The 120,066-nt window shown below is 44.9% G+C and overlaps 6 protein-coding genes across 7 annotated transcripts in view; 2 read left to right on the forward strand and 4 right to left on the reverse strand.

Moving 5' to 3' along the window:
- mtss1lb (MTSS I-BAR domain containing 2b) overlaps nt 1–5,401 on the reverse strand; it is a gene marked incomplete at its 3' end in the record, with an annotated part of 47,254 nt that extends 41,853 nt beyond the window's left edge. For both annotated transcript variants that reach the window (XM_084436686.1, XM_084436685.1), the window contains exon 1: nt 5,324–5,401. In XM_084436686.1, the coding sequence (XP_084292812.1) occupies nt 5,324–5,392 (69 nt within the window). In that variant the 5' untranslated portion in view covers nt 5,393–5,401. The remainder of the gene's footprint in view (nt 1–5,323) is intronic.
- A 16,406-nt stretch (nt 5,402–21,807) lies between these two features.
- Nucleotides 21,808–25,254, reverse strand: bco1 (beta-carotene oxygenase 1; the record flags this gene model as incomplete). The annotated part of the gene is made up of 11 exons (XM_084436688.1): nt 21,808–21,956; nt 22,186–22,297; nt 22,391–22,485; nt 22,655–22,760; nt 23,119–23,379; nt 23,501–23,724; nt 24,159–24,309; nt 24,390–24,537; nt 24,699–24,828; nt 24,959–25,087; nt 25,191–25,254. 11 exons carry the CDS (start codon nt 25,252–25,254, stop codon nt 21,808–21,810), a joined length of 1,569 nt encoding a protein of 522 aa, XP_084292814.1.
- Nucleotides 25,255–27,836: 2,582 nt separating this feature from the next.
- bco1l (beta-carotene oxygenase 1, like) lies at nt 27,837–33,837 on the reverse strand. The gene is made up of 11 exons (XM_084436684.1): nt 33,652–33,837; nt 31,214–31,342; nt 31,003–31,132; nt 30,726–30,873; nt 30,226–30,373; nt 29,710–29,930; nt 29,273–29,542; nt 29,006–29,111; nt 28,764–28,858; nt 28,526–28,637; nt 27,837–28,406 (listed from the first exon to the last, which is right to left on the reverse strand). Exons 1-11 carry the CDS (start codon nt 33,713–33,715, stop codon nt 28,246–28,248), a joined length of 1,584 nt encoding a protein of 527 aa, XP_084292810.1. The 5' UTR covers nt 33,716–33,837; the 3' UTR covers nt 27,837–28,245.
- Nucleotides 33,838–39,464: 5,627 nt separating this feature from the next.
- On the forward strand, nt 39,465–59,810 carry LOC311308404 (polycystin-1-like protein 2; the record flags this gene model as incomplete). The annotated part of the gene is made up of 37 exons (XM_084437363.1): nt 39,465–39,786; nt 40,458–40,616; nt 40,708–40,896; nt 41,712–41,822; nt 42,108–42,255; nt 42,946–43,175; nt 43,266–43,670; nt 44,428–44,531; nt 46,126–46,258; nt 46,382–46,524; nt 46,687–46,869; nt 47,076–47,213; nt 47,340–47,483; nt 47,606–47,730; nt 47,823–47,940; nt 48,026–48,157; nt 48,257–48,482; nt 48,671–48,861; nt 48,976–49,206; nt 49,357–49,458; nt 52,596–52,774; nt 52,893–53,039; nt 53,155–53,354; nt 53,493–53,728; nt 53,841–54,063; nt 55,129–55,601; nt 55,685–55,781; nt 56,035–56,175; nt 56,305–56,490; nt 56,607–56,937; nt 57,801–57,934; nt 58,021–58,148; nt 58,255–58,415; nt 58,618–58,828; nt 59,228–59,329; nt 59,424–59,555; nt 59,670–59,810. 37 exons carry the CDS (start codon nt 39,465–39,467, stop codon nt 59,808–59,810), a joined length of 6,756 nt encoding a protein of 2,251 aa, XP_084293489.1.
- A 742-nt stretch (nt 59,811–60,552) lies between these two features.
- Nucleotides 60,553–82,350, forward strand: LOC311308405 (polycystin-1-like protein 2; the record flags this gene model as incomplete). Its single annotated transcript, XM_084437364.1, has 35 exons — nt 60,553–60,868; nt 62,813–62,971; nt 63,089–63,271; nt 63,956–64,066; nt 64,205–64,352; nt 64,488–64,717; nt 64,821–65,225; nt 65,315–65,442; nt 70,501–70,680; nt 70,949–71,086; nt 71,276–71,419; nt 72,099–72,223; nt 72,309–72,432; nt 72,598–72,729; nt 73,773–73,998; nt 74,191–74,381; nt 74,501–74,731; nt 74,841–74,942; nt 75,043–75,221; nt 75,412–75,558; nt 75,653–75,852; nt 75,996–76,231; nt 76,344–76,560; nt 76,666–77,138; nt 77,460–77,556; nt 78,164–78,304; nt 79,173–79,358; nt 79,503–79,833; nt 79,945–80,078; nt 80,156–80,283; nt 80,366–80,526; nt 80,729–80,939; nt 81,017–81,118; nt 81,938–82,069; nt 82,192–82,350. The coding sequence occupies 35 exons, from the start codon at nt 60,553–60,555 to the stop codon at nt 82,348–82,350; spliced, it is 6,507 nt and encodes a 2,168-aa protein (XP_084293490.1).
- Nucleotides 82,351–82,564: 214 nt separating this feature from the next.
- On the reverse strand, nt 82,565–86,289 carry psmd7 (proteasome 26S subunit, non-ATPase 7). The gene is made up of 7 exons (XM_084436689.1): nt 86,153–86,289; nt 85,764–85,855; nt 85,576–85,668; nt 83,774–83,871; nt 83,568–83,648; nt 83,340–83,431; nt 82,565–83,157 (listed from the first exon to the last, which is right to left on the reverse strand). Exons 1-7 carry the CDS (start codon nt 86,224–86,226, stop codon nt 82,713–82,715), a joined length of 975 nt encoding a protein of 324 aa, XP_084292815.1. The 5' UTR covers nt 86,227–86,289; the 3' UTR covers nt 82,565–82,712.
- Nucleotides 86,290–120,066: the final 33,777 nt, after the last annotated feature.

A 120,066-nucleotide genomic window follows, 5' to 3' on the forward strand; every position in this document is an offset into this window, starting at 1 on the left:
CAGTAAAAGAGACAAGGGGCGTCCAAACAAAGCCGCTAGCCCGATAGCCAACGCTAACCCTAATTCCTCATCTCCTCTCATACATAATGAGCTGGTTCTTCTTTAAGGAGATCAACCCTCATTTTAAATGGGTCTGGTATGGAGAGGACGTAGTGTCTACTACAGGGCAGGGTTACGGTATGAACTCAATAGTTGGTCCTATCAACATATCAGAATAGCAGTTCAATTCCACCATGCTGCTCTTCTTCTGTCTCTGATGCTGAGCAGAGCACTGGGCAGTATCATATTTTTCAGAGGTATATAGACCTCTGAATCAAATTTATCTGACCTAAGTTTGTTATCTTCTCAACCCAACCCTGCTCCTCACACTCAGATAGCACAGGACCCAGACCCACTGCTCTGGTCTCTCCCTCCACCACTCTCTTTCCCTCCACCACTCTCTCTCTTTCCCTCCACCACTCTCTCTTTCCCTCCACCACTCTCTCTTTCCCTCCACCTGTCTTTCCCTCCACCTCTCTCTCTCCCTCCATATCTTTCTCCCTCCACCTCTCTCACTCCTTCTTTCTCTCCCTCCCTCCACCACTCTTCACACCTCTCAAGCAGTCGGCCTGTGTTTGTCTGTCTCTCTCTCCCTCCACCTCTCTCTCCCTCCACCTCTCTCCCTCCACCTCTCTCTCCCTCCACCACTCCTCACACCTCTGAAGCAGTGGGCCTGTGTGTGAGAGCGCTCAGTCTAATTGGCCGGCCGCAGGAGGCCTCCTCTGAGACAGCCGCCACGCTGAGATGGAGAAACAGAGGCGGGGACGACTAGACGCACCACACACATCTACAGACGCTGCTCGTTTCAAAGAGAGTGACGCACTGCTGTAGCAGCGTGTGTCTATCTGGTGACCTATCCGACATTACCCGATGAATGCAGGTGAGAGAGAGACACAGCCTGAATATGTGCTTAAAATTCCTCAAATGTAGATAAATTATTTTCCAAATGTAGCCCAGTTGAGTTGGATAAACTCCCTCCACTAGTGTAAATAACGTCCAGCTGTGGGAGACCCAGGTTCAAGTCCACCCATGGGGAATAAAAATACACAACGCAGATGACTTGAAATTGGTCACACTGGTGCCGTGACCCAGATACACAGTCGGGCTCAGTGCAACCGGCTAGGGTCGCTAGTATATGGAGTGAATTCAGGGTGGTGAGAGGAAACCCAGTTGAGTTGGATGTACTCACTCCACTGGTAGCATCCCACTGCGTCACAGAACGTGGCCTAGCTGGTTAGAACGGCGTTCGCACCGCGGGAGACCCGAGACCCTCATTTTGCATCAGCTGAGTGTGAGAATATTGATTTCCCACCACTTTTCTATCTCTCTCTCTCTCTCTCTCCTTCTCTCCATTATTATCACTGCTCAGCGTTGAGTCGTTTGACAGTCATCAGCTGACTGTGAGAAGGTTTGAGCTCAGCTCAGACCAAGACGCCACTAAGGGAGGCCTTCCCTCCCTCCCACCTCCACACTCTGTCGATACCCCTCATCAAGCATACGAACCTGACTAAAGATGTTGTTTGGGGAGGTTTGCTGGCTTGGAAGCCTAAAATCTGGCATGTTGGCAGTTGCTCACTGAAAGAGTGACACTGACACACCGGTTGGCTCATATGTTGCGTGAGCTTCTCCAGATTGCCCATCAGCACAGACAAATACTGCAAGGTTCAAATATCTTAGACAGGGCTATCTCATCCCTCATCTCCAGAACCCGGTTTCAACCAGCTCTGCTACGCTGACATTCCAGAGAGACATCGAGCACCGAATATAAACACACACACACGTATACAGTCCTGTTGTGTGTGTGTGTGTGTGTGGGGGGGGGGTGTCTAAGACACAATTACACACCTTGGAGAAAAGTGTAGTCAGGGCCTAAGAATGTAAACACCAATGATCTATGACTGCCCCATCTGGCAAACAGACCTGGACAGGCAGACAGACAGACAGACAGACAGACAGACAGACAGACAGACAGACAGACAGACAGACAGACAGACAGGCAGAAAGACAGACAGACAGACAGGCAGAAAGACAGACAGGTAGGCAGGCAGACATGGACGGACAGACAGACAGACAGACAGACAGACAGACAGACAGACAGACTTAAAGATAAATGACAGATTACAGATCTCACACCGCAGTCAGGGTAATGCTGGGTCTGGCCTCGATGGCCCATGTGGAAAACAGCAGTTCCTGCGGCTGGGTTATTGTGATTGTTTTTGTTTTGTCCTCGGTTGTATCAGGTTATTGTTGAAGGTTATTGTTGAAGGATGTCTAGTTGTATGATTTTTAGCCATTTGTTCTTCCGCCATCTTCACTGTCAACACATCAAGGTCCACAATGGAAAGTCTGAGCCTTTATTGTGCTCTCATTGACAATGTTTTTAAGCTGTGATGTAATCATCTAATGTCATGATTCGTTATTGTTAAATAGACCAAACAGACAGGCAGACATGGAGAGACAGACAGACAGACAGACCGACAGACAGACAGACAGACAGACAGACAGACAGACAGACAGACAGACAGACAGACAGACAGGCAGACAGAGAGAGAGACATGGACAGATAGGCCAACAGACAGAGATACAGACAGACAGACATACAGACAGACAGACAGACAGACAGACAGACAGACAGACAGACAGACAGGTAAACAGGTAGACAGGTAGACAGACAGACACCTTCCTCCATGATCTGACTCTGAACACACAACCATGCTACACCACAGAGGGTTCAGGACATGACCGTGGGGGATACTTACAACTCACACACACACACACACACACACACACACACACACCTTCTCTCTTTATTGCATATGGACAGCAGACAAAGAACTACCCCCCCCCCCCCCCCCCCAACACACACAAAAAATGAAGTATTGTGAGGGGAGAAGGTGGGGGAGGATCAGTGGAGGGAAGAGGGGGTAGAGGGTAAGCTTCTCTGTCACGGTTGTAAAACAGTCATCTACTACCATGTGATGTATCATGCATGTGTGTCTGTGTCTGTGTATGTACGTGCGTGCGTGCGTGCGCGCGGGTGGGCGTACGTGCGCGCATGTGTGTTTCTGCAGGGCATATATTGGGATAGCTACTGTATTGTATTGCGTACGTAGCATGTATGGAACAAAGACACCCCAACACACTTACTCATCCTACTGCAGAGAGAGAGGTGCGTAAGGAAAGGCTAGTGACTGTTGACTGATCCTGGGTCAGGGTTGGTGGGGAGTCAGTCTGGAGATAATGAGACTGTTCCTGCCTCAAGGAACAGGAAGAAAGGAAGTGGCAGGTGAAAGTTTGAAGTGTTTACCTATCAACCGCTGTTAGACTTGACCTACAACCCTACAACCAGGCTTTATCTACATGTAGGTCAATTCAGAACAGTTGTTATTAGCATAGCAATAACTATGAGGCTGTCCAATGATCTCCACCTGAATGCAGTGGTGACTTTGTAACTGTGTTCTCTAGTCTGCCTGTGAGCCAGCAGTGAGTGGTTGACCTGGGTCCTGACCAGTCGTGACGTGACCCTGGTCCAGAGGACCAGTAGATCACCAGTAGACCACCAGTCATAAGGCGGCTGTGGCTCAGAGGTAGAGCGGGTCGTCCAATGACCATAGGGTGGGCGGTTCGAATCCCAACTCCTCCTGTCCACATGTCGAAGTGTCCTTGGGCAAGACACCGAACCCCAGATTGCTCCCAATGAGCAGGTTAGCGCCTTGCATGGCAGCTGCCGCCAATGGTGTGTGAACCCGTGAATGAGAGGCCGTTGTAAAGCCTATAGCTTTGGATAGAAGTGCTATATGAGTGCAGTCCATTTACCATTTAGACTGCCTGTTGTGGCAGCAGCAGCCTGGCCAGTGTTACAGATCATGAATAGTGCTGCAGACACTGGTATGACCCATATTTCACTCTCCTGCTTCATAGACTAGGAGATGAAATACTGGAGGAATTTACTATCAATTATGTATGAGATGTTTGTGTCTGGAGAAAGTGTGTGTGTAAGGGAGAAAGAATGAGTTATTGAGTGGCACCGGTGTTGATGTGTGTGTGTGTGTGTGTGTGTGTGTGTGTGTGTGTGTGTGTGTGTGTGTGTGTGTGTGTGTGTGTGTGTGTGTGTGTGTGTGTGTGTGTGTGTGTGTGTGTGTGCGCGTGCGTGCGTGCGTGCATGCGTGTGTGTTTCTATTTGCATGTCACGGCTATGTGACCATGACAACATTGGCAAAACAGTCCCCATGGTTAAAACCTTTCTTTCTTCAAAGACCAATACAGTAATAGCTCTATACCACCAGACTGTCACACCCACAGGAGACAAGACAGCATAGCCCCAGACAGACAGACAGACAGACAGACAGACAGACAGACAGACAGACAGACAGACAGACAGACAGACAGACAGACAGACAGACAGACAGACTGAAAGCTGTCCAAATTCTCATGCTCCCAAGCTATCTAACATCAGCATGACAGAAAATCAATGATTCTGCTTCTTTCTTTCTTCCTTCCTTTATTTATTTATTTATTCTAGAGGGCTAGAAATCTGTTGGCTTCCTTATAGAGGACTGGTTAGCAGGACGATCGCCTTCATGCACAGGCACACAAAACAGTAGACTGTGTCACTCTGAAATCGTGACAGCTTGACACCGACATACCCAACAGGATTTCTCGCTCTATTTTAGTCTTTGCTGACGGCCTGTGAGCGTGTCCATCCAGAGACCTGACGGCTCCTGTTGCCTGCGAGACAGACACCCGCTGGCCGTGGATTTAAGCATGGCTACATAACATGACGCTATATGGCTGTCCAGAACCAGAACCGCTTACTCTCTCTCTCTCTCTCTCTCTCTCTCTCTCCCTCTCTCTCTCACACACTCTCTCTTTCTCACACACTCTCTCTCTCTCTCTCTCTCTCTCTCTCTCTCTCTCACACACACACACACACGCACACACACACACACACACACACACGCACGCACACACACACACACACACACACACATATATTGACATCGCATAGCCTACGTTGGAGACTGGAGTTGCCTACTCAACCACAACAACCGTTCGGAGCCTACAGTGAAATATGAGCAATGACGTTTCATAATGCGCAAACACTAGGAAATGGAAATCACGATTCAACTAGGCTATAGTCCGCGGCGATGTAGCCTAGGCTACCGCCGCATAAGGGCAACCGAATCCTGAGAGAGATGATACCGAACCATCCATCCATGAAAATAATGACAAGATAGTCTGCACATTTTGTAAGTAATTATTATGTAGGCTATCTACCACCTACCTTCATGTCATTGACAATCGCTTGGAAAAGGCCACCTAACGCCCCGCACTCCTTTTCTACCGTCTCCATGTTCGCAGAATCCACCGTTCCGAATATTCAGTGACTTGAACAGAGGTAGGCTACAAAAAACACAAAACACGCAAAACGTATTTCCACAGAAAGAAATGCGACCCTCCCTCTCTCTTATTCCCACTGTGAAATGCAGGATGCGGAGGACACAAATACGGTTCAGTTACTTCGTGTCGAAGTGTCGGATAGCTCCCGGTGTCCGTCGTGCACCGAGCGAGAGATGGTGAGAGAGGAGAGATGTGTGCGTGTGTGTGTGTGTGTGTGTGTGTGTGTGTGTGTGTGTGTGTGTGTGCGTGCGTGCGTCTGTGTGTGTGTGTGTGTGTGTGTGTGTCCGTGCGTGTGTGTGTGCGTGCGTTTGTCTCTCTCTCTCTCTCAGTCTCAGCTCCGCGTTTAGAGCCAGACAGGGGGGATTCACGTAGACGATACTGCAACAGAAATGCTCATCCTCGGACAGCACAACCACAGCGGGTCTGGGCTGATAAGAGGCACGACGACGGTCACAATGTTAGACGGAGGGTTGGGGACCGGGGAATCGCGAGACAGCCAGTGGTTGAAGCATTGGTAGCTGCAGCTGCGGAGCCAACAGCTAGTAATTCGATCCATGGGAATTGAAAGAGGTATGGACAGCTTTCTGTCACACGGAGGTAGCCTACTGTAGCACACACACACATGCCCACCCGACATTTCAATGAGAGGGGGAAACGTCAAAGATTTAGCGACCAGAGAACAATGGGGACGCATAATGCACCTGTGCTGCATCGGCAGAATGTCTAGTTACTGTGATAGGTTACTGTGATAGATAATACAATAAACTAATATATAAATAATATAGATTTTTGTTGATCACCTTTAGGCGACAAAAATCACTATTAGGTTACATCTCCGCTACCCTTGTTTTTATTCTACACGTGGACATGCGTGCGAATTAATAGGCTAGATATTTTGACTCAAACAAATTGCAGTTTTTTTTACATGCAGAACAGGGAACATAGCCTATTTCCTATTGGCTATAGGGATCCTATGTCCATTGGGAGAATAAGGATGAGGGGGGAGAGACCATAGTGTGTGTGTGTGTGTGCATGTGTGCGTGTGTGTGTGTGTGTGTGTGTGTGTGTGTGTGTGTGTGTGTACATTCCCTGTTACCTGACGGGCCGCTCTGACCAGGTGACATAGAGAGGGTCGACATCGGAAGCACGTAGTCTGACTACAAGGGTCTGTCCTGGGTCCTCTCATTTTTGTCTACATCTCTGGGTTCTGTCATTCGCTCACATGGCTTCTCCTCTCCTAGTCCTGTCATTTTCCCCTTCTGACACACAAGTGGAGACACACATAGCTGGGTGCTTGGCTGACATCTCGGAGGGGATAGCAATACATCACCTCAAGCCAAATCTGGAAAAGACTGAGCTGCTGTTCCTCCAGGGTAAGGGCTGCCTGCACCGGGACCTGGCCATCACCATTGAAGATACAGTGGTGATGTCAACTCAGACTGCAAGGAATCTGGGTGTGACCCTGGACGACCAACTGTTGTTCTCCGCACATATCACATCTGTCACATGCTCTTGCATATTCCTGCTCTACAACATCAGGAGGATTCGCCCTTTCCTCACTGACGAAACGGCGCAGGTGCTCTTCCAGGCCCTTGTCATTTCTTGCCTGGACTACTGCAAATCCCTCCTTGCTGGAGCCCCCGGCATCAGCCATTAAACCCCTGGAACTTGTACAGAAAGCTGCTGTTGGCCTGATGTTCAACCACCCCAAGTTCTCCCACACAAATTCCCTTCTTCATTCCCTACACTGGCTCCCTTTAGCTTCCTGTAGAAGCTCGCATCCAGTTTAAAACAGAGGTACTACTCTGGAAGCACAGCTGGAATCCACAAACAGGATCCTGGCATAGGTGCCTGCGTGATCCAGATGCTGTAGAATGTAGTGAAGGGCCATGTTTACTGCATCATGCCCAGACCTGTTTGCTCTGTATCGGAACTGGAGAGGGTCCAGGAGTGGATCTGTGATGGATTTGAGGTGCAGCAGAATAAGGCGCTCAAAGACCTTCATTACTACAGAGGTCAGGGCGATGGGCCTGTAATTTAGGCCAGTAATATTTTTTTTCTTGGGGACAGGGATGATGGTGGAGGTCTTGAAGCAGGCTGGTACAGAACATGGCATGTCTCTAGTGAGGTGTTGGGTGTTGAAGATGTCAGTGAACAACGGGGATAGCTGATCAGCACAGAACTTCAGCATGGAGGGGGAGACAGATTCTGGTCTGGTTGCTTTCCGAGGGTTTCTCGGAAACCTTCCTTACTTCTCGGAACTCTTCCTTACTTCCGCTTTCTCCAGCCTTAACTTCCTGAGTTTGGCTGTGAACCAGGGCTTGTCGTTGTAGATGATTTTGGATCTTGGATCTTGAAATGTTACTTTCTGCCTGTATTTAGTGATCAAGTGGACGGTTTTGTGGTCCGAGTGATCCAGCACAGCGCCAGAAACTGTGATACACGTCGCTAATTGTGGTGTAACAATGGTCGAGTATGTTGTCCTCTCTCGTCAAGCATTTGCTCAGCTGATAGGGAGTTCATGACTAAGATTAGCTCTGTTGAAGTCCCCGACCACTATGACAAATGCATCGGGATGGTTTTGTTCAACACTCATAATCTGTTCCGTGAGCCAGCTTTGTGCTTCATGAACTGGCGTTGTAGGATACACACAGAATGAATGAGCTGAACTCGCAGGGGGAGTAAAATAGTCTGCAGTTTATGAATCGGGATTCCAGCCCTGGAGAGCAGTGCTGCTGGATCACAGTAATGTCCTTCTCGTGGTGCCACAACGTCAGTAGCTGCAATTAACCACCGTGAGCGAACCAAAGTCTGCCAACTGAGGGCCACCACCTGCACTGATGTCCGGCTGCCACAGGCAGGGAGAGTAGCAAGCTCTGCCGGCTCCCAACCCAGACTTCTGCAGCTAAACAAGGGCTCACCCCCAGTAAAATCAACGTCATCGAGCACCTGGCTGCACCACCAAGGCCCTCGTCATCCTCCTCCAGGAGACCCACTGCGTAACAGCAGATAAGCTAGTTATCCCAACTCAAGATCCCCAAAATCTGGAGAAGAGCCCTAGTTGTCACGATCCCTAAGCCGAACAAGCTTGAAGGGGACCCCAAGAGTTACTGCCCCATCTCTCTGTTATGTATCCCCTTCAAGATCCTCAAGCGTCTCATCTACGCCCGCGTCGAACCAATCATCGACCCGCTGCTCCCACAGGAGCAGGCTAGGTTCCGACGTGGGAGATCGAAGGTAGATCAAGTCACTTTGATGACTCAAGACATCGAGGACAGCTTTTCGGCTAAAAAGAAGGCCGGAGCCGTCTTTATAGACCTGAAGGCTGCCTACGACACCGTATGGCACAGCGGCCTCACCAGCAAACTGCTCCGCCTGCTGCTGGACAGGCACATGGTTTGGAATCCAGCTGACCGGCAGCATCAGGGATATGATCACCTAGCCATGTCTCCTTAAATGCCAGGATCGACGATGATGATTTGAAAATCCTCTAGTCTGCGCCCGGCATTAGGATGTGATTAGACCTATTGGTATGTTTACAGAAGAGGACTTGGTCTTAAACACAAATGAGGGGGATGAACTGTGACTCAGGTAAAGCTAGAGTTAGGGAAGGGGATTCTGTTATATCTAGAATTTAGAGTTAGACCTTCTTTTTTCCCGTTCCTCTCCTGGTCTGTTGAATATATTTTTCAACCCCTGTGCCAATAAACTGGACAGACTTGACCATATGTGAAGGGGGGAAGAGGGAGGGATTGAGGTAACGTGGGGACAGGCAGGAACCCTTAACCCCCTCCCTCCCCCCTTTGTATCATTCCATGGTGCTGCAGAAGTAGGTCTCTGCTAGCCTACAGCCATCAGCAACAATCAGTTCTGCCCCAGTTACTGACACATCAGAGGGACTGCACACAGACACGCACACACACACGCACACACACACACACACACACACACACACACACACACACACACACACACTCTTCACAATCTGCCAATTCAAACATGCATATGAATGTAGTCAGTCCTTGAGCCCATGCAGGAAGGCTTGGTGTGTAGTGTGCACACTCATTCATACTGTACTGTAAACTGTTTAACATGCTGTACATATCATAAACTGTAAATTATTTAATATACTGTACATATTTACATTCATACTGTACATATACACATTTATACTGTACATATACACATTCATATTTTACATTTTATATACACTCATTAATACATATCAATAAACTCTTACTGTACATACACACTAAACTGGACACAGGCACACATTCATACTGTACATATCATATACTGTAAACTGGACACAGGCACTCTTATTCATACTGAACATATCGTACACTGTAAACTAGGACACGGGCACACTCATTCATACTGTACATATCTTACATTGTAACTGGACACAGGCAGACTCTTCTCTAGTCAAAAAGATGGTGGTCCTGCCTCCCACCATGACCTTTGAACTGTTGGTAAACTTAAAACCTACTTAACTTGCAGTAGATATAAGGGTTATACCTCAGGCTGCCTTTCTGAAGCTTCTAGAGTTTCTGTCTATTCTCTGGAGGCCATTACACTGCTCCATCTTGATCCAGGTACATACCAGAGAAAATACTAGAGGGCTCTTCACCATCCTGATAACATGAGATCACATTCTGTTTCTCTCCGCAGATCAGTCTGGCCACGATCCCATTTGACCGAGTTCCCCCGCGGCAAATAATTGCCGTGCCAAACACAACCATTTATCTAATATGGGGTGGGTTTGATACGACTGTACCGATTTGATGCGATGATACAATGACTAACCCACGTTTCATTTCTTTGATTGGTTATAGGTCGATCCAGAGGCATTTTGGTCTGCAACCGTTAAAACAAAAATATGTGTCTACATGTATTTATCTACCTATATGAATATATCTATCTGTCTGTCTATACAGTATATGCTGTATCTAAGAGAAAGTGTGTGTGTGTGTGTGTGTGTGAGAGAGAGAGAGAGAGAGAGAGAGAGAAAGTAAGATTAAGAGAAGTAGAAGCTCACTAGAAGAGCTGAATTCATTAATCTTTAACTACATTATTTTTTAATTATTAAAGAGTCTCTAGTTTTCTGTGTTGCTGTGCATCCTGTCTTTGATTCTGCAGCACACGCAATCTTCAGCTACCTCCCACCTGGCCCCAAGTCCCAGTCCCAGCCCCCCCCCCCCCCCCCCCCCCCCCCTCCCCAATCCCCTTTGGACCCTCAGTCCCCTAGGACTTCAGCAACCCACCGCCAGTCCCCCAACCCAGTTTCCCCCACAGGGATCCACAAACGTACTATGACTACTACTAACCTCAGCAGCCCTGACCTCAGACCTCCAGCCCCCCAACTCAATCTACCCCCAGCCTTTCATGTCCTGGTAGATCTCCCCAGGGGCTCAACCTCTACTGCTAACCCTGACACACACACACACACACACACACACAAAACCACCTCCCAGGAGAGCTGATTAGGGGCTAAAGGGTGTCAGTTCTACCCTCCATCCCAACCCCCTTCCCCTCACTATCATGACACATTTATCACTTCATCTCCAGACATAATTCTCTCTGTTGAATAATCGATGGTTCTCAAACAGTGAACACTACAGTGCCTATAACAATTCACCATCCTCTGACTTTTTCAGATTTTATTGTGTTACAACATGGAATACAAATGGATTTAATGTAGGTTTTTGTCACTGGCAAACACAAAGTACTATATACTGTCAAAGTGAAAAAATAAATGGACATTCCTGTATTTTCCTAAAATAATTACAAATAAAGACAGAAAATAATTGGTTCCATGAGGATTCACCAGCCAGTACTCTCAGCAGCAGTCACAACTGAGTCTGTTTGGGTACGTCTGATCAGCTTTGCGCATGGTCACAGCAATTGTCACCCATTCTTCTTTGAAAAACTGTTCAAGCTCCATCAAGTTGGACGGGTGCCATTGGTGAAAATATATTTTTGAAGATTCTCTATTTGAAGTTTGTGTCTTTGACTGGGCCATTCCAGGATACTGAGTTTTTGTTTTTTAAGCCACTCCAGTGTAGCTTTCATTGTATGTTTTCATTCATTGTCCTGCTGGAACATTAATATTCTCCCAAGTTCCAGGTCTCTTGCAAACTGCAGCAGGCTTTCCTCCAGATTTTTTTTGTGTTATGGTCCTTTTATTGTCCCTCACCTGATGAAATCAAAGAGAGGATATTAGATTGACCTGTGAACATTAGTGCGAGTGCATTCGGTCATCCCTTCGTTCATCCGTCATATATGTATCAGTCAGTGGCGGCTGGTGACTCAAAAAACTGAGGAGGACAGGAGGAAGAGAGGCGAACCGCCCATGGGCGCCGGGGGGCACTTTCCCTCAGTCAGTTATTATTTGAAATATCAGCTTTAAAGTGGATTTACAGTCAATTTTAGCATATGAAAAACTGAATAACACTTTCTTTAACTACATGCAGCATTTATTTATCATATTCATAATAAAATATTACAAAACAACAATAAAACATTGTAAGCAATAGTTGTTGTAATGGATTTTACTTTTCTCTAAAGAGAGAAATTAATTGATATTGGTGAGGTGCTGGAGAGGTTAGGTGATGTATGAAAAAAAAATGATTAGGGGACACAGGTGTGCTGGCTCTCAAACAGTTTGTTGGCAAATAGATGACAACTGGACAATGGAATATGTTTCACAGCAAATGCAGTATCCAACAGTTCGCTCATGGCTAGCTAGCAATGGTACAGCTATGGGATTAGCTCATTTGGGTTGCTGTCAAAGCTGCCACTCTTATGTTGCTATAGACTACAATTATCAGAACAATATGAACATTCAGTTGAAAGTTTTCCATCTACCCATCCATCACTGGATGAGGAATAAGCACCACAAAGTGATCAATTCTCACGCAAGCAGGAGCCAGGCTGTGGATTTCTCAGATCCGTTGTTGCGACCCAGTCTCTTCTAGAAATGTTTTGGACGAGTTGGCGACAGTTTGCGCCTCCAACCAATCTGCGCGCCTGCCTATGCCGTAGCCTGACGTGCACCTCGTAGCTTACGTTACTGGTGTTCAGACGGCTCTAGCTCAAAAAATATTTATGTTAGCTTGGATATTTAGATGGCTAGAATCAAGACAAATAGACAAACAGTTTGATGTATAATATATCCCATAATACTTTCGGATGTATTATATTATGGAGTACGAACACACAAAAAGTCTCCAATGGCACAGGGAAGAGAAACACAGACATCAACGCCGACTCAATCGGCTTTCACTGTGGTGAATCTGGAATGTGATTGGACTAACAAAATGTCAATATCTGAATCCTGTTCAGACAGGGCCGGAGTACTGTCCTCCCTTGCGGTAATTTTTCAGCGTTTTGGCCAATCACAAATTAGCAAGAAAAAAGGCATTACATTGATTTAAGAGAAAAGAACCTGCCCTAAGGGAGGCTAGCCTCCCTTCCATAGATATCTATGGGTCCTCCAGCTGCATGTTGTATATGTCACTGTTGGAGCTTTAGAATTTCAATAATGGGTTTTTATCCATAGGGAAAACCTGCTTTATGAACAAAACTGAGATAATATTAATTATGAATAAATACATTCATATATTTATATTTTAATCCCTCTCTTCTCTCCAAAAACTGAGGAGGACTGTCCTCCCCTGCCTCAATGGACGAGCCTCCACTGGTATCAGTCCACCACCTGGGAGAATTCATTTTTCCCATTGCAAAGTACATTTTGCTTTTGACATTGAAAATCACCCCCAGGTGGTGAAATAAGCATGCAGGTTCATGAGCAATCTGTACTTCCTTCTGCTGGTGTGCAACGGTATTGGCTACACATGATTGGTCTAAATGTCATGCTACAAACAGACACACGTCACATATAGAAGGTCTGCACCGCATAAAAAGGGTGTCTGCACCTTTAAGAGAGTCTACTCTTGTCAGGTGTTTACTGATTGCAACTGCCATTTTGTCCCTAGGTACCACCATACATTCTCTATCAGAGGTTTGGACTCCAATAACATGACTTGGATTCAATGTTACATCTGACCCTGTTGCAACAGCGCAGTGTTCTAGTGTTTTACGTTCATCATGCTGCTGACGTGTCATGTTTCACGTGTTGACTTGAGTTGATTAAATGGAGTAAGCTCCAATGATACCCTATGTTACAGCCTCTGTCATTGAACCCAACATAACACTCTCATCTCTTCAAGAAGTACTACAACAATCCTCCCTCCTAAGCACTTATTGTATTTCATTGTATTGTATTGCACCACGGCCGGTTCTAGGCAGGGGCAATGCCCCCTCAAATCAAATCCGCCGAAAAATGCACAAGCTTTCTCATCTCTCTCTCCCATCCGCTCTGTGATGTGTGCCGGCTGTATGCGATCTACTCATGGATGTATTAATAGAGACGCTCCCCCAGTAAACACTCAATCACTGTTTAGTATGCCAATGAGCCAAGAAGTATCCTGACTATCTGGTGTCGGATTTCTCACCCTCACTGAAGCAGGATAAACTGAAGCGGTAAGACTTTCAGGCAGTGTTGATTGCTCCTATAAGCCAGGGTAAGCCTGGCTTACCCATACAAATACAAATAAAACATAATTTTTGCATCCACTTTCATTGAAAGAAGGGACAAAAATGGACTGTCAGACTGTTTTTGACTTAACTGCGTCTTGTATTTTGCCATATCCCTTCATTTTCATCCGTGTTTAGCGTTTTGGTAGTGCTCTGTCGCCCCCTAGTGTCCTCATGAAAATACAGTCCACGTTATGGTCCATTGACAGCTGTCTTACTTGCTCGTCATTCACGTGACATTGTAGGCCAGGTAAAATGATTCTGGCTTACGGAAATCAAGACCAAATGAAAAATCAAGCAATCAAAAAATTAGCCCACACATACAAAACCGCGAACAATGTCGTCATCAGTCGAAATGTAACCTAATCTGTAATTCGTCGAAATGCTTAAAAGTGGGCGTAGGGTAAGCCAGTTCTCGAAGTGCTTACATTGGAATTCCCTTTGACATTTTAACATTGGGAAAGTTTACCAAATCAAAACTTGTCATGACTGTTATTCACATCACATGTCAATCACGTTACCCACTTTAGCTATCTAGCTACTGGCGGCATCAATGAACATGGAAAACGGAGATCTTGAGTATTTGTTGAAAGTTGATTCCAAAATGAAGTGGATTAAACGAGTTTGGGTTAGGCCTACGATATAAGGTTGTGGCTGTGCGTTTTGCTTTGCCTAGATTTAATCAGCACTCGAGAGCGTGAACTGCTTCCTGGATCGGTGGGCTAATAGGCCTAGTAGGCTAGTAGCCTAAACACTGATTAGTGAAGTAGGGGAGTAGGCTATTGAGTGCTGTGCCCTAAGGGGTTGTATTTTATCGTCCTGTCATTCCTCTTCGTGGTGCTTGGCCATTGTTGTCATATAATGGCTCTGTAGTTTATTTAGTGTGTCCCTAAAAGCTAGTTGTTTCGGCCTAAATGTTGCCCTCTTATTCACTCGCTCTCAAATTATTGGCCTTTGTTGATGTGTAAAAAAAACAAACATCAGTAGCCTAGGCTGCTGTAGTTTTCCTGTGTTTTTACATAAAAATGCCACTGCTCAGCGCCCTTCTGGTGCTGTGAAACTTCCCATCTTGGGCATGCTTTGAAAGCACACCACCCCCCAAAAATTGTGCGTGCTGCGCGTGCGTGCTTCGTTGGTCCTATCGTGTCGTGAGATACTTAATAAATAATTAACAACAACTTGGCCCATGAGAAGACCATTACAAATAACCTGGACATGGACACATTTGTGAGAGTTTTTGCACAGGGAGATAGGAGACTGTTGTAGAGTGGAGGGTGGAGATTGGAGTAAGAAATGAGAAGATTTTGAGCAGTTACATTTTTAATAAAACAAAAGGAAAAAAAGAAAGAAAAAAAAGTTATAAAATGTAATAAAAAGAACATTCTTGGTGATTTTTTGAGATGCATAGATGCCTAATCGCCATGATCCAATAACATAAATGTTGTTGTTGGTTGTTAAAAGTTGAATGAAGGATATTTTTATTTTTTCTCATTTTTATTTTATTTATTATTATTATTTTCAGATTCCCCCCTGAGGGATTGCCACCTTATTGTGGTCAGGGGGTTTGCGTGCCTCAGTGACCCTAAGAGCTATACCAGCAGGAGCTTTGTCTTCAGGTGGGACACCCAAGCTGGACAGGTCTTAGGGTAGAGGCCTGACAAAGTGCAATCCATTTCCTGGGGGTTGGACACAGCTAACAACCCAATTCCATGAAGAAAACACTTATCAACAAGAACAACAACAAAAAATGTGCTGGAGCATGATGTGTACATATGATTGCCCCCTTCACATTTCTGCCTGCCCCCTCATATATGCCTGCCTAGAACCGGCCCTGTATTGCCCTGTATTTTAGATTGCTATTCTTGCACTTTGCATTCAGCACTAGATTATGCTCTTAGTCACTTGTTTTAGAAAGAAGATGCACTTATGAGTTCTGGCAAGTAGTAGTACACTTTTCCTACATTAAATGCAATTATTGTTAGTCGCTTTGGATAAAAGCGTCTGCTAAATGACTGTAATGTAATGTTAAAAAAAAATTAACACTCAAGCCAGACTCGAGTCACTGGACTTGACGATATCAAAAAGGTCTTGCAACTCGACTTGGACTTTAACACCAATGACTTGTGACTTCACTGGCATATTGACTACCCTTCCTTTCCTTCCCTTCATTTCCTGAATCAACTAATGTTGACGCTGTTCATCCTGTATGGGGCCTGACTGGGAACATCACAGCGTGGTCTGGGAACTGCTCTGTCCTTGACCGCAAAGCGCCGCAGAGGGTAGCGCGGTCTGCCCAACACTTCAGTGGGTGCGTGCTCCTCTCCATCCACGAGTTAAACAACGGTCCAAGTGCCAGCAAAGCCCACAGGATCATTAAAGACCCCCAGCCACCCCAACCATGGCCTGTTTTAGCTGCTGCCTTCTGGCGAACAGAATAGCCACCTCAAGACCCGGACCTGTAGGCTCAGAGACTGCTTTCTCCATCAGGCAACCAGACTCCTGAACACTGGACACTAACGGACACGTGGTGCTGAGAACTTCATACTGTAATAGCTTCTTTTTCAGTACAATTATGAATCCAAAATACCTATAGCCTCTCTGTGCCAATGTCACACTATCTCTCTCTCTCTCTCTCTCTCTCTCTCTCTCTCACACACACACACACACACACACACACACACACACACACACACAAACACACAACATCCAGGCCAGTCCAAACAATCTATAGAGGCCTGACCAAACGATCTCCTCTCCTCCCCTCCCTTGCTACCACCTCCCTTTCACCCAGTTCCCTCCCTCACACCCCCTCAGCCTCAGCCAATCCAATCAGAGGAGGAGGGAGAGGAGGATGGACAGGAGGAGGGAGGGGAGGATGGAGAGGAGGAGGGAGCGGAGGAGGGAGAGACGAACAGTGAGGCGGATGGAGAGGGAGATGGAATCTTTAATTAGGGCATAACACTCCCCTCCACTGTAAGAGGTCAAACAAACATCTTCACACTGCTCTTTTAACATTCCTATCTCTCATACAGTACACAAACACACACACACACACACACACAAACATGCACACACACATACAGTACACACACAGATCCAAGACCATAGAGCCAAGCCAAGGAGGCAGTGCAGTGTCACCATGACAACCTGCAAGAATGTGCAGGCCACCATCAGCATGCGTGTCCACATCTCTGTAGGGGATTGAGTCCAACAGAACCAGCCCTGACCCGCCCCCGCTCTGTCTCTGAATCTCTCCTCCTTTCTGTCTCCCTCTCCATTTCTCTCCCTGTCCTTTTCTTCATCTTTCTCCTCCACTCCCTCACTTTCTCTCCCTCAGTCCTTCCATTCTCTTCCTTTCTATCTTGGTTTCTATCTTTTCATCTCCCTGTCTATTTCTCTTCCGTTTGTGTGTGTGTGTGTGTGTGTGTGCACGCGCGCATGCTAACACCCTCTCTCCCTCTCCCTCTCTCTCTCTCCACTCTGGACTGCAGGGTGATCTGTCCTGACAAGCACGTCAAAGCCGGCCTACAGTAGCTTCGCCCCTCGTCCTCGTCCTTCCTCCGTCCCCTCAGCCCGCTCCCCCTCGCCGGCCCCTTCATTCCCACGGTCATTTAACAGACGTTTCTCTCAGCTGAGGCGCAGCGTCAATGAGGGTCTAATGAACTCTGACCCCCCCGCCCCCCCGCTACCTCGCAGCCGTTTATAAACAGAGAGGAGGGCCTGCCCTGTGCTTGGGGGCACTTCCACCACACACTGTCCTTCCCCTCCCTCCGAGAATCACAATCTGTTTGTTTTAAAGTACATGTTCACATACGAGGAATGCACAGAGGACTTGCATATAGAAAATAACCTTTAAAGTTAAACATAATAAGAATAGTATAAGTAGATAAGCGAAGTACAGTAGTAAGGCTATGATGAGGCTGTAGATGGTTATGCATGAATTATAGACTACAATATGTGAGGCTGTAGGTTCATTAATTAAAAGACTTGGCACATAAGAATGAAAAATGTACAGATTGCACCTGGAGTAAAGTGGTCATTCAGTGCAGGCAGCATTAATAATAATGTAGGACCCGAGAGGAGGGGGGGGGGGGGGGGGGGTCGTTATTTGGCCACACAGAGACACACATAGTGAGAGGCAACATGACACACAGCACACACACAATTTTCTGTGGTCGCCAGTGGAAATTGTTCCCTGCATTTCTCTCAGCCGTCCTCCAGGGGCAGCGGGCACCAGGGTACCAAGTCCAAGTGCTGAAGAGCATCTGTTGTCCTGCATGTTTTTCCACATTGGGTTCTTAGGAAGGAAACCCTTGCGAACACGGGAGAACAAGCAACAAGCAAACTCAGGCACAGAAAGGCCCGGAGACGGTCTTGCTGTGAGGCGACAGTAGGTACTACACCACCATACCGCACGGGTTCAGTGTCTTGCTCGAGGACACTAAGGCACAATGGGATCGAACCGGGGACCTTGCGATCCCCAGCCGGCCGCTCTACCTCCCGAGCTACATTCTGCCCCATTAGTGTGTGTCCGGTAGTTCACTTGTTTGTGAGCCCCACTGCCTTGGGGAAGAACTGTTCAGGTGGTGTGGGGATTTGGCCTTGATAGAGCGAAGTCTTCTGCCAGATGGGAGTTTTTGGAAGATGTGACCAGGGTGAGAGGGTCACTGATGATCTTCCCTGCTCACTTCCTGCTCCTGGAGTCGTAAAGGTCCTGGATAGTGGGCAGGTTGCATCCGATGACCCTGTCTGCTGTGGGCATCAGAGGCTCCAAACCAGAGGGTAATGGATGAGGTTGAATCGATGATGGCTATAGTGTCACAAAGATAGTGATACATGTACAAACACACATCAAAAACACACGTAAATGCTTGAAAGGGTTTGACAAACAGTGGATTATGATGCTACTACATAGTCTAATAATCCATTAATTCACCCACCCCAGAAATAAAAGTCCATATGACAAAAGCATTGTACCTAGATGACTCATTCAGAGTTTCCTCCTTAATTGAAATTAATAGACCCTTTTCCCAGCAGCCATTTTGACATGTCATAGTAGGGTAAAACAGTTATAATTAATAACATTAATTATGGCCCTGTTGCATTTAGGATTTATGTGGGCCATGGCCCTGGTTTTGTGCATGCTGACTCACTGGAATGACTGTGACACACCAAATAGAACGGGACCTTAATTAATTTATCAATTACACCTGTGTTTATCCTACTATGACATGTCAAAATGGCTGCTGGGACAAGGGCCTATAGAAAGCCCAGGCCACCACCCACCCCTGCACTATAATAACACAGCAATAGCAACATCAGCAACAGCAAGCTCTGTCTCTAACCCTGGTTTCCTAGTACTTCCAGAAACATCCATATCTAAACCCTGAATACCTCAGCCAGAGAGCAGCCTGCAGACATGTCCTGCCTCACTAATGACTTCCCTGAGTTACGTAACGATGCACTCAGAGGTGGGCTCTGAATAGGCTCCATGTGACCACTATCTCTTCAATACCACCACATAACATTACCACAGCCTGTTACAGTCTTCAATATCACATAACATAACCAGTCTGTTACAGTCTTCAATATCACATAACATTACCACAGCCTGTTACAGTCTTCAATATCACATAACATAACCACAGTCTGTTACAGTCTTCAATATCACATAACATTACCACAGTCTGTTACAGTCTTCAATATCACATAACACAGTCTGTTACAGTCTTCAGAAGATAGATGAGTAAAAAGAGGTTTGAGATACTGTCCGACAACCACATCTGTGATGATTATGTCTACCTCATAATACGAATCACCACCCACCTCCCTACCTCTCTCTCTCTCTCTCTCTCTCTCTCTCTCTCTCTCTCTCTCTCTAGATATCTTTAGCCACTTCCTCAAAGACACCATGGACAGACAGGCCAGCAGCATGACGCATCACGCAGTACAGGAGATGAGGTGTCTGTGGGTTGAAAGGTGTGAAACAGGTGGGTAGAGCTTAGAAAGATGATTGTTACGGATAAATTCAGATCACATGGACCTGTTAGCTGAACCAAAAACAGTACCCAGATGACTCAATCTGACTATATTCAGACAAATACAACAGTGCAGCAGTATACTGGGTGAGGTACAGTATGGAACGATACATCTCATTGGTTAATGTAAAAAGATGGAAGTTGGGGGTACTCAAATTTGAGTAAACACCACACTCTGGTGGTGCATTGAGGCAAGTGCACCAGGAATCAGAACCACTCAAATGGCTACAGTTAACTTTTTCTTTCCATGTGATTCAGATCTCAAACATCTTATTTGTTGTTGAAAAACTGACAAATGTCAAACCACAAACATTACACATGGCATTTCTTAATAAAATGATTGAAATCTAGGCAGGTTTCCATGGCAACAATGGCTGATCAATCATCCTCTAGATTAACCAATGAGACATTATCGCTCCATACCTCCCTCAATAAACTGCTGCACAGTTGTATTTGTCTGAAGATAGAGTTGTCCAGTTTTAACGTTTGGCTCCCTAATAGCAACTAACAATTACAATAGGGTAGATATGTGTGTGATATGTAAATAAAGTATGGGATATGTACTGTAGGCTATAGGGAAAAGTAAATAAGATACGCAACCATTTTACCTTTGTATTAGCTTTGAATCTGCATCATATGACCTCTTACCATCTACTGTGCTGTCTCTTTTTGTGGATTATTGACTGGCCCTCCCAGCAACAGGTGACCAATCACCTTGACGTCCCTATAGATCACTTGACTCAAAGTCCATTCATGCTCTGAAGGTCAATGAGCTGAACCGTTGGCACTGTTTGGATGGCCAAATAAAAGAGACACTGTCCCTGTCCTATTTTTTAAGTTGGCGAGTGCTACCTGCACTTCTTTGGATGTCGTTTTTCTACAATATGTTTTTTGGTTTACCACCACAGTAAGAGTCTCTGTTTCTGGGAAAGGCGCTTCCAACTCCTCCTCTACAATAGGGTGCCTTCGCACCTTTGGTGCTTGATAAATAAATGGTAGAAACTCAATGTTGGTCCCCAACCAAAGAGTCGGAGTTGAGTTTGTTTTCAAATGTCATAAACAATGAATAATACTTATTCTTTATAAGAGTTTTTATTACATCGACTTCTCAATGGCAATATCTACAGTAATAATACCGTAGATCATAGTCAAAATGAAAGGACAGATAAAAAGCATAAAGATGTTATCACAACAATAAAATAATGGTCACATAATTCAATAGGTAACAAAATATTCAAACATTTTCTTAATGCAGAAGATATATTGTGAGCAAAAATCCCTTGTTGGGAATATCCACCATCATAACCTCACTTAAAATGGGGGATAATATCAGACAAATTAATCCACAGACTGCTGCTAATACATTTTTTTAGTCAATAGAGTACCACAACAATAAAATAATTTCCACATTATTAAATAGACAATAAAAATGTATTTTAAGATCAAGATATGTAAACTAACTAGGAAGCAGAGAAATCAGTGCAAAAATCCCCAAATGAGAGAATTATGAGTGATTGTGATTCTGAGTTGAGTTGGTAAATTAAGGTCTGGTCGAAGTCTCAATCTTTAGTCAAATGTATCCTAGACCACTGCTTATTTACAGTACATACATATTGAAAATGTAAAAAAAATACACAATATTGTCTCTGTTTAGACATAATTTACAGTATACATGTGTGGCCCTTAGGTCTATCTCTAGCTCTATTGACTCAGTGACAGAGAATTGAAAACACTAATTAACTTGTGGGATGAAGAATCCATGCATGCCCATGAAGAGCTCTGCGTTCACATATGCTCGAGCCACCTCCTTGAATGATCTAGCATCAAGCAACAGGAGGAATCCAGATTGCCCTGGGCTGGAGACTGCTGTTAGGATCACACCTGCAGAAGGAGAAAAGTAGATTTCAAAAAGAAAGTATAAACTGCTAAATGAATAGTACAGCTTGCAATGAAGCTATGGTGCACATGTTTACAAGTCTCAGCAAGTCAGCTCGTTGCATAAGCCTGGTCACTGACCACCTCATTTACACAAACACAGTTTTAATGTCTAACAACTCCAATACAAACCCCTAAGTGCATCAGTCAGTCAAAATGTTTATGGCCGTTATACCGTCATCCTCTGCCTCTCCGTTGGGCCTGGGCACGAACACAGGCTCTGACGGCCAGCAGTTGTCCTCACTCCACTCAATTATCTCCCTGGTCTCAGTGTCAAACTTTGCGATCTACAATAAAAGTTGGGTTTTACTGATAAACTTGCTTGATAAACAGTACATTTACTTCTAACAACAAATTAAATCACATGGATCTCTGTATACCTTTGTTGACATGACTGACATCTCCACACAAGTTAAGTAGACAAATCTATATTTCTTGCCATTGAAGTCATAGTTGATACTGGGTACTTCCACTCCTGGAGATTTGGAGATTCAGAACACAAGGAAAGAAGAATGTCCACGACACTGTATATTGTTGGTGATATGACACAAAATATAATAGCCTAATAATAATGATGATAATAATAACAATAAAAATAATAATAATAATAAAAATCACCAGCATGCATTGTTTTTTGGCCTTACCTTCACACAGCACCTCTGGCTGGCAGAGTAGCTTGCCTTCTTCCTTTTTCACAGCACTGGCTGTTGTGTGTTTGAGTTTCACCAGATCCTCTCCAACACTGACACCCTCCAGAGTTGAAATGGCATAGTAATGGGGTGAAACAGGTGCTTACAGTTGGATATGCTGGTGCACACTCCTTTAATTACACTGCTTACTACTGTTCACCAATGGCTTAACTTTATGGAATTTCTTTTCTTTTTTTGAAAGCTTGGATCTTGCCTACTGTGGTTACTGATCTACAGACATAATATAAGCTTCATTACTTTTCCTGGTCTGCAGGCATTCAAATAAAATACAGATGTGTCAAATATTGCTTTTACCATGTCTTGTAGATAAGAATAATGGCATGCAAATCATTGCTGCTGTAAGCAAACACTTGATCAGCGGTCCAAGGACTGATAAACATACCTTATCAAAAACATACCTTATCAGACTGTACAGGAATGGCAAACCTCCTGATGTTTGGCTTCGAGTAAATATCGGTTGATGACCCGGATGATTGTTCTTTCAGCTTGCTCAGATATAACATGTCATATAAGCAATTATCTTTATAGGCAATAACATCAACGATAACGTGTCCGTCCTCCTCGTAGGCGTTTACATGATGGTAGGTAATCATGGCATCTGTGTAGTACTTTGTCCCAACTTCTTTGCCAGTCGTCCTGTCAATCAGGTGAATCAGTGTCTGGTCAAAGAAATGCAAAACAGATTATGTGCGATGTACAATTAAATAAAATGTTTATCTTTTCATAGGCTTCAGTCAAAAATCTCATTTCTAATTGTAAGCAATGACTAATAACCCTTACATTTTCATCTGGACAGTACTTCAGGCAGCTGGCCCAGTTGACGCCTCTCATGTATGCGGTGGCCATCTTGAAGATGTCCACTTTAAATGGTTGCTCAATGAAGATGAAGTAGTTGTCGGTCATGCCGAAGCTGTGGTAGTAGCTGGGGTTGAGGAGGGAACGGCAGGGAATTGAGCAGATCACCTCCAGGTTCTTCAGGGCCGGCTTCGTTGCTTTGGTCTCATCTGACAAGACGAATAAGATGAGAATTGATGACAAGATACATCAACTAAACTAGCAAAAGGATGTAGGCTACAGGACTGCACTGCCTTCAGAAATCCACAAAATGCCCTTCGTTAAGTTTCTTCTTTGGCAGGGCTTTCACGCAGTTCTTTATTTTGTGGACTGGCACAATCACACTAGCCGAACTAGCTACCAACACAGCTTGTCAGTTGCCCATCCCATAATAACCATCTCACCTAATCAGTAAGTAAGTAAGTAAGTAAGACTTTATTTATATAGCACAGAGTCACAAAGTGCTTCACGTCAAAATAGACAATCAGAAAAATGATCAGTGATCAATCAAGTTCAAGGAAGGCACCAGTCTTCGATCATACAGTATAGCCTTTAAGGGACATGGCTCTCTAGGGTCAGAATGTTGAATATTGTGAGGAAATACCTGTCTCAGAGCTGGCTGGAACCTTGAAGATTATGTATTTGGTCTTGCCCTTGTCCACTATGGAAGTCCCCATGTTATAAGTGTTGCCGTCTCTATCATAGTGTGGATGGGATGTCACCAGGTTCACAGCTAGGTACTTCAGATAATCCACCTGGGCAGGATGAACGACAGACATGCTCATACTGCACTAAATAATGTTCAGGAAAGCTACTACATATGACCTTGCATTACCTTGTCTTGAGTCTCCAGGGTCTCAGGGTCTATCTTGCGGATGTAGTTTGTTTCAGAGGTTGCATAGTAATCCTTCCCATATCTCAGAAAGTTGTTCCCACAGTTGTCTGTGAAATCTGGGACAGTGTGATTGAGAAAGGTGATTGCTCTGGAAAAGGAGAATATTCAGATCAAATATTGATTAATCGCATTAGTTAGCCAGATAATAACATTGCAGTCTCATTTCTAAGTAGTCTTTAAAGAATAATTAAATAATGTGCGATGTGCTAAAACAACAACAACAACAACAACAACAACAAAGGAACCCACTTGGAAACCCAGCTTTTGTCAGTATGTGGCCAGGCCATTGTGCCCATTTCAGACACAACGATTCTTTTTGCAGCCATGTTGTTCTTATATGTGTCTCCACGTAAATATCTGCTCCTGTAGATCACCTCTCCTGTAATAAGTTGCCACATCATTTAGAAGGCTATAGCCCCTTTTGCAGAGGCGATCTGAGAGCCAATACAATTTGGAAGCAATCAGACATATACGCTTAAATTAGGTGATTAGAAAACAGGTTATTTTACCATCTTTGAGGGTGAAGCTGGCCATCAGGGCCATCCCGTCAAACCAGTGGTTATACGAGGTCTCCCCCACAGAGAAAATGCCTGGTCCATTGCGCAACAGTGTGCCCTGTAGCCAGCTTGGAAGGTTACCTGCAGAAAGCGCCAGTTTCCCGTTAGCGTTTAAATAGGCTACATTTGCATTTAAATAAGCGTTCCTTCCTTCTGATTACTGCCATCAACATCTTATTAATACCTTTTACGTCCGCCTTCACTGGATCTGGACTCTCTGCTATGTTTTTGGTGTAGTCGTAAGACATCTTCACTGATTTGTGAAATCTGTGCTCAGAGGACAGGTACTTAAGGAGCACATAAAACCACTCCCCTATCTGTGAATGTCTCATAACAGTGACCAATTTGCCTATTCGTCATAACAGTCTATCTATTTTTCCTCTTTTTCCACTGTTAGCAAGAAAATCGTTGTGCGATCAACAATATTACCTGTGTTTGACTATGGTGATGTATGTGCTTGCTGATGTGTGCCCACTTCTTAAGCTTGGCGCAGTAGGCTATATCATAGTTTATCACTACTGGTTTCTCACCCATCACTGTGCTCTGTATAGCAAAGTTGGATGGCCGCCCCTTGCCACTCGAAGAGAACAACATTATGCACCCGATAGCTGGAACAGACTGCAAGAATCCCTAAAGCTTGACTAACTTGTCTCGCTAGAGAGGTTCAAGGTTAAGGTGTTCTCCACATGTTTCTTGTAGTCTTGTTTTTATTCTGGGATCTATAGATGACTTCGTATTTGTGATTGTATGTTGTTTTGTTGTATCGTGTTCTTATGTGTTTAATCAGGCACTGTAAAAGAGAGCTTAATTGCTCTCAATTGTCTTCCCTGAATAAATAAAGGTTTCAATTCAATTAAGTTCAGTTAAATTCAATGGTCTCTCTAGTCTAGTCCAATGAGTGCATAAAAGTCTCCCTAATATTAACTGTGCGTGATTACTCTCCTTCCCCTCGCTACGCCCTCCCAATAATTAACCTGCAGTCACACAGGTGTTTCCTGCTCTTTGGTGTTACAGGCTGTACAGTCAGTTTCACAAAAACGTTTTTGCCTACACTCACACATTTCCTGTATAATCCACACTTAATAAGCAAATGCAGTCAGTAAATTACTAGGCTACACGTGTTAGTGCTGGGGGTTCTCAATCGAAAATGATTTGAATTGAGGTAGTCTACTTTACCTTTCTACCTGCAAGTGTTGATACAGGGTCAGTGTGTGATTTTTAGAAAAGTTTGTCATTGATTGTACAATACTTTCCTAGAACGAAAAACAAAGTTTGTAGTTCCACTGAGAAAACAAATTCTCAGTCCTATATTTGTCCTTATTGTACCATTTGCTGGGTGATGCTATTATTTCATAATGGGAATGTGTAATTTGTGGACATATTGGTAATATTCTCTGAAGGAAAATAACCAGGAATTACAATATAAATCATTCAGAAGCAAAGCAAATGGTATAACATAGGTATATGAATATTTAGCAGTGATTGTACATGCATGCCTTGTATATATGACACATAAAGATAATTGAATCCTTTAATCCTTGAATCCAGTGACAGCTCAGCCTTTGAAATAGTCTGACAAGCTCCCAAGTCTCAGTAAAAAAAATGACACTTTGCCCTCATTCTGCACTATTCAAATTAAAGAAGTAGTAAAGGGGAAATGCATGTTAAGTTTTGTCAACGTTTTGATCTGAACCACTGTATATGATCATAAGTAACCTTAAAACAGGGCTAAACATGCATTTTCCCTTTACTACTCCTTTAAATCTTGCAACACAATGCTTTTGTGTTTTTTTGTTTTTTTTAAACAAAAACGTGTGCTATAGTTAAATGTGATATGATTTTCAATGCACTTTAGATAACGTTTGATTGGATGTGTGGCTTAGTTTGTGTAACTATGTACATTTACAGTATATGTAGCTATGTCAAAGGTGTACTATCTGGGCAGTAAAATGTACTTGTACACTGTCAATATTCATATCTGATTGTGTTGTGACCTTTAGTCCCAGTGATAGGTAAAGTCATATAATTTATTTTATCACATAATTGTGTTGATAACTGACAAAGAGACCTCTCCTTGAAATCTATTTTCTCTGAACCTTGTCACACAGTCTGCAAAAGTTTTATTAGGACAACTTGCATGATGCAAGTTATATATATATATATATATATATATATATATATATATATATATATATATATATATAATTCCTCCTGTGTGAACATGATGCAAGCTGTCCTAATAAAACTCAAACTCAAAATGTCAGCTCTGCTTGTTCTGTGTGACATTCTTTTCTCCACCATTCCTCACACGGACCCATACGTGAACTCATTATTGTCACAAAATAGATGGTGGTAAGACTTCTTCCTTAGGCTAATAGATGGTGGTAAGACTTCTTCCTTAGGCTAATAGATTGTGGTAAGACTTCTTATTTAGGCCAATAGATGGTGGTAAGACTTCTTCTTTAGGCTAATAGATGGTAGTAAGACTTCTTCTTTAGGCTAATAGATGGTAGTAAGACTTCTTCTTTAGGCTAATAGATGGTAGTAAGACTTCTTCTTTAGGCTACTGCATTGTTGTGTTGCCCACCTTGTGTTTATTGGGATGGCAGTCATCTCTTGCATATCTCGTCATAATTAAGGATGTCAGAGATAAGTTTATATGTGTCTGGTCAAATATCATACTCTGGTTACTGTATGGATTTTTGCATTTTTATATTTTATAATTAGGCTTACTATAACTAAGCTCCCTTGGCCTGAAGGAAACCTAGATAGTGTAACTAGACTATAGAGCAAGAATGACCAAGGCGATGTTAAATCAAAATTATATTTATGAAATTATATTTATTAATGTTGCTAAATAATTAAGTCAGAGTTGCTGGGAAGATGACCAATCAGACACCTTATGAATGACAACAATGCAAGAAGAGGTCACATACTGTACATACAGTACCAGAGCGAAAAGCATTAGGGTGATCATCTGATCTAATAACTAGAACAACTGGAGAGCTAAAGGGAAAAAAAACGAGCTCACAATTCATATTATAAGGAAGGCACCAACGAAGGGGTTAACATTTTAAATTGCCAATGTGCAATGTTTTCTGTATACACAAAAGACATACGTTTTGCAAGAAGGACTTATTGTCCAAGGAAAGTCTTGAAGTCAAGAAAACTTGCACATTATCAGAGGTTCCACATTAACTGTGGTCTACACAGTGCGATCCTTCCCCATGCTGCCCGGGTCAGTTAGCCTCCCGAGCAGGGATGAAGTGTCCATGCAGGTCAATGTGAACGCTGGCATCAATGGAGGCGCGAGCGATCTCTTCAAAGGTTTTGGCGTTGAGGATGAGCATGAAGGGGGATATCTTTGGATCTGATGAGATGACCGAGGACAAAATTACACCTGCAAATAGAACCCAAAACACAAATTTATATATTTAGACTCCCTGCCTCGTTGTGAATACTGTAAAATGGACACGGAGAGAAGGCTCTGTGGGCCTCAGGAGAACGGCCGCCTCTCACCATCATCCTCGTCCACCGCTCCAGGGGACGCCACGAAGACAGGCTCCGAGGGGAAGCAGTTCTCCTCTGTCCACTCCTTATGCTCCCTGGTCACAATGTCCACCTTTCCAATCTGTGTACCCAACAACACAAGTAGCAGATGAGTACGGAGAATAGAGAGGAGACTGCTACCTCTCTATCATACAGTTTACTGTAGGAGTACATACAGTATATTAGGAGGAAAGTCCAGGAGACTTACCTTATTTGGCTGTGGAGACCATTCCACCCTGGAGCCATAAAAGTAGCGGTACTTCTTGCAGTTGTATTTGTAGTTAATCCCTGGTAACTCCAAACCTGATTTCCAGTACAGTGTGCACATGCAGATAGATTAATATTCTTGTGTAGTGATACTTTTTGATTGGCATATGATATGGCAGTTCCCATACAGTATACATGTACAGCATATGTCAGGCACACAGTAGATATATGTATATATTGTACCTTCGAATAATGTGTCAGGCACACAGTAGAGGGAGCCATCTTTCTGGGTCACTGCTTTGGCGGTTGTGTCTGTCAGCGTCACCAGGTTAGTCCCAGTAGGAATGTCCTAGAACAGGTTTCAGACCAGTGGTCATATCAGACGGTGCACCAACATCATAAGGACATATTTTACAGTAATTTTTTAAAAATCTATCTGTAGAAACAGATTCACATTCATATTTTTACAGGACAGAGTAGTGATCTTAAACAAATTTAATAAACGCTTACCGTGTCTACATTCAAAGGCAAAACAAATCTCTGACAGATAGGTGGGGAGAAGGCGGCCGTGTTGCTTTCAGCAAGCTCGTTCATCTCCTTCTTCAGGTTTTCCATGTAGAACATTTCGTACACATTGCTGTCCTTGTAGGTGATCATGTCAAACACCACGTGCCCCTCATCCTCGTAGGCATTGATGTGGTGGAAAACCACCAGGGCGTCTGCGTGGAACTTCGTGGACACGGCCTTCCCTGTCCACTTGTTGATCAGGTGGATCCATGTCTAGAGACCAACACCAAAAAGGACCACCGGAGAGAGTGTTCAGTGTCAGGTGTGGTGCCAAACTTTAGGTTAAGAGGAAAACAAGAAACGCAAGAGACATTTATTGGTCCATGAGCCTGTAATCAATCAATCAATCAATCAATCAGACAGACAGGTAGGTGTCTTACAATGTCTTCCTTGTCGTATTTGAGGCAGCTGCCCCAGTTGACCCCTCTGAAGTAAGCTGTGGCCAGGCGGAGAACGTCCAGCTTGAACGGCTGCTCCACAAAGATGATGTAGTTCTCTGTCATGCCGAAGCTGTGGAAGTAGCTGGGGAAGAGGGTAGAGCGCAACGGTATAGAGCAGACCTGCTCCACCTTCCTCAGAGCAGGCTTCCCACGGGCTTTGTCTGGACGGAGGGGGAACAATGTCCTGTGAGTTATCAAAGATATATCCCAATACTAATACATTACAAAGATATATCTCCATACAACTACTTTAGAATAGGTCACACTAGAATAGTCGGCTGCCTTTGATAATCCTTTAATTTACAATCTTAATATTATCAGTCAGTGGACACTACAGTATATCAATTCAACTACCATAAACTAATTACAGTATGGTGCCTACTGGTGTACCACTTTATCTCAAAGAAATCAGAGTGATTAATTTGAAATTGTGTTAGTAGTATCTGTCTTCTGTACCTGAAGCATCAACTGGGACCTTGAAAATGACATACTGGGGCTTGCCAAATCTCATGAGGGCAGTTCCCATGTTGTAGGTGTTCCCCTCGTCATCGTAGTGAGGATGAGCCGTGGCCAGGTTAATGGCTATGTGGTTCCTGTAGTTGATCTGAGGGACAGATTTGTTAGAATTCAGGGGAGGTTAGAGGTTGTTGATGTCAAACGGCATGTCAAACATTCAATTTAATTAACTTTATTAAAATAGGGGTGTGCATTTAGAAGCATAACGGGGCTGTCGGAATAAAATCTTGAAACTTAATTTTGGTTGCTTTTGCTTGTTCTACATCATTTTGAAATGCACTGTTTTCAAAATAGCTTGAAAACATTACATTTTGGAGATAGGTTTTCACCCGATAGTGATGATAAATATCATGACTGAAAAACTGTTTGATAGCCATAGATTTCCCTTCACAGTCCCTGGGCAGATGTAAAAGCTCATCTATCAGCAGATTTGAACTCACTTTTCCAACTGTTTCCAGGGTCATGGGGTCAATTTCATTCATGTAGTTGACCTCAGAGGAAGCATAGTAATCTCCACCATACCTAATTATGTTTATCAGGTTGTTATCTGTGAAGTCAGGGATTGCATTGCAAAGGTAGGTGAATGCTCTAGAAAAAAGGACAAAATAATGGATTATTATTTTTTCATGTGGTGGTTTACTATTACTGCAGAAGATTGGACTGCGGAATGTGTGGAAATAAAATAAGAAAGGTGTTGTGTTTGCAGGCGGTGAATACCTTGAAAATATATTTTTGCATGGATCTGGGTAGATCATGGTTCCAAATTCACACACTACTATCCTGTTGGCTTGCATGTTCCTCTTGTAGGTGTCACTCTTCAGGAACTTACTCCTGTAATAGACATCACCTGCAAAACACATTTCTATTTGTATTGAGTCCAGTCCTAGGTGCATGCAGACCATGTCTTAATACATTGTTCCTCTCTCACCATCTTTGAAGGTGAAGCTATGAATTAAGGCCATGCCATCGAACCAGTGGTTGTAGGCCGTGTCGCCCACTGAAAACAGGCCTGGTCCATTGCGCAACAGAGTCCCTTGTAGCCATTCTGGAACGGCGCCTGTAAACATAGGTGACAGGACAAAATACAAAAATACAAATTGTGAAGTTTTGTAACATAATGTAGGTTATGATAAAACAGTGGAGAAGGCTATAAGAAAGTCTTGCATTATGTTGTTCTGATAATGTCTGGATGGTCTTACATAATTCATTGACTGGTTTCCTTCCATTATACAGTATTACATAATTAAGCTGGCTGAATCCTGTACTCACTAGGTTGGGAAACGTATATCAGTTACTGCTTTAAATGCCAAAAGCTATAGCACATGGTCATCAGGGAATCACTGACAGTATGATCATCTGGGCTGAGATGCATTCAAGCAGATTCATTTAAGGGTGTTTTCACATATGGTCCATTGTTCCTCTCCAATCTAAGGTTTGACTATCGGCCGGACCCTCCTTTCCAGCACCTTAGAGTACACTTTCCCTGAGAGGCTGAGTAGTATGATGCCTCTGTAATTGGCACACACCCTCTGGTCCCCTTTTTTGAATATTGAGACCACCACCCCAGTCTGCCACTCCTTTGGCACTGACCTGGACTTCCACGCAATGTTAAAGAGGCGTGTCCACCAAGACAGCCCCTCAACACCCAGCGCCTTCAGCATTTCTGGACGGATCTCATCAGTCCCTGGGGCTTTGCCACTGTGGAGTTGTTTGACTACCTCAGTGACCTCCTCCAGGGAAATTGACGATGACCCCCCTTCATCTTCCGGCTCTGCCTCGATCGTAGTGGGTGGGTTAGTCGGGTTCAGGAGTTCCTCAAAGTGCTCCTTCCAATGCTCAATGACCTCCTCAGTTGAGGTCAGCAGTGTCCCATCCTTGCTGTACACAGCTTGGATGGTCCCCCGCTTTACCTTCCTGATGTGTCGGATGGTCTTCCAGAAACACCTTGGTGCCGACCGAAAGTCCTTCTCCATGGTTTCTCCGAACTACTCCCACACCCGCTGCGTTGCCTTGGTCACGGCCGAGGCCCCAGCCCTCCGGGCCCGTCGATACCTGGCTGCAACTGCTTCTGGGGTCTCCCGGGCTAACATGTCCCGGAAGGCCTCCTTCTTCAGACGGACGGCTTCCCTGACCACCGGTGTCCATCACGGTGTCCGAGGGTTACTGCCCCTTGAGGTACCTATAGCCCTCAGGCCACAGCTCCCAGCCGCAGCTTCAGCAATGGAGGCTTTGAACACCGACCACTCGTGTTCGATGTCCCCAACCTCCACAGGGATGCCTGAGAAGCTCCACCAGAGGTGGCAGTTAAATTCTCTCCGGACAGGCTCTTCCTCCAGACGTTCCCAGTTCACCCTCATTACACGCTTGGGTTTTCCAGGTCTGTCCAGAAGCTTCCCCCGCCATCGAACCCAGCTCACCACCAGATGGTGATCAGTGGACAGCTCTGCCCCTCTCTTCACCCGAGTGTCCAAGACACACAGTCTCAGATCAGATGATACGATAACAAAATCGATCATCAACCTTTGGCCTAAGGTGTTCTGATGCCAAGTGTAATTGTGGGCATCCTTGTGTTCGAACATGGTGTTTGTTATGAACAACCGTGACTAGCACAGAAGTCCAACAACAAAACACCACTCGGGTTCAGATCGTGGTGGCCATGCCTCCCAATCACGCCCCTCCAAGTGTCTCCATCATTGCCCACGTGTGCATTGAAGTCCCCCAATAGGACAGTGGAGTCCCTTGCAGGAACCCCATATAGGACTCCACTTAGGGTCTGCAAGAAGGCCGAATACCAGCACAGAGGCGCTCAGCTGGTGGCTAGCTACAGTAGTATATCCACACCTGCTTTACCCCTCATACCCTGAGCAACTCCGGAAAAGAATACAGTGTGGTCCAACCCCTATACATTTTGTTTCGCGGGGCCAAGTGTTTGTTGTCTTCCTGATATTGTGACACGCAAAATGTGTCACTTCCGTTTCCACCACAAGATTTCCAGCCAGTGTACTAGCCAGTACACTGAAATTCTAAAATAATAAATTCACAGGGTCTCATGCAGTCTCATGTCACGAAAAATGATTTTTGCTAAGGCCAATTCATAAACTAATAGCAAGTAAAGGTGAATATTGACCCATAAAAAGTTATCTCATTGAGCTTTAACTATGAAACAGTAATGCTGGTTGTTTTGAATATTGGTCAGGCATATTACAGTGGCCTATGAAAACTAATAAAAACATGTTGAAAACAGATTCTGTAAACAAGACTAAACACCTAGAACGTTTTTGTTAAGTTGAACCCTACAATTATGCAATTAAAAAAAAAAAAAAATAATACAGACACTTGAGGTGGAGGCCCAGCAGTGATGCCTACCCTTTATTTCTGCTTTGACAGGTTCAGGTGTTTCCGATCCATTCTTCCCGAATATGGAGGGCATGGCCAATCCGTGGCCTTTCGGTCCTGCAGCTGTGTACAAGTAGCCTACAGTAAGTCTGTGAAATTGTGTAGTTCCTTTTCCACTAGTGCTAATTATAGCGTTACTTCTATACACCGTTGTTTTGCCAGCTGTCTGTGGACAGTTCATCCAGCAGCACAGGCTAATATTACATAAACGTGTCACATGGTAGGCTACAGGACGCACTGTATTGGTGTAATCTAAATCTTTATTGGCTAGGCCTATTTTGCGCATGAACTGTGGACTCCTGTGTTCACTCGATGAACCTGGGTGGATGGGAGGGGATCGTGAGGTGGGGGGTTGCGCAATCACGAACTGATAGTCCACAGCCGTCGGGCTGAGGAACTCTGTATGGGACTCTGGGGTTAAAAGGCAGAGCCAGGGGTTCCTTCGCGGTTGTTGAAGAACTGTGTTTGTGTCTGTGAACGTGCACGTACTCTGGGAGGGAGGGTATCATTCACAGCTCATAGTGCTGCCGACCACGAATATGGTCAGATAAGGGAGCTGTTCATGAGCCAGGAGGGGAGGAGTTACCTCCTCTAGGTCAGAATAGGCCGGCGACTTTAGGAGTGTGTGTGTTGATCCCGTTCTCCAGTCCTGGGTTTCAGCGTTCGGCCCGCTACTTTGCGCTACCTCAGCACCGTCTGACCAAAGCTATCCCCGACGGGTCGGACTATAGTGCCATAAGCTCACACCCCAGGGAGGGCGAGTTAAGTTTTAACCTATCCATTCATAAAGTTGTGTGTGTGTGTTTTTGCAGGTTGTCTTATGTTATGTAGCCAACAGCCTCACCTTGTGGGCGCTGCTATACCTGTCTCACGTGTTATGCCCCAGATCTGTTATGTGCACAACCGACTAATACATGGCATTGAGAGACAGCCCGACTCTGTCCTTTATTCATGCACCTGCACTCGTAACGTGTGTGTGTGTGTTCGGTGTATCCTTTGTCTACGCTCATCTGACCTAGTTTATTGTAATTAGAGGGGCAGACGGGGAGGGTCATTGTGGGTGGCCAAACCGCTATTGGGATTTATTGTACTGCCCTTATTGTAGCCTAGTGGGTATAACGGCGCTCTTTTTTGTTCAGTTGCTGTGTTCTCCCATGTTTGAGTGTGACCTTACACCTGTACCGTGTGATAGCCTACGTGTGTAGTGGCACCTTTGTTTGTAGTGGGTTGTTCAGGTGGTTGTGGGTACCCGTGTTTGACATAGTTAGGGACTCAATTGGCTCACCCATTGTATACTCCCCAGCAACAGCGCAGGCCGAGAGGTAATGTTTCGGTGGCGTGTGTGTCTCTCTCTCTCTCTCTGTGTGTGTGTGTGTGTGTGTGTGTGTGTGTTTGTCTGTACTGTATGTGTCTGTCTGTCTTAGCTGGCAAATTTGCATAGGCAAATTGCATTGAGAGTAACAGGGCGTTATCTGTATAGATATCGCCCTGGACCAGGTCTAGCTGGTTGCTAGCACTGTAGCTAGCTGTCTAGTTAATGGTAGCTAACGTTATCTAGCAGCTACAGTAGCTTACCAGAAGGGTAGTTGGCTGGTTGCTAGAACTGTAACTAGCTATCTAGTTAATGCTAGCTAACGTTAGCTAGCAGCTAGCTAACCAGATCGAGTTGTTACCAGAACGTAAGCTTACTAGCTAACGTTAGCTACCTAGCTTAGCACTGTCTTCACACACTAGGCTAACGGCTCTCGTTGTCATGGTTAATGTGAGACCGCGGGCAACTGACCGACCGTCTCACCTAGCAACATAGCTACTCTCACCTTTCTTGTGGGAAAAAAAATGCTTATATCCTGGGCTCCCGTTCTGCTGCCTTTTCTCCTGGCCTCTCTCTCCACTCTTTTCTGGTGCCCGGATTTATGTTTGGGCATGATGTTTATGATTTAACGTTAGGCTATTAGTGCTAGTATTTGACAGCCAGTCAGTATAGTAACGTTAATGTCAAAAGAGGTGAGACTTGCCAGCATGAACCATGGCATGGACCAAACCATTTAAGAAGGGAGATATTGCTCAGTTAATTAAAACTTTTTTTCATCTGTATTGCATTATTTGTGGCTTAATTTGAATTCTGATGCAGCATTAGTGCGACTGAATTACATGCAGAATAATTTCGTCATAGAAAGAGGGACCTCTTGTGTTTTTGTGGGCCCTGCTTGCTTGTGGGCCCTTATAATCATCATCACCTTTCACCGCTAAACAACGGCGCTGCGGCCAGCCATTCACCTCCATTCATTTTTTTTTAGCCAGGATTACGCAAAAACTACCTGACCAATGTTCATGAAATTGGTGGAGGGGTGTAGCATGGGCAAACTTACAACCTCTCAAATTTTGGAGTGGATGCGAATCACGGGTGGGGTCCATGGCCGCCCAAACACAACCGGACTGGCCATTCACTTCAATTCATTTTCTGGACTACGATTACACAAAAACTTCCAAATCAATTTTTATGAAACTTGGTGGACGGGTGTATCATGGGCCACCTTAGAACCCATTAAATGTTGGAGCAGATCCGAATCATGGGCCGGATCCACAAATTAAAACAAAACTTGGAATGAAGCCCGCTCCCTGTGTGAGGGTGCTAGAGACTGAGAGAGAGGGTTTGGACTGTGAGAGAGGGTTAGGACTAGGATGTGCGGGGGGAGAGCCCGGAGTGCACCACATAGCCCCCTGCCGGCTATGACCCAACGGGGGCGCCACAGAGCCGGCCAATAAAAGCCACCCATTCACCTCCATTCATTTTTTGGCAAAAACTATCTGACTGCTTTTTATGAAACTCGGTGGAGGGGTGTAGCATGGGCCAATTTAAAACTCATTGAATTTTGGCATGCACAGAGCCACGAAATGCATTCAGGGGCAGAGGTCAGTGCTCTCTGAGCACCATTTAGAGTTCCTCCATTAATTTTAGATCTGCCCAAGAGAATAAAGGCGTATCTGTTTCTTTTAATATATATAATGAATTGTGTGCTGTGTTTACTTGACCTCCGACAGAGCCCTTATTGGGTTGGTTTAGTAGGCTAGAATAAAATAAAAGAATGAAAGAATTATCTAGATGTTAATTGGGTAATAAACCCTTAAATTTCTGCAAACATTCATAACCCTCTGTATACATTGATACTTGTCCTGCTATGCAATGTATGTATATCATGTAGCGTACAGAAGCTGGTTATCCTGAAACAGGCTTGTTCTGACTGTTGTGTTGCTTCAATGGCTCAGTGTGCTACTAACCGTTTTTCTGTCTCCCCTAGTGTCTCTCTCTCTCCCTCCTATCCTCTAACCAGGTCCAGTGTCAGCTGCGGAGCTGTGGATATCGTAGTATTTAGTACACACACACACATGTACACACAAGACACACATCAGTCCACATCCGGCTTTGGCCTGGACCTGATGCTCTTAGCCTTTCTTGCTCTTAGCCTTTCTTGCTCCGAAAACTTAATTTAAACTTAATTTACTATTATTTATTGTTCTTTAAATGTTCTTAGCCATTAGACAAATATATTCCAGGAGCCTGCCCCAGGTCGCCTGTTTCAATATCTGTGTGGTCTGAATGACTCTATGTGCTACTAACCCTGCTCTGCCTTCCCTCTCCCTGGTGCCTCTCTCTCTCCCTCCTATCTTCTAACCAGGTTCAGTGGATGCCCCACTGTCACCAGCAGACCTCACGAAGTCCGATAGATACCCTCTGTGTCTATTGTGGATGATGTAGCATGTCCGTAGAATATTCTCTCCCCTATGATGTTTTTAGCCTCTCTCACTCTGAAATGTAATTCAATGCAATGTATTGCTTCATAAATGTTCTTAGCCGGTAGACAAACATACTCCTGGAGCTTGCTCGATCGCCTTGTTGAGAGGGGTCAGGGAAGAATTTTTACAGCTCACTTATCTGGCCCCCGGGTGATTACTGTTTTTTTGCTTCCCTCTGGAATATGTAGAGAGTGGGTCGTATGCCCACCTCCCTTGTTCTCTGTAAAGCGCATTGTGTTGCCTCTGGGTATGAAATGCGCTATATAAATAAAGCTTTGATTGATTGATTGATTGAACACTGATAAGACAATGTATCGTTTCAACTGGCGATAAGTGTCAGCACGTGCAACACGTCCCAAGTAATTTATAATAATCCTGAGCCTTGTTTAAAGTTATCCCCATCCTTCTCCTTTCATATAGGCTACTATCGTACATTTAGCTTAATTCCGATCGCGCTTTGTTGCATTCTGTGATAAACTAGGTTTCTATACTTAGTTTGGGTAGAAAACCTTCTGTGCCATGTAGTTGTATGTCCTTTATCTATGCATGGTAATTGGCTAAATTAGTGCATGGTTTTATAAGGGTAAATGACCTCCCACACAGTAACCAAAGGAACCTATTCAGGGCTGTAACAGGTGTGAAAGGAGCCCACAGTAATCTCTTGTTCTTTGGCCTTCATGTTACGGATTTAAAGTCGCACTGAAACGGACGTTTGAGATCATCTGACATCCGTAGTTTGACGTATTTCCGACGCAAACCAGCTATGAGGGTGGGACATGTGTTTAGAGGAATTTGATTGGAACATTGACAAGTGGACGGGTTTTAAGAACTTTAGACAGATTCGATAGAAGGATAGCGTTGATTGACGGGTGGATGTTGTGAGATTATTGGCCTAAAATCTAAGGTACCTGTTGTCGTCATTGCACGTGACCTACTGTTTTCCAGGAAGTAAGAAATTATATACTTTGATATAAGATTACAACAAAAGTAGAATTTTGTAATTTGTTTGGCATACATCGTTGAATAGGTGAACACTGACCAATTACGTGAACCAAAATGTGACAGAATGCTTTTTTCATTTCAGTGCGACTTTAATGGTAACAACAGCGTTAGTGAAATGGTGGCTCTGAAAATATGTATAATTTATAATTGTATTTACTTTTATAAGATTAAAAAACATGATCTGTGTAGGTAATGTTGGTGCTGAAAATATTTGAGATTTGAATATGAGCAAAAGTATTGCCCTGTCACTGAACTGAACATAAGTCATAAAGACCTTTAGTATGAATACAGCACCTGCTCCAGGGGTCCACGACTTCCTCATTAGCTACAGTAGGCTATATGAATCTAAGATTCTCTCTGAATCTCCAGTCATATCTCAGGAGCTGATAGGTTACAGCAAACAGACATGGGCTTAGAGATAACAATTTCTGGGGACAGTGACCTGGGGACAGTTAAATTTTAAATCTATGAAGCAGACTGTACAAAATCTGCCCCTGGCAGGAATAGTTAAAACCATTATGCTATACTGTAGATCTTTGATTGGCCTACATTTTGCAATATGACGTAGCGTCAAATCAAATGTTAGAATCAGAACAAAAGACCTTGGTCAGGAAAACCGATCCTCACTGATGTCTTCATACCAGGCCGGTCTTTATATCCATTTATCTAATGGTGCCAAAGCTTATCTCTCTTTGCAGGCTGTGGAGTGGCCGCTTCAATGGGAGAAGGGTACTTACAGTAGAAAGGCTTGGCCTGTTGACACAGGGGGGTGAGACCCATTCACCACAGGCCTGTGCTCTGGCTGTTTGCGTACCATGATAACGTATCCTTTTGGACCTCACAATGCAGAGCTGCCAGGCAGTCAGCCCATTGTTGAAGACTAGTCTGAGACCCCAGAGGGTGTCAGAGATGCTGTCGCCTGTCCCCTTTAAAGAGGCAATGCCTCCAAGCTGCCTGTATCAGTGCTCACAGGTGTCGAAGTGGAGATGGACAGCACCGCTCTCTCCCTGCTGCTCCTGACCTCTCACCTACTCCTCTGTGGGTCCGGAGCTGAGGAGAAGACCGGGGCTCTGTCCTGCCCAGAGTACCAGCAAGGCTTTGACACCTCCTGCTATGAGTTTGTGGGTCTCCAGCGTTCCTTCCTCAGTGCTCAGGCTTGGTGTGAGCGGGGCGGAGGACACCTGGTCTTCATCTTGAACGAGGAAACCCAGCAGTTCCTTCAGAAGCACCTGGAGCTAGAGAAGGACTGGTGGCTGGGGCTGGCACCTGCCTCAGCAAACCTGACGATGGATGCTGCTGCTACTGACGGTAAGAGGCCAGGAAAATAACTTGATTTGCATTCTTTGCATTTGACTGTTTTGGCTTGTTGGAATGTACAGTGGCAGTCTTATATTTCTGTATTAATGTCAAGTTAGATCAAATTGTAAAATTGGGACGATGGCTTTGAAAATCTTGTGTCACCACACGCCTTGGAATAGTTCTATCTGTGATCAGAAGTGGTGGGCTTGGCTAGTATCTCTCTGGTCAGCTGGCCTCCAGCTGAGAGATTTACACTCCATCCATGTCCAACATTTGCTAGGAGATGCTCTCATTTGGATATCTCCCTCTAGCAGCAACCGTCTGGTGAAAGGGGACACTTCTCAATCTCCGGGGCCTTCAATAGGGCCTGCTGTCCAGACCACTGATTTACACAGGCTGTTTTAATGGCACACACAATGGACCAGTCTTTATCAGCCATTCACTCCCAGCTCCTGTAACGGCTTTGTCCCCAAGGATGCTGTTTTGGGTGTTTCGTTAATGGTTCTGATGTGATCTGGTCTCATTAAAACAGAACCATTCTGTTTGTACGACCAGCTGCTTATCCCTTGCTCTAATGGATTATCACAACAGGACAGGTTGGATAGTAGGAAATTACAGATGTTGTGGTAACAGATCAGCAATATCTCACCATTAGCGTGCAATGTGTTGTCTCTCCCCAGGACCTCTGTCATGGCTGGATGGCTCGGATGTCAGCTATTCTAACTGGGTGAGCAGTCCAGCTCCGGGGGCCGGCTGTGGCCACATCCTCAGAAACTCAGGCTTCCAATGGGAAGCCACTGCCAACTGCAGCCAGGAGCTGACCTTCGTCTGCCAGTTTGGTTGGTATCTTGGATGGTTAGTTTGTGTGCATGTGTGTGTAGACAAAGGATGAAATGATTTCCTTAAACCCTGTTTATTTCTCCCTCTCAGAGTCTGGTCACGTCGTTGCGTGTGCAGACCACAATGCCACCTTGCAGTGTGGTTCTGGTCAAGTGATAGAGGTTGATGACAGCTTCTACGGTCGTAAAACGGTTCAGTATTGCCGTTCCAGCCCCACTCCCTCACTCACATCTACACAGGAGGAGTGCAGCTGGATTGATGTTGTGGACTCAGTAGCAGGTATTTTATAGAGTTAATATGAAAACGATAACATTTGATGCTAGATACTGTGAGGATTAATTCTGATCAAAACTATTAATTGTCTAAAACAAATGCGTATTCAAAAAAGCACCGCAAAAGAAGTCTGTATTACGCAGAAGACCATAATAGCCATATTGATGTTGATACACATACTGTAGGTCAAGACAGATACCTAAGCCACCAAAGAAATCCCTCCTTTGAAATTACATTAATAATGGGTTGTTGTATAAATGAAACACGCTGCAGTCAATATTGACGATTGCATTAAAGCTATTCAAAAAAGCACCACAAAAGAAGACTGTATTACACAAAAGACCATAATAGCCTTATCAATGTTGAACAAGGGACAGCAGATGAAAATTAACCTGGTGAATAAATCTGGCATGTTTACACTTTCTTTTAAATGCTCATTAATATGTACTGTCCCAATTTAAATAAATAAATCTTAAATTTTAAATGTGTTACACATAGGTTGAAACAGATACTTAACCCACCAAAGGAACCCCTCCTTTGAAATTGCATTCAATAATTGGGTTGTTGAATAAATGAAACACACTGCAGTCAATATTGACTATTGCATTAAATCCTATTTCGATTGTTCTCAGGTAATGTTTTATGTACAGTGTAAACAGCAACACAATGAAACATTGTGATCCCTGAACACTAGTATGCATTGATGATGATGATACTAGATTAGAATGTAGTTCCAATATCTGCTTGTGTTCTTGTGTTGTAACATGCAAGTGGTTGACAGGAGAGAATTGGAAAACTAATCTAGCTCTGTGCCATTACAGGAAATTGTCATGGTCTGCAGGTGTGCCAGGTTACTGCAGATGTGGCGTCTTTTGGTGAACCCTGCCCCGGACTGGGAAGCTACCTTTCTGTGGAGTACCACTGCAAAGATGGTCAGACTCCTCAACCCCTACCCTCTTCAGACAGCGCTACGTGAATATCTGCATGGGTTGATCTAATCTCTCAGTCTCTTATCAATTGGTTTATCCAGATCATAAAACACGTCTCCTGTCATAAAAAAAAAAAACTCACGATAAGCAAAAGTCTCAACTTCTACCTATAGTGAAGTTGATTCTATAATGGAAATTGCGGTTTCAATCACACAAAATCTGCATTTCACCAACATAACTCTTGGCTGGCAATTCAACCATTTAACCTGCAATATCGGTCTCTCACAGGTCTCCAGTTGTTAATGAGCAAGTTGGCAGCTGTGTTTGATGACGTCACCTTCACAGTGAAGTGGCTCCTCCATCCGTTCCAGGGTAATATCACCTGCACCCTGAGTGCTGGAGACGGACACACCATTGCCCCCTACAGTCCAGAGGAGTGAGTAGCTACTGACTGTCCATTGTTGTGGAAATTTCTGTCAGAGTATTGTTCAGGAGAGAGTGAATACCAACATTCTAAGTTTAACAAAGTGTATTATATGCAAGCAGGCAAGCAACACAGTAGCCACATATGATACGTACAAACTGCACAATAACATACAAACACCCCCAATAACCTGTCTCTTGAAGGGGACCGTCAAACCTCAGTTGCTTCATGCACACAGCAGTCTGCAATGTGAGAAATGACGGCCCCGATCTGTGGTTACAGTCAACATTTATACAGTCAAAAACAACCTTGGTATCTGAGTTACTTCCCAGCCCTCACTTCCCACCCCCCAGTCCAGCTGGATTCCTGTTTCATCGACAGAGAGACTGGCAAGGCTGGGGCGCGAGCAGAGACAGTTACTTCTCCAAAAACATAAGATTACAAAGTACATAGCATTCTTTCTCTAGCCAATGTATGAGAGGCCAGTTCTGTGGTCTAAACAGCAGACACTGTTAAAGAGATCTAACCAAGGTCTAGTTGTCAAATTAATTCAAATAATGTCTAATAATGCAGAATTTTCCATTACACCATCCCAGCCAAAATCGAAGGCAAATACTAGTGTTCACTCACAAATAAGTTACTGCATGTATCTAGCTTGGTATTTTCATGACCAGCACTGTCTGTGACTGTCTTCTCTCACAGGCTGGAGAGCAGTGTGGTGCACAAATACAGCCATCCAGGAGTCTTCATAGTTGGGGTGGAGTGTAGCACCAATGATTGGCATGTGACAGCTCAGAAGACCATCACTGTTCAGGAGCCCATAGGAGAGTTTGGTGTCATCAAGTGCTATAGCAAGACCCACTCAACAGATGGCACCAGCTGCAGTGGTCTTTACAGAAGCCCATTGCTAATCCAGGTTGAAGTAGAGGCAGGTAGGTACAACAGTAAACCAGAACTAGCAAAATTGTGAGAATTTCTGAGAAACCAAATCTGGAAGAATAAGTTAAGCATGCTGTCGACAGGTACAAATGTGACCTATACAATCCAGAGTGGAGAAATGTTTGTGGCTAACTCCTCGGTGGTCAGAGGAATCGTTCCCCACAACATCACGGTAGGTCCAGAGGTTCAGGAGCGGCTTGGTTCTGGCTGCCACCAGCTGAGCCTGCAGGCATCTAATGGGGTCACGACCCCTGGAGTGTCCACAGAGCTGCAGGTGTGCCTGCTGGAGCCTGTAGAAGGCCTGCAGGCCTCAGTGGTGGTAGAGGAGGGCCTCTGTCCAGACTCAGACCTCCACATCAGAGTCTCCCTGGAGCAAGGAGCCCCAGTGCAGCTCCTCTTCTCTCTGACCGGAGACAACAAGACCTTCACTGAGACCAGAGACATGCACAACAGCAGCCAAGTTTACAACATCTCAACAACAATACCAGGTACCCACCCACAACAGATCTGCTTCCATGTCCTCTAACAAACTATACTGTACTCTATAATGAAAACAATCAGCAAAAAAACAATATTAAGTATCTACACACTTGTGTTCCAGGTGATTTACAGGTGAAAGTCAGAGCTGGGAATGTCATCTCAGACATGGAGGTGGAAGTGGATTTGGGGAACATGACATCAGTCTGTAGCAACTATTCAGACTTTTCACATGACGACCAAGGAAACACAGTATGTTTTGGTTATCACGTTATCAAGAAGTATTGCATAGTCAATTACATTATTTATTATTTCAGTCATTTCATGTTATGATTTCATTACATTACATAGAAATATAGATGTGTGTTTAGGCTTTTACAGCAGAATTATGTTTACACCTTCAGTGAGATATCATGACTAAAACAACCCATATCTGGGAATGTATTTTGAATTTAAGACAGGGCATGTGAGAGTTCCCAGAGGTTATCACTTAAGGATAACTTCAAATCCAGAAACATTGATTGATCGAAGCCAGAGTCTCACACTGGGAGTTACTGGCTTGAATGGACTAACCAGCGGAAGATGGACCAAATTCAAGTGGACATGCAGTAAGTACTACTGGTGGAGCTATTGTGAAAATCTCTTCACCCACTACATTTCCTCTGAATTTGAAGACAGATTTTATATAGAAGATAAAGTAGCAATTTCAGTTCGCTAGAGCATGAGCTTAGTGTTGTGTTTTCATCTGGTTTCTCTCCTCCCCAACAGAAGGAAGTTGTAGATGCACAACAGATGAGAACGAGGAAGACACTCTTGTCATTGAGAAAGGCTGCCTTCCCGAGCCCTTCGTTTTTGACACATACACTTTTCAGGTGATGACTCGATCACTGTGGTCTACTAAATGGAGAGTCCGGAATTCAGCATCCAGATGTATAACTGTAACTCCCGAGGCGTACTCCCATGTCAGCATCAGGTAAAATGGCCTCCAAGGCCACTTTCTAGGCCCTCTCTTTTTTAACAATGGGAGTTCAAAGGAAAATGAGTGCCATAATCATTCAAATGTCAGCAAGGATCAGTAATCTCTCACTTGTGATTGCAGCCCTATGAAAACCCCTGGAACAGACATTGGCTGGGTTTCTCTAACTAGTTAAGAAGCACTTAACTCCAAAGTACTTCTTAACTCCCATACAAAGGGTTCCTTAAGAAGGTTCTTTATCGGGAAACGCGGCCATTAACTGAATTTGATCCCAAATGCTCAGCAATCTGTGCATCAAGTCGTTTGGGAGCCTTTGTAAGGCATTCAGGTCACTAACCCATCTCCCATAATGATATTGTGATCTACAGTATACTGTGTTTATAGTAAGTGTTACAGTAGGTGAGAGGATTAATGAATGTGTCAGAAGATCTCTGACAGTGATATGATGTGGCTGTATGATATTACCTTTACATTTATCATTTCAGATGCATTGATAATTGTGGCACAGTGGACATAAATAAGAATGTAAAGCTGGAATTGAACTGTATCTCTACGACTTGCCCAACAGTGGTTTGGCATATTGAAGACCCAATGGTGAGCCTGGGTTTGAAATTGTATGATACATGTGGCACACAGGGACACCCAAAATACTGCTTAGAACATGTGAATGAGCTATTATATCAATGCATGTACCCATCTCGAATAATTTTTGTCCATGTGCAGTGCTCAATGTGAGATTAATTACTTTGTGAGTAAACTGTTTTGTATGCTGCTTGTCATGATAAACGGTAGAGTAATGTATACAGATTACATAATTTTAAGCATTTTAAGGACAAACATGTTGAACTGTTGTCCTCCAGGGTGAGTGGGAGAAGTGCCACTCCAGAGCAGGGAGGCCACTGATCGAGAGAGAAGAAGACCAAAAATATGAAGTGAATACACGTTATCTGAAAAATGCAAAGGGGCGGTTTCAAAATATCAATGTGATTGTTTATGGTGAGTAAAAAAATAAAAGTGATTGGCTTTTATATATATATTGTTTTTATATAGTATGTGGATGTTTTGGGGAGTCACATTCCCAGAAACTTAAAGTAATGGGAGATACAGTAGGCTACACCTCAAATAACTAGAGATGGTGCTCAGAGAGCACAGACCTCCGCCCCTGAATGCATGTTGTGGCTCTGTGTGCACCAAAATTGAATGGGTTCTAACTTGGCCCATGCTACACCCCTCCACTGAGTTTCATGAAAAGCGGTCTGGTAGTTTTTGCATAATCCTAGTCCAAAAAACAGGACACACACCACCGAAAACATTACCTCTCACCCAGCTGTTACTGGGGTGGAGGTAATAATATATTATGCAGAACATACAGTGCCTCACCTCTCATACAATGCTTTTTTGTAGGTAAGACAACCCCTGGCTTTGCCAAATATACCATACAAATACCAGATGCAACGACTCCTGTTCCAACATGGCCTGCCCCAACCCAGCCGGCCCCCACCCTGGCGCCCCCCACATGCACCATCTCTCCTCAGAATGGCACCGTACTGGATCCCTTCAGCATCACCTGCCAAAAACCCCAATTCTGCCACATCTGCTGGTATTGCTTTAAGACTGAAAAAGGTTAGTGCTGTAGATTGTATGAGAGGTTTTATTTGGCAGAGATGGAACTTTTCTCAGCCTTTAGTTTCTTCCAAGACCCTTTGTTTTTTGTCTTTTACGATATCACGCTGTCTCATATTCCAGGTAAGCACCTGCGCTGCAGTTCTACAAATGAAGTCAAGTTCATCTTCCTCCCTCTGGGGGACATGGACAACAACTACAGCCTGGCAGTGGTGGCCACCATCTTTGACAAATCCCACAAGACTAGCGGCACTCTCACCGCGCAGGTTTGTCAATAGCCATCAAGCATGGAATGTATAATATTACTATTTTAAGACATGGAATCTTACTAGCCCATTTTTAGTCCATAGAGTTCGTACATATGGCTGGAGCCACAAGTTTTACCATATGAAGTTGTGTCTGGAGCTGTTTGGCTGTTGTCTGGGCAGGTGCGTCAGGCCGACCCCAGCTCCTCGGTGCTGGAGCTCCAGGCTGCAGTGGAGGACACTTTGTCCCAGCTGCAGCGGCAGGGGATGCTCTCCGGGGAGACCCTGGGACAGATGTTCCTGTCTGTGTCTGACATGCTGAACACGGAAGGAGCCGGCACAGAGCAGAAGGATGCAAGGAAGGAGGTATGTGTAGCAGCATTGTCTTATCCGTTGAGGATGGAGCTAATTGGTAGCCTGGCTAAAGGAGCGGACACTGCTTTTCAGCCAGGCAAGCTTATTGGAAGATCTGTGAGGCATTCCAGTGAATACTCCTCACTCATTTGATGTAGAGGATAATTGTGATGTGAATTACCAGTCACTGTCTTTCAATGATCTGTCTCACCTTTCAGCTGCGAGGGAAGATGCTGACCAATATGGCCGCAGTACTGCAGGTCTCCCCCAGTAACTCCACCCAGGAGGTGCAGCTGACCGCCAGAGCCGTGGCTGGACTCACCCAGCAGACTGATGAGCTTAGCTCCGTGGCTCAGGTAGGCTACATTTTAAAATACTTAGCTCTGGATGAGAACAGCACATACCATGGATCGACATATTGCTCTCAATATGATGAAATGAAAAGGTTTAAGCAGAGTTTTTGTGTTGTGTGGGTCATCCAGGAGGAGGCAAGCTCCCTGGTGGCAGACCTCAGCTCCTCCCTTCTCTCCATGAACATCAGTCAGGAAGGTGGACAAGATGAGGTGGTGAAGGCCGCTGCTCCAATAGTGGAGGCAGCCAGCAACATCTTAAAAGCCTCTTCTAATGTAAGAGTGACAGAGGGGGTATTGAAGTCAAGTCTGCCACATAACAGTCAAACAATTACAACATATAAGATATCTCCGGTGCTATACTTGCTCTTCAGTCCATGAAACGTTGTCTTTTGCAGAAAGAAGTCTCAAATATTCTTCTTGGTGGAATGGACAATGTGCAAAGCGCATTGTTGAATGGGAAAACGGTTGACCATGGGCCTGTCGCTATCTCCATGGAAAAGATCAGTGTGTTTGTAAACAGGTAATAGGAACGTACAGTAGAAATAGGGGTTGAACATATCAAAAGATGCCTCAGTATTGGGTGGCTGTCTTGTGCTTCCTATTTCCTTCCAGAGTGTCTCCAGATACCCTTCATTTGCAGTCTATCACCGTCCCAAACCCCTCGTCCTCCACCTTCAGCCTCCCTCCCCTGAATGACGTGCTTTCTCTGAAGGAACCAGTGGATGTGCGAGTAAGGGTGCCAGTCTACGTTTGTGCGTTTATAGTACATGTTTGAACTTGTATCTTATCTCACCAAACAACGTTTTACTCTTCAGATGATGAGTTTTGAGAAGAATCCATTTTCTTGGAGCGAGGAGGGTGACATCAGTGGTGCTGTTGGCTCTGTCACCCTATGCAGACAAAATGGCACCGTCATCCCAGTAAAGAACTTGACTGAAGAGATAGAGGTTAGAGATTCCATTGACTCTGCAGTATGTTTTTAAATAAAATCTACTATGACCACTCAGATAGGACTGAATTATATCATGACATATTTGCATTCACAGATATTCTTACCCAGGCTGGGTGGAGATCAGGTGAACAGCACAGTCCTGGACCTGGGTAACTACAGCACAGTGAAGATCCACGTTCCTTCACCAAACATAACGCTGGTGCTGAAGATGGAGCCCTCAGAGGACTTGGCCTTTAAGTTGTTCCTGGGTTATAAGGACTACCCCACCAATGAGCTGCATGTAGCCAAGACTCAGATGCCTCACAACAGTACTAAGCAAGGTATTGCACCTGCTGATTTATATGACTTACAACGGCCATGATTCACCATGAGATGGTTTACGTTTTCTGTTGAGAAATACAGTGTGTGTGTGTGTGTGTGTGTGTGTGTGTGCGTGTGTGTGCGTGTGTGTGTGTGTGTGCGTGTGTGCGTGTGTGCGTGTGTGCGTGTGTATGTGTTTTGGGTACAGAAGAGAGATACACCTGGGTGCTGGGTCCCAGTGATAGGCCAGGGCACGTTGGAGAACACTATCTTGTGGTGAAGCCTATTGTGGAGCCAGGGGTACAATCTGTCAACGCCAGCATGTCTGTCACCAGCATTGCTGCCCAGTGCAAGTATTGGGTTGAGGCCGAATCCACTTGGAGTGAGGAAGGCTGCAGGGTAAGTACAGTAACACCACTTATGGTAAAACAATAACAACATCACTAGTCAACAACATCACTGTTGACATGGTTTGTCTAAATCTCATGTCTGACCCATGTCTGGCCTCCCTAGGTTGGTCCGCTCACCACACCGTTGGTCACCCAGTGTTTATGTAACCACCTCACCTTCTTTGGGAGCTCTTTCTTCGTGATGCCCAACCTTGTGGACGTGACTCAAACGGCAAAGCTCTTCTCTACCTTTACCAAGAACCCTGTGGTCGTGTGTTTTGTGGGCGCCATCGTTGTGGCTTATCTCTTGGCGGTCGTGTGGGCCCGGAGGAAAGATATCAAGGACACCGCCAAGGTCAGTCTAAAATAGCCATGTGGGCCATTTTGTTCAGCATTTGGCCTATATACTGTATAGCTATATACTGTACAGCTACACATCTATTGATGTCGCAATTTGAGTTTTGCAGTGTTAGTTTGTGTTTAAGTTGCCTAATATTCTTTCCAGGTGAAGGTAACAGTGCTGGAGGACAATGACCCCTTGGCGGAGTATCGCTACATGCTGAACATCAACACTGGACATCGGCGTGGCGCCTCCACATCCTCTCAGGTCAGTGATGTCTGGTTTCCAGACAAGCCCCCTTCTTCTTCTTCGTTTGGGTTGGTTTTTTGTCCTTTCCCCCCAGGCTCGGGGCCGAGGGGCTATCCTTTTACCACCCCGAGCCTGGGTGAGGGGTCACCCGGGCTATATATCCGGGCACATCTCCGGGAGCCATGTCAACGTTTCGTCATCCACAACCGTCAGGCTATGCATTCCTTTGGGGGTCCAGTATGTCAGACAGTCCTGGATGACATGGTCTGCGGTTTGTTCCTCAGCGCCACACTCGCGCGCCGCACAGGATACCAAGCCCCAACTGTGCATCGATGAGCGGTCTGGAGGCGATTAAGCCTCACCCACGCCGGTCTGAGTAAGTCCATCCCAGGAGGGGAAGGACCGGTGGCCGGGATGAAATCACGGAGTCTGGAGGTGTCTGCCTCCCACTCCGCACGCCAGATGTGGTCCGCCCATCCTGCCTCGCTGATGTTAAGATCTCTGCATTGCTGCAGGAGATCCTGTGCAGCAGGCACAAAAGTGTGTCTCGACTTGAGACGCCAGGGAGGCGCCAGTAAGGCTCCGCTGTTGCAGTGAGCCTGTCATGGAGCAGGTGGTTAGGCTCCACGGCCCGGCACGCAAGACGGGCTGTGGTTCGTGTGCAGCTGAGGCCAGCGGACTGGATGCCTGCAAGGATGGGAAGATTGTCCACAGGACTGGGACGCAGGAATCCTGTCACGATGTGCAAGGCTTCATTGATAGGTGGGTCGATGAGGCAGGTATGAGCGCTGCGACACCAGACCGTTGCGCAATTTTCACTGGTCGAGTAGACCAGGGCTAGAATTGCCGTACGCAGTGTTTTTGCGCTGGCACCCAAGCCTGATCTGACCAGTCGCCTCAACAACGCCACAAGAGCTGTTAACTTCTTGCGCAGTCGGCAGAACGTGAGCGACCTGTCCAATGTCACGCCGAGATAGGTTGGTTCGGCGCTGTATGGCAGGAGTGTACCTTCGGTGTGCTCACGTTTGGCTTCCTTGTTGTTAAGGTGGAAGGCTGCCGACACTGTCTTTGCCTCACTGAGCTTCAATCTCCATTTCTAGAGGTATGCCGCTAGTATCTGCATGTCCTGGCTCAGTGTCTCCTCCACGGACCGCCAGTATACAGCTGAATACACCAGCACAAGGTCGTCTGCATAGGCATACTTCCTGGAGACTGTGGTCGGCAGGTCGTATGTGTAGATGTTATAAAGGAGGGGGGCCAGGAAAGATCCCTGGGGGACGCCGTGCTTAAGGCATCGCAACCTGCTTCGCTGTCTGCTACCGGTGGTGAGGGTGAAGCAGCCCTTTCGGACAAACTCCATGATCATGCTAACCATGTGCCTGTCCGGCAGCAGGTGGAGCAGCTTGCAGGTGAGGCTGCGGTGCCATACGGTGTCGTAGGCAGCTGTCAGGTCTATAAAGACGGCTCCGGCCCTCTTTTTAGCTGAAAAGCTGTCCTCGGTGTTCTGAGTCATCAAAGTGACTTGATCTGCGGTTGATCTTCCCTGTCGGAAGCCGGCCTGCTCCTGTGGGAGCAGCGGGTCGATGATTGGTTCAATGCGGGCGTAGATGAGACGCTCGAGGATCTTTAAGGGGATACATAACAGAGAGATGGGGCGGTAACTCTTGGGGTCCCCTTCAGGCTTGTTTGGCTTAGGGATCGCGACAACTAGGGCTCTTCTCCAGATTTTGGGGATCTTGAGTTGGTGAAAGCAGGAAGAGAGGAACGCTCTTAACCAGGACTTCAAGGCAGGCGTGGCATGGAGTATAAGCTCCGGGAAGATAGAATCAGGCGGCCTTTGCCCTCGTATGTCCAACTTTTCACAAACTGTGATGCGATTTTGTTTGCAGAGATGGGGCAGTGACGGGGGGAGTGTCTAGACCTACCAGTGAGGTTGTTAAGGTTGCTCCATGCCTTGCAGCTGGAGTGTGAGAATTCAATGGAGTTTATGGCCTCTTCCCAGCGCTCTTGTCTCCTTCGGCTGAGTCTAGACAGCAGGGCTGAAGCAAGTCTGTCTGACTCAACTCCTGGTGGGGCCCGGAGGAAGGCACAGTAGAGACTCTCACACTCCGCATCCCAGCACGGTTTGTAGCGATTGCGATGTCCGCGTGGGATGGATTTTTTGGCTGCTTTCACCAGAATGCCGCAGAGTTCCCGGTATGCCTCGTCCACGTTGTTGGTGTTAGGTGGTGGAAGGCACCTCGTGGATCTATGGGTTAGGAGGTGGTAACGTTTCCAGTTGGCCTTTCGGAAGTTCCATCGCTTCACCAGCTCACTCGGGATGAGGTCCACAAGTTTAGGCATGGTAATCATTGATGATCGATGTTGGGACCTCGGGAACTTTCCTAGCACGCGTCTATCTGGGAGCCGGTTGTCAACGCCGACGCTCATGAATGCCAAGTCAGAATTCGTCCCAGTTTTCGAGCGACCTGAGCCAAAGCTGGCTGCGCCCTGGGGATCGTACAACAGGGCCAGGCTGTTGGTAGCTGCCCAAGCAGCCAGGTTTTCTCCGTACCCCCAGTCCTCGTGCTGGCAGTTGAAGCCAGCATAGAGGCAGGGGTAAGGGAAGACTGGGAGATGCACTGGTGTGATTCGCGAGGGCGGAGACTTGTAGACGTTGACAATTTTAAAGCCGCCAAAGTCCACGCACAACCACTCAATCTCCGACGGGGATTGGTTGACGAGAGTCCAGTTAAACCTTTGATGGACGAACATAGCAAGGCCGTGCTTCCTGCTTAGGATAGACCCAGCTAGAGCGAAAGTTGGGATAACTAGCTTATCTGCTGTTATGCAGTGGGTCTCTTGGAGGAGGATGACGAGGGCCTTGGTGGTGCAGGCCAGGTGCTCGATTACGTTGATTTTACTGGGGGTGAGCCTTTCGGAGTTCAGCTGCAGAATTCTGTGTTGGGAGCCAAGCTGGACTGCTCTCTCCGCCTGTGGCAGCCGAACACCAGCCCGGGTGGTGGCCCTCAGTTGGCAGACTGTCACGTACGGTGGTTAATCGCAGCTACTGACGGGGGGCACTAAGAGAAGGTGTCTGCCGCCCCCCCCGACAAGCCTCCGAAGGGATGCAACAACTCAGGTCATTTAATATCCTGGTCCTCCTTTTGTTGTAGGTTACAGTGACGCTGCTGGGCACAGAGGGGGAGAGCGAGCCCCACCACCTCACTGACCCTGACAAGCCTGTGTTTGAGCGGGGCGGAGTGGACACCTTCCTGCTGACCACCCCCTTCTCCCTGGGGGAGCTTCAGAGCATCAGGCTGTGGCACGACAACTCTGGAGCTCACCCTGCCTGGTAGGGAGACGGCTGAGGAACCAAACACCTAAAAGGGATCATTCACATGTAGTTCAAGAAAAACAGACATGTAATTGTGTCAGTATTGTTCCGGTATTTTGTGTGTGTTTTTCTGCAGGTACATAAGCAAAGTGATGGTGCAAGATCTTGAAACTGGACAGAAGTGGCACTTCCTGTGTAACTCATGGCTTTCAGTAGATATGGGCGATTTCACTCTGGATAAAGTTTTCCCTGTTGCTACAGAAATGGATCTGAAGGCGTTCAGGTGAGATGACACAGAAACTCGTCATCCCCAAGAAAGGCTCTTGTGGTATTCTAAATTCATTGTCTGCCTTTCCTTACTACAGTCCATGTCTGTCTTATACTGCATGCCTTTTCAGCAACCTGTTCTTCATGAAGACAGCCAAAGACTTCCGTGACGGCCACATCTGGTTCTCTGTGATCAGCCGTCCTCCGAACAGCACGTTCACATGTGTGCAGAGAGTCTCCTGCTGTTTCTCTCTGCTGCTCTGCACCATGCTGACCAGCATCATGTTCTACGGCATCCCCACAGACCCCTCTGAACAGACCATGGACCTGGGTAGGGTAACATCCACAGTGTTAGCGCTGTACAAAGACACTTGAATCTGTCTTGAAGTTGAATGCGAATTAACTTTCTCTCTCTCTCTCTCTCTCTCTCTCTCCCTCTATCTGTTCCTTTATCTCTCTCTCTTTGAAGGTCATATTGAGTTCACCTGGCAACAAGTAATGATTGGAGTTCAAAGTTCAATCATCATGTTTCCTATTAATCTGCTGATTGTGAGCATCTTCAGAAACACCCGGCCTCGAGAGAAGAAGCGTGGCCAGCCCAAGACAGAGGCCTCTAAGCAGGGGAAGACTGGCCGCGTGTCTCCCTCACAGCCCCCCTCTCCACAGAGGGACCACAAGGATATCACACCAGACACTGTCATCAAGGTAAGGTACACTGTACTGTAGCACTTTTACATTTTCTCACTTGTTTTCCACCTGAATTTTAATAAGTTAAAGTATTTGATAAGATGGCATATCTGCTTGTGTATTGTCTAAGGACATCAAGAGGATAGCCCAGTCCCTCTCCAAGGCCATGAGGAGCCCCATCCCTCGTCTGGAGCTGGAGCTGGGCCCTGGACGACAGGCCGACATCAATACTCTGCTCTCTCTGGTGGAGGACATTATCAGGCAGCAGAACCGTGGAGGCGGAGAGTTCTACACGGATGCCTCCAAAAGAGAGGGGTCTCTCATTCTCTCACTAGGTGCAGTCAATCTACAAGGTAACGTCTTCAGTCTCTAAACTCAGCTTAGTTGTAGGTTGTTGAAGCTGTTGGAATGTTCAATGGAATATGTGTATATCAGTTGTGACATCTTCAGAGGTTGTTTGTCCGGGGGTCAGGCTAGTGATGTTATGCTCGACGCAGGAGTCACAACACGCTGTCGACCTCCCGACGCAATGTGCATCGATACAAATGTATTGATGTTCGCGTCCATTTGGCAAAAACCATGCGATTCTTCAAACGAAGCTTCGTACGTCACACAAGCACCCGACTCGTATAGAACAAGGTATCAAATGTTTTGCCCCAAATTCCTCTAGGACTTGATTTGTCAATCAGTCAATACAGCTGCCATACCATGAATTGACCAGCAGACGTCATTATGGAGCTGCTGTATGACTGCATCGATAGAGCAACACTTTTTCAGACACAATTGGGTTGAATGTATCAATGCTTCAGAAAGCTTTGTTTCCCCCATCACTACAATAGGTCAGGCTGGTGTAGTGCACAGGATGCCAAAGATCCCCACAGAGAGGTTTTAAAGGGAAAATAAAACTTTACTTCTTCCACAATATGTTTAACTTAAAAACTTGGGAGTCTTAAGGCAGCACAACACTCCTCCTCTGGCTTTTTCTTCCCACCTCAACCTTTGTCCCTCTCCCCTGGGCAGAAGTAGGCCTCCCATCAAACAACTGATGACCCACAGGTGTGTTACCCTGCCCCCACCCCCCACTAACTCTAGGAGGTTGAACGTCCACAGCCACCAGATGGAGGCAGAATGGTCACCAGCCCGGTAGTACTGGGGTTGGCCACCAGATGGAGACAGAGTGGTCAGCAGCCCGGTAATACTGATGTCAGCCACCAGATGGAGACAGAATGTTCACCAGCCCAGTAGTACTGGCGTCGGCCATCAGATGGAGACAGAGTGGTCCTAGTACTGCTGTCAGCTGCAGCCACCGGAGGGGGATGTACCATCCCTCCATGACCCAACATCAACCTCTTGTCGTGTCACACAGTGTATTGGGTACTGCAGGTATGTCAGCCAAAGGATGTTCCTTGTGTTCCCAGAGAGCAGCTTGTGTGGGAGTCCTGAGAAGACTGTAGAAGGGGGCCAGAAACGGAGCAGCAACAGCCAGTATCTGTACCGGCAGCTCTGCCACGTTGAGAAGGAGCTGAGTCTACTGGGTTCCTCTAGCTTCCCCAACCCAGACAGCTACCGACGGGCCGTGCAGCAGGTCCTGGGCATGAAGGGTCTGCTGGTGTCCCACCTCTCCTCCTCTAACCTGGGAGGGGAGAGACTAGCTCTCAGCCCCAGCCCAGCAGAGAGCCTTGATGGGGACAGCAGAAAGAAGTGCTGCCAGGGTGGGCTGCCCTGGTGGTTTGTGTTTGTAGGCTGGATACTGGTGCTAGCCACCAGTGGTGTGTCAGCATACTTCACTATGATGTATGGTCTGAAGTATGGGAAGGATCGCTCAGTCAGCTGGCTCATCTCCATGGTTGTGTCTTTCTTTGAGAGTCTCTTCATCACACAGCCTCTCAAGGTAAGACACGTCAGATCACCTGCTGAAACTGTGTACAGTGACAATCATTTTTTGTACAATTGATTCGTAATTCTTTGTTGCAGGTGCTTGGTTTTGCAGTCTTCTTTGCTCTCGTTCTGAAGAAAGTTGATCAGGAGGAGTACGGAGACCCTGTGTTTGATGGCACTCTCAAAAGCCCAGGTTCAAACTTTTGTTTTCTGAAGAAAAGACCAGGTTCTCATGAATGTGTACATAGTTGTTTGTTTATCATGAATGAACAAGACATTGGGGGTATTCCCGAAAGCAGGTTTAGTGAAAACTCGTAATTTGCTAACCCTGAGATTCAGTTGAATGGAATTGAATCTCAAGGTTTGCAAACTCAAAGTTTTCACTAAACCCTCTTTCTAGAATACCCCCCTTTACCATGGTGTTAACGAGGCCTTTCTACCCCCAGGTGATGCTGACGCGATGCGGGCGGCCAGGAGGGACAGCACATGCAGCTTCTACCAGCCCCCTCCTCCCACTGACATTGTGAGGATGAGGAACAACATGATAAAAGAGCAGAAGGTCTTTGCCCTCATCAAGGAGATTCTTAGTAAGTGGGACCCACCTCATAGTTTCTTCCCCATACCCTTAGATGTCTTTCTAGTGGTATGTGCATTGCCTTAGCGGTTTGCTGAGCTTTGGAGTGATGTGGTGTAACCATTCTCGGCATTGTTTGTAGCCTACATGGGGTTCATGTGGATGTTGCTCCTGGTGGCGTACGGACAGAGGGACCCCAACGCTTACTTCCTGACTCGACACATCCAGCAGAGCTTCAGCAAAGGGATCTCAGACAGCATGAGTCCTCGAGACGTGTTCACCTGGGCAAACGACTCTCTCCTCAGCAACCTGTTTGGAGAATACCCAGGTAACACTCTCCACTCTCTAAAGAGACCGCCTACTTCACAGAGAAACATAAAACTCTGAAACCAAGACAAGTGGATCTAATCGCAAATGAGACTAGTACAGCAGCATCTTTTACAGGTTTCATCACAGACGGGAACTCCAAGCTGGTGGGTAATGCTCGCCTTCGCCAGGTGAGGGTTCAGAAGAACTCCTGCCGTGTCGCCCGCTCCATGCGCCAGTCTGTGCCTGACTGTCATGCTCCCTACTCCTGGGAGGTGGAGGACATGGGCTCCTATGGGCCTGGCTGGAACCGCTCTGTGGAGGAGAACACCTCACAGAGCCTCCGCAGCCCCTGGAAGTACCAGAGCCAGGCCCGACTGAGGGCCCACCCCATCTGGGGCAGCGTGGTGCTCTACAGGGGAGGTGGCTTTGTGGTGGACCTGGGCCCGGACTCATACAACGCCAGCAGGTACAGCACATCAGCACTCCGTTCCAGTATTAAAGGAGTAGTAAAGGGAAAAATCATGTTTAGCCCTGTTTTAAGGTTACTTATGATCATATAAAATGGTTCAGATCAAGAAGTTGACAAAACTAGCACTTTTGAGAAAGTCTGATAATTGCTCTACCACCGTTTAGGTCATACAATGGATGTGGGTGGGCACCTTGAAAAATCATTCAAAAACATGTTCAACTCTCGATTTCAAAGACAAGAAGCTCACCGAGGGGGTAATTGGTATCCATTGGTGTTCTGACATCAAATTCGCCACAAAGTATGAATCCTGTAGGGTTTTATTGATCATTTTATGAAATCCATTGACTTGTATTGACGCAACCATTGTAGATGTGTAGATCAATCCGCAGAGGGGATTCAGGAAGCGGAACTACTTACGGTAGCTATTGTTATTGCTTATGTTGCTAGACTACCTAGTTTGCGGAAGGTTACACACGTATGTGCTGCGACTAAATAGTTCTATGCTAAATATTTTAAAAAGCCTTTCCAGATGAATTAGAATCTTACTTTATGGCGAATTATATGTCAGAACGCCAACTAACACCTCGGAGAGTTTCTTGTCTTTGAAATTGAGAGTTTAACATGTTTTTTTAATGATTTTTCAAGGTGCCCACCCACATCCATTGTATGACCAAAACGGTGGTAGAGCAATTATCAGACTTTCTCAAAAGTGCTAGTTTTGTCAACTTTTTGATCTGAACCATTGTATATGATCATAAGTAACCCTAAAACAGGGCTAAACATGATTTTTCCCTTTACTACTCCTTTAAGTGTGGTTGCACTATTCATGCTCTCTTAATTTGTCTTTCTCCATTCTTTAGAACCCTCCAGTATCTGTTTGACAACACCTGGCTTGACGTGTATACCCGGGCAGTCTTTGTAGAGTTCACTGTGTATAACGCCAACGTCAACCTCTTCTGCATTGTCACGCTCATGCTGGAGACCACAGCTGTTGGTAAGTGTAGTGGGCTATGTTGCACATGAGACCGTAGTCATTCATGAAGCACCATAAACACAGCTTGTTTACACTTCATCTCTCAGGAGCATTCCAGTTTGGCAGTGAGCAGCAGAGCGTCCGTCTTTACCAATCTACTGGTGGTCTGCACATCTTTGTCATGGCCTCTGAGGTTATCTATTTCCTCTTCATCCTGTACTACATGTTCGTTCAGGTGAGTGGCATCTTTAATACCGATTGAAATATTGATTTATTGGTAGTTTTTATGGAACGTTATTGTTGTGGCACAATGGTGGAATGCTGCTCTGACGTCCTGACAGGGCAAGCTGATGAAGCAGCAGAAGTGGGCTTACTTCAGGAGCAAGTGGAACCTGCTGGAGCTGGCCATCATCATCCTGAGCTGGAGCGCTCTGTCCGTCTTTATCAAGAGGACGCTCCTGGGGAACAGGGACATGGCCTACTACCAAAACCACAAAGATCAGTGAGTTGGCAAATCATTGGTCCCATGTGGCTCAGTTGGTTAATCATGGTGCTTGCAAGATGGGTTCCCACTAGGAATATATGATGGGGAGAATGCCATCGTCATAAATAACTTTGTATCAATGTCAATGTTTAATAGTAACTTCTTTATTATCATTCATGCAAATGGTTACTAGAATGTATTCTTTAATTTCTGTGTTCAGGTTTGCCAGTTTCCACGAGACAGCCACAGCTGATGCAGTGCTGGGCTATCTGATAGCCTTCCTGGTTCTGCTGGCTACAGTCAAGCTGTGGCATCTGCTGAGACTCAACCCCAAGCTGCACATGATCACGGCAACACTGCAACGGGCCTGGACTGACATCTCAGGCTTCCTGGTGGTCATCACCATCATGACTCTGGCCTACTCTGTTGCTGTAAGGCTGCTGCTCCTGGATCACTAGCAGTGCTGCTGATCAGAACTGGGTCACAATATTTTAAATCCTTTCAGTTACTTAAGGCATTCACTTGAGTCTGCCTGGAAGGCCAGGAGGGTGGGGTTTGAATTCTTTGAAACAGCCCATTGGTTTTATTTTGCCAGACAAAACAATGAAGCATATGTAAGTAATGACATGACATGACAATTAAATTATTTCATATAGTATTTCGACCCAGGTCTGCTGTGACGTTAGAGTGTGCTTTAATATGGACGCCATGGACATCATCTTTCTGCATTTCCATCCAAATACACTATCTTTTTTCTGTGTTTTTTTATTCATTTCAAAGGTCTCAGAATCATGGCACTCCAAGGCTGACTATTCTTCTTCTGTCTACAGTGTAATATGATGTACGGCTGGAAGCTGTACTCATACAGGACCCTCATGAATGCTGCTCAGACCATGATCAGCCTGCAGTTGGGTATCTTCAACTACGAGGAGGTTAGTGAGAGAGAGTATAGTCCTGTCATACTCAGTATGCTACCATAGCAGCTCTGTGATTGGTGGTCTTGTGATGTCTTCCCTCCAAACACAGGTTCTAGATTACAACCCGGTGCTGGGAGCGTTCCTCATTGGCTCCTGCATCGTGTTCATGACCTTTGTGGTGCTGAACCTTTTCATCTCAGTCATCCTGGTGGCTTTCAGTCAGGAGCAGCTGCATCACAAGGTACTGTAGACTAGTCGATCTTGGAGAAATCTGCCTGTTGAGTATGAGGGGTGAGGCCTATTTCAGCATCCAGGTAATGATCCTAACTGTCATTCATTGTTGACTGTTCCCCAGCCCTCGGAGGAGGAGGAGATAGTGGACCTGATGCTGATGAAGCTCTGTAGTTTGTTTGGGATCAAGTGCAAGAAAGAGCAGAAAGACAGTACTGCTGTTGCCTGTGTCACCAACAAAGGACCTGCCACTATTTCCTCATAGATGCTTAGCCTCCTACCTGTAGGATATAAAGAAGTCTATGTATTCATAGGAGTTGATGTTTCATTCGTTATACTAACTGTAGGAGTTACAAAACATCTTACTCAAAACATCTAACTTTTTAATTACTTGTTGTCTTCGCTGATTAATGAAAGACATGTATGTATAATGTTCAATAGAGGTTCTTAGTGGTGTCCTGTGACCAAATGCAAAGCTGTAAAATGTTATAGGAAATTATAGCCCTCTCTCTTGTACATGCCCACATGTATTGTATGAATACTTGTAACTACAATGGGCAGTATCCAATACTGTATGTGGACAATTCTTATGTTTTGCTGTATTTATTTTTGTTGAGACAAATAAATATTTGTCAAATTTAACCTGTATCTTTGGGAATCTGTGGGAATAAACTACACTTGAGTCAAGGGTGGGACAATGTTTGCGTTCAATGTTCACTTTGAGTGGCTTCCTAGAGCTTTAAAGTTTTACTTGATAGGGCCAACAGTATTTACGTTTGAGTAAAGATCAAATAACTATCTCCACAACCACTTATTATATTGAATTGATTCACCATCTGTTCAAGAAGAACAAAGCACTGATGTACCCCAGAGCATTGTTCACCTGGCGAGTCTGTTATACAACACGTGTGCAGGCCATTCTGAAAGGCTGTGCTGACGTAGGTCCCCTTTAAAGAGGCGATGCCTCCAAGCTGCCTGTATCAGTGCACACAGGTGCCGAAGTGGAGATGGACAGCACCGCTCTCTCCCTGCTGCTCCTGACCTCTCACCTCCTCTGTGGGTCCGGAGCTGAGGAGAAGACCAGGGCTCTGTCCTGCCCAGAGTACCAGCAAGGCTTTGACACCTCCTGCTATGAGTTTGTGGGTCTCCAGCGTTCCTTCCTCAGTGCTCAGGCTTGGTGTGAGCGGGGCGGAGGACACCTGGCCTTCATCTTGAACGAGGAAACCCAGCAGTTCCTTCAGAAGCACCTGGAGCTAGAGAAGGACTGGTGGCTGGGGCTGGCACCTGCCTCCGCAAACCTGACGATGGACGCTGCTACTGACGGTAAGATGACACATAGGGGCTTGTTGCAGATGTTTGTTGAATCGCATTATAGCATTCTGTGATTTCACAGTCTCTGTGTCAAGACCACTTGAGAACACATAGTCTTGAGCTGGATCATCCAAGTTTTGGTCTTTTCACCCAATGTGGAGCCTGGGTCTCTTACATCATAGACATAGGCCTATCTTACAATGAATTAATAAATAAATAAAAAATATTGATGCTATAGAATTGAGGTATACTGTAGCCTACATTCCTTTTGAACAGAGGTAGCAAGTCACTAATTACATAACTTAAGTTATTGTTCTTGAGTAGCCTAGCCTAGGTTTAAAAATATGTATAGGCCTATATTCTGGGTCTGGGTTTGTGAAATTGCGAGTGGAGCAAAAATGCGCTTTTTTGTGCCCTGGCATAAGCAAATCATGATTATGTGTTTCCTATAGGATTAACTAGCCTATTTTGTTAATGTCGGCGCATTTCTTTACATTGAGCTGCAATGAAACGAGAACACACAACTTAGGTAGGCTAAATAGCCTAGCCTAAATATTAACAATATTTTTTTTTTTAAATATTAACACATAGCCTACACCAATGTCCACCCTAAACCTCAAGCCCTGAACCCTCACAGACTTATTGACGTCACCTGGTAAAGTGGTTTGAGTGGGAGAGGCTGCAAGGGCTTGAAATGGTAGGCTAGCCTATAAAAAGGAATGGGACAGCAGACACTAGACTAAGCTACTTATATAGTTACAGCCAGAAAATTAGCCGCGATGATCATTTTCGCTGTTAAACTCCATTGACTTATGCTAAATCAAATCACTTTATTTTTTATAGCGAATTTCATACACAGAGCAACACAATGCGCTTTACATAGAGCAAGGCAGGATAGTAAAACATTAGTCTGCTATTTTTTACATACAACTTTTTTTTTCGTCAGGTTGCTACTAGACTATTTCGCGCGCCAGTTCTTGTGAGAGCCTGTCCCACCATCCCGCATAATAAAAAAACAACAACAAAGACGCACGTTTGGATGGGCTGAGCCCACCCCATGGCCCACCCCTGCCCATAGCGAGTAGTGATGGGCATTCTTGGCATTCCGGCTCTTTGAGACAGATCATTTGGCTCAGCTCAGCAATAAGAGCCGGCTCTTTCGGCTCCCAAACGGCTCTTCATTTTACCAATTGTGCCTTTCATATTTAAGCCAAATTTAGGCTAACGCTGTTTTGACCTATATCAATTAAATGATTCGATATAATTATACTAAACCTTAACATTTCCAGAATAGGCCTATCATCATTTTACATCGTTTGATATAAAAAAAGATTACATGTGAAAACATCAAACACTATTACACATGTTTATTAAACGTTTTATTTATACAAATCACTCAATCAAATGGAACACAATCAAACGGAACACACTTCCCAGCTCAATGTGGGAACATAGGCCTACTGCCTCATTTACAGCAGTATCTTTTTAAAGAGACACCACTTTCCACTTTAACAGAAAAATCAGGTAGAGATGTCTTAAAACCTGGACAAATGAAACCAAAACAACCTGCATCAAGAGATAACACTAGAAGATAAGTGGAAAAAAAATGTTTTGCCTTTGATCTATCCATACAGTCAAATAACATAACAAATAATAAATAAATAAAATAAAAAATAATAAAGTGCAAAACAGCAGCATCCAACAGTTAGTCTATCAACTAACAAATATCTATTCATCAGCTACCTACAGTCTTGAATTAATTTACAAAAAAAAGAAATCGTCTCTCAGTCGGGAGCCGGCTCCCATCGTTCACTTAAAAGAGCCGGCACATAGAGCCGTATCGTTCACGACCGACCCATCACTAATAGCGAGAACTGGCCCTGCTTGTGTCTTTGTCTGGGTATAGAAAGATTGAGTCTTGACTTCCTTTTCTGGTAATATCTGTAGGCTACTCAGAGCCACTACCGTGGCTGGATGGCTCGGATGTCAGCTATTCTAACTGGGTGAGCAGTCCAGCTCCGGGGGCCGGCTGTGGCCACATCCTCAGAAACTCAGGCTTCCAATGGGAAGCCACCACCAACTGCAGCCAGGAACTGACCTTCGTCTGCCAGTTTGGTTGGTATCGGTATTCCTTTGTTTTTGTTTGTGTGCTGTAAGGATATAAGTGTTGTATGTGTGTGCGCTGGAAACCATTCTTCCCTCTAATATGATTACATCTTTCTTTTTTCTCAGAGTCGGGACGCTCCGTTGCGTGTGCAGACCACAATGCCACCCTGCAGTGTAGCTCTGGTCAAGTGATAGAGGTTGATGACAGCTTCTACGGTCGTAAAACGGTTCACTATTGCCGTTCCAGCCCCACTCCCTCACTCACATCTACACAGTGCAGCTGGATTGATGCTGTAGATTCAATAAGAGGTATGGTGTAGCCTAGTGTGTATTTCATCTGAAAGACTATGTTTGTTTCTGTAACAGTCAATAGGACTTTATAGTACTGTAAACAGTATCGGGGGATACTGCATGACATTGATCACTGTGATATGCTTGCCTGGAGTCAACAAAACTGTCTGTACTCTGCAATTTAAATTGCAGCCGTCAGAACATCAGAACAAAAACAGGCGCCAGACGCTGTTGGGCATGGATATGCAGTTCTACTTAAGGAAAGCAATGTTCACAAAGCACAACAAAAACATATTTGTGTCATACAGATAAGCCACACAGATGATAGCATGAGAACATTGAAAATGCAAACCAACTAGGTAAAGCCTTTCTTTTGAAACTACAGGCCTAAGACTTAAGGTAATTGAAATGCAAACACACAGTGTAAATATTGAAATCCAAACACGCAGTGTAAATATTGACCTTGTATGCATTTAGGCTTTAGTGTTTTTAATATAAAAGGCATTTCGTGGAGGACCCTCGCCCTTTACACATCCACTGGTACAGCTGGAATTACAGATAAATCATCTGGACTGAGAGTGAATTATCAAAAAATAATTTCTGATTGATTTCTGGCAAAGCATACCATAATATATGCCTGTGCTGTTGATGGTTGATAGAAATGGCAGGAAAATTACCCTCACCATCTAACTGTCATTGCAGGAGATTGTCATGGGCTGCAGGTGTGCCAGGTTACTGCAGATGTGGCCTCTTTTGGTGAACCCTGCCCCGGCCTGGGAAGCTACCTCTCTGTGGAGTACCACTGCAAAGATGGTCAGATGCCTGTCTTTCCCTCCTTTCATGCTTTACAGTAAATTGTCCATGGTTTAAAACAAACAACACTTCATTATTCTCTTTGTTAAAGCAATGCAAAGAGAAGCCTGATGGTTGAGGTTAACCTCTGGTCCACAGCTCTCCACTTATCATTCAACAAGATGGCGGCGGTCTTTGAAGATGTTACCATCAGAGTGAAGTGGCTCCTCTCTCCAATCCAGACCAACCTCACCTGCACCCTCAGTGCTGGAGACGGACACACCATCAGTCCCTATAGTCCAGAGGAGTGAGTTAAAGTTGATAGTATATCCCATTCTAGCTAAATCAAAGGCAACAGGAATAAGTGTTTAGCCTACCACCCACAGTTTTTTGGTAAATGATAGCCTATCAAGTATCTACTGTATATTGTGTTCTCTCACAGGCTGGAGAGCAGTGTGGTGCACAATTACAGCCGTCCAGGAGTCTTCATAGTTGGGGTGGAGTGTAGCACCAATGAGGGAGAATTGACCGTTTTTAAAGCTATCACTGTTCAGGAGCCCATAGGAGAGTTTGGTGTCATCAAGTGCTATAGCAAGACCAACTCAACAGATGGCGCCAGCTGCAGTGGTCTTTCCAGCAGCCCATTGCTAATCCAGGTTGAAGTAGAGGCAGGTTGGTACAACAGTAGACAATCACTAGTCTTTTGTAAGGCGGTCATGACCATTTTTCTGAAAGGCCAAATCATGGACGCATTACGTAACTTTGCTGTCGACAGGTACAAATGTGACCTATACAATCCAGAGTGGAGAGATGTTTGTGGCTAACTCCTCCGTGGTCAGAGGAATCGTTCCCCACAACATCACGGTAGGTCCAGAGGTTCAGAAGCGGCTTGGTTCTGGCTGCCACCAGCTGAGCCTGCAGGCATCTAATGGGGTCACGACCCCTGGAGTGTCCACAGAGCTGCAGGTGTGCCTGCTGGAGCCTGTAGAAGGCCTGCAGGCCTCAGTGGTGGTAGAGGAGGGCCTCTGTCCAGACTCAGACCTCCACATCAGAGTCTCCCTGGAGCAAGGAGCCCCAGTGCAGCTCCTCTTCTCTCTGACCGAAGACAACAAGACCTTGACTGAGACCAGAGACATGCACAACAGCAGCCAAGTTTACAACATCTCAACAACAATACCAGGTACGCACTTTTACACTGGAAATGATCATATCAACTTAGTGTTGATCATTTTCTTGAGCATTCATACTACGTAGCTGTATGCGTTCCAGATGGTTTACAGGTGAAAGTCAGTGCCTGGAATCTCTTCTCTGATATGGAGGTGGAGGTGAAACTGTGGAACATCACAGCTACCTGTAGTAATGACTCTGACCGCTCAAAGAATGACCATGGAACCACAGTATGTACATGAATTAACAAGACAATTGCATTTGTTTGTTATTGGATAGCCTAGATACTTTATTTTCTTCAGGAACAAAGAAAACAAGTGTGACGTTTCTTATTCTTGTAGTTTTTGCACACGTTTAGTGTCTGTGACATTGAATCTGTGGGGAGTATTGCATGGCCAACATGTGTTTTCATCTTCAGAAGAACGAGCATATTAGAGTTCCCAGAGCGTTGTCCATTACTGCCCGTCCAGCCACTGTGGTCGACTACAGCCAGGGTGTCACACTTAGCTACAATGGCAACAGTGGCAGTGGGACAAACAAGAAATACACATGGGGATGCCGTAAGAGAACAATAATGCATAAAACTTAATACAGTAAACAAACACGCCTTACATACTATATGTTCTCAGATCTCATCGTTCCTTCAATTGAAATATTCTACATTCATGAAGTAAGCAATCTGTATCAAGGATAGATCCTTTGTACTCCTACTGCACATTGCTTGTACTCCTTTCCTGTTTTTTTTGCAGAGTATCCTTGTAAATGCCAAGGGGAAACAGAGATGGCGGGTGACTTTAACATCCCCATAAGCTGTCTTCCAGACCCTTTTGACTTTTTTGTTTATACGTTGACTGTGAAAAAGGGGAAAAATAACCAAAATGTTGCTTCTAAATGCATTACCGTCACCCCAGCGCCATACTCTGATGTCTCCATTAAGTAAGATGGGGGAGGAAGCATTAGCTCACAACCTCAGTCTGTCTCTAAAGTCTAATTACTCCATACATTGTTAAAGTGATCAAGAATAAACCCTGACTGACTGCAATGATGATATGATTGTGAGACGTAATGTCTCCTTTTTTTAGTTGCCTGAAAAATTGTGGCCCAGTGGATGTGAATAATAATGTAAAGGTGACATTGAGCTGTGCCAATGAGCAGAGTTGCCCAACAGTGGCCTGGCATATTGAAGACCCAGGAGACTACGATTCCTTATCTGTAACAGTAAGTCTGATACACTATTATATGTTTTATTTGTTATTTGCATGAATTTAAAATCAACAAATGAAAAGAAATTGGTCAGAAAATTATGCAGGTAGAGACAATAAACCCTAGGGGCTTATACGAGATCTCTTACCTATGGAATTATACCAATATTTACAATACAAACAAATACATCAAAGCAAAGTGTGGGTGTGTATGTCTCTTGTAATACAGCCAATCAGGACAGGTTACATGGGCTATGTGTCCTCTACTGTATATTTGATTCAGCAGGTAGATCCTAAGCTTAGATTTGAAAATGTTAAGGGATGATTATTGTTTTGGCAATACTGATAAAGGTGTTCCACAGATCCTCTGTGCTGAATTGAAAAGGGATTATTAGTAGTAGGACGGCAGGGAGGGTGAAGGTCACCTGAATGTCTTGTACTATATGTGCATCTATAATGTGAATGTTGTTTAGACTGGAGCCATACTGGATGTACTAGCCCATACAATATTTACATAAAGAAGACATGGGTAAATTAAACAGTAATAAAGTGTTAAGAGACAAGATTGATTAACCAGCCTAAATATGTTTCTGATGATCCCAATTGATTTTATTATTTTATTAGATGAATGTGTTTTTTCCAATTAAGTTTTTCATCAAAAAGGATTTCATTCACACCCTTTTACTACAATGATTCTTGTTCTTTTCAGTGAATATCATGACGTTTTTTTTAAGGACAATTTGAAGCTGAAACCACTAGCATTGTAAATAAAAGATTCAGCAGCTGCTTCACATAAATAGAATCAATCAGTGCATCATCCAAATCCTGTGCCTTGTACATTATGTTACACTATCTTGTAGGTGATGTCAGTGTCCTCCGGGAAACCAATGTCATGTGTCCTCCGGGAAACCAATGTCATGTGTCTGACTCCTCCCCCAGGACGCCATCAGAAACTGCTATAAACATAAAAAGACAAAGCCTCTGATTTTGAGAATTGATGGAGGCAGTGCCTACACAGTGAGACATGAAAATTTGCAACTTGCCAAGGCCAGATCTAAGAATATCAGAGTGATAGCTTTCGGTGGGTATGGTTTATACTATCAACTAGAAGTAGTATTGTGGTCACATAAACATTACATTGACATTTTACATTGAGAACATGTTGTGGCTCTTCTACTGTACCACGCTGAACTTTTTAATTTAAGGTAGAATTGCTTAAATTGTTTTAGCATTAAAATATTGCCTACTACCACAACTGATAGGAAGACAGTTCCTAAAAGATGGGTATTTTGTTGGTCTTTGTGGTGGCAGAAAAGCTGCTGTATGTAATAAGACTAATAATAACACTAATGGTTCCATTTCAAGATTCACAACTATTTCTCCTCTCTCTTAGATAGGACAAGACCTGGCTTTGCTGAGTACACCATTCAGATACTATCTTCAGATGCAGAAACAACCACACCCATAGCCCCTGTTACCCCATCCATAGCCCCTGTTACCCCACCCATAGCCCCTGTTACCCCATCCATAACCACTGTTACACCTCCTATAAGCACTATACCCTCAACCTCTATTATTCCACATGGAAGTAGCACCAACAAACTTGCAACCAATGTCGCTACAAGCCTCCCTATAACCAATACAGACCCCAACTCTTTTGCATGTAGCATTTCCCCTCCAAAGGGCAATGTTCTCAATGCTTTCAATATCGCCTGCACAACAGGCTCTTGTAGTGTCTGCCAGTATTGTTTCCAGACTGACAGGGGTGAGTGTCTCAGTGTGGCAGTATTTCTAGTTCAGGTGACTTTCTCACTGATAACCAGGGACAAAGCAGGTCATTGATGACCTATATATCTTTTCTCCATCCTCCAGGTACACATCTGCGCTGTAGTGATGTAAATGAAGTCAAGTCTGTCTACCTCCCTGTCGGGGAAAGTATCAACAACTACAGACTGTCTATAGTTGCTACAGTGATCGATAAGATCACAATGACAAATACCACCGCTACCATCACCACAGAGGTTTGTCATTATTACAACCACGTCATGTGGGATTCTTCTCCCTGATTGTCCTTCTCTACCTCCATTCCTTTGAGTCTCCTCAGAGAGTTTAGCAGTTCTGTGAGGAGTAATGAGTGATGACGCCGTTGTTCTTGTTGTTCTTGTTAGGGGCCAGGCAGCATAGCTGCCGGAACCCTATTGTATTTGCCTATATTATTAGGGGCCAAGCCCTGAAAGGGCGAGGACCCTATTGCTATTGTATGGATTCCCTATTATTATTATTCTGACCCCTAACTCTGTGTGTGATTGGTCAAATGTTTTCAAATTTCTCACACACCTCACCCACCTTTGAAAACTATGCTCCAAGAAATATTGCATCGATTGGCCAGATGGTGGCGCTATAGGAACCGTTTGAAATCGCAAACTTCGAACAGGCCCCGTTTGACCTACAGACATGAAACTTTGCACACATATGTCTCTCCTCATCTTCCACTGAAGTCTGACTTCCCATGGACAAAAAATCACCAAACTTTGCACATAGCTCCAGTCCTATACCCAAAGTCCTCAACCTGCATTGTAGGCCAATAAACGTGAAGGTGGTGCTACAGCAACAGTCTAGAGTTAAAACTTTAAAAAATCATAACAAATCAGCCATGCTATCACTGTAAAACCACCACGTGAATGTAGTCCCAAGTGAGACAAAACTTTCATACGCTCTGACCTTGCAGGAATTTTGAAGTCCATCACTCTGATTTTTTCATAAACTGTAAACCCTATCAAACCTATCTCCTCCCACATTTTTTGTTCAATTGACACCAAAATTAATATACAGTATCTTCAGACTGTCCTTACCAAACAGTCCTCACAGATTTATGAAATATGAAAAATTGAGCCCACAGCGCATCAAAAAGTTTTACTGTTAACAGTTCTGTATACAGTTCCTATGAATTCTCACCAAATCAATGTCTGATCATCCTCATAAAGAGTGACAAGATTGGCAACATATTCAAGATGTAGTGTGATTTTTTTGAGAATTTTATGTCAATTTTTTTTTGTTTTTACAGTATTCTGAATTATACCCTCAAACGGTCAATGGAAAAGAAAATATCTAAATCTAACTCCTCCCACATTTTTTTTCAATTGCAACCAAAATGCATACACTGCATCATCAGACAGCTCACACCAAACGATCCTGACAGATTTTTGAAATATCAAAAACGGAGTGCATGATGCATCAAAATGTTTTACTATTAGCAATACTGTACATTTACTACAAATTCTCGGTCAATAAATGTCCAATGTTTATGAAAAATCAGGGCAAAATTGTCATGACATGGTAGATGTAGTGTGATTTTTTTCAGAATTTTATCTAAAATAAAATTAATTTGAAATTAATTTTTGAAAATATGTTTAATTCTGTCCTCTGAAACCAATACTTCATACTGAGAAAACTACACTACCCACAATACAACGCAAATCCAAACTTGCTACACTGGATCTTCAGACCGTCATTCACAAACTCATTGACCAGATTGTTGAATTATCAAAATTGAGCTTACAATGCATCAATATGTTTTACAATACACAGTACTGTCAACAGCTTTCTCTTTCCTTTGTTGTATATTGTGAGACTGATCACTTCAGCCACTCATCCACATTTTGAAGGGCATACCATCATTATATGATGCAACTTCTATTGTTATATCCTTTGTTTCAGTGTGTATACTTTAATCAACAATCATATTTTCGTGGGCTTTTACATATACAGTACCACACATTCAGTGTTTTATGATGAAACAGATTATGACCTCTTATCATGCACCCTGGTGACTGGCTTAGTCCATTTGTGAAGCCAAACCTGAGTTGTTGCTAATTAGCTCAGTGCGATAGAGGATGTTGCTTGGTGTCAGAGGTTACAAGTTCAATCCTCAACTGATGCAAAATGAACATTGGAATGTCAACTTTCTTGCTGTCCTATTCTCCTATTCTCTCGCTTATTGCTCCTAAACTTGCCTGAAATTGCCTGGCCCCGCCTCATCGCTGCGTACTGTAGCAGCTTTAATTGTTCTTGTTGTTGTCTGGGCAGGTGCGTCAGACCGACCCCAGCTCCTCGGTGCTGGAGCTCCAGGCTGCAGTGGAGGACGCTTTGTCCCTGCTGCAGCGGCAGGGACTGCTCTCCGGGGAGACCCTGGGACAGATGTTCCTGTCTGTGTCTGACATGCTGAACATGAACAACGATGAGGAGCAGGAAGAGGACAGGAAAGAGGTACGAGGGATGAGATGTTATACAGTATGACCAATGAAAGGGTAAGGGTCAGTCGGGATGGGGGTAGTGAAAGTGAGGAGGCCAGAGAGGGAGGGAGGATTTCTAATGATACATGGAACAAGGTATGAGAGTGGTTGATATGCATCATCATAAATACATATTGTACATTCTTACACAGTAGATGTTCCAGGTCATGCGCTTTCTATATAGAGGGTTGAAATTGAGAGTTCCCAAGTCTGTTCTTAAACAATTTAATCTCCCTTCTAAGCTACGAGAGATGATGCTGGCCATAATGGCCACAGTGCTGAAGGACGCTCCCAGCAAGAGTCTGCAGGAGCTACAGGTGGTGGCCAGAGCAACGGCAGGACTCACCAAACAAGGTGGTGAGCTCACTCCTGCAGCTCAGGTACTCATAGCTGGAGAAGGATATACTTCCTAACTATAAAAGCACTGGGTCCCATTAACACTTCAATCCCATTAAGATAATCTTATCTGTATGAGTGTGTGTGTGTGTGCGTGTGCGTGTGCGTGTGCGTGTGCGTGTGCGTGTGCGTGTGCGTGTGCGTGTGTGTGTGTGTGTGTGTGTGTGCTCCAGGAAGAGGCTAGCTACCTGGTGGCAGACCTCAGCTCCTCCCTTCTCTCCATGAACGTCAGTCAGGAAGGTGGAGATGTTGAGGTACTGAAGGCCGCTGCTCTGATAGTAGAGACGGCCGGCAACATCTTTGACGTCTCTTCAAATGTAAGCAATGTGTTTGTTAATTAGGTGTGTAACTTGTGTTATGTAGGTGGGCTAGCTATTCCCACTACTTCTTTATTAGGTGGGCTAGCTTGTAAAAACTAGTCAAAGCTATAGCCCAACTTATGTTCTTCCCACTATTTCTTTCTTTCTTTCTCTCCAAAACGTTGGCCCTTAACTACTTCGTCATTCTTTGTGGTAGAAACCTCATTCAAATTTTAAATGTTCATGATGTTTAGCTGTTTCTTGGATCTATTCAGATTTTAAATATTTTTAAAATAGTTTTTCTTAAGTTTTATAAGTAGTTTTTGTACTATTAATTACAGGTGACATGTTCAGTAACTTGACATTTTTAGAGGAGTGGCAGTTGTTGATTTGAAAATATTGGGCATGCCTGGGCATTCAGAAATGGATGGGTTACACTAGCAGTAGTTGTATTACTAGTTATAGTAGTAGCAGTAGTAGAAGTTGGTTCTGCCAGAGGAGGGAGAGGAGTGAGAGGTAGGAGGGGAGGAGACAGCACCATCCCATGGTCCTGTAGGAGTACATCCGGCTGCGGCAGCTAACACACTTCCCACTTAACCCACTTTCACCAGGAAATGTACTTTCTAGTTTCACATTGATAACTGATGTGACAGAAATGGACGTGGTCCCCAAGAAGCTTCTTCCTTGTCTTCCACAGAAAAACATCTCTGCCTATCTTCTCAGTGGCGTGAGCAGTGTGCAGAGTGCGCTGCTGACGGGCAAAAAGGCTGATGTGGGGCCTTTCATAGTCTCCACTGCTAAGATCAGTGTGTACGTTAACAGGTAATAGGAGTGTCTAAGTAGGGGGTATACTGTATGAAACATTTTGTCTCAGTCTTGAGTGACTGGATGTGTTGTCTCCATCCAGAGTGTCTCCAAAAACCCTTCAGATGCAGTCTGTCATCGTCCCAAACAGTGCCTCCTACTCTAGCATCCTCCTCCCTCCCCTTCCCGATGGGCTCCTTCCCCTGGAGGAACTAGTGGATGTGCGAGTAAGAACTCCAGACTGTATGTGTGTGTGCGTGTGTGTTTAGAGAAAGGGGGAGAGGTGACGAGAGAAAGAGAGCATGGGATTGGTAAAGAGTGAGTTAATTGCTAGCGTTATTGTCCATGAGGAGGATCTTCACGGTGTCACTTGCTCTTGATTCCTGTCTCAGATGCTGACTTTGGAGAAGAACCCGTTCTCCTGGAGTGAAGAGGGGGACATCAGCAGTGCTGTGGCCTCTCTGTCCATCAGCAGAGAAAACGGCTCCGTCATCCCTATAGAGAACCTGACACAGGAGATACAGGTCTGAGCAATACAACCCACAGTGTTAGTGGCATTCTCTATGAGCCTGTTCTGCTAAGTGCTTACTGTGCTGTGTTATATGATTCACTTAAATATCATATTAGAGACTACAGGGATAACTAACACATAATGGCCTACCATGTAGGCAACCTCTCTGTAACTATTTGTGCACTCTCCTGTTAGTCATGTTTCTCTTATGAAGTATCTAGCCCATGTGTACTGCTCTGTATATGTTCTTAGCCAATAGACAAACATTTTCCAGGAGTTTGCTCGATCGTCTCGTTGAGAGAGGACAGATGATAATTTTTACAGCTCACTTTTCTGGCCCCCAGGTGAAACTTTTTTTTTGCTTCCCTCTGGAATATGTAGGGGTGGAACCTACTGTATGCCCACCCTCCCATTGCTCTCTGTAAAGCGCATTGTGTTGCCTCTGTGTATGAAATGCGCTATATAAATAAAGTTTGATTTGATTTGATTCATGAATGATTTGAGAATACATGTCAGAATCAGGATCAGAAACCGGTTATTGCCATGCAGTTTTACAACGTGCTAGGCGTGTATGTGTACAGTATATGTGTGCGTGGCGTGATGTGTGAGTATGATGCGTCCTATAAATACATTCAGGTCAAGTGCAAGTGTCTATCAGCAGTGACTCTCAGCAGTCTGTGGTGGGGCGGGGGGGGGTCAGAGGGGGACACAATCCTCATTGAAGAGGCTGATGGCCGTGGGGAAGAAGCTGCCTCTGTGGCATGCAGACGTCGTCCTGATGGACCGCAGCCTCCTGCCGCACGAAGAGATTATGCCTGGGGTGGGAGGGGTCGGCCACAATCTTCCTGGCCCGCTTCAAGTGCATGTGTGGCCAAGAATTAATTGGCTTTATAATACAAATTCAAAAGTCTGTCATGAGACCATTAGATGTATAATTTTTGAGGTGGTATCAGAAATGAAAAATGCTAGATGGATACGTACATGTTGTGGATAATTCAGGGGAAATGCCATTGTGGAAGCCTGACCTATAATGATCTCTCTCTCCCTGGTTCACAGATCTTCTTACCCAGGCTGGGTGGAGATCAGGTGAACAGCACAGTCCTGGACCTGGGTAACTACAGCACAGTGAAGATCCACGTTCCTTCACCAAACATAACGCTGGTGCTGAAGATGGAGCCCTCAGAGGACTTGGCCTTTAAGTTGTTCCTGGGTTATAAGGACTACCCCACCAATGAGCTGCATGTAGCCAAGACTCAGATGCCTCATCAGGGTGCCACCCCAGGTAGGCGATGGATCTATTTAGAACAGTGGTGAATGGTTGAAAAATAGTCCTATTGTGAAGTGTGATGGGTAGTTTACTTTGTCAATATGGATTACAGTCAGTGCTTTATCTCCCTCTTTCTCTCTCTCTCTCTCTCTCGTAATCTGTTCTGCTCTCGTTGTCTGTCTGGGTCTGGACTTCTGTGGATCTCAGAGGAGAGATACACCTGGGTGCTGGGTCCCAGTGATAGGCCAGGAAACATTGGAGAGCACTATCTTATGGTGAAGCCTATTGTGGAGCCAGGGGTTAAATCTGTCAATGCCAATATGTCCATCACCTCCATCGCTGCCCAGTGCAAGTATTGGAATGAACCTGAATCTACCTGGAGTAAATATGGTTGCAGAGTAAGCACAAGTAACACACCTCTAATGATGGAAAGCATGAAAACATAATAACCACGGCCTGACTGGTTAATTTAAATTAAATTAAATCAAATCTCTAAATGCAGCTCTGGCCTCCCTAGGTTGGTCCGCTCACCACACCGTTGGTCACCCAGTGTTTATGTAACCACCTCACCTTCTTTGGGAGCTCTTTCTTCGTGATGCCCAACCTTGTGGACGTTACTCAAACGGCAAAGCTCTTCTCTACCTTCGCCAAGAACCCTGTGGTCGTGTGTTTTGTGGGCGCCATCGTTGTGGCTTATCTCTTGGCGGTCGTGTGGGCCCAGAGGAAAGATATCCAGGACACCGCCAAGGTCGGTCTAAAATAGCCACGTCAGCCATTTCGTTCAGCATTTGGCCTTTCTACAACTTAGACACATATATTGATGACGCAATGTAAGGGTTGCCTAATATTCTTTCCAGGTGAAGGTAACAGTGCTGGAGGACAATGACCCCTTGGCGGAGTATCGCTACATGCTGAACATCAGCACTGGACATCGGCGTGGCGCCTCCACATCCTCTCAGGTCAGTGATGTCTGGTTTCCAGACAAGCCCCCGAAGGGATGCAACAACTCAGCAGCCATTCTCTGGGTCATTTAATATCCTGGTCCTCCTTTCGTTGTAGGTTACAGTGACGCTGCTGGGCACAGAGGGGGAGAGCGAGCCCCACCACCTCACTGACCCTGACAAGCCTGTGTTTGAGCGGGGTGGAGTGGACACCTTCCTGCTGACCACCCCCTTCTCCCTGGGGGAGCTTCAGAGCATCAGGCTGTGGCATGACAACTCTGGAGCTCACCCTGCCTGGTAGGGAAACAGCTGAGGAACCAAACATCTCAACTGAGAAGGATATGAAGTAGTACTCAGTTAACTACATTTGCTTTTCTTTCTATCTTTTTTTTTTTGGCGGGGGGGGGGGGGGGGTTGTCATGAAATATGTTATTGAAACTGGAGAGTTGTGGAAACTGTGGAAGAATTCAAATGTTTTTTCCTGCAGGTACTTGAATAAAGTTGTAGTCCAAGATCTAGAAAATGGAAACAGGTGGCACTTCCTGTGTAACTCCTGGCTGAGCATAGACACTGGAGGAGGCACACTGGATGAAGTTTTCCCTGTTGCTACAGACACGGACCTCAAGGCATTTGGGTGAGATTAAATATTGATCATTGATAGTGACATTGATACATTTCAAATTCGATTAGCACAATTAACTCTTCTTATTCTGCGTCATATTTTTCAGCAACCTGTTCTTCATGAAGGCAGCCAAGGACTTCCGTGACGGCCACATCTGGTTCTCTGTGATCAGCCGTCCTCCGAACAGCACGTTCACATGTGTGCAGAGAGTCTCCTGCTGTTTCTCTCTGCTGCTCTGCACCATGCTGACCAGCATCATGTTCTACGGCATCCCCACAGACCCCTCTGAACAGACCATGGACCTGGGTAGGAATGCTTGTGCAACATTTCAAGAGGCAATATCAAAACCATCACTTACATATATATCCAGCTCCATGTCTCAATTCCAATGCTGAAGCCATTTTCACTTTCTCTGTCTCCCTCTTTCATTTATTCTTTTCATTCTGAAGGTCATATTGAGTTCACCTGGCAACAAGTGATGATTGGAGTTCAAAGTTCTATCATCATGTTTCCTATTAATCTGCTGATTGTGAGCATCTTCAGAAACACCCGGCCCCGAGAGAAGAAGCCTGGCCAGCCCAAGACAGAGGCCTCTAAGCAGGGGAAGACTGGCCGCGTGTCTCCCTCACAGCCCCCCTCTCCACAGAGGGACCACAAGGATATCACACCAGACACTGTCATCAAGGTAAGGTACACTGTACTGTAGCACTTTTACATTTTCTCACTTGTTTTCCACCTGAATTTTAATAAGTTAAATTATTTGATAAGATAGCATGTCTGCTCATGTATTGTCTAAGGACATCAAGAGGATAGCCCAGTCCCTCTCCAAGGCCATGAGGAGCCCCATCCCTCGTCTGGAGCTGGAGCTGGGCCCTGGACGACAGGCCGACATCAATACTCTGCTCTCTCTGGTGGAGGACATTATCAGGCAGCAGAACCGTTTAGGCGGAGAGTTCTACACGGACGCCTCTAAGAAAGAGGCTCTTAATATGCAAGGTACTGCAAATCCACAACGTGAAGGGTTGTTATTTTTGTAGCTCCATCTGATCTGATGTCTGATCTGGTGTATATTACAGTATTATCAGGTGTATTAACAGATGCCCCTTGCTGTAATACCAGGGAACGGCTTGTGTGGGAGTCCTGAGAAGACTGTAGAAGAGAGCCAGAGACGGAGTAGCAAGTATCAGTATCTGTACCGGCAGCTATGCCACGTTGAGAAGGAGCTGAGTCTACTGGGTTCCTCTCGCTTCCCCAACCCAGACAGCTACCGACGGGCCGTGCAGCAGGTCCTGGGCATGAAGGGTCTGCTGGTGTCCCACCTCTCCTCCTCCAACCTGGGAGGGGAGAGACTAGCTCTCAGCCCCAGCCCAGCAGAGAGCCTTGATGGGGACAGCAGAAAGAAGTGCTGTCAGGGTGGGCTGCCCTGGTGGTTTGTGTTTGTAGGCTGGATACTGGTGCTAGCCACCAGTGGTGTGTCAGCATACTTCACTATGATGTATGGTCTGAAGTATGGGAAGGGTCACTCAGTCAGCTGGCTCGTCTCGATGGCCGTGTCTTTCTTTCAGAGTCTCTTCATCACACAGCCTCTCAAGGTAAGACATGTCAGATTACATCACACATTGTACAGTAACATATCATTGCTGTCAGGTGAAAACCACGGAACTCCATTTTAGAGTCTGTTTGTTTTTTCAAATCAATTGAAAGCTGGGACTGCCCCTTACAACCTCTGAACAACCTGGGACCAATTAAATGTATTCTAAACAACAGCTCATCATATGTGATTTTATATCTAAAAACATAGAAGTTGGAATGTTCTTTTCAACATTCCAAAAACTTGCCATTTGAAGTTACAGTAAGTGTTTTTTTTTTGTTTGGCAACTTTTGTGTATAATATTTTAGATGGCTTGTTGCAGGTGCTTGGTTTTGCAGTCTTCTTTGCTCTCGTTCTGAAGAAAGTTGATCAGGAGGAGTACGGAGATCCTGTGTTTGATGGCATTCTTAGAAACCCAGGTGAAATGTTTGTTTTCTGTATAAAATGAAGACAAAAAACAATGTAGCCCTAAGTCTAATCCTGGACACGTACGATATATCATTTAATATGAATGAACAAGACTGTATTGGACTTTTTCTATTGTTCCACTTTTCCTAAGCCAGTTCCTTCAGATGCCATACGGACTATGTCAATGCATCTCCCATACATTTCTGATAGTTTGATTTACTTACTTTCTTTGAGTGCTTCTTTCTTTGGTGTGTAGGCCTGTGTTCTGTTCAGCGTGTATGTATAGTGTGTTGGTTTGTATGTGTGTTTGCGTCCAACCAAACAAATCAAAGTCCAAATATTATCTTCCTAAATTCAAAAACAAAGGTGTATTAAATCAAAGCTTGGGTAGGATACGGCTGAATAAAAGCTCCCTGATGGCCAGGGCCAGCACACCTGTCTCAATTAACTGGGGGGAAGCCATGTGTCCATAATGTGTGGAATATTTCCTGTCCTTGGCTTTCACAGATGTCCACCGGGTGGAGTCATTGCTCATTTAATATTTACAAATTAGTTTCTTTTCAAAATTGGCTCCAACAAAGACCTTCACCTCAATGCAATAAGGCTTTTCCAATGCAGGTGATGCTGGCGCGATGCGGGCGGCCAGGAGGGACAGCACATGCAGCTTCTACCAGCCCCCTCCTCCCACTGACATTGTGAGGATGAGGAACAACATCATAAAAGAGCAGAAGGTCTTTGCCCTCATCAAGGAGATTCTCAGTAAGTTGGACCTTAGATGTCACTGATGAAGATCCATCAATGCGGAAGAGTACCTCAAGACTAACCGGTGTAGATGGATAGTAATGGCTAGTTTCCATAAACGCAGAGGCCATTTAGGGTAAAGGTTAGGGTAAAGCTAAGGGTTAAGGTTAGGTTTAGGGGTAAGGTTAGGCGTAGGTATAGGGTTGGGTTAAGGTTAGGTTTAGGGTTGGGGTTAGTGTCTCTGCATTTATGGGAAGTAGCCTTACACACAGGCCGTAGCTGTACCCCATCTAGCCACAACCAGACTAACCTGACGCTGCCAGATTGTTGATGCTAGAATGGATGGTCCGGAGGGAGAGGGGGTAGGAACTCCGCTACACGTCACGCCGCAAGCCTCCAGGCTAGCGTGCCCAAGCAGGGGTATTGCAATATGTGGAGCATGCCCCCTCAGTGCCATCTGAGTAGCTCCATTCCTGGGTCCAGTTTGGTAAATCAGCCTGATCCCTGTGTCCACATCTGACCCAGTAGCTGCCTAGTGCTGTGATTGGTTGATGTGTAGCGGAGTTCCCTACCCTCCTCCCTCCAGACGATCCATTTTAGCATCAATCCTGCTGGGCTGGTTGATGATTGCGAGGAGCAGTTGAAGTTAGCCCTGATAGGACCTTTTCAGATTGTTTTCAGATGGTTCATCCAATCACCTGATAAGTAGTTTTGAAAGTGCCTGCCCTTTTCCAAACAGTTTCCAACAGAGAGTTCCCAGGTGGCTGTGTGAAGCAAACCAGAACTCTATTGAGAGTATCCAGACTGATTTGCGAGTAACAACATGTGCTCGTGAAATCAGGATGGTCTCACAAGGCTACCTCAAGACAATCGTTTCTTTTTCTAGCCTACATGGGGTTCATGTGGATGTTGCTCCTGGTGGCGTACGGACAGAGGGACCCCAACGCTTACTTCCTGACTCGACACATCCAACAGAGCTTCAGCAAAGGGATCTCAGACAGCATGAGTCCTCGAGACGTGTTCACCTGGGCAAACAACTCTCTCCTCAGCAACCTGTTTGGAGAATACCCAGGTAGAATTCACTCTCTATTATATCTGCAACAGTATATTGTACTGTACGTTATGAAGATGTAAATGTTGACAAGAACAGGGGGTATTACCAGATGGGGGTATTACAAAAATACTTGTCTTGTGTATTTATTGATATGCTTTACAGGTTTCATCACAGACGGGAACTCCAAACTGGTGGGTAATGCTCGTCTTCGCCAGGTGAGGGTTCAGAAGAACTCCTGCCGTGTCGCCCGCTCCATGCGCCAGTCTGTGCCTGACTGTCATGCTCCCTACTCCTGGGAGGTGGAGGACATGGGCTCCTATGGGCCTGGCTGGAACCGCTTTGTGGAGGAGAACACCTCACAGAGCCTCCGCAGCCCCTGGAAGTACCAGAGCCAGGCCCGACTGAGGGCCTACCCCATCTGGGGCAGTGTGGTGCTCTACAGGGGAGGTGGCTTTGTGGTGGACCTGGGCCCGGACTCATACAACGCCAGCAGGTACATCAGTACTGATATAAGATAATTTCTCTATTAAAGACAGAACAGTACTACTCAGTATTGGGTATGAACACTACAGTCATGAATTATCCTTGTGTTCTGTTACTATAGAACCCTCCAGTATCTGTTTGACAACACCTGGCTTGACGTGTACACCCGGGCAGTCTTTGTAGAGTTCACTGTGTATAACGCCAACGTCAACCTCTTCTGCATTGTCACACTCATGCTGGAGACCACAGCTGTTGGTAAGACACTTTTATAGAAACATATCACCCAAAACATGTCATCATAACATGATAATTACACTCATGTGTTCTATCAGGGGCATTCCAGTTTCGCAGTGAGCAGCAGAGCATCCGTCTTTACCAATCTACTGGTGGTCTGCACATCTTTGTCATGGCTGCTGAGGTCATCTATTTCCTCTTCATCCTGTACTACATGTTCATTCAGGTGAGCCCTTCCTTACATACTGTGCTGAGACACAATAGTGAAGTGGAGTGTTGGGAGTTCCTCCATGCTCTCTCTCTGACAGGGCAAGCTGATGAAGGAGCAGAAGTGGGCTTACTTCAGGAGCAAGTGGAACCTGCTGGAGCTGGCCATCATCATCCTGAGCTGGAGCGCTCTGTCTGTCTTCATCAAGAGGACGCTCCTGGGGAACAGGGACATGGCCTACTACCAAAACCACAAAGATCAGTGAGTTGGCAAATCATTGGTCCCATGTGACTCAGTTGGTTAATCATGGTGCTTGCAAGATAGGTCCCCACTAGGATTATATGATGAAGAGAATGCCATCGTCATAAATAACTTTGTATCAATGTCAATGTTTAATAGTAACTTCTTTATTATCATTCATGCAAATGGTAACTAGAATGTATTCTTTAATTTCTGTGTTCAGGTTTGCCAGTTTCCACGAGACAGCCACAGCTGATGCAGTGCTGGGCTATCTGATAGCCTTCCTGGTGCTGCTGGCTACAGTCAAGATGTGGCATCTGCTGAGACTCAACCCTAAGATGCACATGATCACGGCAACACTGCAACGGGCCTGGACTGACATCTCAGGCTTCCTGGTGGTCATCACCATCCTGACTCTGGCCTACTCTGTCGCTGTAAGGCTGCTGCTCCTGGCTATGTGTGCAATAACTCTTATTACAACCTCTTCAATATGATTCTTCTCGGTCCACAGTCTAATCTGCTGTTCGGTTGGAGGCTGTACTCATACAGGACCCTCATGAATGCTGCTCAGACCATGATCAGCCTGCAGTTGGGTATCTTCAACTACAAGGAGGTTAGTGAGAGAGAGATTAGTCCTTTTGTTCTGGAACTAACTCCAACATGCCAACATTCTCTAGTTGCCTGTTGGATATTGGAATGTTTGCTAGCTGTTAGGTTTTTAATGTTTTGAAAATGAACAGTCACTTCATCCATCTCTCCAGCCTTCATATTTTTATTGAGTTGTCACATGCAATGACATTTTTTTGAAGTTATAATCTTCATATATAAGTTAGAGCATTCATAATTTAAATGTTCCGATTAGATACTGTATGTTGTACTTAACTTCTATGAGCCTATTGTGTTATATTGATTGTGTAAATTGTAAGGCTAGAATTGAATTGCACAGATTTTGTCAATAATAGCAGCTAACCATATTGTATTTTTTCTTTTAAAATGACACAAAACTAGGCTACAACTTTCTTAGGCCTCCTTTGTAACTATGTTTTTGTAATTGTTTTTGCAATTTTACAGTCAAACCAGATAAACCCTATGAACTGCATTCGCTTCTTGTGATGTAATTTGAGTCACTGTTTACACTGCTGGGTAGCTAAGCTCAGCTGTGCTCCTGGCGATACTGTACCTCTCTCCAGTCTCTGAGCTGGAGCTTGGTTTATCCACCTTCAGTTCTCAGCAGGCGTCAATAAAGTTGCTGCCTTGGTCTGAGCATATTTGCTTCGCTGGCTCTCTGATGGCGAAGAACCTCAGGGCGTTAATGAACCTGCTGGCACTCATACAAGTCTCTATTACTTGGATGTGCACATGCATGAGAACATGACGCCACGATAGCAGCTCTGTGATTGTTGGTTTGATGATGTCCTTTCCCCCAACACAGGTTCTAGATTACCACCCGGTGTTGGGAGCGTTCCTCATTGGCTCCTGCATCGTGTTCATGACCTTTGTGGTGCTGAACCTTTTTGTCTCAGTCATCCTGGAGGCCTTCACTCAGGAGCAGCTGCATCACAAGGTACTTTATCTCTTTATCTCATATGTCGTTGTGTAGTTCTATTGATTTGATGTGCTATAACATTATCAACAGTGAACCTAACCAAAATGCATGTGTAAAAGTGTCTGTTGACTATTCCCCAGCCCTCGGAGGAGGAGGAGATAGTGGACCTGATGCTGATGAAGCTCTGTAGTTTATTTGGGATCAAGTGCAAGAAAGAGGAGAAAGACCAGATGAGCTCTGCTGAGAATGGTACCACGGCCGCTGCCACCAACAAAGAACCCTCCACTGTCTCCTCCTAGATGCTAAGCCTGCGGACAACACTGTGTTTATACAACAGAGCTCCATTATATTTGTTGTATACGAGCAGCAAAATCTCATATCCAAATATTAAACCTTTCTATCACCATTGGGTGTTGATGCTGAACTGGAACTCTGTTTATGTAATAGCAGCCTAACATGCATTTCAAAAGATAAGAAATACCAGCAAACAACATTTACCCCTTCCATATTTTAATCAAAACAGAAAATTGGAGAAAAATCCTTATAAAAAAAGATAAATATAATGTCTGACCAAGCCTGTACATAATAACAGGAGTGAACAAATACAAACATTCTCTCCACCATAGACAATATGATATCAGTCCAAACCAGCAATGCATCCTCATTTCTTCTCCTTCTTGTCATCTTTTTTGGTGTCTCCCTTCTCTTTCTCCTTGTCTTTCTCCTTGTCGTCTTTCTTCTCCCTCTTGCTGTCGTCTTTCTCCTGTCCCTCCTTCTTTTCGGCGTCTCGGTTGGCGATCTTGTTGTTGATGAGGTTGTGGAGGGCGACCACAGAGCGGATGAGGGAGGCCAGGTAGACCACCAGCATCTGGTCATTGGTCTTGAGGTAGAAGGCCTTGATGAACTCCTCTAGGTTGACGTCCGGCAGCAGGTTGAAGACATCCTGCAGCTGGTAGATGATCTGGTGGTTAATAGGCAGTTTGCCTGTGACCACTTTCTCCAGGTAGTCTTTGATGTCCAGTAACTTGGAGTTGAGTCCCTTCAAGCCATGGACCTGGTTGGTGATGCGCTGTGACAGGGTTCCAACGGTCGTGTCCTTAATATCGCTACAGAGAGGGGAAAAAAAACAAAACAAATAAATATATATAAAACCCACATAAATTACAAGTTTTCCTTAAATTCAGCATATAAAACTCACATAAGTTACAAATTCTCCTTAAATTTAGCAAATATTATGAAATAATGTATCAGATTGTTCCATCATCTTGACCATTGGGTGCAGTCTCACCGAAGTAAGTGCTCCACACCAACTTCCTCGGCTTCCTCTGCACCAATCTCACTAGTCACGTGTTCAAATGTCTTTGATGTGGGGGTGCCATCCTGAGAAAAAAAAGATAGCATCATCAAACATACCCAGCGATTTCTGTATCTTTTTCAATTTCATCCTCTGGTCATGCAGGTTGTCTTACCAGTATCATGTATTCTATGATTACTCCCCTGATGATTAAAAACTTACATCATGCACCTCCTCCACAGATATGTAGGCCTCGGTTGGTAGACCAAGGTCTTTGGGTTTCACATCAATGATGACTAGAACCTGTAAACAAGAATAACAAAAAGAGTGCAACCGTTTAAATGCAGTAGGTACATATTCTTAAATATGGGCTTATCTCTGATAACAAAAGTAAAATGAAATAGTGTAAAATAAAAAAGTGTACTTACAGAGTTGGTGCAGTACTGCTTGATGAGTTCGTTGATGGCTATGTCATTCTTATGTAGTTTGGGGCCGGTGTGATACCATCCAACTATCCTTTCCCTTGCTAGAATACATTAAACACATTCATTTTGATTAATATTTTGATAACACATCTCTTTCCAGAACATTGACTCAGCTTGCTGGTCTTGGAGCTTGTTAAAGGACAATGCGCGTTTTTGACAACCTGGACCTTATTTACGACATATTATAAGACGTTTGACTCACCGAGATCACTTTGGTGTAGTTCGGAGGCATGTAGAAGAAATTTAAAATCCAGCGCGAGCCAGTATATCCATGTAATGCCGGTGGTCGGGGCACTTAGAATGCAGTTTCTAAAAATCTATTTTCTAACCGCAAAACGGTTGTTTTGAATCGCTAGTTGTGCTTACATAGAGCATAGGCCAGTTGTGGTTTTTCACATGCCTCTGTAATATGATCTTTAGAAACGTCTTTAGACACGAAATAGCTTCCTCACTTGCTCCAGCACGCATGCGCACAGCGTGCTGGAGCAACGATTGCGCGCTGTGCACATGCGTGCTGGAGCAAGTGAGGAAGCTATTTCGTTTCGAAAGACGTTTCTAAAGATCATATTACAGAGGCATGTGAAAAACCACAACAGGCTTATGCTCTATGTAAGCACAACTAGCGATTCATAAAGACAGATTGATGATAACAACCGTTTCGCGGCAGAAAATAGATTTTTAGAAACTGCATTCTAAGTGCCCCGACTACCGCCATTACATGGATATACTGGCTCGCGCTGGATTTTACATTTCTTCTACAGGCCTCCGAACTACACCAAAGTGATCTCGGTGAGTCAAACGTCTTATAATATGTCGTAAATAAGGTCCAGGATGTCAAAAACGAGCATTGTCCTTTAAAGGAGTAGTAAATGGAAAATGCATGTTTAGCCCTGTTTTAAGGTTACTTGTGATAATATACAATGGTTCAGATCAAAACGTTGACAAAACTAGCACTTTTGAGAAAGTCTGATAATTGCTCTACCACCGTTTTTGGTCATACAATGGATGTGGATGGGCACCTTGAAAAATCTTTCAAAAACATGTTAAACTCTCGATTTCAAAGACAAGAAGCTTGGTGTCCGTTGGTGTTCTTACATCAAATTCGCCGCAAAGTATAAATCCTGTAGGGTTTTATTGATCATTTTATGAAATCCACTGACTTGTATTGACGCGACCGTTGTAGATGTGTAGATCAATCCGCAGAGGGGATTCAGGAAGTGGAACTACTTACGGTAGCTATTGTTATTGTTTATGTTGCTAGGCTATCTAGTTTGCGTAAGTTTACACACGTATGTGCTGCGACTAAATAGTTCTATGCTAAATATTTAAAAAAGCCTTTCCAGATAAGCTAGAATCTTACTTTATGGTGAATTATGTCAGAATGCCAACTAACACCTTGGTGAGTTCCTTTTCTTTGAAATCTAGAGTTTAACATGTTTTTGAACGATTTTTCAAGATGCCCACCCACATCCATTGTATGACCAAAACGGTGGTAGAGCAATTATCAGACTTTCTCAAAAGTGCTAGTTTTGTCAACGTTTTGATCTGAACCATTGTATATGATCATATGTAACCTTAAAGCAGGGCTAAACATGCATTTTCCCTTTACTACTCCTTTAAGGTCCAGAAGCGGTAGCATCAATGTACTAATGTGCTGTTTCATTTCAATCTATAAAAGGAGAACCACACACTCCAAACTTGGATGAATGGCTTATGATTAAAGATATTCTAATCCTCTAACATACCATTCACTTTCTTGAACATGCCATACATGTTTTCCAAGTAGTCATGGTCCAGGAACCACACGGAATCGTCTTTGTCATCCTCGTCAAAAGGCACTGCGAAAGAGTAGGGACACTGGTGAGTAACACACGGACCCGGGGATCAATTCTGTGAGTGTGAAGAGGCTGTTAGACACATACGTTGAACTCACCTGCAAAGCTATTTGACACATCAAGAACCTTCTTATGCCATGAGCCAAGGAGCACACCCACGACCCTCTTCTGACTTCCAACTTTCCCAATCCTGGTCAAAGACAACAAAATGCGAACATGAATCAGGCTGAATGTCGGGCAAGCCCTGCTTAAGTTATCAAAACACTGAAACGTATCCGTCATAAGGCTCGCTGACTATAAATTACTTTATGTTGAGATTGTTTGTTGTTAGCAGTAACGCTAGCTGGAAGCTAGCTCATTGGATGGCTGCTAAACTAGCTAGTGCAAGCTAGCTAGCTGGAAAGCTAGGGCCGAAACGAAAGGCAACAATGAGTCCACACATTTCCATTCAAATGAACAACCGAGAGGCTAATCGAAGACCTCTTACCTGTTAAAATGATCTACCACACTCAGTAGCACCAAAGGATGGACAACAACGTTTTCAACAGCCAAATCCGGCATTTTGAGAGTAAAATAATTTTAATTGAGAAATGTTTCACAAGGTAGAGCTGGATAGCGCAAGCTACAGTACAGACTCTGTCGCAGACTTGTCGTCGTAGGGTCACGTGACGATAGGCGCTGCATTTACGCAGTCTTCCCACTCAAAAGATCTGACGTATCATTTAAAATATGTAAAATTATTTTAATTATGTAAAATCAAGTTTTCATTTTATATCTTTAGACCAACTATATTTCATATTTAGATTTACATTTTAAACAGCACAAGCCAATACTTTTTCAAGCTGCTGGTTCTTCATCTAACGAGGGCTTAAAAGTATTTTGTGTATATATATTTTAGTTGGTTTGTTTAATTTCGAATTAATTCCTGCATGGCTCTTAAGTTTAAAGCCTTTGCTACCTACATGCCTATTGTATTAAGTCCTATTCACAATGCACTTTCTTTCCACTGGAGGAGCTGGGACTTTCACACAAATTTTAGAGTTAATGTTAATTTATGCTCTCATTAGCTATCATCTTTCTCTGATGAGTGGTAAATGTCATATTCAGCATGATACCTTGCATTCGTAAAACTGGTAAAACCGTACTAATAGGGAATAAAAGGCTACAGTAGGCCTACAACAACTGTAGTCTTTTCATTGCTGTTCCATTTTAGCGGTGCTTCATGGTTTACTGTTTTTTGTACATTCCCATTTGTACTGTGACACAGTTACAGTTCACCAGTAAATTGAAATCTTATAGGGATTCATGGGAAACTTACTGACAGTTGAATCATCCACTATGAGGGACTTCCTGCTTCCTGACATTCAGATTAGCAACGGTGATCAGATGGAGTGTTATCAATTAGCCTACCAATGAAAACATTAAATCCCAAGCACATGCAGGGTCATATTAACTAAGCGGGTTGTTTGTGTAATGTACGTCTTCTGTTATCAAATAACTTGACAGGAGGACCAGATTTAGAACATTAATTTACTGTCTCCTTAGTTAGCATGTCGTTACCCCCCAGACACCGGTATCACGTGACTCTAACCCCCCGGGTCCCTCCCAGTACGGGTAACAGCATAGCTCAATACACTACAGTTTGATTTTTTTTTTTTTCCTGTTTTCCTGTCTTTTTGTAGATAGGGACCTGAAACAGTTGACAATATGCTGTGATAGCCTCATTATCAAGTCCGGATTTAGACTGTGGGACTCGTGAGGTTCATGAGGGCAAGATGTGTGTGTGTGTGTGTGTGTGTGTGTGTGTGTGTGTGTGTGTGTGTGTGTGTGTGTGTGTGTGTTTGTGTGTGTGTGTGTGTGTTTGTGTGTGCGTGTGTGCGTGTGTAAGTGGCACAGTCCCATCAGACCCACATGTCATGTGACAGCTGAAGAAAAGTAGACTTTAGCCAGGGGTGGCAAAACGTTTATTGAAACAGAAACGGTGGTGAGTTGGACACCCTGTGTTACTCAAGACTCAAGATCAAGGCCGAGTTTCCCAGATACGATGTACCTTGGCTATCTACGACGCTTCTTAAGATATACCTTGGCGAAGGGACAGTTTTTGTGCGTGGCTGTAAGACAGCACCTAGGATAGCTATTGTCCGGTTGTCACTCCCTCCCTCCGGTCAATGTTGACCTGCATTTCTCTGTTTGCACCACAAGAGACAGTAGTCCAGGCAGCACACCAAAATAAAGGACACCAACATCATCTCACTGATCTCTACTACACAAGTAGAGTAATGGTGAAAGCATTCAACTCCCACCTGGGAGATCGGGGTTCAAGACCCGGTGGGGATAACTTCATGTTATCATCAGTGTAACTGCTTTAGCCACTGACCCCTACCATTAATAGGGCATGGCTCAACTGACTAACTCCTTTCGCATAGCTGCAGCTCTTAACATGCCCAGTGATTTTCAACTCTTTTAATAATTTAAAAGACATTTTGGAATAGGTGCTTTACAGTAGGGTATTATGACAAACTGCAACATTCTTGACTTGTAAAATTATGTTTTAAATTGACAAACATCATATGTGTAATGGTCATGGCACAATTCGAAAGGGATCAATAAATTATTTATTAATTGTTTATCGCCATTGACTAGGCTACCGTATATATTTTTCCGAAATAAGGTCCGACAGCTGCTACCGACAGATAATAGGCGAATTGAGTGATTGGAGTTAGCTAACCTACTGTACTTGTTTTCACAATGACCACGGAGGTTTCTGATAATGTTATAGCCTATAGCGAAATCAGACTGTTATAAGAACGTCGACAGCTAACATAAGGCCATTAATGTTAGCCATTAACGTTAGCTATGGTTAACATTAGCTAAGTGGGTTAGTAGGCTACATTTATCGCTACTCACCGTCATCTGTCCCAAGTTGTTCAGCAACCCTGCCCCAGATATTGTCCTTAATTTCAGTGTCCTTGTAAGTGCTTAGCTTCTTATTATACAACGTTGGATATTGCTCTACCAAATGCATAAGCTTGTCTGAAGAGATACGGATCGACATTTCCTTTACTGTAGAGAGTCGCTAGTAACTTGGTGATCAATGGAAAGTGATCAATGGAATGGATTTTTTGGGGTGGCTATCCTGCTCGAGAAATTGTCACATGCATTGCATGTAACCAGTCAATAGACCTATGCAACTGCAGCTATTTCGATGTGTTGGATGCAACATTGAAGTGCTGTGCTACAATTTGATTTGTGACACTTTGTAGCAAAAGTAGATTAGGTGCAAAAGTGGTCGGTGGAGCTGTCAGGCTCGTGATAGTCTGGGTCGGATGTAGGTTTTGGCAATAAACCTTGTCATTTGTTGTCACACTGCCCAATCAGTGGTGAGTCTGGCGACGCAAATTAGCCTAATCTGATTCAGGCCAAGAGATTCTCTCAGCACCAATCAGATTTGATCCAGACTATTTTGCAAGAGCACAGTCGCTGCGTCCGTGGCTGGCTCCGCCCAAGATGACTGTGATTGGTTTAAAGAAATACTGCGTTTTTTCCCCCCTATTGCAGAATGGTAATATGTCCAGCCAGACCTGTCTCCGGCGCTGGCACAGCGTAAACCAAGTGTGGAGATAGGTCTGGCTATGCGAGACTGATGCCACGTTCCAGATAGGATTTTGAGTCCGTAAGTTACGACTTCAAGTCACGACTCATGACTTCATATCGTTCCAGGCAAACTGTCTGTGTGCGTGGAATTCTGGATAAATGTAAACAAGCCAATATGGCAAAAGCTTGAGATTTGGCACACTGTCAGAGCTGGCAAGCTAAACATTGTATGCCTAATTTCACTATGCTAAGAAATCGTATGTTACGTAATTTTATTTATTGACATCATCGACTTTTTGGCGTTTACATGGTCAAGTTCAGGTTTACCTTAATGTTAGCTAGCTAGCGCTAGCTACCACTAGCTATCACTTGTCAACATATTTGGGCATCATTACATACACATAGCAGATTGTAGTGCATAATCGTTTGTATTATTTTGATAACAACGTAGGCTACAAATTTACTTTACGTTGCCCTAAAGTTATCTTTGTCGCCGTACCCATGTGGGCTGCCATATTGTTTAGAGGGCTGTGTGACATCAGAGAGCGCAACTGGGAGTACATCGATCTGGTACGAGTTCACGGGTGGGAAGTTACGGGTTTGACTGCCACTCCAGTGCATTTTCACATGTAGAAGGTCGGAAAAACACGAGTTATGGTTGCCTGGAACGCGCCATAGGCTTGTGATGACTGAATGAAAATGATTGACATGGAGTTTTTATTTTCCGCAAATTCTGTTTGGAATGCATGGAACGCTATTTTTCGTAAGGTTTGTGAAAGGTTTGGCCGCGGAAATGAAAACAACTTAACGGAGGAAGGGAGTGATAACCCGACAAACGCTGGCTTCCAGACACGCACAAAAACGTCAGTCACTTAGCCCAACCGTCTACAGTGTACACATTTCCATGGTAACAACACCGCTTGAGGATTGTGGTTAGTGTAGTATTTCTCAATTCTACCGCGAATAAAACGTGATTTTCTTAAAACAAGGATGATATCATATGGACTTTTGGCTTCTGTCATAAGGACATCTGGTCACGATTCGTCTGATGAATTATTAGGGGTTCATGACTGAATTCTCCAAATATAAGGATTTTTAAAAAGCCTACGGGAAATTAACATGTGATTCTAATGTGGGGGAACCTCACTGACACGCTCTATAATCGGGAATAAATCGGCCCCAAAATCCTGTATGGGCCCGGCACATGGATGTATTGGCCCGGCATGAGGTGAAGTTTTGGCACCCGCCTGAAGAGGGCGCTCGCGTAGCCTTGCCGCCATTATGGACTGTCATCTGTTGCCAAATTCATCCAGTCAGGCCAGGTCAACATGAAGACTACAAATCAGCTGTGGAAAAAACAATATTCTGCAATATATTGTAAGACCTATTAGAGTCAGGTGTGAAAATTAACATTTTGGCTCACGGTGAGTCACCTGCCAAGAGGACTGTAGATTAAAAAATCTACCGGCCAAGTATTTTGTTCATATAGCCTTCCAAAATCTAGTCACCAATTGGAAATTTGACCTGCATTTGGCCGGTGGCAGGTGTTAATTTTCAGCCCTGGTACAAGTCCAGAGCTTGCCTTTCACTGGTTCCCCAAAGATTCTGACAGGTAATGGTTTGTTTAATTTGTTCACAAAAGTGTAGAAATTGAAACGTGTCAGTGCTAGCTATACAGTTAGCTAGTGTAAGCACCGTAATTCAGTTTACAGTTCCTGCTTGTTAACAGTTAATGTAACCATTGTAAACTAGCACGAATGGCTCTGAGACTTCCTTCAGGTTGGTTTTTATCTGTCCTGTACACAGAAAGGCATCACATCACAGCCGTATACAGATGGACAAGACGATCCCAGGCGACACTGCTCAGTCTCTTCTATCAAACATAAGGGGTACTATCACATAAATGTTACAGTAAGTAATGTAATGTAATAGTTTATATCTATTATGTTTGTGTGTGTGCTGCAGGTCGTGGTGGTCACCGTGACAGCTCTGACTGTACAGTTTGAGTGTGAATACAGGGCTGTGGCTACTGGTCTGATGTTCAACAACTCGAAGAAGACCAACTGTGAGGAGGACCTTGACACCTTCCTGCTGCAGGTCAGCACATACACCTCCCAGGAGAGTAACCAGGTCTCCAACACTGAGCTGGTCAGGGACGAGCACAGCTCTGCTAGGGAGACTTCTGATGGTGTAGCTGCCGGTGACCAGGTGGAGGAGCCAATGGACCGGTCAGATACTGACAACCTGGGCGTTCTACTGTTAGTCATGTCGCTCTTATTAAGTATTTAGCCCATGTTTACTGCTCTGTATATGTTCTTAGCTAATAGACAAACAATTTCCAGGAGCTTGCTCGATCGTCTCGTTGAGAGAGGTCAGGGAAGAATTTTTACAGCTCACTTTTCTGGCCCCCGGATTAAACTGTTTTTTTTTTTTGCTTCCCCCTGGAATATGGGGTGTGGGACCCATGCCCACCATTGCTCTCTGTAAAGCGCATTGTGTTGTCTCTGTGTATGAAATGCGCTATACAAATAAAGTTTGATTTGATTTGATTCATGGTAATCTTTGGTACCTCTGTACTTTTAGGGTACTTTGATGGAGAAGTTACTCAGATTTTTTACACCATACTCTGTATATGCATTACAATGATAAAAACATAAATACACATACAATGTGTTTTATTACCCATCAAGAAGAGCCAATTGACTGTTCCATCACCCCCTCTAGTAAACCTGAGAGTGTGGATCTGGGTGGTCAGGGAGAGTGCTCAGCTGGTCCAGGAGAAGCTATCCAGGATATCAGGTGAGAGGCTCAGTGAGTCAGTGCTTGGCAATTATGACTTAATGGATCCTCTACAGCATTGCTATTGAGCTCAGGCCCTGCTTTTGGTGCTATCATTCAATTCACTTGTAATATATTAATTTGTAACAGATGTAGAGATATGTTGAATCTTGACTTGATTTGTATGAATTTTGTTCTTTCAGAGCAGTGATGCTGTGCTGCTGTTTCATGTTAACCTCACTGAGGGAGTCCTTCCACAGTGCGTGCTGGACCCGCTGAGTGTGATGACGCTACCAATATCAGCGCCCGTAAACAGAATTGACCATGATGGCAATGCACTAGTTTATATAGCTGAGTTATAGGTAGTACATTTGTAGAGAAGTATAGTCACAGTGAAGAGTGTAATGTATGTCCCTGACGATCCACAGTACACATTTCTGAGTTATAAACAGTACACTGATGTCCACCTAGGAGAAAAAGGCCTTAAAGTGCCCAGCCTGGCACAGGTTGATGTAATCACAGCCCTGGAAAATAGCTTTCGAAAAAACATCACCTCAGTTGTACACACAGCTGGCTTGGGGGTGGGGGGTTATTTAGCAGTAGTTTGAATGTTCTGAGTGAGTGCAACAGAGTGGTGTGTGACAGGAAGTGCACCAAGAGGCACTCATCTACATAGTCAAGTTATTGTTATGCATCAGAATCCATCACATCCTGCGGGAGGAAAATCACCTCATCTCTCAGCCAAACCAGAAGAGAACGGAAAATTTCTCAAAATCAGTCATCAATAAAACAAACATGTATTTGTATAGCTTTGTTGTAAGATATTTAAGAAAAACATTATTGTCCATTAAAATTACAGGTAATGAAAATTTGGCTTTGTCACTCTGGCAACACAGTATAAAAACTGACAAAATGTGCATTAAAAAACCCCAACACAATTAGTGTTCTGTGTTCTTGGATTTTGGGAGGGTTTATTGTATTATAATCCTCGTTTAGAATGGCCACAGCAGAGGGCACAAACGATGTATTGCATCCATTCTTCCTGGCTACCTTCTTGGGCCTTGAGTCTCCTGCCAGATGGGAACAGCTGGAATGATGGGGTGGGTGGGGTCATTATAGATCTGGGTTGATTTTTTTGTTATGGGACAATTGTATACAGTAGGTTCTGGAGTTGCCGTTGTTTGTCTCCGGTGATCTTGCTGGCCTGGTTGACCACTTGAGTCAGCTTGCTCCTGTGTCTAACTGAGAGGTTCCCACTCCAGGAGATGATGTTGAAGGTGAGAACACTCAGTGAGTGACCTGTTGACCATGGTCAGTTTTCTATGGAGAGATAGACGCTGCCTTGCCTTTTTGTGCGTGGCTGAAAGCCAGCGCAGCATGGAGAGCAATTGTCGGGTTGTCCCTCTCTCCCTTCACAATTAATACATCCCTATGTATTCCCTTGTTGACCTGCAGTTCTATGTTGCTACCACAAGAGGCAGTGGTCCCAGAACATCAAAACAAAAGATGACACTATGATTTTCAAGAGCTCCAGTGGCTAAGGAGCTTGTCTGCCGTGCTGAACGTGTGAGTTCTAAACTCTTGGGTTCAAAACTTGTGGTGTGGATAGTTTTTTATCACTGGATGTTATGGAAGCTATGTAAAAATGCAGTTACCTGTTGGTTCTATGTCATAGAATTTATGTGCAGTAATTGAACATATGAAATACTCCTGTTTTGAAATTATACCTACAATATGTGTCTCAGTAATTACCCATTAGCTAATCTACATAGAAAGTGTTCTCAGGGCACAGGTTTCCACGCATGACTGTGTAAGTTGATTTAAAAAAAAAAAAAGATAAGAAAGCAGCACAGTTTGACTGTCCCTGTCTTTTTTCATATGATATTAGAGTGCATTTAGTACAAACTCGTTTGTGGGTTGTTCCAATCGCTCTGGTAGTTTTTGTATAATCTTGCTATGAGACGGATAATAGGCCTACTGTTTTTTACGTTTGCTTCAACACTCATTAAAAAGAACACATAGTGAAACTGACACTCAAGGGGTAAAACCTCAGCCCAGATGTGCAGGTAGTTTAGGATTTATATGTAGGCTAACACAGGATTCAGGCTAAGAAAATGTAACTTTTCCTAATACAGTGTTTATCTGATTTGTTTTTCATGAGTCAGATATGATTTTGATTTAGAAAAAAGTTGATATCAAAAGCCAAACTCTAGAATCAAACCGGGCCATTGCTAGACGGCCTACATTACCGCTCGGCCACCGGTGGTGGAAATCTGGCAGGAGAAATAAATATAAAGGAAAGGAAGCCGGTCCAATGGCAAATGTTGTTTTCTTTTAATTCGGGATCCGCCCAGTGATACTGATCCGCACCAAAATGTAATGTGTTCTAACTTGGCCCATGCTACACCCCTCCACCGAGTTTCATGAAAATCGCTCCGGTAGTTTTTGTATAATCCTGAACGACCGAATAACACACACGACTGAAAATATAGCCTACCTTCGCCAGCGGTCAATGATTGTTCCCAGGTATTTAAAGTGAGTGGCCTTTTAGCCCCTTCATTATCCTACTGCCTAGACAGCTCCTTTACCCAAGTTATAGCTTGTATGAAAATATGGGTATGAACATTGATGAAATAAAAGTAGCTAGCGTATTGGTTCCATAGCAGAATCAATGGAGTGTCCCCCCTTGGCATTCCATACTCTTTGGTATAACCAGTGTTTATAATAGCTAGGTTAGCTACACTGTATTATTGCTAGAGAGAGGGCTGCGAGAGCTCCAAACGTGTCCCCACATTCTGCCTAACCAATGCGGTAAAAACGGAACGATAGATATCAACTTTATTTATCTCCGAAGGGAAATTGGCTAGTCCTGTCACCTAGGCTGTCACAGCTAGCCAGTGTTATGTCAACAATATAGCTGCGGCGAACCGTGATGGCGTCAATCAATACTTTTACTTTAATCGAATATACACACTTTATAATCTTTTTCATCCTTGATTTTCAAATCAAAATAGAAGCTACATGGTTGTGTTATGCCTGTCCATTTTCTTTAAGACGTAGCTCAAAAAAAAGTTTTCAATAAATCATGTGACAAGGTTTTTTACTGGTACCCGCCGTGATTGACGCGTGTGCGTCATACGAGGAGGCGTGTCGCTAGAGAAAACAGACTGACCGATTGAACACATTTGTCACCACGCTTAACGGTGTCCGATAGAAAGAAGCGTCTACCACATGCTTGTCTTAAATGAAGCATTTATAACGCACGCATCTGTTTTTTAGTTGTTGTTTTTTTAATTATCAGAATATTTGTTTCTTAGTGAGTCTGAGACTGAGAGAAATCTACTGCTAGTCTTTTAGCTCAGCGACGTTTCACATCCGAGGGTGTCCGATTTCCCCTTTTCTTCAGAGGCATTGCGATGCCCTCTGATTTCATATCCATTTTCAGCGCGGATCTCGACCTGAATTCTCCCAAATCCTTATATTCCAAAGGTAATATCTCAATTTCATGTTAAACTATGTCTCTCTCATTATTTCGATTGTTTTAAGTGTTTTCGTGATGAATTAAGTTGTCTGTATCCCCATGAGGTACAGTTTATGTGCGATACTGTAAACTGAGCGCATGTGACACCGCTGTCCCAGACTGAGGTGGTCCCTGGATTCTGCTCCCACAGCACCATTAGTTATCTGAGCTACGTTGTTTAGTTTAACAACATTGTTAACAACATGTGGTTGAATTATTGCTTTTGTAATCTCGCAGTTTCAAAGGCAAGTAATAATTCGAAATATATAAAATGTATGTAGCAATATATGTTTCTTGAGAATGTGGCTATGATTGTAGGCTACCGCTCAGCCAACTCTTAGCCTATTCCTTCAGGAGGCAGGGCTGTTAACTCAAAATTAGTTCAACATTAGGCTGTTTGACAAGGCAGAGTGAAACATTTACAGTAATGGGAGTTATTTATAACTTACGTTGTCCTCGCTAAGAAAGAAATGCTTTGCCATCATTGGCGTCAACACAAAAGGGTTTAATCTACATTATTTTGAAAGCCATTAATTCAGGGGAATTGTTTACCAACGGTCTGCATTTATTTCCACGTTTACAGTTTAAACAAACACCCACTCCTCAATTTGTAATGCAAGGATGCTGATAGGAGTGGCCATTCATTCGAGTTAATAGTAAGCCTACATAGATTCGATATTCTAGGCCTGCAGTCATACTGGTCTTGATGACGATATCAGTCACTAGAAGTCACAAACAGAACACATTTTCAATTGTGTTGTCTAGATAGCCTATAGCTAACAAACAGCAATAACAGTATAATAGCTTGGTATCAACAGACCCATTCTCCACAGGAAAACCAAAACAGCAAATGGGAACACTGATCTATTTCAAAGCCCATTTGAGAAGGGACATGTTTATAGAAGATGCCATCTTTATTAAAACATAACTCCTCTCTAAAAATATGTTCTCAATATCCTGTGCTTAGGCAGAGAGTGATAGTGTGCTTATGAAGACGATTTCAATCTCTTAGTCATAGCATGTCTCCGCAAAAATCTAGGTACAAGTCACATATTGTTTTTGTTGTTAAGCCTTGCATTTTAGGCCACATCTAATTTGGTGTTTTCTCAGTTCAGATCTATAAGAAACTCTGGTCTCATTCATTTAGATTCCTAACCCCCTTCCATTTAACAATTTCCCTTCTATCCACTTGATCAGTCTCCTGAATGTGATACGTACAATGGACGTTTGTACAGTTTTGTCTCAGAGGTGCTTAAGTGGCAAGGTTACATGGGTGTGTCTTCCTCCATGCCTACCTGGCTGTCGGCAGTGACAGTGGTCACAGTGCCCTGGATAGCATGATCGATGATCAAACCGAACAAACCTACAAAAGTCTCTCTGACTTTGAAACCTACAGGGAGGGTGAAGCGCCCCCCCCCCCCCTTAACCTAATCAGTAGTACATTCCAATCCACAGGCACTTCCTTACAAGGGAAGATGATCATAGTGTGCTGTGCAGTAAGCAACATTCGTATTAACAGTCACCCCCTGCTCCCCAGAATTTACTAGCTAATTAAGGCTTCACATCTACTGGTCTCCCCAACCAGCAGTAGCCCTATGAACAGTAATGTTTCCCTCGCAGGCCAGCCCCTGTGATTGGATGAGTGGAGTGGTAAAACCAGCTCTCTTTCTATTGGCTACTGTATGCCTCTCTCGGTTGTATTTCGTGGAATATAAAATCTTCATACCCTTTACTCAGTACTTTGTTGAGGCACATTTGGCAGCAATTACAGCCTCAAGTCTTCTTGGGTATGACGCTACAAGCTTAATTGGCACACCTGTATTTGGGGTATATGGGCTCTGGCTGGGCCACTCAAGGACTTTTACAGACTTGTCCTTAAGTCACTCCTCTGTTGTCTTGGCTGTGTGCTTAGGGTCATTGTTCTATTGGAAGGTAAACCTTCACCCCAGTCTGAGGTCCTGAGCGATCTGGAGCAGGTTTTACAGGGATCTCTCTGCTCCATTCCTCTTTCCCTCGATTCTGACTAGTCTCCTAGTTCCCGCCGCTGAAAACATCCCCACAGCATGATGCTGCCACCACCATGCTTCACCACCATGCTTCACCGTAGGGATGGTATTGGCCAGGCTTAGGTGCCTTTTGGCAAATGTGCCTTTTATTGAGGAGAGGCTTCCGCTTGGCCACTATAAAGGCCTTAATGGTGGAGTGCTGCAGAGATGGTTGTCCTTCTGGAAGGTTCTCCCACCTCCACAGAGGAAGGCTGGAGGTCTGTCAGAGTGACCATCGGGTTCTTGGTCACCTCTCTGACCAAGACAGTTTTTGAACCCTTTCCCAAATGTCTCAGAGGTCTACGGGCAATATCCTTGACTTCATGGCTTGGCTTTGGCTCTTACATGTACTGTCAACTGTGGGTTATTACGACTTCTACTACTACATACAGTACAGTAGACAAGTATGTGCTTGTCCAAATCATGTCCAGTCAATTACATTTACCACAGGTGGACTAGTCAGTCATCTAATCACTGCCAAAGGTGCTTCAAGAAAGTACTGAGTAAAGAGTGTTAACCTTTGCACATGTGACATTTCAGTTTAAATTTTATTTTTAATACATTTGCAAAAAAAATCGGGGGGAAAATTTCACTTTATCATTATGGGATATTGTGTTTAGATTGATGAGGGAAAAATAATTTAATCAATTTTGTAATAAGGCTGTAACAACAAAATGTGGAAAAAGTGAATAGTTTCTGAATGCACTGTATGTGCACACCAGGCTCAGCTCCTCTCCTCAGAGATTGTTTCAACAATGTGATCGGATCTTGTAGAAATGTTGGTGTCTTTATTTTGTACTCAGTGGGGGTCGTGTTTGCAGATGTGGCAAATGATATCTTATCAGATCCCTCCAGGATCACACAGCTACAGCTTCATTAAAGAGAGAGAACTTGCCAAAGAGGGAAGTTTTGTCTGTTACTTATGAAACATTGAATGAATGAGGCGGAAAAGGGCGCACAAGTCAGAGGTTTATCTTTTCATGTTTCCTCCCACAGATGTAGGCCAGGCCTGTGGTTTTTTAGAGTGGCTGATTGTTTACATAATCTCTCCAAAGGAGTTTATAGGTTCAGAGTACGAATCCACTTTGGCAATAAGGGTGTAGGAGGTGTAGTTGTTGAAAGACAAAGAAAGAGTGAGTCCTCAACTGTTTTTCATCTTAACATTGAGAGGTTGAAAATGCTCTAGCTTCAGGCCTTTGGATTCTAAAATGAAGTACACGTGTTTCCCTTCTACAACAATTATGCAACCATTAGACTTGCTATAAAAAAGCTATAGCCCAAGCATTCATGTAACAAAATCAAATGTATTTTGACAGATTAATCTTCATAAAAACACTTTTACAAACAGTGACAACAAAGTGTGTGTGTGTGTCCAGGCATAAAACATGATTTTGGAGTCATCTAATGTATATGAGATATAGGAGATAATACAGCAGACTTTAGGCTATAGGCCTTTTAAGCATGGTGGTGAACAGATTCAAGATTCAATACTTTATTGCCATACAACTTTTCAGGTCGTTAGGAATTAGTTTCAGTGTGCTCTGAACAGTCAAGCATCATGGAGTGCAGTGGGAGAGTCTTCTACCCACATTTATTTTTTTTCTGTGTGTGCTGTTTCCCTACAGTTGAATGTCAAAACATCAGACATTCACAGCTGAACTACAGCTGTTTACCTCATGGCTGTACAAGGATGTGTTCTACTTTCAGTTTGTCTTCTCATAGTATGTTCACCTCCTCCACGCAGTTGATGGCGATCAGTTGTCATGAGACTGATTGTGACTGGCGTCTAAGCGCAGCCACATATTCATCGCTTAAAAATATGTAGGCTACCCTATGGCAAAATATTTTGTAAAGGCTTATCCCTAACATAAATGGGTATTTTCCAGTGTTTTGCAATTAACAAGGTAAACAAGCTTTGGTATAAGATTAATTTTGCTCTGAGATTTTGTTACGTTGTAATTTATTGTCACAATAATATTTTTATCTGTATGGAAGGTAAAAAAAAGTTTTATTATTATTAATCCTCAAATTGACAGCAATGTGCAATAGAAAGCTACACAAAAGCTACAAAGCTGCTCAGCTCGCACACTGTCTGATTGTGTGAATTTACACGTGTGAATCTTCTTACAGGTATGTGAATTTACATGTGTGAATCATCTTATGTGAATTAACATGTGTGAATCATCCCTGAAGATCAAGTAAAATGGGAGATGGTTTTCCGGGATCTTTCCATGGAGAGTGAAGAGTTGTTATTGGACGAGAGTCTGAGAAATTTCTCGTCTTGGCCGTATTTCGCATCTCCATGCCGTAAACTACAGGGGCGAGGCCAGAATATGTAGGGGCTTAATATTTAAATGACAGTTGTTTTCATCCGCCACATTTATCAACGTCCGTGATTTATCAAACATTCGTAGGAGTTCGTACGAATGTTTGATAAATCACACGTCAACGCTGTTGTACCATATTTTCTGCGATTGGATCTACGCTCCATTGATAAATGAGGGCCAATGTGTTTTCACATGTCACAATTTGTGTTCACATGGTGTTTTAGCCCCAGTGCACCCTTAGTGTTCCCTCCAACAGGTCTGGAGGGCTCCTATGTAGACCTCTGGGAGTGCTGCCTGTCTCTAATGAACCCTTAACGCACCGCTATGGAAACCCAGGGGTGGAGACGGAGCAATATGGCCGCTCACCTTCTCCACCATGACGGCAGCATGCCCCTGGGATGGTGGAGCTCATCCAACTATTTAGGGATTTAGGGATATTACAGGAAGCTGTAGCAGACCTATTTGTAGGATGCCCACCATTGTCCAGCATCATTCTGTTAACTCTGAGGTTGCAGAATCGGAATGAATCCCGCTGGGAGTCACCGAGATTTGACTCTTATCGATGTGATTCAGGTACCTTTGTTTTCAGTTAGCCTGGTCAGACTGTGCACCAGTGGTCGGCCCGTGTCCCAGATCCAGTCTGTCTTGTCCAACCTGAGCGCCCCTGCTTACTGTGTCAGTCATTAACCAGTGTGGGGGGAGCGGGCTCAGCTGGCTGTGTGTAAACCTGGGCTTGCACTTTATTAATATTGACTCTGCTATGTTAAACAAATGTGGTGACGTGTGCTTAAAAATACTTGATTGCCTTGAATGCTCATAGATCTCTGATGATCAAAGATGAAAGGCTGTCGAAGGAAAATAAACAAGTGCAGTTGAATAGAACAGGCTCACTATGATTTGGGGAAATGGTTGGGCCTAGTTAGCTAGTTTGTGATTGATAGGCTTTTATTAGCCTATGCCGTTGCTGATAAGGGCCTTTGTAACAGAGCTACACACTCACATAAAAATTCAGTCCAGCACACTTGTGTGTTCTGTTCACCCCTACCTCAAATCCGAAGGCACAGAGAGAAAATAGGAAGGATTAATGGTCCCCTCATTTGAACCTTTGGGATTAGGCTGGGTTTAGAGAGAGGCTGGAAGCTAAAAGAAATCAGCTCTCTCCCTCTTAGACCCTGCTTAGACTTGGTTTTAGAATGTGTTTTGGAGGATCAGATTCAAAGTGGACAGCGCTAAATACAAGTGTAAACGGCCACCAAAATGTTTTGTGAAATGTTTCCTCAAACCACTTGTCGAGGTGGTCTGGTATGCATTTGTCCACATACCTTTAGAAGTCTAAACGCTAATGCATCGTGATGCATCCTGACAACCACGTAACAGGAAAACTTAATCAAAGAAGGATCATTTTTCTCCTTTTTCGTCTCAGCCTGCACTCTTTTTCAAGTCACAAATGACTTGTCTTATCAATCGAAACAGTTGGAATAGTCCTACTATAAACATTAGTTCTTCAAACATCTTCGGTTGCTTTCATGCACACTTTTTTCAATCTGCTCGAAGTCGACTGATTATTGATTTGTATACATGGAACAGCTGTGTGACACACACACAGGCAGGAGTGAGTGAGTGAGTTACTATGGTTACTATATACGATCACAAGTGGTCAGCTGGACACATTTGGAGATGCGTGTAGAGTGTGCATGTAAACGATGATGTGTCTCGCTGTCCACTTGAGATCTGATCGTCCAAAACACATTTTAAAAAGTCTAAACAGGGTCATTATTTTTTCTGCTTCCACACAATTTATCCTGGTTTAATCAAACCACTGACCATGCTGTCACTTTCACACTGAAACAGTGTTTCCCATACATATATTTTGACTTAGCCATGGCGACCGACATGGGTTGTTTCCTGCGACAGTTTAATAATAAACCTTTCCTTTTCCCAAATCTGATCAAATTAAATCTCAGTAGTGATAACGTTTTGTGTGTTACAGCGCACACCGTCCCTTCACTGCGTGTGATTTGTCTCTCCTCAGTATTGCTTCCAAACTCACTGGGTTCAAACTCCCTCTTTTTAACAACCCGCTACGCCACCTAAAAGCTAGCAATTGGGTGGCGCGGGTGGGCATTATTTATATTGAGGAATGAGTTTATCCTGGTCACGGCACCACTTGTAACAAGTTTCACTGCGCCTGAACACCGTGTGTTCTGAAAAGTTGGCCTACCTCTTCAGGATGACCTACCACCCATTATATTACGTTTAATATAATTTACAACAATAAAATGGGTAGTAGGACATTCTGATAGACAATTCCTCTCTGGCAGAATGCGCTACCCATGGTTTAAGCACAATATAATGGGTAGTGGGGCATTCTGATAAGACATTTCCTACCTGACAGGATGCGCTACACATTAATTAAACATAATATAATGGGTGGTAGGTCATCCCGAGAAGGTAGGCCAACTGTTACAGGACTCTGGAAATTAATGACTAACTGATTACAACTAAGTGTCACAAAATAATCAAATGATCGTACATTATGGGATTTTGGGCATTATTGATCGTACATCGCACAGAGGGAAAAATTATCGTACAAATATGATAATTATCGTACATCTGGCAATGCTGTGTGGGAAACACTCAGACTAGGTCTTATGCAGGACTGGACGCTTAGCTTTTCTCCAAGTAGCACTGTGCTACCATGCTGAAAAATTTAGTAGCACAACATTTTTTAGTAGCACAATGAAAATTCAGCAATTTTCATAAAGGGGACATTTTCAAACAAATAAAGTGCTTATTTAGCCCAATCCTAACCAGGGGTGAAAGTAGGATTAAGTTATTGCAGGTACTACTACTCCAACCTTCAAGTCCCCCCCCCCCTCTAGACAGTCCCACCCCCAGACATGAAGAGACACAAATTCAATTTTTAAATTCCTGTTTGGGGTAGAAATTAGACGCACAACATTTATAGTATATAAAGAGAATATATAGAATATAATAGTCCCTGCCTTCTCTCTCTCACCCTCAACTGTTTTAAATAAGAAGAAATTACTAAAACTAGACTAGGCTACTTAATTCAGTGTAACTGTAAAATTGTGTCCAGCTTCAAGGCATGCTGCAGTGTTCCAGCTGCCAGCTAACATTAGCCTACATACTAAGAAGCCAATGTCTATCTTGTCTGACAGACAAGGTTCATCATATAAACATAGCCTACTGTTGTGTTCTGATACAGTATCACCCATCCCATTGACAGATGGATGGCCTAGTTAATGTCCCTTCTCTGGCCTGTCAGTAGCCTACCTGTTCCTTCTGGTAGTTCTGCTTCCTCCCTCTGGTCCTCAACTTGCTCTGAAATTCTCCTACTTTTAACAACAGTATCACCTACTTTTAACAACAGTATCACCAGCTTCTGCATCTCTCTCCTTTCTCTTAAACATTAGATCAAAATGTCTTTGCATTTTGTCTTTTCATAACATTCAACAAGCATCTGACGTTTTTTCCTCCTTCTTATCCTCAGATGGTTAAAGGCTGGCACGCTACCCAGCGCCTAGGCAACCAACGTCCAATCACACACCCTTCTGAGCATGTGTTTGCGGAAGCATCGAGCACTCGACTGAGCTCGCACGACTGTCATTCATGATTTAGGTTGTTGATCGTGAAACATCACAACTTATTTCTTGTTTAAAAAAAAATAATAATATTTGTTTTGTTTTGTACAAAAACGACTGCTCACTGCTGTCTGCCAAAACCATGGATGTATTAATAGAACCAAAACCCACAGCACTCGAGTCTACAATGCAGACTGCCGTCCTACATAGTAGCCTACGACAAGCGAATGTAGCCTACTGATGGGAAATGCGAGTTACAAAAATGCGCCTCAACATGGGACACGTTCTGTTGATGGAATACCACAGAGATTTTAATGTAGCTCAAATTTACATTGATTCAGGAGAAATGCGCTTGAAAATTGTGTTGATAAAGGGCCTGTTTTGCGTGACAGGCAGATGTTGCGTCCCCTAAAAAACATGTTCCACTGCGTACCTGCTCGAATCTTTAAGCGGTACGGCGAACCGGACCGTTCCGGCCTACTTTCACCCCTGCTTAACGCCCCATCCTCTTCTTCGTCCAAGTCGCTCTCGTTTCTGTCTCCTGCTCTGTATCAGATCTGATTACGTAGCTCAATGCTGCGCTTTATTGGTAGATTCAGAAGATTCAACCAGCCTATTACGTCTAAACATTCGCTTGAAAAAAGTATCAATGTTTCTGTCGGATTCGCACTGATGCGACTGAATGTAATTTTCTAGTCGCATTGGAAATTATCCACTCGCAAATGCGAGCAAAACAGTCGCACTGTCCAGCCGTCTGTGGTGGGGAATTTAAAATAGACCCATGTCTTCTCAGACCTGTCTCTATGAAACAGCCTCCCTTTTCATCGGCTTGTGTTGTATTTGGCCTGGAAGGCCAGGAAGTGTTGTTTTTGTCTCTTCTGCAGGAGTGTGTTTGCATCTCAAACAGCAGCGCAGCCAGATCTCTGGTTATAATAAGCCATGGAAACCAGGCAGGTTATAATATGAGAAGCTGTTCAAGCTGGGAGCGGATCAGATGATAGAGAGCGAGGTTATAGTGATATCCAAGTCTGTTAATGAGATCCACACCAGGCAGGCAGGATAGACAGTGTTTGGTGACAGGCTCATTCAAACATTCAATCCCGAAATGAATGCTTGTCGCAATGCCTAGTTGCACTCCACTGAATCCACACGGTGGGCACCCCTGGCCTTGGGTTTCTAACACAGCCGTGCGATTTAGTCTCTTATTCAATGTGTTGACTCTACAGTTGCAGTCAAGTCTTTTTTTCCACATTAGATTTCAATGTTTGATGTTTTATGGATGTGTTTGACCTTGCAGTCTCATTGCTGGCTGATCGCTGTACAGTCATATTCTTCAGGAATTAGATACAATGTGTTTGAAATGTGGCAGTATTGGCCAATAACTAAACTCTGTTTTCAGTAGCCCATGTTTTAGGCTACGTAATGTTATGCATTTTTGGGAAGCCACCCTGTAGCTCTGTATAGTTGTGTAAAGCAGGTAGAGTATGTCAGTATCAGCACATAGACCTGCATCCACTTGGTCAGCAAGGATTCAGAGAATTCCTCCTACTTGGCTCAATCAATCAGAAGGACAGGGATCTGTACCCATTGCATTTTGGTTTTGACTTTTTATTGGCCAACGTCTGGTTTGTTTATTGTCCCCCAGTGTGTCATTGTTCAGTGTGACTTGACTAGTGTGAAGGAGCCAGTTAGAGCAACATGCCAAACTGGTTCTTCAGCACCTCACCTGCTCTGCTCTGACAGAATACGATATTGTCTATCACCAGATCCGTCAACATGCAGAGTTATGGCAGAAGTAGCCTATCGGAAAAAAGTAAAAGTGTGCCGACTTGTTTTGAGCTCTGAAATTGGATCTGCGTACTAGTACCCTCATTCACCACCCGTCGCGACCCAATACTTCAAAACAAGTTGTAGGTTAAGACTTAACTGATGGATCTTAAATCCACTTTACGACACGGTCTGGACATGAAGGTCTCCGGAAGTCATATCAACTTGCCCCATAACTTCCTTTTTAAAACCCCAGGGGGTTAATGGTTAACACTAACCAAACCTCAGTAAAAAGACTAGCCTAATCAGGGCCAGGTCAAAATATTACCTGCTCCTCTATTTACTGAGCTCCCGTTACTTCTTTCAGATCTAGCAGCTCACTGCATGAGGGGTTTAACCTCTAGAACCCCTAGCAACAGACCTGATAGGAACACCAACACTTGTCTCTTTCACCTTGAAGGGGCTATTGCTCTTATAACCATTCTTGTCCTCAAATCAAACGGGTTCCATTTAAAGCTTTATGTGAATGATTCAATAATCAACAAGTCATTTTGTTTGCATACAGTGCTCATCTGACAAATAATTCCCTTATTTCAAGGATATCTTTCTGAAGAAGTCATTATTTCTCATAATGCTCAAACCACCAGCCCCTGGTTACCTGGGCTGTATCACACAGTGCTGTGAATGTCAGACTACTGCTATGCTCATTGTGTTTTGAAGCTTGGCTTTTATCGGCACTGTTAAATGTGATTTAGCTAACATGCAGTCTGTGGTCTCGTGACTAATTGATTACAGAGGGCTCTAATTTCAGACCCTTTGTTTCTAGAGCAGCTGGGCCGGGGTCCACCTCATGTCTGCTCAGGGACAGTTCAGCAATGACGAGCTTGGAGGATGATCTGTTGATTCCCTCAGTAATACACTTGTGAAAGACACAAAGTTGATACAGGCTTTCAAGTTCAGTGGTGCTCCACGAACCAGGCCTTCACACATTTGATTGGGAGTGTCTAAGCAGACTAGCCTTTGACTTGGATTGTTCTAGATTGTTCACAGTAACTTTGTGTTTCAGCTGATTTGTTTCATCATAAAGTTACGTTGGGCTTCATCAACATGGCTCAGGTATTTATTCTCAGGATTTTAGTTTTTCGGTAGGTCCTCTCTTCAGACACGGGTGCTGCCCAAGGGAGGGGGGGGGGGCGCGCCCACACTCTTCCCTCGCCTCCCATTTGGTAAGAGACTGTTTTGTCGCACCTTTCTGTGAAAATCCCAAAACGTCTGGGAGCTGTGATCGCCTTCTGATGTCTGTCCCCAGAGCGAGAGACAGACTTTTTTTTTTCAAGCGAACAAAGACGTTAAATATTTAGCAGGGTAAATCATGGCTGGCAGGCGCTTTTCCATTGGCTGAGAAGGCAGAGGCGGTCGGGTTTCAGGATAGGCTTACAGCCTCTTCGCTCTCTGCTGGGCCCGCGTCAAAGAGCGTTGCTCCCCACGTCTGCCCCACTGCCCCATTTAGCTCTGCAGCAAACGAGCGCAGTCCATCAATCATCTCCGAAGGCCGAGGAACCTCTGGCCCCAGAGGAACCTCTGACCTTTGATAACCCCGCATTCTCACTCTCTGGGATTCTGCGGAGGCCTGATCCAGATTTATGAGCAGGAAGGCTCTGAAGGGATTCCCATTTTAAGCTGTTCGTCCCCCGTCTCTATCTCGGTGTCTCTCTCTGCCATTGTCACACCCACTCATGTGCTCAGTGTCATAGTGATTTCCCGGCAGCGGCTTATATACACAGAAGGTATTTCAAGGGCTCAAGGCAACGCTGTGTGCCTAATGTCTGGGGGCGGGGGGTTAAAGGAGGCAGACATTCCAGTGCGCCATAGCCATAATGGTTGTGCAATTTCCTGTTTCCATTCTTTTTTCCTGAGTCACCTGTTCATTCTCAGTCCGCAGGTCGAGTGGTACTATTGGATTGTTACTATTTTCCCTTCTTTTTCCCTCCATTTTACTTTACTTTAATGTTAGATGCTTAGTTGAACCTAAGCTGGAATGAAGACTTTATCAGGTACTGTGGTATTTGTTTCACTTTCTCCGAAGTGTATTTTGTAAAGTTGAAGACTTGACAGCGTGTGTCACATCCACAGTTTGTTTCGGAGAACAAATCGTAAGATGCTGACTAAGAGGGGGCTTTTGTTGAGTGGGAAAACCAGATGGCATCATCAGCCCTGTGAGTCGGTGTCCCTCTGCCAAGCTATGGACAGGCTGGGACCTGCTGAAGAGAGATAGGCCTAGGAGAGACTCTTCACGTTGCTCCGAAGGCCCCCCTGGAGTCTGACTGACTTCAAGCTACAAAGATACATGGTTGTGCAATAGAAAAGCTTCAGGTAGCTCTGTCTATCTGCATTCATCCTCCCACCCAACCCTGTGAACATATGAGGTTTGTTCAATTAAGGAATGTAACCATGTCAAATTGTGTCCAGTGTGCCATTTTCTAGTTTATTTCCCAGGATAGCCTAGCGTTACCAACAAAATAATTTATTTGTAGTTCTGTTGTCTAGTTGACCACCACCATTTTTGATACCCCCCTTTGCCCACGTCATTTTTCCATCGCAATCACTAATTAATCAGCAGACATTCTAAAACCTTAATTAGATTGGGTTCTAAATCCTCTTTGCTGATTAATACTAATACCAGCTGTGGGTCTAGCCTGACGCTCAGAGGTGAGGCTGAAGGACGTCTCTCTCTCCACTGTCGTGCTCTGCTGGTTCAGGGCGAAGGCGCCACACGGCCCATGGCCTGAGAAAACGTTACTCTTGTCTCAGTTGGAACGAGGGCAGACTCCGAGTGTGTAATTTGATGAGGATAGGTTGTGGTGGTTGAGAGGAAAGGCCTGCTGTTTTTGTAAGCATAGAAAGTTATAAACTACTGTACTTGGTGAGTTACAGGGAGCTCCCCAAGGGACGGACAAATCTACTACATTTGTCACATGATGCTACAGTACCCCCCAACATCATTATGTTGAATGCCAAATATTTTTATCTGTATTTTCCCACATTCTTATCAGCAGAGTCATCAAGGGCAAATCAAGAGCAAATCCAGCACGGATCCAAATCTGTAGTGTTGTGCTGCTGCGGGCTATTTTTAAAAGCATCTTACCCCCTAATAACTCCCCTGGCCTTTATAGATGGATGCTAGGAGTCTCTTTTTTCCTCCAGTGCTTGCCGAAGATGATGTTTGACTGTGGATTTCATGGGCTGCTGGGTAAATGGTTTGGAGTCTTCCATAGTTGTGCTGTGTAAACACGGCGAGCGCTGATAGAGCCGCGACCCTTAACCATTGTTCATCAATCATTCACTTGGGAAGAGATGCATGAACATTTCTCTCCATTATATATTCCAGGGTAAATACAGTAGTTCAGCCTTTCCCCCTTTTCTAGCAGACTGCAGAAACGACCTCTGGTGTTTTTGTACGGCTGTTGTGTATTTTTCGGTGACGTGGAGCTCGGCTAAGGAACTGAAAGACCTGAGTGTGTGGTTAAGGCTTGATGATGTCATGCCGTGAGTGTGCTTGTGCGTGCGGATTGACCACAGGCCTCCTGGTTGCCTCAGCATGGTTTTCCCACTGGGTGGAGAAATGCCTGCGTGGGCACACTAAGCTCATTGTGATGCAGCAGCGTCTCTGTGCTAATGGGGGTGTGGCGGAACGGTAGTCCCGTCGATAGCCAATAGACCTGACGGATACTGCAGATGGGCCTTATAGAGACACCTCCCCCTCCGCACGCTTGATGTTAGGCACGCCATTGGCCGCCAGACCCCTCCTGCACACGTGTGTGTGTGTATAGTGTGTGCACGCGGCGCACGCTCGATCGACTGTGGTGTGTGTGTGTGTGTCCGTCTGTGTGTAAGCCTGTGTTTTGTGGGCGTGTGAGTGTGTGTGTGTGTGTGTGTGTGTGTGTGTGTGCAGAGGGCAGGCCTGTGTAAATAGCTTGAATTCCACAGCTTTCTGAGGTCCTGCTTTCATCTTAGCTCAGTGTCTGTTGCCAGTACCTCCCCCTCCAACTCCAGGGGTAAACATAACAGAGCCACAGACACCCAGGCAGTACCTCCCCCTCCAACTCCAGGGGTAAACATAACAGAGCCACAGACACCCAGGCAGTACCTCCCTCTCCAACTCCAGGGGTAAACATAACAGAGCCACAGACACCCAGGCAGTACCTCCCCCTCTCCAACTCCAGGGGTAAACATAACAGAGCCACAGACACCCAGGCAGTACCTCCCCCTCTCCAACTCCAGGGGTAAACATAACAGAGCCACAGACACCCAGGCAAGTTCATGCACATTTTCCTCCCACTACTTTTCCTAATTCTCAAATTTGAGAATGTACAGTGTGTGTTTAAATGGGACAGGCTAGCCAACCAATCCCCTTGCAAACAAAACAGACAAAAATATTTGTGATCTGTGATGATTTGGGGGGAAATTGGCTACACAGTTTGGACATCAGGCTGTTTGGCTATTCCTCTCTCTCTCTCTCTCTCTCTCTCTCTCTCTGATGTGTGGAATTCTCTCTCAGCTTAGTGAAGAGTAAGCCAGGCACAGCAGGGATTTAGCACAGACACCTCTCCAGTTGCACGGGGTTTGCTTTGAGAACGGTCGACCTTGCTGCGATCCACTCGGCTCTCTGGGCAGCGGGTCATGATGACGGCGTTGCTGTCCATGTGGGAGGTAATCTGATTCCTAGAGGTGGCCTTGGCCACTTTGGGATTTGCAGGACAGAGCCACAGACCACAAGCCCTGAGCCCTGCATGACACCAGTAGCTACCCGTAACTCAGGAACGTGGCTGCCTTTCACTTTCCTAACAATATGGAGACGAGAGAGAGAATAGCAGGAAGACTTATAGATCTCAACATTCTCGGTATTGGAACACTGCGTTTAGGAAAATGTCCTCAAAAGCCCACCTGTGACTGTGCCTTCAGTTACCTGAGATAGCAGGTAAGATCAGATCAGATCACAGAGCTACTGACAAAACAAGTTGGTTTCCATCCTTCCTTTCATCACTGAGTGGAGTGCAGGCCTAGATCTTTACATTAGAGTAAGACATGCAGCTTGCTGCCCATAGATAGCATTAAAAGCCCTCTCTACACTCGTCTGTTCAGAGATGGTCTCCTTCTCTCTCTTTGGAGAGAGATCATAGGCAGAGTTAAAATTTTCTCAAGAACATATTTCCTCTACTTGTCCCTGTTTTTCTGACTCATGTTGGCTGTTAGCACCTCCTACGAGGCACAGTGTACCACAGTGACTCGAATATTAAAACGGCACTATGAATGATGGCGTGGAACCCAAATTCCCGTAAACCTTCAGTGAGAGATTTCCAGTACATTCAGAAAATAAAAAAGCTTGTGGGCGAGACCAGTCGCCCTCCCTCCCTCCCTCCCTCCCTCCCTCCCTCCCTCCCTCCCTCCCTCCCTCTCCTCTTTCTCTCTTTCCTCCTGTGAAGGATGGATCCCGGGGACTGCGATTTGATTCCATGAAGAGGCTTGTCATTAAAGATTCATCTCTCGCCGGCTGGGCAGAGGGGGGGTGTTGAGGTGACAGGGCCTGGCATCACATTAGGAAAACAGGCTGAGAATAAAACCGGCGTCGCTCCATTGCTGTAAGTGACTGATTAAGCGTGCAGCTCAGGCGTTGACAGGCGCTGCCAGATGGGACTGACTGAGCAGGATCCGCTCACTTCCTGTTTGTTTACCGTGTTTCGGTACCGATTGTCCCCTGTTGGGTTGGATTTTACCGCCCGGTTTTGTTGTTCCCAGGGAAAGGGTTCCCTACTGTTGTACGGTTTGGAACCTGTCTAAACTGAGCTTTCCCTGGGTCTGGGATTACAGTCCGATGGTAACCAATAGGAGGCCTGATTGTTATGACATTGTTGTTGTGTTTTTTGTGTGTGGTTTTTTCGCCTCATCCAAACTAGTTCCACAACTCTTGAGTGTGTTCTGTAACCTAACTGTTCTCTGCCCGTGCCCCAGTTGGAGCGGTGCCGGTGTCTGTGTAACGTCGCTGTAATGTCACCGGCCCGTACGCTCCGTGCTTTCGCCTCCATTTGGTCGGCGGGCACGGTAGCGAGCGATGGGGGTCGATGACGGCACGGTGACACGGTCACTGCGTAGGCCGACCGCTCCCCCTGACAGCTGAACCTGTGCGCTGGATGTCAACAGTCGGAGAAGGTTGACACTAAATCTAATCCCCCTGACACCAGGCCTGCCCCCTTGTTCATACTGTAGCTGTCCTCCGCGCCACACGCCTGGTGTTCCTGGAGAGAGAGATGGGGGGGGGGCGTTACTGATGTTTGGAGGATGGATTTCCACACTCGTCTCCTCTCTCCTCTAGTTGTTTGCTTAAGTAGATGAAACCGAAGGGTTATCGGTAGTGTGTAACCCAACGGTTCCAGTATGAGTGTGTGACCACAGTGGACTGGTCACTTAACATGCCAAATGGTTTCTACATCTTGTGCTTCCTCTTCCTCAACTACTGTGGCAGATTTCAAACGATTTGTCAGACTCCACCGATGGCAACACCTGCCTTCTGCCAGGCCTTAACCGAGGAAAGCGCCGTAGAAGACATGCCCTTTTCTCTCTAGAAAAGTCAGAGACATCCACTTTTTAATGTTATCTTTTAGCATTTGTCACCCAAGATGCTATCTGTGGCTGTGTGTGTGTTTTTAGCTGTCAGAAGTCAACTCAACAAGAGATGAATGTTTCAGGTCATAATAGTATCAGTGTTCAGTTGGAGAACTTAAATCGGAGGGAGGCAGTAGGCCCTCCCCCTGGGCCCATTCCAGAGCAGTATCTGAATGATAGAGTTATGGGTAATTATCTCACAGTGTTAGACTGGATGTCAGTAAAGGCTATGTGGCCTGTGGGCATTTTGAGACCAGAACTGTTTTTTTAACTCTTTTGTTACCAAAGCTTTACCACAATGATTGTGCATAAATCTGAGTGGTACAGTAACTACTAGCCAACGTCAGTCAGTTGTGGAAGCACAGCTGCCTGTAATGTAATGTGTACTTCTGTATTTTTGCATTCGGAGGCTTTGTTTTTCTCTCTGTCAGTTTCTCCACACTCCTCAGAGCAGAGAGCTCTCATGCGGAATGGCCCCCTGCTTGTTGCTATGGAGTCAATGGCAGCCCTCATGCGGGCTTGGTTGTAAACATAACAGGAGCATTGTAAATAGCTCGCTGCAGGTGCCAGCCCCCTCAATGGGTCTCTCTCTACCCAGTTTAGCCGTCCGATGTTGCCCGTCAAGGTGAGCCTACTCCTCTCCGAAGCCCTCGGTCTTGCCACCCTACTCTCTCTCTTGTTTCTTGACTTTCTTTCTCTCAATGGTTCCAATTGTGCTTGACAAGCTTTGTCATGACCTGGCACCAACCTGTTAGGCAAGTTGAAGTGGAGAATAGGGTCTCTGAGCACGGTAAACAAGACCCGGGAGGGAGGGAGGGAGGGTACAGGGGAGGTGGGGCAAGGAAAGAGGGGTGGGGGGGGGGGGGGTGTTAACAGTCACTCAGCCCAAAAAACAGTGCCACGCCCCAGGTGCCAGGGCTAGTAAGAGCAAGCAGCAGGAATGTGAGGGAAATGAATGGGAGTGTAAGTCCTGCCTTTCACATGGTGAGTGCTCTCTTTTTTCCCAAGCGAGCTGTATAAACTGAACACAAGCGGAGGTCACGCTCGTGGATTATATTTAACCTTCGCGTACGTGTGTTGACATCTGACATGATTTGCATGGTTAACCTTCATATTGAATCATTCTATAGACGCAGACATAGAACTCCGACGGCAGACAGGCTGTCGCTTAAACCTATCCTAATGGGAGTGGGGGTGACTAGATCTGTGAATCAACATCCTATCTCCGTGCTGTGAGATCTGTTGCGATGCAGCTCTAGAGGTTTATCTCATCTGAATGGTTTCTCTATCTCAGCGGAGGAAAAGGAAATGACAAGTTAGGCCTATCCTCACTTTAGTCTTATATGATCAAATTCACAGCAAAACATGGTGCTGCAGCTATATGTCTCTGTTGGGTTCGAAGCGTCACGTGATATTGAATGTTTTTTCCGCCCTTAACTTAAATGCAAAAGGAAAACAGTGTGTGTGTGTGTGTGTGTGGGAGGGGGTGACATGAAAAGCGCGCCCTGTGCTCGATGACTGAGGAAAGCCATATGCAGCAAAATAAGAATTTTCACTCTTTCTAAAAGTCCCTAGACGGTGGAAACACTTTGAACAGGCCAGCCTCTGATTCCAGCCCAGCACTCTGAGAGCGGACTACATATTTTCTGCCTGTGCGGTCGGCAATCTGTTTACTGGAAGAGCCGCGTGGAGCACATGTTCCCACATGTGCTCTCTCTCTCAGCTCAGGGAAGACTGGTGGAGAGGGAATGGTAGGCTTGATGAAGGGACAGAATGAATCAGTACACGTGTGTGTGTTGGGGAGAGAGAGAGCGAACGAGATTCGCACTGAACATATTTAGTTTGAGACAGGTTTTCTCTTCAAAGGTGTTTGCGCTTTGGCAACAAAACCACGGCAACCCCCCCACCCCCTCTCTGTGCACCATGATGCGTGTGGCTGGCTGGAGGTGTAAGAGTTTGCGGTGACAATACTCCGGCCCCCCCCTGTGTGGGAACCGGAGTACTCCTCCGTCCCGAGCGGGCAGCGAGAGACTGATCCAGGGTCTGTGTGTAGCAGGCAGCCGGGGCTAACAATGGGAGGGTTAAGTATCCGATACACACACCGAACCCCGGGACTCAGCTGCAAGTAATTAAAGCTGGCAGTTGGCAGAGAGTCAGGCGACTGTAATGGCCGCTGTAAGTTCATATCATAATATTTGGATGATGAATCGGGGACTGGTAGTAAACGTGTTGTCATGCTGTTGACCTAAGGCTTTCTGTTTGCCTCTCCCTGTCCTTTTGGTCCCGGGGGGGCGGGGGTTAGAGAGAGAGGGATAGATAGAGGGATAGATGGAGGGAAGAGAGAGGGATAGATGGAGGGAAGAGAGAGGGATAGATGGAGGGAATAGAGAGGGATAGATAGAGGGAAGAGAGAGGGATAGATAGAGGGATAGATATAGGGAAGAGAGAGGGATAGATAGAGGGAAGAGAGAGGGATAGATAGAGGGATAGATAGAGGGAAGAGAGAGGGATAGATGGAGGGAAGAGAGAGGGATAGATGGAGGGAAGAGAGAGGGATAGATGGAGGGAATAGAGAGGGATAGATAGAGGGAAGAGAGAGGGATAGATAGAGGGAAGAGAGAGGGATAGATAGAGGGAAGAGAGAGGGATAGATAGAGGGAAGAGAGGGATAGATAGAGGGAAGAGAGGGATAGATAGAGGGAAGAGAGGGATAGATGGAGGGAAGAGAGAGGAATAGATGGAGGGAAGAGAGAGGGATAGATGGAGGGAAGAGAGAGGAATAGATGGAGGGAAGAGAGAGGGATAGATGGAGGGAAGAGAGAGGGATAGATAGAGGGAAGAGAGAGGGATAGATAGAGGGAAGAGAGAGGAATAGATGGAGGGAAGAGAGGGATAGATATAGGGAAGAGAGAGGAATATATGGAGGGAAGAGAGAGGGATAGATGGAGGGAAGAGAGAGGGATAGATGGAGGGAAGAGAGAGGGATAGATAGAGGGAAGAGAGAGGGATAGATAGAGGGAAGAGAGAGGAATAGATGGAGGGAAGAGAGAGGGATAGATAGAGGGAAGAGAGAGGGATAGATAGAGGGAAGAGAGAGGGATAGATAGAGGGATAGATAGAGGGAAGAGAGAGGGATAGATAGAGGGAAGAGAGAGGGATAGATGGAGGGAAGAGAGAGGGATAGATAGAGGGAAGAGAGAGGGATAGATAGAGGGAAGAGAGAGGGATAGATAGAGGGAAGAGAGAGGGATAGATAGAGGGAAGAGAGAGGGATAGATAGAGGGAAGAGAGGGATAGATAGAGGGAAGAGAGGGATAGATAGAGGGAAGAGAGAGGGATAGATAGAGGGATAGATAGAGGGAAGAGAGGGGAATAGATGGAGGGAAGAGAGGAATAGATAGAGGGAAGAGAGAGGGATAGATGGAGGGAAGAGAGAGGGATAGATAGAGGGAAGAGAGAGGGATAGATGGAGGGAAGAGAGAGGGATAGATAGAGGGAAGAGAGAGGGATAGATAGAGGGAAGAGAGAGGAATAGATGGAGGGAAGAGAGAGGGATAGATAGAGGGAAGAGAGAGGGATAGATAGAGGGAAGAGAGAGGGATAGATAGAGGGAAGAGAGAGGGATAGATGGAGGGAAGAGAGAGGGATAGATAGAGGGAAGAGAGAGGGATAGATGGAGGGAAGAGAGAGGGATAGATAGAGGGAAGAGAGAGGGATAGATAGAGGGAAGAGAGAGGGATAGATAGAGGGAAGAGAGAGGGATAGATAGAGGGAAGAGAGGGATAGATAGAGGGAAGAGAGAGGGATAGATAGAGGGAAGAGAGGGATAGATAGAGGGAAGAGAGAGGGATAGATAGAGGGAAGAGAGGGATAGATAGAGGGAAGAGAGAGGGATAGATAGAGGGATAGATAGAGGGAAGAGAGGGGAATAGATGGAGGGAAGAGAGGAATAGATAGAGGGAAGAGAGAGGGATAGATGGAGGGAAGAGAGAGGGATAGATAGAGGGAAGAGAGAGGGATAGATAGAGGGAAGAGAGAGGAATAGATGGAGGGAAGAGAGAGGGATAGATGGAGGGAAGAGAGAGGGATAGATGGAGGGAAGAGAGAGGGATAGATGGAGGGAAGAGAGAGGAATAGATAGAGAGAAAACAGAGGGATATAGACTCTCTGTTGGTTAATTCCTGCTCTCTGTCTCTGTAATCAGATCTGATTTGCTTCTCGGCTGACATGCTGGGGCTTTTGCCATGACCTGCATAGTCTTGTCACACACACAGGCCCTATTCTTCCACGGTTCACGGCGCTTTCCCCGAGGTGTAGGCCCGTACTGGGCCAGGTTTCCATCTCAGGCTCGCTAGTCTCAGATGATCGACTTTAGAGAGGACCTCCTTGGGCTATTCCTGTGACTCCAGATTGACATACTGCACTGGATACCTTGAGGAGGTCTATCCAGCTGGTATTACATGTTCATTCATAAACAGAAAAGGAGCTATCTGCCATTGAAAAGTATTAGGTATCAAACAGGGCTACACAAGGATATGGACTAGCCTAAAGAATCTGATGCATTAGCCAAGACTGTTTGTTCCAGTCAACTGTGTACGGGCTCCAAATCACCACCCAACATGGCCGCCTTCGCCACCCCCGAGTTTGGAGTGGTGCTCATCAGAATGCTAAAAACAGCCGCAGGACATTGTGCTGTTGTTCCCTTAAAATAGCAGCCGGCCATTTTGGGGGGGGCTGGGGGGGTCTAGGCCAAGGCCGGCAGCCAGGGCACAGGCTGGCATGGGGGGCGGGACGGTGGCGGCAGCAGCGGCTGGTTGGTTGTGTGGTGGGCAGCAGTGAGGCCCTGGAAACATGGCAGGAATCTGGAGCGGGGATGCGTTCATCACACGTAGAACATTTATAAACTGTGACAGGACATTTTCCAGACCGCGGGCCAACCAAGACAATGATCAGGGCGTGCGCATGCCAGGAGCATCAGCTGGTGGCGTGCTGTGACCATGCTCGTTAAGGCTTCTTCACTGTATTTCCATTTTCCCAGGAGTAGCTAGCTAGCCTATACTGCCCACCGTATTACTGCTGGGTCTAATGGCTGCTTCCTCAGTACCCTCTCCTCCCCTGTGTTTTCCACAGAAATGATGACACTCCTGTCAAAGAGGAATGACCTGCTGAACCCTCTCACTCTTAACTCGTCATCACTGTAAACGAGGGAAACCTAGTAACCTAGTAAACCAAGTATAAATAAAGGTTTGAATTCTCATTCTCTCGCCGTCTCTCTCTTTCTCTGTCTCTCTCTCTGTCTCTCTCTCTTTCTCTCCGTCTCTCTCTTTCTCTGTCTCTCTCTCTCTCTCTCTCTCCCTCCTGTCTCTCCTCAGAGTCGGTGTATGACCTTCTCCCCAGAGAGCTGCAGCTGCCGTCCTCCACTCAGCACAACCTACCAGCCATGAGCCAGAAGAGCGGAGGAGAGGCGGGGCCTCCCCCCTCGGCTGCCCTTGCATCAGGTAAGCCCCTCCCACCCCCACACACCCCTCCTCCCTATTGCCTCCATGGTAACAGTGAGCAGTGCTGGTAAATGGTTCCATCCTGCTTCCTGGAGTCCACCCTTCTTTAGGCTACCTGCAAGACCTCCTCCAACCGCAGTAGGGCCAGTAGGTAGCAGCAGGATACAGAACGTCCTGTAGGCTTTACACCTGAATGCAGCGAGGCCAGCCAGCCGACCAATCAAGCGTCTCACGCGATGTGTCCTGCGCATGCAGTGAGATCCGGGGCGAGACGCTGCTGAAGACCGGAGATACGAGGCCTTAACTGCCCTCTCCCAGGGGCGCCCCGACGCCCTCAGCACGCCAGCCGGCCACCGGGCGCCCGCCGGCCTCTCTGAAGACTGTGACCAACAGCTCTGTGAGGGGCGGGGCTACGGACTGTTCCTGTTGTTTTGTTTCGGGCGCGCATTTTCGCCCCCCACCTTAGACACAGTGACTCGTTTATGAAGTGACTGAGATTCGCGACTGTGAAACAGAAGGACAGCCTGTCTCGTGAACTGCCTGCGGTCAGCTTCAGGGGCAACCCCCCCGTTTAGGATCCATGGTAGACAGTCTTGATTTCTAACAGCTGTACAACGAAAACACAGCGTACATCTCAAGACGACATGCAGGTTGACAGTAGGTTAGAAAAGGTCTTCTTTATCTCTAGAGGTGTTCCCATCAGGGCATATGGGCTGTAAACAAATAGACTCAACTAAACAGAGGGGCTGTTCTGTCAAGAACATTTCTTTGTCATTAGCCCCATGAATGCTTATACGGTTAAGCTCTATTTTCTGATATTTAGAGGGGTGTCAAATTGAAGTCCCACAATATATTCCTTGCTGGGAACATGGTGCCTTGCAGTTGGAGTCTAAGGAAACTTCTCTTTTACAAGAACGCTGTCAAAGCACAGCCCATATTTTCTGGGTAGCAGTCAGACCTGAAATGTCCACATCCTCCATGGCTGCCTGAATAGCCTTTCTGAGCAGTCTCACAACGCTTCAGAGAAATCATTTGAAAGCAAATTACTAATTCAACAGAGGGAAGCTAGACCAACTTCCTGTGTTTTGTCTATTGTGATTGGCTCATGGTCTGTTTTATTTTGAAACAATCTTAGGGAGGAGACCTGTCAGAAGCTGGGTACAAAACCATTTCGGTACTGCTCACACAGGCATCCATTCTGATCCAAAACAATAAAACAACTGAGTGATATCTCTTGCAAAAGCTCTGAAATATCACTAACTGTTTATTATGTATTTGTTTTGCAGCTGTTTTGTAGCCAGTGCATTATCACAACTGTCTTAAATGTGAGAGAGCTCAACCTTTGTAAGGCCACATACAGGCATACAGTAGTAGCTAGATAAAACAAGAAAAACACCCAATACTGACACCAGTATATTTTCCAACTGTACGTGTGACTGTTTATTAACAAAATTCACCACCCTAATCTGTCTCCTTCAGGAAGAGAAAAAAACAATGCTTTTTTTTTCTTTCAGGTCAAATTTTTCACACCATGAAAGTCAAAATGCAATTCACTTTAGTATTATTATTATTTTTTTTATTTTTTATTTTTTTACTCTGCCCCTTATCGAAGTGTCTAGGCGCTAGGGTGGGTTTCAGTAGAACCAGGAGTCTGTTGCCTTCGGACAGCAGTACCTCTCTGCAGCTATCTGCAGCCCTCGGCAGGCGGGACGTACTCTCTAGCAGGAGGAAGGTGAAGTATCTCTCAGCTTACACAAAATTTAATTTGGGACTTCAGGTTTCACTGCAAATTGGCCATAAGTCTTCTGGCTATCTCCTCCCTCCTTTTGCTTTTTTTTTTTTGTAAACTTCCATTTTTATTCATCTCGTATCTTTGGAATCAAAATGTCAAAGAATTTATACACAAAAGTGTGGTGTTATCATGAATAGACAGTTCAGGACAGGTTGTTGTCCTGTTAGCTTGGCTCTGCTCGTGAAGTCCCTCCCTCATCCCCCGCTCAGCTGAACCTGCTGCCAGAGGCCTCCGCCTGCTCAGCCTCCCTGCTCTGGACCCACTGCTTCTGCCTCCGCACCTGCACTGTTCTGAGACGAGCTGGGCTGGACTGGGCTGGGCTGGACGTGGTTAGGCTATGTTGAGCTGGGCTAGGTAAGACGTGGTTAGGCTATGTTGAGCTGGGCTAGGTAAGACGGGGTTAGGCTATGTTGAGCTGGGCCAGGTAAGACTTGGTTAGGGTGGATTGGGCTGGACTAGGGTAGCTTAGGCTGGGCTGAGATGGGCTGGGTTAGGCTGGGTTTAGCTAGGCTAGGTAAGACTTGGTTAGGCTGGGCTGAGATGGGCTGGGTTAAGCTAGGCTGGGCTGGGCTAGGTACAGTAAGACCTGGTTTGGCTGGGCTGATATGGGCTGGGTTAGACTAGGCTGGTCTGGGCTAGGCAAGACCTGGTTAGGCTGGGTTGGGCTAGGCTAGGTCAGGCTGGTCTGAGATGGGCTAGGTTAGGCTGCTGCATGCTGAATGTGATACAACCCCATTCCCACCACCATCATCCTCTACCTGCCTGCTACTGACATCACTATTTATAGTTTGGCATATCACAGTCACTACTGCAAC

The sequence above is a fragment of the Borostomias antarcticus genome (genome assembly GCF_949987555.1).
Source record: "Borostomias antarcticus genome assembly, chromosome: 4".
Classification (NCBI taxonomy): Eukaryota; Metazoa; Chordata; class Actinopteri; order Stomiiformes; family Stomiidae; genus Borostomias; species Borostomias antarcticus.

Coding starts and splice junctions, on each gene's coding strand:
- psmd7 (XM_084436689.1), bottom strand. CDS start 86,226: ATGCCGGATTTGGCTGTTGAAAACGTTGTTGTCCATCCTTTGGTGCTA. Junction 85,669..85,763: donor TGTGTCAAATAGCTTTGCAG/GTGAGTTCAACG, acceptor ACTCTTTCGCAG/TGCCTTTTGACGAGGATGAC. Junction 83,649..83,773: donor AGCAGTACTGCACCAACTCT/GTAAGTACACTT, acceptor TCTTGTTTACAG/GTTCTAGTCATCATTGATGT.
- bco1l (XM_084436684.1), bottom strand. CDS start 33,715: ATGCCCTCCATATTCGGGAAGAATGGATCGGAAACACCTGAACCTGTC. Junction 30,374..30,725: donor CCCTGGAAACAGTTGGAAAA/GTGAGTTCAAAT, acceptor TCTGTCCCTCAG/ATCAACTACAGGAACCACAT. Junction 29,543..29,709: donor AATACGACAAGGAAGACATT/GTAAGACACCTA, acceptor GTTGGTCTCTAG/ACATGGATCCACCTGATCAA.